Source organism: Oryctolagus cuniculus, chromosome 2 (assembly GCF_051225735.1).
Source record: "Oryctolagus cuniculus isolate XC-2025 breed Fujian yellow rabbit chromosome 2, ASM5122573v1, whole genome shotgun sequence".
Classification (NCBI taxonomy): Eukaryota; Metazoa; Chordata; class Mammalia; order Lagomorpha; family Leporidae; genus Oryctolagus; species Oryctolagus cuniculus.
The window spans coordinates 194,887,427-195,031,605 of NC_142868.1; the positions used below are offsets into that span (position 1 = coordinate 194,887,427).

The 144,179-nt window shown below is 43.4% G+C and overlaps 1 long non-coding RNA gene across 1 annotated transcript; it reads left to right on the forward strand.

Annotated features, from left to right (window-relative positions):
- Positions 1–6,645: 6,645 nt before the first annotated feature.
- Positions 6,646–99,633, forward strand: LOC149128196 (uncharacterized). Its single transcript, XR_016230583.1, has 3 exons — positions 6,646–6,774; positions 95,969–96,139; positions 99,541–99,633. It is a non-coding gene; the product is annotated as an uncharacterized LOC149128196 (long non-coding RNA).
- The last annotated feature ends 44,546 nt before the right edge of the window (positions 99,634–144,179 follow it).

The following is a 144,179-nucleotide window of genomic DNA, read 5'->3' on the forward strand; positions in this document are numbered from 1 at the left end:
TCGGGTCGCCAGATTCTGTCCCAGTTGCTCCTCTTCCAGTCCAGCTCTCTGCTGTGGCCCGGGAATACAGTAGAGGATGGCCCAAGTCCTTGGGCCCTGCACCCGCATGGGAGACCAGGAGAAGCACCTGGCTCCTGGCTTCGGATCAGCACAATGCGCTGGCCGCAGCATGCCAGCCATTGGAGGGTGAACCAACGGCAAAAAGGAAGACCTTTCTCTCTGTCTCTCTCTCTCTCACTGTCCACTCTGCCTGTCCAAAAAATATATTATATATTCAACTCCAAGGTTTAGCTAAAGCTGTGATTAGAAGAATATCACATTAAATAGTTATAGGAAGTGACTACATATAAACAAGTTAAAAACATTCATCTTGAAATGTCAAAAAATAATGAACCTAAGCAAATTGATACACATGAAAATATGAAAAGAAATAGAATATAGTAAAGTTATAGAATATATGAATAAAATTTTTTAAATGAAAGTAAAAGGTAAAAAGCCATTAGCTAACTTAATCAACAAAAAACCAAGTACATAAAAATGAGATTTCAGAATAAACATAGTGATTTGGAATAATTTTAAGACCAACTTGTCTCAATTTTATAAAAATAGATCTGGAAACCTGTATGAAATGTATAATTTTCTAGGAAAATATAACCCTCCTAAATTTACCTCCCAAAATACAGAAAACATCAACAGACCAGTTACTATGGAAGAAATAAAACTGTCCAAGGGATATCAGTTCCTAAAAGAAAAATTTTAAATATTTTTAACTTTTATTTAGTAAATATAAGTTTCCAAAGTACAGTTTATGGATTACAATGGAAATTAAAAATAACATATGCACAAATGACAACAGCAAACTTATTTCCAGTATCCACAAATCAATGAGAAAACAGTTTCCATCAGTGGAAAAATGCTTAAATGTGCTGTGGTATATCCATATCATGGAATTTTAGTCAGCAATAAAAAGGGAATAAACTGCTCCATGGAACAGCTCATGTGGCTCTCAGGGTCATTGTGATAATCAAAATATCTAGTACAAAAAGGCTACTTAATTTAATGGTTCCATTTACAGAACAAAAAATGAAAAAATAGGAATAGCAAATCAATGACAGGTTGTCGGAAGTTAGGACTGGCGGCTAGGGTAAGTTGGGTGTGAATATACAAATGTAGCAGGAGGGAGGTTTTTGTATATCTTACTTATAGGTGTCTATCTATGTGAGCAAGTGGTATAAAATCTCTCGCTCGCTAGCTCTCTCTCTCTCTCTCTCACACACACACACAAACACACACACACATCAGCACCAGCACCAGCAGCTGCACATCAGTTCACACAGAAACGCTGAAACCTGGAAAACGTTGATGGAGGAAGCCAACATCCATTTACCACTACCCTGGTTTTGATGTTTCACAGTTACACAAGAAGTGGCCACTAGGAGAGCCAGGATAAGGGGCACACATAGGGTTGCACTACTCCCTTCTCAATTTCTGGTGCCTCTGTGATTACTTCAAAATGAAAAGTGATGAAAGAAGGCAGAAGGAAAAATCCGGTTGGTGAGGGGGTGGTGTGAGAGAAGGAGGAAGAGGGGGACAACAGTGGGTGCTTTGTTCGTCCTGGCTTTGGGAGTGGGGCCTTTTGTCCATGCACAGTTGTTTTCCTGGCACAGTTGTTTTCTATGTGGAGCATGTGCAAGGCCATGCAAACAGGGAAAGAGTAGCATTTGTCAAAAATATACAAGAGTACACGGGCCTCTTCTTTGGGAGCCCCTCAGTGCTCAAGTGCTGGGGATCGGTGGCTGCGGGGTTCTGGAGGGGGTTCATAGTGTCCTGTGTTTTTCAAAAGCACCCTCCAATCATTCTGCAATCATGTCTCTTCCCTACCCCTACACTTCTTGGGTATATGGAGGCTGTTGATTTCTCCTAACAACTGGAGAAGGACTTGGGTGTTTTCTCTACAACTAGAATCTCACAGCGACATTAGATCACCCACAAAATGACTCCCCAGCCCACACAACTGTTGTTGGGCCCAGAGCTTTAAGTTTCCAGTTAATTTCTTGCCATGACTAACTTTTCAGCTGAGGAATAGACTACTGTTTTGGGTCTTATTGCTCACAGGATAACACTTAGTAATGTAGAGGCCGATTATCCCACCCACCACTGCTCAAAAAATGCCTAGCAGTCTGCAAGTCTTTTAAGATAATGGGGGCAGGTAATTATTTCAAAAGAAACTTCATGCTCTCTAATCTCCAATGTCTGCTGATAAGTGGTAAGATAAATAGGAACAAGTGCAAGAGGCAGCCTAAGATATAAGGTTGTGTTGAGTTCCACAGTGATTTCTTTCATTTCTGAATTGCTGGCCCAACCTGCCCGAAACCAAGCTTCTTATGGAATCCAGAGGCTTTCTGGAAGGTGTGTTACCACTTCCAAACCAGAAATAGGAAGTGCACTGACTTCTGGAGAATCTCTTCTGCTCATGGGCTTTTAATCTGGCCAAAAAGCATGATGAGGAATTCACTATTCCTTAGGTGAGCACCACATTGCAACTCCAGATAACCTGTGTTCTTATTCTAACTCTGCCACATGCTAGCTGTGTAATCTTGAACAAGTCATTTATCTCTCACCTTTGGTCCCTTTGCTTATAAAATAAGATTAGTAGCAGTACCAACCACTTAAGTGCTAAGAGTATTAAATATGCTAATGGGTGCTGGCGCCATGGCTTACTTGTTTAATCCTCCACCTGTGGCACTAGCATCCCATATGGGTGCCAGTTCTAGTCCTGGTTGCCCCTCTTCCAGTCCAGTTCTCTGCTGTGGCCCAGGAGGGCAGTGGAGGATGGCCCAAGTGCTTGGGCCCTGCACCAGCATGGAAGACCAGGAGGAAGCACCTGGTTCCTGGCTTTGGATCAGCGCAGCTCCAGCCGTTGCAACCATTTGGGGAGTGAACCAGCGGAAGGAAGACCTTTTTCTCTGTCTCTCTCTCTCACTGTCTATAACTCTACCTGTCAAATAAATAAATAAAAATATGCTAATGTATTCAAATGTATTCAAAGTCTTGGGTACAGTATCTCTGTCTCATAGGAAAAATTCAAGCTCAATAAATGGTAACCAATATATCATTATTAGTGTTTAATTAAAAAACATATAAAGAACTAAGAACAAATCTTGGATTCAACTCCAGCCTGACATTGTTTTAATTTATGACCTACAAGATAATAGCTCATTACCTAAGTGTTTTCTTTTATCAAATGAAGATAGACACAACTATGACTCAAAGAAATGGGTGCAGCAGGAGATTGTGCAATTGAAAATATTAAGGCTTTCGACAATTTTGAGAATGTTTTACTGTGCTGGTACAATAACTCACTTTTTAAGTCAGAGAAAAAGCCATGGTACTGTCTGGCAGTGTTACCACTGTGAATGTCAGATCATGCCCTAGGAATGTGTGCCCGTAGGGAGTGTGTCCTCCACTACTGTTAGAACCCCTTGACCTTCCTATCACCAGGCACTACCTAGACAATCAATCTAACACACTATTGAATCACTCCACGAAGACTGATTCTAGTCATATCCCTTCTTCAATAAAAACACCCAATAGATTTTCGTGCTATCCAAGGGCAGAGGGTGGGAGGTGAAGACACAGCAAAGAGTAAATTTTCAGTGAAGTGTACTGAATTAAATAACCTAACAAAATCATAATTTTCAGACTAAGGGCCAGGTACTTTTGTAGATGCTACAACGCTGGCAGGATACAAATCATTCGAAAATATCTTTCCTAATGGAGACCTGTTAAGTTCAGTGGTTAAATGAATGCATGTATAGTTTAAAGCATGGCTGAACAGCATGCCCTGGAATGACAGAAAAATAAGAATATCTCTTGATAGAGGTAGTGAAATAAATCTTGAATTATTGAAAGGAATTGTAGAAGTGAAATGACAGCAGAAGGAAATGTTGTGAATGGTATGAGTATACAATGAATCATTCTGTCATAGAACTCACGATCTTTGAAGAGAGAAGGGTTGTGTGTGTGTTTCAATATTTGTGTAAATCTTTGTCTAATACAATGTCTTGAACAGAGAACACTGTCTAGATTACTTTGCTTTTCCTTATGGTAGTCACTAGCTCCATGTGGCTATTTATATTTAGATAATTAAAATTAAAACTTCAATCCCTTAATGTCTCTAGTTACATTTTAGCTTCTCAAGAGCTCCATGTGGCTATTGGTTGCTGTAATTGGAGGTTTGAACGTAGCCTTCCATCAAGAAGGTTCTATTGGACTGGCCTACAATGAGAAATAAACTGAGGAAAGTGTTAGAATGTTAGAACTGAGAGTCCTCATGACTCATGAACCATTTCCTAATTTGTGCAGATGGTGGCACCAAGACCCAGAGAGGCAAAGCCATTGCCAGATTTCCATTCCAAGTTGGTCAGTGTCCTGGCCGACACGGATTCCAGGTGAGTTGACATTCCACAATGAGTTGTGATCTTTGCTCTATACTTCGTTTATTCTGCATCACACATTGCTCTAACTGCTTTCCAAGAGCATAGGTTATTGTGAGGTTTCCTCCTGTAGCCAGGTTCTTCAAGGCCTTTCTGATATAAAGCTGAGCAATGTGGGTGAGAATTGACAGAACAGGCGGAGTCAGCTACAGAGCAATTGATCAGTGAAGGCACGGGTTTAGCCCTGTCACCAGCTAAAACCCAGCACTCAAGAACTACAGCAACGAATAAGCAAAGATGTTGAAAGAATGTGGGAACATGGAAAAGAGGCAGCGAATTACAGCAAGTAACCTTGCACTCAGAAGGCTGGCGCCCACATTCCATATCTCCTCTTACTGATGCGGTGGCCCAAGGCTACTTTTTTACACTGAGACCGTTCCCTCTCTGTGAAATGGAAATAATGACACCACTAAGAGATTTCCCATAGATTATGTAGCAATCGACTGAGGGAGGTTCTAAAAAGTGTGGTAGCTTGACGATTATTTTAATATTATTGTTATACTATATCATCATAAAAAATTATTAGGATATGTTTTACTTATTGGACTCCTTATTTGGTGGAACATTAACCCTTTGACTATCATGTAATTAAAAATGTTATCAAAAATATTTAAAGTGTATGTGCAAAAAAAACCATGAAACATTAACGTGAACAATGGTACACAAACCATCTAATTGTACAAGAAACTCCATCAAATGATATAAACTGTGGTAAGAACCTCCTCAGACGCCAGCGCCGTGGCTTAATAGGCCAATCCGGTGCTGGCACCCCAGGTTCTAGTCCCAGTTGGGGCGCCAGATTCTGTCCCAGTTGCCCCTCTTCCAGTCCAGCTCTCTGCTGTGGCATGGGAAGGCAATGGAGTATGGTCCAAGTGCTTGGGCCCTGCACCAGCATGGGAGACCAGGAGGAAGCACCTGGCTCCTGGCTTCGGATTGGCGCAACGCACCAGCCGTAGCGGCCTTTTGGGGGGTCAACCAACGGAAGGAAGACCTTTCTCTCTGTCTCTCTCTCTTGCTGTCTAACTCTGCCTGTCAAAAAAAATAAATAAATAAAAGAACTTCCTCAGAATTATGAAGTCATGTGTTTTTCACATTCATCCGTTAGCTAATTTTCTTATCAAAAACTATTATGAATTATTAAACATTATTTTGACTTGCCAGCATATCTCAGAAAATCATTGCTATTTTTCGTTGTAATTTCTCCTGAACATGTATACCATGTTATGTTCAGATTCCATTGTTTGAACCTTTAATATTTTGAATGGTAAAGATGATCAATTTCAAATCAATAACAAAGATGTATATTTGAGATAAAAAAAAAACTGTAAAAAAGCAAATACACAAAGCACACTTACTGTGTATCTGGCATTGATCTAAGTGCTTTGCATGTATTAATCCACTCAATGTCTACCACAAGTCTAGGAGAAGTACTGATGTTATTCCTGCTTTACACATGCAGAAACTGAGGCACAAAACTGGCTAGCAATATAAAGCTGATGAAACCCAGGCAGTGGGCCCCAGAAGGTGTGATGTTAACCATGCTCATTTTAAATGGAAGGAGCCTGTCCCCTCCCCAGAGGGGACCACTTTTACAATCTCTCCACTCAGCAAGAAGCTATGAATAATCCTTTGTGAATGAATATTCTGGAACTTACAAATTATTCGGTGGATGTTGGGAAAGCTGAAACCCAGGGTGCTGTAGGGCTTCCATCCCAGAATAACATGATGGGTGGGAGCATCTGGCTCCCTTTGGGCTGCTTCTAGAACATTCTTAGGTGTAGCTCTGCATTTTTCTCTTCAAATGCTTGCAAATGCAGCTCTGACACTTGGTTAAGCTAAAACACAAACAGCCACAGTTTTGGCTGCCTCTATCCTCCTGAGCTAATTCCTGTTTTTAGGGCTTCACAGGTAGTTGAAATGCAAACATCCTACCTAATAATTTTAGTTTTGCAAAAAGTGTCTCCGGTGGAAAAGTGCCCATATCCAGTCTTCATTTGTCCATTTATGTAATAAATATTTATGTACGATTACATGGGCCAAGATCTGTGCCTGGAGATGCTACACAGACAAGCCCCTTTGTGGGCAGCTCACAGGGAGGAGAGGAAACAAGAGAAAATCAAATCATGTCTTCTCTCATTTGCAAGAAAATCTTTGTAGGAACAGAGGGCACACCAAACCGAGCAGCTGATCCTGAGAATCCAGGAAAGAGTTTAGCAGTGTCCTTGCTCAGAACTTCTCAGATGACATCCTTGCAACTTCTTGTGAATAACCACATAAGGTAACATGGGGGAAAGTTTGCTTCCAGCTGTCTGGGATGTGTGAATTTCCTCTCACGTCTCTGTTTTGAAAAATATTAATGAACATTTGCATTGGTTAGGGTCTGGCTGTCTGCCCTATTTGGCTTAACTGAAATTTTAAAGCGAATTCTGAGGGGTGGGTTGTTTTTTCCAATTCCTTAATTAAACAACTGGAGTGTTCCATGAGATTCATTCATCTTTGTATCTATTTAAATGACTTTCATTGAAAGGGCCACTATGTTGAAGTCACCACTTGTCTTTAAATAATATTTCAACTGTGTACCCAAGCTGTTTATTTTTATAGTTCTGTGTATTTGACCTAAAGCTTTTAACCTTGTGTGTGTGCCCTGAAGTGACTTTATTGCAAAAGGGTTTGGCTTATAAATCTAAATAATAAATAACATTCAGTTGTAACAGAAGAAAAAGAAATATCAGAACTGCTTACTCCCCAGAGAAATGTAATGGCAAAAATGAAAAAGTATGAGACAGCTCACGTAAATGAGTAGCCATTGGCAGTAACACAAGACACCAAACCCTTAAATAGAATTAGAGAAAATAAAATGTCAATCAAATATGTAAAATGTTCCCAGAAGTACGGTTGGTGCTTTATAATACAAATGTTAGTGGAGCAAGCTCTAAGATAAAGAAAAAGCTGAGGCTCAGTGGTGTGAATGAAAGTGCTTAATACTACCCAGATGGTTGGCAAAAGAGACGAAAACTTGGCTATCTGACTATAAAAGCTTTTATTGGTTCCATTCTACCCTACAAGCTCTTTGTTGAAAGCCAGTTCTACCAAGAAACCAATCAAAACGTATGTCACTTAAAAATTTGGATTAAGGTATACAGAGACGAGTAGCCTTTAGGAGAAAGGCCGTTTGAATTTATATAGTCCATTGATAACCAAACTATTCACCACCAAGGTTCCCTAGTATTATTTTTTCTTTATGAACCCTGAATTTAGAATGACTTGTACCTCTAGACTACTAGAAATGACAAATCAACATTTCTGCTGTGCTACACTAGAAAATCGGATCAATGTACCCCATATTTAGAATGAGGTGCAGCTCTAGAATACCAGAAGTGACGAAACAGCCAGATCAAAACAACACAGAAGAAGGCTGGGGCCACCAGGATCTGAAGTGATGAAATGCAAAAGTCAAGGAGTCAGAGAGTGTGGAGAACATGCAGTGGATCCAACCATCATCAGTCCTGCCCACCACAGTGTCTTTCTGACCATCACACTGCTGTCAACATCCCCTGAAATAGGAAGTTCAACACTACCCCCGAGGACTTTGTTTTTTTAGAGCATAGGAGAGTTTCCTAAAACAAAGAACTCCTCATTCTTGACGTAGTTCCCAGATTCAGATGCATCATTTACAAATGAAAGTTCAAGGAGATACATCAGAACCTCATCTTGTATGCTCAGTATGGAGATTATTACATTCTGTGCTTGCTGACCTAATGTTCAGAAAATGCTGTTAAAGTTGCCATTGACTCATGAATCGGGACCTGTGAGTTTTCTCCATGTCTTTTGGTTGCATCAGCAAAGCAAGAAGTCAAGATCAAAGAGATATGATCCAGAAAACCCAGGAGAAGATGTTCTGTTCTGTATATAGGACCTTTACACAGAGACCTTAGGTAATATTAATGATTGGGTTTACAAGGAAAAACCAAGTTAAATATTCAAAGCCAATGAAAAGAGGTAAGGAGTCATGGTTAATCTTATGCATTGGCTTAGCTGGTCCATAGTGCCTATGTATTTAAACATTATTCTGTATACTCCTGCGAGTTTTTTGAAAGGTTAATATTTAAATTGCTGGCGCCTCAGCTCAATAGGCTAATCCTCCGCCTTGCGGCTGCGGTACACCGGGTTCTAGTCCTGGTGGGGGCACCAGATTCTGTCCCGGTTGCCCCTCTTCCAGGCCAGCTTTCTGCTATGACCCGGGAGTGCAGTGGAGGTTGGCCCAAGTGCTTGGGCCCTGCACCCCATGGGAGACCAGGAGAAGCACCTGGCTCCCAGCTTCAGATCAGCATGGTGTGTGGGGAGCAATCCGGACTGGACTAAGTTACTCGAATTAGGACTTATTCTATGCATCTGCTCTCCCACAATATGGCGCTGGGAGAGAAGTAAACAGCTTCCGCACAGCTGCCTCCAGTTCAACCAATTAACTGTAGGACTTGCTCCTGATTGGAGAGCAGCGTACTCAGCCGAGTTGGGATTGGCGGAGGAGGACTATAAAGGAGGAGAGAGACGGCATGCACCAGGAACATCTATGGGGAACATCTAGCTGAGGGAACCCGTGCAGCCCCCGAGAGAACCGGCCGGCGGTGTGCCGCTCCCCTGCGGAAGTGGGGAATGCGGCCAGGGGGAACTGCCCTTCCACGGAGGTGGAAGGGATAGTAGCCAACCCGGGAAGAACCAGCAGCAAACCCGGGGAGGGCCGAGCAGACGAAAGAACAGCGCAGGGTCCTGTGTCGTTCCTCCACGAAGAGGGGGAGCGACATAATGGTGCCGTGACTCGGATAGGAAACCTAGCTCGGATAGGAAACCTAGGACGGATATGAAACTTAGGAGGGAAGAAACGGGAAGAACTGGGAAAATATCGGAGAGAGAAACTAGCAAACAGCCTAGGGAAAATACCGAAGAGAGAGACTAGCAAACAGCCTAGGGAAAAGCCGGACGAAAAAGGTGCCGGAAGAAGCTATTAAGCCTAGGCATAGACTCAGATACGGACTACGGGGGGAAGCTGGGAGAAATCTTTAAGGTCGAAAGTGAAAGCTAGAACAAACAGACTCGGACGCGGACTGTGGGGAGAGGCCAGGAGAAATGAGGGAGGAATATCGTTGGAGGAAAGCTTGGGGAAACATACCGGGTAGAGAAAAATGTTAGGGAAATTGAAGCCGCGGGGGGCAGGCCGAGGCGGAAACGAAAGCCACTTTGGGGTTCTCAAGTTAGCCCGGGAATAGGGGGCGAAAAGTTGAAACCAGAAGCTGAGACGTAAGCCAGATTGGGATCCGTCTGATTAGCCCGGGGAGCAAAGGACGGGAAGCCAAACCGTGGGGCGGAGACGTACGCTGGGTTGAATTCGCCAGGCTAGCCCGGGGAACTTAGATTGAATCCTAGTGGCGGAGACGCAAGCTACGCTGTGTTACTCGCGGAAGCCGCCGCGTGCAGAGAGAGCACGGGGCGTGAATAGATAGGGAACGCTGGCGTAGGCCGTGGTTCAGACACGAAAGGGTTAAGCGTGGAGACCGCGGAGCGCGCGAACCCGAGCCGCGCAAAGCCGGGAAGCTGCGCAGATGAGAGAGGCGCTCGGGCTGAAGCGGCGCAGAGCCGGGAACCCGCCGGCGGGGCGAGGTGCCGGAAAGCCGCAGGGATAAGAGAAACAGAAGTTTGGAAGTGAAGTAAAAGAGAAATGGGAATGCTGGAAGATAGAAGTGAAATGGGAGAGGTAGGAATGCCCGGAGATAGAGAAATAGAGAAAAATAAGGCCTCCCCTCAACATGCCAATTAGAAGGCTTGGATTCGGTCTGCCCGATTGGTGAGGCGATGAGCACCTGGGCGGCTAGCCGCAGGTCATCGAAGACAAGCACGAATTAACATCAGTAAAGCTTCCCCACAATGCAACAATTAGGAGGCTTGGATTCGGTCTGCCTGATTTAAGGCGGTAAGCGCCAGCAAAGCTCGACCAGAGTATGAGCTGCAGGTCACCGAAGATAGGCACGAACCAACACTAATAAGTCTCCCCCACAATACGGCAATGAGAAGGCTTGGATTCGGTTTGCCTGATAGGTTTTGTAAACACCTGCAGGCAGTTCTAGCAGAGTAGAGCATGCGCTGCAGGGCACCGAACACAGGCATGCATCAGCGCCTAAAAACCTCCTCACAATGGCGAAGAGAGGACCCGGATTCGGTTTTCCTGATTGATAGGACTTGTAAGAGCCTGTGGCAACTCTAGCAAGTAGAGCAGAGTGTGTTCCGCGGGACACCGAAGACAGGCGCGTATCAACGCTAAAAAATAAAAAGAAAGGGGGATCTGTGGGGAGCAATCCGGACTGGACTAAGTTACTCGAATTAGGACTTATTCTATGCATCTGCTCTCCCACAATATGGCGCTGGGAGAGAAGTAAACAGCTTCCGCACAGCTGCCTCCAGTTCAACCAATTAACTGTAGGACTTGCTCCTGATTGGAGAGCAGCGTACTCAGCCGAGTTGGGATTGGCGGAGGAGGACTATAAAGGAGGAGAGAGACGGCATGCACCAGGAACATCTATGGGGAACATCTAGCTGAGGGAACCCGTGCAGCCCCCGAGAGAACCGGCCGGCGGTGTGCCGCTCCCCTGCGGAAGTGGGGAATGCGGCCAGGGGGAACTGCCCTTCCACGGAGGTGGAAGGGATAGTAGCCAACCCGGGAAGAACCAGCAGCAAACCCGGGGAGGGCCGAGCAGACGAAAGAACAGCGCAGGGTCCTGTGTCGTTCCTCCACGAAGAGGGGGAGCGACAATGGTGCACCGGCCGCAGCACGCCAGCCACAGCGGCCATTGGAGGGTGAACCAATGGCAAAGGAAGACCTTTCTCTCTGCCTCTCTCTGCCTGTCCACTCTGCCTATAAAAAAAAAAATATTTAAATTGGTAAACACAGAGTAAAGTAGGCCTTCCTTCATAATGTGCATTGGCTCCATACAATCAGGAGAAGGCCTTAAGAGAGCAAAGACTGATTTCCACTGAGCAAGAGAAATGTTGCCCGCAGAGAGCCCCTTGGGCTTGACATGCAATATCAGCTCTTCTCTGGGTCTCCAGGCTGCTGGACCATCCTGCAGATTTTGAACTTGCCAGCCTCCAAATGGCACGAACCAATTGTTAAAAATATGTCTTCTCTATCCGTATATGTTCTATAAGTTCTGCTTCTTTGGAGAGCCCTGACGAACACCAAAGCAGAAACAAAGATTTGAAATCTGCAGATCCTCTACAGAATGAGAATGCATGTGAAGTGGAACAAGACAACAGAGTGATGGCTGGTAGGGGCCTCGAAGTCCATGTGCTTGAGGCAGCTGCCCATGTAAACTGAATGAGTAAGTAGGGAAGAGACCCAGCCACTGGAGAGCACCTGCCTATAACTTCAACACAACTCCTCTATGACCACAACCCAAGAGTTCTTTTAGTTTCTTGTGGCTGCTGTAACAAGTCGCCACTTGGTGACTTAAAAGAACAGAAGTATACTCTCCTACTGTTAGTTCTAGAGGCCAAAAATTCAAAATCAGCATTGCCAGACTGAAATCAGGACACTGTAGGGTTGGGCTATCTCTGGTGCCTCTAGACGTCTCCCATTCATTCCTTGCTTCTTCCAACTCCTGAAGGCTTCCAGCATTGCTTGGTCTTTCCTGTACTGGTCTGTGCTCTTTATGCCTCTCTTCTGTGGAAAGTCACTTGTGACACTATTGAAGACATACTAGATAATCTCTTCATCCTAAAATCCTTAATCACAGCTGCAAAGCTTTACCATATAAGATGGCCTGGATAAGGTCCAGGGTTTAAGACCTAACATCTCTGGAACCACCATTCATCCAACCATTCATCCCATTACCTTTGCCTGCAGCCACACCCTCCCTCTGTGTATATTGGGTTGTGGGCCGCGAGAACCTTGAACTTGTATTGTTCTTGACCAATGGAGTCTAGACAGTGCTTGTAAGGACAGCTTCTGCTTCATGTGAAGCACTTCAAGCAGTCTTGGAAACACGCTGCTCACTGTACATGTGAACTGTCCACAGAGTCCAATTCTCAGTCAGGTCTCGGGACAGAGGCTCCATGCTTTGAGGCAAATACTCTGTAGCATAATAGTTGTGAACATGACCTCTCACTCAAACTCGTGGATTTAAATCTAGAATCTGCCATGAACTAGTTTCATGATCTTGGACAATTTTTAACTTTTCTGGATTTTAAGTCTACGGTAAAATTGGGATAATGATATCCACTGCATAAGATGGTTGGCAAATGCTGAGTGAGTCAACACTCACAACGCGTTGAAATCAGGCCTTGTTCTAGGAGGGTCAGCTGGTGAAAGTGTCTGGCTTCCGTACAGCTCGCTCCTGGGAACTACTAAGTGGATTACCAATTATTCAGTCACTACAGAGCCTCTGTATCCTTTAAAAATGACCAAATTTTCTTATGTGATTTCTCAGCATTGTTTTCCAGGGCTTTCACCATGAGTTTTCTCCCACAGTGTTTGGCCTAGTGTATAGAGCAGTGTTTAGGAGCACAGCTATAGACAGCAGCTAACTACTCTCTGCCTGTTTTTTTTTTTTTTTTTAATAATCTGTAAAACGGGCATAATAAAGGCTATCACCTGCACTGCTGTGGAGGTTAGGGAAGGAAACCAACAGATGCAGGCAACTAGAAGGGGACCCCTAGGTGGTCCTGCTTGTGTAACAGGACACAGGTCCAGGCTCATTTAGTAGAGTGGGGTTCTTACTCTTTTACACAAAGGTGTCCAAGCATCACCAACTCATACAGTAAGCGTTCACCCTGAGAATCTTTGTTTTAAAAAGAAAGACAAGTGCACAAGGAAGAAGAAAAGGAGCAGCCGGCAGAGGCGGGGAGTGGCAGGAGGAGCTCAGGGCTGAGTCGGCTGCGTGTGCTGTGCCCTCGGTGCAAATCGCCTTCGTGTCCCTCCGAAATCCTTTCTTTTTAAGATGCAGTTAATTAAAGCCATCTGCCAGCCACCCCTGGTTAGCTGAGGCTAATCCCTGTTTATTGTAAATGTCTGAGTGTGTAAGGAAACCTGAGAGGGGGGTGGCGGGTGAAGAAAAAACACAGCAATGTTTCGAAAAGAAGCAAGGAAATTTATAATCACCAGTGTCTTCCTGCAAGTGAAAATCGTCAGACTTAATCCCGCTAATGCTAGGGGTGTCAGTTCACACAAATGGCTGCCACATGTTCCACAGCACCGGGGCTGTGTGTCCACTGGAAACATGTTACCAATCAGCCTAGGCGGTCTTGCTCGCAACTCCACCAACTCCTTGGGAGGGAGCGGCCTCCCTGGACCTCCCCGAGCCTTTTGGAGGAAGGCACCCTTGGCAGAGGCAAAAAAAAAAAGGCCAATGCCACTGGGGCTGCTGGATGGTGTATGAGGCAGAGAGATGCTGTCCCTCCCCAGCTCCCTGTAAACACCAGGCACAAGTGTCGCCTTGCTTGCTGTGGTATTTAGTCCTCTCATTCCTTGTTCACATGTGTGGGGTCCCTTTTTACCAGAGATGACCTAAAACAAATGGCTGAGCAAGACCCAACATTAGACAAAGCGGCTCCCCATCTCAAATGGCCTCAACCGTGTTTGCAGCTGTCTCTGTCAAATTCTTCCCCACTGGCATCCAAAGCTTTCTGCTGTCCCAAACTTTATACTGCAAAACCTTCCGTCCAAACTTCACAGCCCCACATACCCCTGCCTTCTCTCCCACCTTCTCACTAATTCTCCTTTTCCTCTATGGAAAAACTGGAGAGGAGTTCAGTTTTTTCAAAATTGTGCTTATCTTTGAATGCCGTGTTCACCTCCCTTTTCAATAAAAACCTCATTGTGAACGAAACAAAAAACAGCAGAAGACATCTGACTCAGGGAAAAAAGAAGGGCTTTGATCAGAGGGCAAGAGGGGTTCAAATGTTCCTGCCACTCACTATCTGTGTGACTTTGGGCACATGATTCATAATATGTGAAAGGCACTCCCAGGAGCTGTGCAGTGCACAGTCTGGGCTACTGTGTGCCCGGTCTCTGAGTTGTGATCACATCCATGAAAAAGAAGGATGCTTGCTAACTCATCAAGTCGTGGTGAAAACTACACCTATGGTGAAAACGGATGCCTTAGCATCACAGCCAATTAGAAATGAATTAGAAAGATTAATGAAAACTGCTGTGAAATCAATACCTTTCCTTTGATGATTTGTTTTGTATTTTATAAAGATATGAACACATCACCTGGTACAATAATGCAAAACATCCTTTAGTGCAATAACCTTTCTGATTGTTTATTCTGAACTTGACTGTGTAGTAAATGCAGGTAGTGATTTTCTGAGTAACTTGTGTCACTGTTTTGTTGAAAATAGATTATCAGTGTCTGATCTCACTGTCTTTCTCTTTCACCTCCAATTTGATTCAGATGCTGCAGGGCCCCTATTGCAGTCATCCATTGAATAGAGAAGAGTGTAGGGCACCGGGCCTTGCAGAGGGAGAAGTTATTCTTCCACAGATCTTCTGCACAACTGGCTTCTTCATAACCACGTTTTAGGGTCACCATCGGAATGAAAAAATCTAACTATAACAACAAGATGTTAGAAGAAGCAGTGCACAACATATCACTGAAATGGCAACAGATCCCAAGATTTGAGGAGTTGCCATCAAGATGTGGCATTTTGGTGGTCCCCTCTCTCACCAGCTGCAGATGTGGGGCTCTGAGACCAGAAGGGCCTTGGCCTCTGTCACTGAGTGTCTCTCACTTTCACGTTAGTGGTCATCGGGTCCGCATGAACATACTTCTTTCTTCCTTTCTGGGAGGCACTTCAGTCAGATTGGCAAACACAGTATCTGGTTTTCCTAACAATTCCACCCTTACATTTGTTGTCATGTGCCCCTTTCAACCTTAAACTCATTGGGGCTTGAGTCTTCTATTGGCTATAACCCTCCTAGGAGCAACTTAGCATAACTCCTGCACAATGTAAAAAATCTGAGGTGTTAGCAATCTTTAACAAATATTATCCAGGGCCGGTGCCGCAGCTCAATAGGCTAATCCTCCACCTGTGGCGCCAGTACACCGGGTTCTAGTTCTGGTCAGGGCGCTGGATTCTGTCCCGGTTGCCCCTCTTCCAGGCCAGCTCTCTGCTGTGGCTCGGGAATACAGTGGAGGATGGCCCAAGTGCTTGGGCCCTGCACCAGCATGGGAGACCAGGAGAAGCACCTGGCTCCCGGCTTCAGATCAGCGTGGTGCGCCAGCCACAGCACACCGGCTGCGGCGGCCATTGGAGGGTGAACCAATGGCAAAGGAAGACCTTTCTCTCTGTCTCTCTCTCTCACTGTCCACTCTGCCTGTCAAAAAAAAATTTTTTTTTAATTAAAAAATTAAAAAAAAAAAAACACATATTATCCAGTTGCCCAGGAGAACAGAGAAGAAGCCACAGTGCCTGTAATGGCTGTTGTCAAAAGTTACACACTGGGGGCAGGTGCTATGGTGTAGCAGGTAATGTTGCTGGCTGCAGTGCTGGCGTCCCTTGTGGGTGCTGGTTTGAGTGCCTGCTGCTCCACTTCTAATCCAGCTGCCTGCTAATGTGCTTGAGAAAGCAGTGCAAGATGGCAGGAGTATTTGGGCCCCTACACCCACGTGGGAGATGTCGATGAAGCTCTTAGCTTCTGACTTCAGCCTGTCCCAGCTCTGGCCACTGCAGCCATGTGGGGAGTGAACCAGTGGATGGAAGATCTTTCTGTCTCTGTCTCTCTCTCTCTGTCTGTCTGTCTCTCTCTCTGTAACGCTGCCTTTCAAAATAAATAAATACATATTTTTAAATTTTTTTAAATAAATAAAAGAAAGTCACACACTGTCACCCTTACCAGACATGGTCAGTCACATGGGCAGACCAGACTCTATGTGTGAGAAGATTGCACAGACTGATGAATGCCAAGGGGTAAGGATCATTTGGGGGCAATCAGATGCCTACTGCTACATGTATTTTACAAAATTTTCAATGGCATCTAACAAAATATTCATAACTCCCAATAGCTGTAAATGTTATCCTTTCTTATATATATTATATTTGTCAAACACGCAAATGTATTTTACCAAAAAGCTGGGATCTGAGATTTAGCTGACTTGACATATGGACGATGTCCATCATAAGATCTTTGAATTCTACAGCCTAAATGACTGACTACAACTCTAGTGCCCTGTGGAGACATGAGATGTTCTCATTGGGTTCCTATTACAAAATTCTCACTTCTGAAGCCAAAATTCCCACACAGCTTCCTTGTTGTAGGATTTCACATGGATCCCTAAATTCTTCGTGGCAGGAACAATGAATTCGGTGCCTTTCTGACTCCACTGCTTTATCCAGTAGTGTCAGGCACTAAGCAGGCCATTAACAGGAACTGAGAGACATGATGCCGCCATTCTTTCCCCATACCCTCCTGCACACTCGGAGCCAACATTACTGATTTATGTTGATGACATTTTCCAATCGTGCTCACATGTGACCTCAGAAGCCTTCTCAATACAAAGTCCCAGGTGGCCCAACCAATCTGTTAAATTCAACACATCAGTTCCTATCCTCATCTTGGAAACTGGACTATTAATAAAATGGAAATTAATGTTATAACCTTTGCTTGTGTGACAATCTAAAACTTCACATAACTACAAGGTTCCTAAAAGTCACAGCATCCTTTTTTTGGCATTCCACCAGTCAGGGGTAAAACATACATGGGGTCCAACTTGAAGGAGTAGGAAACTGTACCACTGTTTTAAAAGCAATGTTGCAAAGTCTTGTTTCATGGATAAAGGAATCAAGGCATTTCAGTCAATTTTTGCAAATTTCCCCATACTTTTTGCACAAGTAGCATCCTACTATTTTGTCACCCCTGCCAGACTGGACTTCTCAGTTATTGTTGTTGGAGGGATGTGTGTGTATTAAGCCACTGCTTGGGACTTGAAGATGACTCATCTAAATCCCTTCCTTCAAGGAGTTCACAACGTAAATGAATAAAAGAACAATTCCGTTCCAAATGTGTTAAGCAGCAGCCCTGGGACAGTGTACCTAGTAAAAAGGAGGCAAATGAACATGGTTCCACCTGTCACCTGGAGAAACTCAGAGCAGAAATGAAGGAAACAAAGGAATGCTTTCCTGCTCTGCAACAGAGTTTGGCCCAGAAGCCCAAGGCATTTCTGCATGCTCTGAGCTTTCCTCCTTCACCCATTTCTTTTTAAAAGGAAACAGGAAGCGTATAGGATGAGAAGAGAAAAGAGGAAGTCCAGAATATGAGTGTGCCTTTGAAGATGCCTTTATTTCTCAGCTAGTCAAATGCACTTTCTATACTGAGCCTCCTCATCTCTGCTGCAGATGAGAATACACAGCCAGACGCTGCCTTGGGAGAAAAAGCGGCCCTTACGCCAAGATACTAATGCATTCAAGTACCTTCTGCAGAACCGCCCTACTCAGAGCATTTTGAATGTCAAAACAGTTTGAGTTTATAAATAGCAATGTTTGATACACCTGTTATTAAGTTGCAAGCATCAGCTTTCACTTGCTTTTTGATGATACTTCAAATGTCCACGGGAAAATGGAATGAAAGTTAATTTTCACACAAAAGAGTCTTGAAATCCGTGCATACATGGAGTCTTCAGAAAGTTCATGAAAGGCACACAATATGGAAAAACTGCATTAATTCTGAAAGTTTCAAAATGTTTTAGAAAAAATGTTCAAAAGCTTCCTTTTAATTTCTTTGATTGGTGACTCTTAAAATATCAGTGTATATGCTATATACAATCATTACTCATCGCAGATATTCGTTATAAATTAGGCATTAGTTATTTTCACTTATTGCAATGAAACAAAGGCTTCTTGCATTGGGCTGTACATGTGACAGGGGTATAGATCAGGTTTCAGAGGCACCGAAGAGAATGACCCCTGGTTTCCGTCTTCTCATGTCATGGGAGAGAGGTGAGAATCAAATTGGAGCTTTGGGTACTTAACGCAGAATTCAGATTCTCTCGAATTCTATATGCCAGTGAAAATTCCAAAGGTAGCCTATCAGCGGACTCTGACAGGATTCTTGAAAGTTTTTGAGGCCGGGCGTCAGCATAGCTCAAGATGTGCCAGGAACAGTCACCTGACAGAGAGTGGAGGAGAGAGTGTATGTGAAATAAATAGTTGCTGAGTGACTGAACAGATGATTGAAGATGCTAGAGCAGGAGAAGAGGAGATGGAATTTTGGCAGGATTCACACCCTGGGCTGACAATGAGTCACGCAAAGGGGGCTTCGTGCCAGCAGTGTCCCAACAGTGAGCAACAGACAGAGCCAAGCAGTGACAGGACTCCCATGACCCAGCCCTTCTCAAAATATCAGCCAGGCCACTTCCTCCAGTCACATGGCCCGGCCCTGGGATGGGATGCCTCTCACGTTCTTAGGAATGCAGGCTCTTGTCTTCCCAGGGACCCTCGAATCTGCGCCACACTGCTCGTCCCCTGGGGAGAGACTGTGGGAACAACCTCGGGCCTTGCAGGAAGGAAGCAGGTCGGGGAAGGCCATGAACTTCGGTTATTTTAAGCCCATGTTCTCTCGGTTCAAGCAGAGGTCAGGCCTCTCTCTCTCTCTCTCTCTCTCTCTCAAGACAAGGCGCCTCCATCCTGGTGTGGGCTTAATGGGAAGAAAGTCAGCTGAGGATATCGGGTAGGCAGTCATCCCCCGAACGCTGACTCCACTGACGTCCTGGAGCAAACCTCTTCCCTTCCCTTAGCCTTGGTCTTTCCATTTTGAAGATTCATCCATTCAAAAACCAGCAACTGAGGAAGAGTGTAGACACTCAGATAAGGCTACGAAAGGAAAGATAGCCCCTGGACCACGTGAAAAACCTTGTCCTGGTAGCAGAAAATGAACAATAAACAGACAGAAACATAACGCCACAGGGGATGGTCTACAGGGACAAACTGTAAAACGGAGTAGGAAAAAGTCCACAGCGCTAGGGGTAAGGGGAGACTTGCCAGGACTGGGCCTTTTGGTGGAGGCTGGGCAGGGAGAGCCACCGCAGTGGTGGTGTGAAGGTAAGCAGGGAGCAGCCTGAGCGCCCTCCCGAGGCTGCGTCCCAGGGGAAGTGCTTTCCTGGAAGGGCACAGACTCCCAAAGCCAAGAGCAGGGCTGTGTGACAAAGGAACAGAGCAGTCAGGAGGCAGGAAAAGGGGTCCCGAGAGTCGTGAAGAGCACTTACTGTCCTCAGAGTGAGACAGAAAACAAGCAAAAGGCTTCAGACAGCGCAATAAGGATCAACTACAGGGTAGAAGCCGAGAGAGCAGTTAAGAGAAGCAGTCAGATTCCCCCTATTGGACAGGATGTGTTCATGGAAATAATAAGACTTTGAGTGAGAACAAAATTCAATTTAGCTCTAGGGTTTTGGGTCCAGACAACTGGGGGAAAAATATGAGATGCACTGAGTCACTGGAGATTCTTTTTAAAAGCAGTCGTTTCATACACACGAGGAACTTTAGTTGGGGACGAACTATTTTTGAGCTGTCTCTTACAAACCCGAATGGCCACATGGAACAGACAGAGGGATATCTGAGTCTGGGGCACAGGGGGACCCTGTGGTTGGCCACGCATGTTTTCCACAACCACAGAACACAGAAAATACTGTGAGTGACAACTTTCACCGTTCTCCTAAGATTTATACATGAGTACAGCACCAAACACGTGGGAGGGATGTCAATTCATTCCAGGCAAGGCACACTCATTCTCAAAGTGTGCACAGTAACACGGCAGCATTGCATCACCTGGGAACTTGATGAGAAAGGATTCTTTGGGCCCACCAGAAAACTGAGTCAGAAACTGCGGAGGTATGGAGACCTTATTAAGCCCTCCCGTGGAATTCCATCCTTGGGTTAGCGCCTAGAACACTGGGCTAACCTGCTTCTGGGACCTGAATGAGGAAGTAAACAAACTCAAAAATGATGGGATTGGGTTTACCTGATTCTCTGTGAAAGTCAAGTCTTTAATGCATCTTCCTACAGGGTCAGAGGTTCAGATATGCCTCTGGCTTGTAGGTGTTCCCATGTGCACACTCTACTGTGGCCATGGCCAGATGAGTTGTCAACAGTCAAAAGTTACAAATATCTGAGGGTGCCTTGAAACATGGTTATAAAAAAGTAAGAATTCACAATTCCAATGTTCTTTATGAACTAACAAAATATATTATGAATTTGCCCATTACAGACTATATCCTTGGAAAGCATGAAACACAGGATGGCTGAAATCCATGATTTTTAAATCTTTTAAGCTAATCCACAAATCATCTCTGTTCCTAAAATGGTGAATATGAATTGAATCAGATTATAAAGTTGATACATCCAGTTGGTGCAAATGTTGAGTGATGGAAGAAAGGAGAGAAGGAAAGGAAGGGGGAAGGAGGGAGGAAGGGAAGAGGGGTGGAAGGGAGGAAGGAAGGATAGGAGGAAAGGAGGGAGAGAGGGAGGGAGGAAGGGAAGGAGAGAGGGAGGGAGGGAAGGAGGGAGGGAGGGAGGGAGGGAGAGAGAGAGAGAAGGAGGAGGAAAATCCCTTAGTACTCTTGTTGCCTTGGCCTGGTGAGGTCCAGCAGCTAGACTTTCTCAAAGCTCACTGCCCTGGTTCCAGTTCCAGCTCCACGTCCTTGATGTCTTAACCTCCAAGGTAGTGTGTACAGCCTTCAGAGTGCTTCCTCTGCCAGATGGGAATAATAAAAGTATCCGTCAACAGGGAAGCTAATCCTCACCACAGGGAACTTAGTAAGTGTGAATAAAGTGTTACCAGTTTTATGGGGCCATTTTTGCTGACATTCATCAGATTTTTAATTACATTTACATATTAGTGTTTTGGAGAAACTATTTTATCAATCCCTGGGGATAGAGATGAGTCTAGGGTTTGCAAATTTTTATCAACATCATCTGGAATAATATTTTGAACTTAACATACATTCAAACAGATGCCAGATGCATGAATCAATGAGTAAATGGGAATTTGGCTCTCCCGGATAGGATTAAGGGGTAGAGAGGACAATCAGGCCATACCTGCAGTTGAAGGGCCATCTGCATCTAAACTTGTTATGCTATCTGGGTATTTGAACTTCACCTCCCCGCATCTCAGTGTCCTCTTAACTGGGAGTATCTGATTCAAGTCTGTAACAGGCTGTGGTTCAGAATTACATATTTCATAGTCCTCCAGCATGTTTATTGAAAATCAGGATATAACTTAACAACACACAAGTAGCATTCATTGAGACTTTATTAGTAATGCAAACTCAACTAAGGGTGTTTAACCGAAGGCCTTTTCCTGTTCATTTACCCAGAAATCCAGAAGTAGTAGGCTATGCACTGTCCCAGCATCCTGGTGATGTCACAGAGGGACACGTGACTGACCCTCCCTCTGCTGCCCCTGGTTGCTGGCTTTAGCTCTCCAGCCAATTGCTTCCTCATGGTTGCAAACTGCCTAACTCTACTCTCCGGTCTGACTTCTACTTTTAAATGTAATTCACAAAGAGAAAGCACATAAAGCTTAACTGAGGAGCATCACATGTAATTGTAAAATGAAGACAAACCCATGCAAGCCCCACACAATCCAAACAACCTCCTGCCCACTTAGGCCCCCCTCCTCACGACAAGCCCTTCTCTCTTTCAGGACACAGCCACGCTCCTAGTTTATGGCAGTCCTTTGCTTGTATTTCTTGTCGATTTCCAAGTAGACAGGCCCAAACAATGCGACTTAGCCTTTCCTCTGGTTTTAAACTCCATGCATGTGGAATCATATTATGAATATGCTTTTGCAACCTGCTTGGTTCCCTCAACATTTATTTGCTAATTTTCACAGCGCTCTATTAGTGACAGCTGTAGGATGATCACTTTCATGACCATATAGGATTCTGTTTTAAGCATCTCTCACAATCTGTGTGAACTTTGTCTTGGGGGCTCTTATCAAAAATCTCCCTATGAGCATTCTTGCACTGTGAACTTGTATATGTGCACACAAGTTTCTCTCAGGTGATTTCCTAGAACTTCAAAGCCTGAATTAAAATGTATGCACAGGGGCCTGTGCTGTGTAGTGGGTTAAGCTATAGACACTACCATCCCATATTGGTGTGTGGGTTTGAGTCCCAGTTGTTTCACTTCAGATCCATCCCCCTACTAATGTGCCTTGGAAGGCAGTGGAAGATGGCCAGAGTAATTGGGCCATTGTCACTCACACGAGAGACCCGAACTCACATGACTTCCTGGCTCCTGGCTTCGAACTGGACCAGCCCTGGCTGTTGCAGATATTTGAGGAATGAACCAGAGGATGGAAGATATTTTTCTCTCTCTTTTTCAAATAAATAAATACTTTTATTAAATGTGCATGGCTGCACCTGTGTTAGTAACACAAGTTTCATTGACTTGCACTCCTGCCAGCAACATGTGAGCATTCCTTTGTCTAAATGCTTAGTATTTGCTATTTTTAGCCTTTCTCTGCTAAACAGGTCTGATTGTATTTTTGATACCCATTTCCCTGAAAAAGCAAGGATGTTAATCAATCTTCCATGTTTGGTAGTCATTTGGCATTCCTATTATATGTGAAAATACCTCTTCATGTTTTGTTAGTTTGCTCCTCTGTTGTTTGTGGTAAGGCTACTTGCCTACTTTGCAATGAGCCATAGTGTTCTTAATGACTTGTAGAAATATTTGTGTTTTTCAGTTCTCATCCTCCTGGTAATTACAAGTATCTTCTCCCACTTTGTGGCTGGAATTTTTACTCTTTTGGAATCTTTCAGCAAACAAATATTCTGAATTTTAATTTATTTTTATTTGTTTAATTATTGTTTTCCATATCAAGAGTAAGGAATCTATAAGTCTTTTTTTTCTGTCACATTGAGAATGATGGATTTTTGCACTCCATGTTAGGGGTATATGTGTTTATATATTTTTTCCCATTTGCACATCTAATTGTCACCAGATATTTCCTGAAAATATTATCCTATCACTTACCATTCTTCAACAACACTTCTCCTATAAAACAAATATCTCTCCATTGAAATCTTTTTCAGATATCCCCATTAAACATCAAATTTTCATTAAAGTCTTATGCTCTGTTGGTTATATGTATGCCCAATCACTTCTTTTTTTTGATTACTTCTTATTTTGTGCTATTTCCATCATTTGTTTTGCTACATATAAATATGTTTTATTAATAATATTGATTTAATATCCAGCAACTTTGCTGAATTTTCTTAATAAACCTGATAATTTAACTGCAGTTGTTTTAGATTTTCCATGAACACTGTTGCTCTTTCTTCCTTTATAATTAGATTTTGTTCAGGTTCTGGAAAGAACTTTTAAGAATTATTAAAGTAGTGACAGTTGATGTTTGAGTGAAATAGTAGTAGTGGATAGTTTATTCCATTCCTAGGCTCAAAGGAAATGCCATCAATGTATTAACACTGCCTTGGATATTTCCTGTAGCTTTTATTGTTGTATTTTTCCTGCAAGTGATATCCTGCATCACATTAAGGAATTTCTCCTCTACACCTAATTTACTAAAAGATTAGTTTTATTTAAAAAAAATGCAAATGACTGCAGTGCCAGCACACCGGGTTCTAGTCCCTGTTGGGGCACCGGATTCTGTCCAGGTTGCTCCTCTTCCAGGCCAGCTCTCTGCTGTGGCCCAGGAAGGCAGTGAAGGATGGCCCAGGTCCTTGGGCCTTGCACCCGCATGGGAGACCAGGAGGAAGCACCTGACTCCTGGCTTCCGATCGCACAGCGTGCCAGCCGTAGTAGCCATTTGGGGAGTGAACCAACAGAAGGAAGACCTTTCTCTCTGTCTCTCTCTCTCTCTCACTGTCTAACTCTGCCTGTCAAAAAAAAAAAAATACAAATGGGTACTGAATTTTATCTAACAGTTCCCTTCTGTCATAATTAAGATGATAACTAGATAAAGAAAATGTGGTAAAATACACTATGGAATACTACCCAGCCATAACAAAGAATGAAATCTGATCTTTTGCAACAAAATGGATGCATTTTGAAACCATAACGCTTAGTGAGATAAGCCAGTCCCAACCAGACAAATAACATATGTTTTCTCTGATACGCAATAGTTAATATAGAATACAAAAATGTACAAGAATGAAATGGGTATCTCAAGATTTAATTGTTGTTTTTAGCCTTTATTTATACTCCTGTGAAACTGTGGTATTTCTGTTTTTTTTTTTTTTAACTTGTTGAATATCATGGTTAGTAGAGTATTAAGCTTATGATAACAGAGTGGATTGAAATTATGTTTTTGCAAAAATTGAAGGAAAAAAAGATGATTATGTGACATTACTCCATTACTTGTTAATATGCTAATTAGACTTTGACTTCCTAACTTTGAAAATACCTTTCATTCCCATGTTAAGCTCAATGTGATCATCCATAGCATCTTTTAAAACCTATTTAATGCAAACTCAGCTAGGTGATTTTTTTCTCTTCTGTTGGTGAATGACATTTTCCAGTAATTTCACTTTCCCCTAACATTCTTGGCAAGCTGTTTATCAAGGTTACAGCAACTTGATAAAATTGATGGAGCAATGGGCCCTCTTTTTTGTTCTCTGGAAGTTTACACTTGATTTGTATCTCCTCTGAATGTGAAACCAACTAAGCATGAACCTTTCTCTTTGGGATAATTTTTAACCACTGATTAACTTGTTGAATGATATCAGTCCATTTATGCATTCTATTTCTTCATCCACAGTTACGACACTGGTGCCCTCACTTCCCAAAGGAAAATGATCCATTTTATCAAATATCTCATATGAAATGGCATAAGGTTGTTCATAACAGCTTATTATTACTTTCGCATATCCACATGGTCTGTAGTGATCTCTTTATTTGCAGCTTTGATAATTTACACTTTGTTCCTTTTTTCTTCATCAGCCTTATGAGGGAATTGTCAACTTCACTTGTTAAGTTTTTTTTAAATAGCAAAGTTTGTGGATGCAACTTTTCAATTTTTTAAAGATTTGTTTATTTGAAAGGCAGAGTTATAGAGAGGCAGAGGCAGAGAGAGAGAAAAGTCTTCCATCTGCTGGTTTACTTTCCAAATGACCACAATGGTCAGAGCTGGGCCAATCTGAAGCCAAGAGCCAGGAGCTTCCCCTAGGTTTCCAATGTGGGTGCAGGGGCCCATGGTCTTGGGCCATCTTCTACTGCCTTCCCAGGCCACGGCAGAGAGCTGGATCAGAAGTGGAGCAGCCAGGACTCGAATCAGCGACTATACGGAATCCTGGCACTGTAAGCAGTGGCTTTACCCACTATGTCATAGTGCCAGGCCCCCTGATACAACTTTTCTCAGTAGAGTTCCACAAGAGAATAAGCTTCTGTTAAAAATGATGTGAGTGACTCACTCTCTCAGTTCTTCCAAGGATGGCGTGTAGCTGGTAGCACCCTAGGCTTGTGGAAAGCGAGTTAACTCATAACATGCAGGTGATGAACTGGGGTAGCAGGCAGTAAATGAGGCCCCTAGCTTGAAAACATGGAGCAGCACCTTATTTTGTAAATCGAGATTTATTGGATGTTATATATTCAAATGCAGGGCTCCTTGACTATAAAATCCAGCCAAAATCGGAAAATTTAAACTGACATTTTTTAAATAAAATGGATTAAATAATTGGAAGGAAAAAAGCATATATTGACACACAGCCAGGTTCACTTACTGATGTATTTATTGTCTGTGTAGCTTTCACATTGCAGGGCAGAGCGGCATGATTGCAATGGAGGCCAGAGGCCATATGGCCCCAAAGCCTAAGATACTTACTGTCTGGCCCTTTATAAGACAAGATTTCTCACTTCTGCAGCAGCACATTTAAGCTAATAGTCTTATACAACACCGGTTAATGCGGACTGCTAGGGAATACTGGCTTTCAACATTCTTAACTTCTACAAATATGTTTATTGTTTCTTTGCTTCCACTTTTTATGGATTTATTTTCTTTTAACTATGTTTAACATCTTTATTGAGAAATAATTTACTGATGGTGCAATTAAATAATTTAAGATATTCAATTCAATGGCATTTAGTATATTCAGAGTTGTACATCCTTTGGCAGTCAATTTTAGAACATTTTAATTACCCCAAAAAGAAATATTACAGCATTGGCTGTCATCCTCCAGCAGCCCTCCCTCCACCTCTGGGTAACCTCTAATCTACTGCCTGTCTCCACTGATTTACCTAATCTGTAAACGCCATGCAAATGGTATCATAAAATACATAGTACTTTGTGACTGGCTTCGAAAGGACAAGTGTTTTCAAAGTCCACCTACGCTGCAGTGTGTGTCAGTAGTTTATTTCATTTCTGAGTAATATTCCATTGAGTCAGTATGCACATTTTATTAAACCATTGGTCCATTGATGGGCACTTGGATTTTTTCCAACTTCTGGCTACTATTGGTAAACTTACTGGAACCATTCATGTACAAGTCTAGTTGTGGACATACGTTGTTGTTTTCCCTGGGAAAATAGCTAGACGAGTGTATTAGTCCATCTTGAATAATCCAATGAAATACATGGCATTGAGGCAGGCATCAAGAAAACAGGTGTGCCGAGAGGCCAGTTTTGGGGGTCCCAGATCGCGGAGCCTGCAACTGCTCAGCTCTGGGGAGGGCCCCACTGGCTGTATCACATCACAGCAGAGGTGTCAACACAGGAGCACGTGAAAGATGAAGTGATCACCTGGCCAGAGGAAGCGAAGAGTGGACAGGGTCTGAGCTCACAAAGGAACAAGCAAGGGTCTGCATCGGTGTCACAGTGACCCACTCGTATCACACCGTGCCCCACATTGTAATACCCACGTTTGGGCCAAGCCTCCAACACAATCACCATTGAGGAACCTACCACCCCCACAGCCCGGCGGAGGTCAGTCACTCCATGTTTACTCATGTAAGAGGCTGCCAAACCGTGCCCGGGCCACTTACATTCCACTCAGCATCACGTGTACCAGTATCATTTCTTCACATCCTCACCAACGCTGGTAATTGTTGAAATTCTTGATATCTAGGTGCAACTCCCTAATACTCAGCATCTGTTCTCTAGCATATAAGGAGCTTCCAAATGTTTGTGAAAAATGTGTATTAGGAAAAAAAATGATCCATGGATTTTTCAAAAAACTTGCACCGAAATAAATCCATCTTTTACTCTATTTTCCATAAACTTTTGGCAGTATCTATATTCACATTTAAGGAGATAACTTTTCTTATAAATACTAACTTACCTACATGGCCACATTTTTATTTTTAAGTATGTTCTCTTTTTACTTAATGAAAAATATTCTTGAACTTTCCTTTATGATTTTTCTTTGGCTCAGTGTATTCTAGATCTTACTTTCCAAATTTATTTAGGAAAGGTAACATATTTTGTATGGTTTAATCTTAAAATTTGCTAGGGCTATTTTATTACCCAGCATTAATTGATAAATGTGCTGTAAAAGGATGTCTAATAAATAATTATTAAATATGCTGTTCAATGTTTTTGCATTAGGAAAGGATTACAACAGTACAATTGGTCATATCAAGCAAATATTACATCATTAGAGATTTTTCTCTGCTTTTCCTGTCTACAGAGAGAAGATTTTTTTAAATCCCCCACTGCATTGGTTGATTTGCCTGTTTCACAAGAAGTTACAACCATTTTGTCTCACATATTTTGAAACCAAGCCAAATAAATTTTATTCCTTTGGAAGCAATATTTCAGTAGCAATTGATTATTATAAATTAAATGTAAGTTTATAAACATTTTATCAGTATAAAGTAGTTATTTTTTAAAATGCACTAAGAATGCTGCAGGTTTCTCTACATAACTGAATAGCATATAACACATTTTTCTGTCCTTTCATGTACAACTTTTTGTATATCCTGTAGGTGCCTATAAAGCATTTTCAATTTACGTGTTCTGATAGTCTTTCAGCTAGTGTTCAGTGTGTTTCTACTTGGATTTAAACAACATATTTATTGCCATGTTTAAAAATTTCTCTTAGCTTTAGAATTTTTTTAAAAATCTCTCACTAAATGTAGCCTGTCTTTTTTGTTGTCTTGCATAGTTCTACATCTTTTATGATTATAGCTTCCTTCTCCCTTAAAGTTGATGTCACTGAACGATTACTAGTTGACACAGCTCAAGTTAGCTTAATTTGATGTGAATGTAGTCCATCAATGTAGTCATAAAACAGTGACCAGACTTAGTGGAACTGAAAGTGTAGATCTTATTTTGGTTTTGTGTTTGCTTTTGTATTTCACCATGATGTACCAAGGTGTGCATTTCTCCTTATTTTGGTGTAAATCTGGCTTCTGGAATCTGTGGGTGACCTTTCCCTGTGTTTGTGTGGGACACTCAGCCAAGTTCTCTCCAAGTTCTCTCAGTCCGTCTCCATTCTCTTTCCCAATTGGATCAAATCTGTAAAAAATCCATTTAGTCCATGTTTCTTTTCTCTCCTCACTTTGCATCTTTATATCTTTACCTGATTTATTCTGAGAAACTTTGGATCCATCTTTGAATTCACCTTTATCTCATTATGTAAAACCTGTGTTTGATTATAATATTGGGCTCTGTTGTTTTCATTTAAGAAACACTAATTAGTGCTTGTACACAGCAATGTGATTTTTCTTAGTTTCCTCTTCCCTGAAGCTATTTCAAAACTTATCTGTTAGCTTGTTACATAGGGTAATCATAGTTGTTACTGTTTCCTACATCTAGTAAATTCTACATTTGATGTCTTTGGAGCTATTTTTCTATTATGTACAAGATAAAACCCACCCACACGGTTTTTGCTCCAAACAAGCATCTCTAATAGATCCCTAATTATCAGCAACAGGTAGAAGAAATGTTGGCATCGTTCTCTGATTCAAGGATTTATCCAGCAAAGTAGCTTCTCTGAAATGAACCATGAAGTAGAGCAGCTAAATGTCAAAAAATAAATAAATAAAGATTGCAATCAGTATGTGCACATGCAGAACAGAAGGAGCAGAACCCAAACATCATCCTACAGGGAAAATTCTCTTTTTTTTCCTTAAGTTACGAAAGAGAGAGAGAGAGCAAGCGAGCGAGTAAGTGAGCTCCATCATTTGGCTAACTCCCCACTTACCCTCCATGGCCAGTGCTTTGGCAGGCCTGAGCCAGGAGCTGGGAACTCAATCCAGGTCTCTTATATTAAGTGACGGAAATCCAACTACTTGAGCCGTCACCTGCTGTACCCCAAGGAGGGCCCTAGTAGGAAGCTGGAAGGAACCCACAGGCATCTTAACCGCTGTGTTCCCTGCTAGAACCAATCCCTGACCCAAAGCTCTTTCCATAGCAAAGAGTGAATACTTTTAAAAAGTAAGTTAATAAGCGCTGGTGCTGCCTGAAGCGCTGGCATCCCATATGGGTGCCAGTTCATGTCCCGGCTGCTCCTCTTCTGATCCAGATCTCTGCTATGGCCTGGGAAAGCAGTAGAGGATGGCTCAGGTGCTTGGGCCTCTGTACTCGCACGGGAGACCCAGAAGAAGCTCTTGGCTCCTGGCTTCAGATTGATTCAGCTTTAGCCTTTGCGACTATTTGGGGAGTGACCCAGCCCAAACTAAAAATTCATCACCTAATCTACAGTAGGAAATGTTTCTAGCTTATGAATAACAAAACAAGGTTCCAATGATTCACGAGATTTGCCCATGGTTACACAGCCAATAGCAAGACCTGAGTGTAGGATCCAGATCTACAAAGTGTACTGTTTATGATCCCAAAGTTACAGCTATTGTCCCCAAGAAGAGGTAGGATAAGGTGAGGCTAGGATGATGAATCACTTAAACCAGCATGGAGAGGTTGGAAGAAAAAGGTATGTTGCATAATGTAGGCGATTTCCTTGTTTGGGAAATTCTTCACTTTGTTTCCAAGGAAAATGCAATTCCCTTTGCCTCTGGCTTTTGCGGCAAGCCTCAGCGGGCTCCTGCGGCCTCTCCTCATATCAGGACTGGAAGAAGGCTGTAATAGGAAGAAGGCTTAGGAATGAGAAATCATAAAGCATTTTGACATATTACTCACTTGCTCTCGCCTAAGGATTCATATTTCAAAATGAACCATAGAGTTTTCTGACCCTTTGAGCCACTCCATTTTAAATTTTATAAATGTGCAATTTCAGAATTATAAACTACTAGGGATGAGGCTTCCATGTCGGCAAATAAGAAGTCGACACAGGGAAATTTACTCCTTTGCCTAAGGTCACACAGACTCCCGGAGTGTGCTGACTCGTTTCTCTGCGGAAGATCATGCACATTGACTGCAAAAGCAAAACACTCCTTGCCTCTATATTTTTGAGTCTTTCCGGAAGTTAACTCCTGTTCAGCTGAACCTCCTGGCAGAGGGAATTTCCCACCTCGGGCCAGCTGACTCCTATTCTCTGTTTGCTCAAAAGCTCAGGATTTAACCAAAAAGCAAAGTGTTTTGTTCTGTGATTTAACTTCTTCCACTAAATCCCTACGAAAATCAAGTTTCGGGTTTCATTTTTGTAAATTGGGTGCTGCGTGAAATATTTGACTCTCTGTGTTCCTTACTGTCTGTGATTATAACATGAGGTTGATTTTGCATTAAATAATATATATCTAGCCATATGTTTTGCATCAGGCTTTGCAACAAGCTAAGAGAATAGAGAAATTGTGTTCACTTCTTGCCTCCAAGAACTTGAATTCAAGACAGCAAGGCATATCTGAAGGCATAATTTTCAAATGATAAATTCAGTGCCCTTAGGTACTAAAAGCAGATAGCTTGTCAGTATTAGCCCCTTGAGTATTCTTATCTGTGATTAAAACTTCAGACTAAGCCCTTAGGAAGCTCATTGGCTGCCAGGGTGTCCTGTTTCAACATATACCAGTCATAAAATGAAAAGTCTGTCTTTAAATCCACTTCTTTCAATGGGCTAGGGCTTGCCAGCTCAGTACAGGGTGTGGACTTCAGACTTCAACAGGATGTTGCAAGCATTTTGTACACAAAGCCTCTGATACCCCCAACAGGGTGGTAGCTCCCCAGTGGGAAAACTCTGTGAACCTTCTACCTGCTCAGTGGCCAGTCATTCCACCAGCACCTCACAGTCAATGCTCACAAATGGTCTGGAAATGATGAGCTCATGTCCTGGGGACTGAAATGACTCCCAGGCATTTCCAAACCCCCACAAACAACAGCACTGCCTTGGAGAAGGGTTATGCAATATCTATCGTCACACCTTGGCTGGATCTAGGAGTGAGACCCACGTTAGTCTTGTGTGCTTGGAATTCAGTTCCAAGTGAGATCTAATATAGAAAGGCATGCATGCAAAGAAGTCTGTAGCTATGGCTAGTCCAGGATGTCATCTGACCCATTCCCTTTCATTTGCAATGTGGAAACTGAGGCCTGGGGAGTATTGGGACTGCTAAAGTCACAGGAAGAATCCCTGTTGTCTTGCTGAGTTCTTTCCAAAATGCCGCAATAACCTCCCTACCTTGGCGTTCCATGAAATTAACCCCTTACACTAGCAGTATTTGGCTGTGTCATCACTTGATTGGCTTCAAATTCTCCAATACAAGGAAGAATTTCATTAGAAGATATAGGTGGCCGGCGCTGCGGCTCACTAGGCTAATCTTCCGCCTTGCAGCGCCAGCACACCGGGTTCTAGTCCCGGTCGGGGCGCCGGATTCTGTCCCGGTTGCCCCTCTTCCAGGCCAGCTCTGTGCTGTGGCCAGGGAGTGCAGTGGAGGATGGCCCAAGTGCTTGGGCCCTGCACCCCATGGGAGACCAGGAGAAGCACTTGGCTCCTGCCATCGGATCAGCGCGGTGTGCCGGCTGCAACGCGCTGGCCACGGCAGCCATTGGAGGGTGAACCAACGGCAAAAGGAAGACCTTTCTCTCTGACTCTCTCTCACTGTCCACTCTGCCTGTCCAAAAAAAAAAAAAAAAAAGATGTAGGTAAAGTTTAAGAGACAGAATGAGAATTATTAGTAGAGAAGCAAAAGCGCAGCTCTGAGAGGGAGGGCAGGCACGCTCCAGAGTGAGCTGTGCCCAACAAGGCTTCAGGTTATGGATTTACATGATCTCCAGAGACTGAGGGAAGTGACCACGCATAGAGGGTGCTGTTTTGGGTGGGATTTAAGTACTGCCCATTTTCTTGTCTTTTGGGGGAGTCTAGGAAATTCAATGAAGTTAGGAGCATCATGGGAGTGGGAGTGTCAGTCGTAATTTTATTATAATATTGTTATAATTAGCTGTAGGTCACCACAGGGATGCAGCCAGTGCCAGTTCTGGGAAGCCGATTTGTGGAAATAGTGCCTTTTGTTTACCTAAGTCAAAGCACAAAGTGGAAGAGGTTTAGGTGGAATAGGCAGGGTCATCGCGAGGGGCTGGTAACCTCAACCCTCTACATGCTAGCTAATTGCTTGCCTGTTTTAGGTTCAGCTTTTCCCAACTCTTCCCTGTCTTGCAAAGGTTAGTACATAAAAACATTACTTGTCTTGATTATTGAGATTTTGGTGTCCCCTTCAATTTTGTGATGGAGATGAGTGCCTCATCTGCTTCTTCCAGTTGCTTAGTATTTGTAGTTGTCTTGGAAGGAGAACAACAGCAAAACGTCGTGCCACAACTCACCTGCAGCACAGGGATCTGAAGGGCACTTCAGGGGAGGGACTCGAGAAGCTGTGTGGGAGATGCTGGAGGTGCTTGTGGGAGAGGTCTCCACCGGGACCACAAATAAAAGGAAGAGCCCATGGGGAAGAGCTGTGCATTGCATGCCAGCAGCTGGAGATCTTCCAACAGCCACTTTTATACCAGCTTCTGCAGCAATCCATGAGTGGGAGCAACCCCAGGAAGCTACACTCAGATTCAAAAGTTGGGCACTGACATCTGTAAGACAGTAGGATGGCTTTCACCCACTGTTCCCTCAACACGTGGTCTCTGATGTATGGCACACAGCTGTGGAAATCAGGGCCTCCATGATACAGATAAACATTGTTGGTGGGGGGAAGTGTGCTGAGACCAATGAGACAGAGAAAGACTTTGTACATAGAGAGGCAGACAGATGAACACCCTGGTCACTGAGCTGACCTCCCTTTGCCTGAGCTGAGGGTGTGGCCCCCACCAGCTCTTTCCCATCTCCACCACTTCCCAGCTTGGGTGTGGTTTTTTAATGATCTGGTTGTTTGTCTTTTTCTGCTAATGGATGTTAACTTCATGAGAAGTGGTATTGTGTCTTCCTCCGTTCACTCTTACCAGCCCAGAGCTGGGTAGATGCTGAATATTTGGGCTGAATGAAGGAAATAAGTAAGCGTGATCAAAGTTTCTTTAGGAAGGACAACAAAGTATTTTAGGCTTGGGAGGCCATGATATCTCAAAACTACTAATTTTGTCCTTGCAGCCTGAATGTAGCCTTAGACAATAGTAAAGGAATTGGTGTGGGCATGATACAATAGGACTTTATTTATGGTCACTGGAATAGAATTCCATACAATGTGCATGTGTCACATAATTTTATTAGTTTGGATATTGTCAACAATTTAAAATATAAAAAAATCTTTCATAGCCCGTATACCAGTTGCCAGTCCTGGAATTAAATCAACAAATGTTCCACACTCCAGTCCCATCAAAAGCTATTCTTATATTTCAGTCTGCGTTTCAGCCAAAAGGCTACTTTTCCTGGACAGTTTGGCAATTTAATAAAATAAGAATGTAGGAAAGGCAGGTGATTGTGAAGTAGAGAGTATCCATCTCCTAAAGCAATTATAAATATCAGGATAAAAGACTGGGTAGCAAGACACATTCAATAATGCAGAGTTTTGTGAGGTGAGGAGGTGACTTTGTTGTACCACTTTCTGGTGTTTGGAATAGATTAATTTGGGGTTTGTTTTTCAATTTTTGTTACTGATGCATTCATGAGGGTGTTTTGTTTTGTTTTCTTGCAAGGAAAACTCGTCACAGCTAAGGAATTTCATTAATTCAATGTGTTTTTAGTAAATAATATTCATTATACAAAGTCTCACAGTTTATATAGTAAATTGTTTTCTTATAGAACCCTTTCTATAGCTCTGTGGAGAAGATAAAGCTAATATTATCAGTAGTATTGCTAAGTTGTTGAAGAAGATTTTAAAAGTTTAAGTACTGTATAAAACACGCACAGCAGGGCTGGCACTGTGGCATAGTGGGTAAAGCTGCCGCCTTAGTGCCAACATCCCACATGGGCACCAGTTCAAGTCCCGGCTGCTCCACTTCTGATCCAGCTCTCTGCTATGGCCTGGGAAAGCAGTAGAAGAAGGCCCAAATGCTTGGGCCCCTGAACCCACGTGAGAGTCCTGGAAGAAACTCCTGGTTCCTGGCTTCAGATGGGCGTGGCGCAGCTCTGGCCATTGTAGCCAGCTGGGGAGTAAACCAGAATATGGAAGACCTCTCTATCTCTCTCTCTCTGCCTCTCCTCTTTCTGTGTAACCCTGCCTTCAACTAAATAAATATTTTTTAAAAATACACACAGGCAGCAAACAATGGAATTGGTACTCCAGTCCCCCTGTTGCAGTTTGGTTTGGTGCCCCAATGCCTGCTTCCAGGAAGTACCTTCTAACAAGTACCATCAAACTTACAGAGATGAGCAGATGACAGAGCAGTAAAAAGAGCATCAAAGACAACTATAGAGAAACATAAAAAATGCAGTAGACAGCAGCTCTACCCACTCTGGAGGCATGAGTGCTGGCCTCCCACGCTGTGTGAGGGTCACCAAATGCATGAGAAGGCATGCTGGTCCCTAGCCACAGATACTTGCACTACTGCACTTGGACAATAATTGGCATAAGTTACACAGTTGAACAGAGCTCCTAGAAGTTTTCAAATCCCTGCTTATTCTTATGTATTGAATAGGTCAAAAGGTAAATAGGAAATATGTATCTGTAGTGACCACTACCTCACAAGGCACTGACACATGGAAGAGGAAATATTCTCCAAAAGCAGTCAGTTATGTAATGGCCTGCCCTTTAGGGATGTGTGTGTGTGTGTGTGTGTGTGTAACAGAGCTAGGAGATATTCAGCATAGACCTTCAAGGACAATTGTGGTTAACGTTTACATGTTCCTACCTCAGAGTCATTAAGGCCAATGGAATGAGAAAGCTAATGGCATGGAGGTTTTAATTCATGTTAAATGTTGGCCAACAAAAGTCCTTGCTATTTGTGCAACACGTAACTGGTATAAACTCACATTATGTCATATTAAATATTTTTTGTGCCAGCTCAAATGTGTCTCCAAAAAGCAAGTGAGGAAATCCCAAGTTAAAATTCTTGTCTTGCAATCCCAGAGTCTGTAGTATTCCTCAGGTTTTCTCGGGACTGGAGTCTAAATTTAATGGTGAGAGATACAACTTAAATTATAAGTTGTGCTGATTGGAAGAGTCACTGAAGTGAGCAAAGCCATCAGCTGTCTGAGCAGGCTAGGAATTCCACCGTGCAATGTGAATACCACATGTTAAATAAACAGGCATACTAAGAATGACTACTATTGGAAATGGTGACAATAACAAAAATTGCATGCTTTTGTAGCCCTACTATGTGTCAGGTGTGATGTTTTGTGCTTTATTCCTTAGCTTTGACGCTCACCATGAGTCAGTAATTTAGCCGTGAAGATTTTAAGTGTAGGATGCAGACCGCTTGGATGGTTCCTGCCTGGTTGTATGATCTCAGAAAAAGAGGATTAATAATAATATTAGCTTACTCATTGTAGCAGGTTGAATGGTGGCCTGCAAAATATAGCCACAACAAATTTCTGAACCCTCTGAATGTTATCGTAAATGGAAAAAGACATTTGTGCAAATTTATGGATCCTGAGGTAAAACCATCCTGTTTGCTTTGTTTTCATGAGTGGGTCATTGTCCTTGTAGGAGGGATATTAGATACACAGACACACACGAGGAGAACACTTGGGGGAAGTGATTACTGAAGTGGCCACAGGGTCACACATCAAGGAATGAGAGCAGCCAGAAGCTTGGAGAGACAAGGGCTGAGTCCTCCCACAGAACTTGAGAGAATGTGAGCTCCGTAGACACCTTGACTTTGGACTTTTGGCCTCCAGATCTGGGACAGAACAAATGTCCACTTGCTCAAGCCACCCAGTTTGTGCTAGCTTGATAGGGCAGCAACAGAAAACCAACACATCCATGATGCAACCATACGTATCAAATGAGTGAAGATACGTAAAGCAATTAGAGTAGAAACTGACATACTGTAAATGCCAAATAAACCTGAGCTGTTATTAATACCATCTGCATTTGAATGGCTAGAAAACAGATGTTTATACTGAGTTTCACAAATGAAGTAAGGTAAAAGACACATTTTAAAATAGCTGTGTGATCATAAACCCATTTAAAGGGATTCTCAAATATATACATATATTTCAAGCTCAACTACCTGATGAAAACAACTGAGATTTGTGAGTTCCGAATGGCCACAGTAGAGGAAACTTGAAACCAAGGTATCTGATGGAGACCTCAGTTATAGCTTAATATTTGGGCTTCTACAGTCCTTTAGTAAAAGCATTAATTTTCCTGCCTGAAAAAAAATTTTCAAAATAAGTCTAAAATGAACCAATTTGATTTTCATGCCACTTAATAAACTTACAAGATGAAATTTCAGGCTCTTGCAAGAAAGACCCAATGTCCAGATTTGATGCATGCACTGTGGTGCAGTGGGTTAAGCCACACAGCTGGCCACATCCTCAACGTGTGTCAGAGTGCTGGCTTAAGACGTGGCTGCTCTGCTTCTGATCCAGCTCCCTACTCATGGGCCAGTAAGGCAGTGGAAGATGACCCAAGTCCTTGGGTCCCTGTCACCTATGTGGAAGACCCAAAAGGAATTGCAGGCTCCTGGCTTCCTCCTGGCCCAGCCCAGCAAAGGCTATTGAGGCAATGTGGGGAATAAACCAGCAAATGGAAGATTTCTCTCCTTCTCTTGTGTTTGCTGTCATTCTGCCTGTCAAATAAAATAAAATAAAATAAATATCTTTTTAAAAAGTAAAGACATTTAAAAAGATCTAGCAATAAAGTTACTAGATACAAAACAAAGAATAAAGATGTAATAAAAAACCCACAAAAATAATAAAACATTACCCAAAACCATGAAAATAGAAAGCAGAAAAATAGATGAGTGAATTGGCAGGCAAAGACTTTTGAAATACTCTAATAATATGTTGATAGGGATGAAGTAAAATCTGATCATGCTGAGGGTGAGGACAGAAACCAATGGAACTTTTAGAGATAAAAAAGAATTCTCTGAAAGAGAAAAAAAGCTGGAATTAACACAATGTCAGTCACTGCAGATGAAAAGATAGCTGAACTGAACACAAATGTAAACTATCCAACTTGAATCACATCAAGAAAAAGGACTCAGAAACGTTAATCCAGTCATGATGACCTGTCTGAGCTGGTAATGAATCTCCCTGTGTGACTGTCCTCCCAGCCAAAGGAAGGCAGACAGAAGGGGATTTAAAGAAACAATGGTCAAAATGTGTCTACCTTTGATGAAAATTATAAATCCACATATCCAAAAAGTTCAACAAACACTGAATAGTATGAGGACACTTCCAAAAGTTTATGGGGAAATGAAATTAAAAATAATTTTATTTTAGTGCTTAATAATTTGAAACCCATGCAAAGCTTTCTAATCATGTGAATTTTGTAAGAAGTTTTTAGAGCACCCTCACAGAACCACAAATAAGACCACACCAAGGCATACAGCGATCAGATTTCTCTTTGACCAATAATAAAAAGAAAGTCTGCAAAACAGAGAATAAACCACCCTCCACTCACAGGGAAATGCACGGGGGATGTTCTGCAGCAGCATTGATGGTGAAACAAAAAAAGAGGAAGAAAAGAAGGGAAGAAGGGTAGGATGGTAGGATGGCAAGGAAAGACAGACATGAGACGATGCTACAATATTTGTTAAATGATGAAAGGAGGATGAGGAGGGGGAGAGGGAAGTAAGAGAGGGCAAAGGAGAAGAGGAGAAGAGGAAAGAAAAGGGGCACAATCAGCATGAAATTCGATTGTCCCCCAAGAAAATATCCCTCAAATAAAAGGTGAAATGAAGACGCCTGATAAACAAAACCTGACAGAATTGTCACCTGTACCATGAATGTCACAAGAAATGTCAACAGACATTCATCATACAGAAGACAAAGTATACCACGGAAGTATCATTATGCTTGTAAAACCACACATAGGAAATACATCAAATTTGTTCTCTTTATAAAAGAAAAAAATTAAAAAGAAATTTTAAATTATGTTTAATTTTAATCTATACAATGGGAGGAAGAATACAAAAAGTGGAAAATATATTTACTTTCTCCATTATAAAGGTCCTTTATGGAAATGTGGGCTGTTTTAGGCAAAGTTTATTACATCATTAGGCCTATAAAATATATAGAAACAAGACATGTGACTATAGGAACACAAAGGATGGAAAAGGCGATGAAAGCCTCTTGCTGCAAGGATCCGGAGCATGGGTGAAGTATATACACTTCTTGGGTGATCACTGAGAGATATTTTGTAAGCTCTACAGCAAGCTCTCATACACCAGGAAGATTTCTTACCTCTGACACTGAATATAAAATGAAACATCAAACAATATTCCGTGCAGTACAGAAAAGGAGATCTAAAAAAATTATGTCATCTCTGAGAACAATACAAGGATACTAAAATTCAACTATATCAAATGGCCTAAATATTTGAGGTAGAAATGAAAAACTTATCTAATTTTCTAAAAAAAAAATAGTAAAACCTAAAGCAGTAGGGAGATTAGACAACATTTTGATCTAAATGATACTTGTATGGAAAGGGCAGAATATGGACACTGTGGATTTCAGCTAACGCAGTGCCAGAGCTGCCCAGGGCTGAGCTGGCCCTTCAGGACAGGGAGGCAAACCAAGGTACCCATCCATCATCAACCATTAGGTTGTCATGAAACAACCTGCATAAGACTTCTTCCCCCGGAACAGGCTGCTTGAGAAAAAGAGAAGAGTCTACAGAAAATTGTAAGCTGATCACTAACTGATCAAACAAATTAGTGGAGTATTTTATTGCCAGTGGATCGCAGCTTTCCAATGTGTCTTTCAACTTCCTCTGCTATTGCCTGCTCCAGTCTACCTGACTGATCAAATCCTGTGTACACATTCTCTAAAAATGCCAAGCTCTGAAACAGCAAACATTGAGACCTTATCAGCCCATTGATCAGGAATCTAGGGTGGCTCCGTTAGGTTCCTACTACTAAGGATGTCACACAGGTTGCCATCAAGATATTCTCAAGATCTGCAAAGATCTCAAGTCTCACATGGGGACGACACCCTTCCAGCTGGCTCGGTAGCTGTGGGCAGGCTCAGCTCATCCCTGACAGTAGGTTGCAGGCACATGGATCTCCCCTTGGAGCTGGTCATGCTACAGGAGTGTGCTTCCCTAACATGGGAGCAGACACAGGAGGAAGAGAAAGAACGAAGCAGAATTCACAGACCACATGTGATCTCAGTGACACTCCAACCAACATTTTGCTATGCTTTCTTTTGTACAAAAAAGGGTTGGCATTACACAGGAACATAAACACCAGCAAGCATGAGTCACAGGGAACCACCTCAGAGGCTCCAGAGAACATTCTCCATTCTGTGTCTCAATGATCCACACCCTCTCAAGTGCAAAATATCCCCGCTGGAGATCCTCCAAAATCTCTTTTCTTTAAAGCCCCAGCTCAGGTTCCAGATTATCATCATTTAGCTAAGATCCAGGTATGCTTGAAGTTCCCAGGTACTGCTTATGGAATCGACCTCCTCAAGTACAATTCTTTCCATCTGCAAAGTTATCTGCTCCAATCCAGCCAACAAGCAAGGGTGAAGCGGATGGTGCAGAACCACGATAAATCCTCCTCCTCAACAATGGTGACAATGGGGATCTTGGAGGAGGAAGTATCAAACCCATTTGAACAAATTGTGGTAGATTCTTAACTAAGTCTGAAGGCCTGGGAATGATTCTCTGTAACTCTTAGCCCTGCTGTCTGCCTTCCTGCAGTGCACCCACACCATGAGCTTTCTTTGCTGTGAAAGGTTAGTATATCTTTTAAAGTAGTTTTATCAGCCTGCTTCCTGCCAATAGACTGTTGGAGGTCCAGCAATCACCATTCACTTTGTACTAGTAATAGTCCTTTTAGAGCAAGCCAAGAGTGATTATACTCATCACACTGTGTTCTCAAAAGCAATTGGCACCTTGCAAATCTCATTGATCTATGCTTCATTAGACAAAGGCACACCACTCCATAAAGGTATGACTTTCCCTGTCCCGCCCAGGCTCTTGTTGAGGTGCAATGCTCTTAGGCTTCCTAACACCCTTTGCTGAGATAAGAGGTTCTGGATGCCCAAACTTGACCTTCTCAAAGGGCTTCTGTGTGACTGAGGGACACTTTGAGGCCCCACCTTTGATATCTGTCCTGTCTATAGGTCTGACAGTCAAACTCTAATATTTATCTGTAGTCTTCATTTTACTGAGAGTATCTTGGTTTGGAACATTGACTGGAAGTTGTTTTTGAGTTTTATCAGCTTTGGTGTCCAGGAAGACCAATATGCTTTAAAATCTTCCAGTTCTTCCTGCCCCTTATTTAACAATCCTCTCTGTAATTGGTCTCTCCCTTCTCACCTGTTACTTTAGGTAGCAAAACAGCACAACACAACACCTGTAATACTCATTTGCAGCATCACCACGGACACTAGAAACACCGTCCGCTTTCTGTAGAACTTCAGATGACATTGGCAAGCTTTCTGCCACTGCCTGAGGAAGAAACAAGGGTCGCTTCTGATTCAGTGTACAATAACAGCTTCCTCCTTTCCTGTGAACCTGCACAGCTAGTGTTCTCAGAGTCTGTACTTCCACCAACAGTCTATTCAAGCAGTTTAGGTTTTCAGTAACATGTCAAAAATCCTTTCATCCTTCACCTATTGCCTATTTCTATAGCCAATCTCACCTTTTTAGGTCTTTGTTAGAATTCGTCCCATTCCAGTTACCAATATTTGTCTTAGATATCAACTGCTGCATAAAAAATTATAGAAAATAATTAAAAAATTAGGAAACTCAAAGAACACCTTGCTACTGTCTCACAATTTCTATGACCAAATAACCTGAGAATTGATCAACTGGACACTTCTGAATCAGGGCCACTCCCAAGATTATGATCAAGGTGTCACTGTGGCTGTTGTTACGTCACAGCTCAGTTGAGGGAGGATCTGCTTTAGTGACGGACCTGTGTTCCCACAGAACTCATGTTGAAGCCCTAACTCCTAATACTTTAGAGAGCCTTAGTCTGTATTTCCACACAGAGATCTAAAGGATGTACTTAAGGGTGAATGAGGCTCTAGGCTCTCAAGTCTAATCCAATATGACTTGAGAAGAAGAGGAAAAGACACGAGAGATACCAGTGCTGACGTGAGGCTATAGAAGAAAGACAGGGATCTGCAGGCCAAGGCAAAAGTTCTCGAGAGAAATGCCAACAGCTTGATCTTGGACTTCTGGTCTCTAGAACTGTGAGAAAATAAATTTTTGCTGTTTAAGCTACCTCATCTTTAATATTTTGCCATGGCAGCCTGAGCTGACTAGCACCACTTCCAACCTTACTCACATGGCTGTGGGCAGCCCTCAGATCTGAGCTGGCTGTTAACAAGAGACATTCTGCCTTGTTCCATGAGCCATTCTATCAGGCAGCTCACACCAGAGAAGGTGGCCTCCCTGAGAGCATGCATAGGTAGCCAGAGAATGAGAGAGAGAGAGAGAGAGAGAGAGAGGGAGAGAGAGAAAGAGAGAGAGAGGGAGAGAGAGAGAGAGAGAGAGGTGAAAGCTGAAGTCTTCTTACAAACTGCTGTCAGAGGTGGCAGCCTACTTCCTGCTGTACTTGATTCATTAGAAGCCAGTCGCAAAGTCCAGCTCACATAGATAGAAAGCATTACACCAGGTTGTAAACATCAGCAGATGAGGTTCCCTGGGGTCTGTGCTAAAGGCTGCCTACAATACAGTCCACTGCCTGCAGAAATGTAGACTCTGAAAAGCATAAACATGCTACTCTCAAGGGAAAACATAGAGTGTGACTTTCGGCACTGTCCAATGAAATCCAACTTCTTTCTATGCCTTTAAGATACATGACGATTTGGCCGGCGCCACGGCTCACTAGGCTAATCCTCCGCCTTGCGGCGTCGGCACACCAGGTTCTAGTCCCGGTCAGGGTGCCGGATTCTGTCCCAGTTGCCCCTCTTCCAGGCCAGCTCTCTGCTGTGGCCAGGGAGTGCAGTGGAGGATGGCCCAAGTGCTTGGACCCTGCACCCCATGGGAGACCAGGATAAGTACCTGGCTCCTGCCATCAGATCAGCGCGGTGCGCCGGCCACAGCGCGCCGGCCGCAGCAGCCATTGGAGGGTGAACCAAAGGCAAAGGAAGCCCTTTCTCTCTGTCTCTCTCTCTCACTGTCCACTCTGCCTGTCAAAAAAAAAAAAAAAAAAAGATATATGATGATTTGACTTCTACTTAACTCTCTTGCTAACTCTACTCCAGCATTTCTCTTGCTTGGACATTACATTCCTTTACGACCCAAGGAGTTTGCCTTTCCTTCTCGTTCTGCGTGGAGAGGTTATTCCCATGTCTCCAGAGGTGTCATCTTTTCTATTAGACTTGATAACATCTCCTGAGAGAGCCCTTTCCCAAATACCCCCAAAGTTATTGCCCCTTCCCCTTCTTATCACATCACCTAATTTTTTGAATTTACCTGTTTACTTGTTTATTGTCAAGCACTCACACTGGAATATAAGCCCATTCCATGCACCATTTAGAAACTGGCAGTTGGGACAGTGCCAGATGCAGCCTATTCATCATACATGTGGTCTGAGCCAACTAAGTAAGGCCCAAGTGCTAGGTCAGGGAGGCAGGGTACTATCTTACAAGGTCACTTCCAAGCAGGACTATGATATGTCTGAAAGAAAGATGCCAGGAAGCAGGTGGAAGGGTGATTAGCAGGGCAGAGCCTGGAGGGACCTGAATTCAGTGACAAGATGCGTGGCCACATGTGGGGGAGCAGTGGGAAGGAGGGGGCCTGTGCACTTCTTCACTAACATAGTTCACAAAAACAGCCCAACTCATTTGTGCTCAAGCATATCTAGCAGAAATAAAATAAGTCCCCACTTTCCATTTTGAACACCACAGGGTACATACAATTCTATTTCTGGCCAATTCTGACTCTCAAGGAACATATCCATGCAGATATTGTCATAAAAATAGAAGGGGCATTAGCCACAAAGATTCTCTTTCATCCCATTGCTTTAAAACATTTCTATGCCCTCTAATTGTCATGAATTTAGATATGAAATCTGTTTCCAAGTTTTGAATGCTCCCCCAAAATTGAATATGTCTCTTCAAAATGTAATGAGTCATAATTAAGCAAGAAAATAAGACAGAAAAAAAGGAGAACATGAATCATGGCCCCAACAATCAGGCCCAACACTCAGTTCTCTTTATTTTTAATGTCTTCCAAGGAGAAGGGCATCAGAGAAAGAGAAGTAGATTGAGAGAGAGAAAAGAGGTTAAGAGAGAGGTTGATTTTGATTCTGCTTCTCTCTCTGGAGTGGTCACTGGCCAAGTAGACAAGAACATTATCCTGGCAAGACATTTACAACAGGAAGTTTTAAGCTTCAAAGCTGTGGTTTTTCAGCCTAGCATCGAGCCAAGTTTTCCTTCCCTTTGGTGGCTTGGATCATATACTATTTGAGCTAGAAAGAAACCCACTTCAGCCTCACTTTCCTGATCGGAATAAGGAAGTGGTTGAGCTAGATAAGCTTTGAGAAACCAAGAAAGCAATAGCCCATGATTTTAATCTTCTACACACACACACACACACACACACATTCAGCAAGGTTCTGCTTGGGGACACTGGTGCATTGTATGCACTCAATAAACATTTGTTTATTTGATGCTGTTTGATCTTATCTAATCCAGCATCATCTGCTTTCCATTTTCAAAAGGATGTGGATTGTTCAGCTTCCTATCCTTGCTAATTAATTCAATCCCTTCTTTTCATGTTCTGAATGCTATACATGCACAGAGGAGAAAGGTATGGATTTAACAGGGCTAACACAAAGGGATGTGTCACAGAAGAGGTGACTGTTGGGTCCTGAGGCAAAAGTGGAAGTTTGCCAAACACAGGAGATGCAGAAAGATATTTGAGGGCCAGGGAACAATGGCCTCCAAACTCGGAGTTCCAGGAGCCTGGTGTACCAGAGAATTGTAGGATGTAGGATAACTGAGGAGATGGTCAGGACATTGACCATGAAGAAGGTGGACATGTGTTGTTTTTGCCTGTCCACCATCTGTTGTCCCTGAGACATCATTTCAATTGTTCTTGGGGAGCTTCCTCCATTCCTCTTGATTCCTGTGGATTGGGTAAGGCCGACCTTGACCCCTGACTCTGGAAGGGGATGTTTTCCCAAGCCCAGCCATTAGGACACTTCCCTCCACCCTCCAGGGTGTGCAAGTGACTCAAGCGGGGCCAATCCCACTCAATGGAATCCAGATTCCTACTAAAACAAACGGGAAAGAGAGGCTGCTGTTCTGCTCTTCATGCCAAGCCGCTAGCCTGAGGCTCTAGGTGGCTACTTTACCGCCACCTGCAGCACTCCTACCTGGGAATAGAGCCACCACATTCGCACAGCAGAGCCACGAGATACAGATGGGTGGTAAAATGCTTTTATCTCCTGGCCTGGGCTTCTCAAGGGACAACTCCTGGCATTCTGACAGCAGCCCCTTGGGTGGGATGCTATGCGCACTGCCAGGCATTCATGTCTTTGGCTCCCAGAACCCTTAATGTAACCCAGTTGTGATAAGCAAATCCTCCCCACATAAGTTTCCAAATAGCATCTGAGGAAGTGTTTCTGCCTCAGGGGAGGATCATGTCTACATTGTGGATTCAAAAGTTCATTCTTGTTTGGGTTTGGTTTGGCAGCCTGAATTGGGTGTCTGTCACTTGCAAGTAAAATGTCCTAGCTACTTCAAAGAAGGAGGGCTCAGTGGTGAGGGTTGTCTCTGCCTCAGTCCTTTACTATCTGATTCATGATCAATCATGCACGGGTGTGCACACTTGTGTGGGAGCATAGGAGGTGGGCAGAATTAATGTGAAACTAGGCAAGCCTCACCTGAGGACTGTTAGCTGTCACTTCAACATCAAAACCCTTGAGGCTAAAAGCGATGTGGATAGAAGGAAAATGAGGAAGGACCCAATGCCTTGCAACTTGATAAACTCAAAGTTGACATAAAATAAGCTGTAAAAATAGACACCCAGGCAGGGTAATATGTATAATTTTTCACAACTGATGCAGGAAGGGCATGGGAATTTCAACAGGAGAAAAGCCAACAAGAAACAGCTCATCATTAGCCTCGCAACAAAATATTCTTGGTGTTCACACTTAGGTGACATTATTATATCACGGCATGTAATATGACTCTACCTTTAACAGCAATCTCCATTAGGAGTAGTTTGTATCTTAAGAAACGAAATCGTTTACCTTAACCAAGTACCAAATCAGAGAATCCTGTTTTCTAGTTTGACACAGTGGTAACTGTGTTTATGGTGTTTCTTACTGATTTTGCATGTGGATTTTTCTTTCTTATGTAATCTACTAAGACAAATACGAGTCTGAGTAGAAAAAATTTAAAGATTAACATAAATGTGTGCATAGCTTCTCTTCTTGGTGTACAGATTCTGTTCTCTTTCAGATTCCCCCCTCCTTGTAAAGAAACAAAGACTTTTCTTTGCATGGGAAACACTAAACCCTATAATCTCATGTTTCCGTTCAGTTAAAATATGTGTCTTACTACTTTCTCAAAGGAGAAAAAAACTAGCAAATAGCTATCTTTCTGGTTCCCTTCAGTGAGTTGCTTTCCCCCAAAATAGTCAATTCACAGAGAATCACTCAGGAGCACTATATAATTTACTAGAGATTGCACAGAACCAACAGAGGGTTTATGTTGGCTCAGCCAACAGCAAATTTAAAGCTTCCTTAGACATCCTGGAGGTCCCACAAATGCTCCTGGGGGCGGGGCGGTGATCCCCTGCCTTCCTTCTGTCTTCCTTCTGCCTCTCCTGCTCTTTTTCTACTCTAGCTTTAGTCTTTGCAGAGCCACCCATCGCCTGCTTGTTCTTAATTCTGCCTCACTCCAACTTAATCTTGAACTTGCCTATCCAGCCACCATATCACTAGCAAAACCTCCTCCACTTGAGAGGCCCCATTCTATTTAGAACAGAGTTACAAGTAAATAAACTTGTGTACAGCACAGTCTTCCAAAGGCCCTGGAAAATCCGTGTTTTAAAATTTGAAACAGAAAGGGAGTTGTCTTCTGTCTGCTGGTTCACTCCCAAAATGTCTAGAATAGCCAGGTCAAAGCCAGGAGCCCATAATTCAGTTCAGGTCTCCCCGAGTGCATGGCAGGCACCCTAGTACTTGAGCCATCACCTTTTGTCTCCCAGGGTGTGCGTTAGCAGGAAGCTAGAATCATAAGTGGTGGTGAGATTCAAACCCAGGTGCTCCAATATGGGATATGGAGGCCCCAAGCAACTTCTTAACTTCTAAGCCTGACGCCCGTCCCATGTTGTGAAAAATTATGTACATGGATTTCAATATTGTGCACCAAAATACACTTGCCTTTGATTATTGATTTTTCAGTGATCTTTTTGAAGTACCAGTGGCTATTAGTTCAGACATTGTGCAATGATGCACTGCTACCCAGACATTTTAAATTGATATTATAAGACAATTTTAACTAAAGCTCTTTGCTAATGGGTAAGGAAAGCATTGCCACAACCTTCCCATTCAATACAATCTTTGCTACATGATGAGCTCCCTTTCTGGCTTTGCTTTCATTACTGGGGAAAGATACTGTTGACATTTCATCTTTCACTGAAGAATTCCATTTTATGTTTCTGATAGGTAGTGACTTTTTTTTTTTTTTTTTTGACAGGCAGAGTTAGACAGAGAGAGAGAAAGAGAGAGAGACAAAGGTCTTCCTTTGCTGTTGGTTCACCCCCCAAAATAGTCACTACAGCCTGCGCGCTGCGCTGATCCAAAGCCAGGAGCCAGGTGCTTCTCCTGGTTTCCCATGCGGGTGCAGGGCCCAAGCACTTGGGCCATCCTCCACTGCCTTCCCGGGCCACAGCAGAGAGCTGGACTGAAAGAGGAGCAACCGGGATAGGTAGTGACTTTTAAGAACATGAAACATATGTCTATTTTCTGGTAATAAATCTTAGGTTATGGTTATATAACAAACAAAAATATAAGTTAAAGGAGCAAAACTGGTTCCCTGCTTTCCTTCTGAAATATACTATTTACTTCTACTTACTTTATAAGAAACTTTGTCTTATTAGTATTTGTCTCTTAATGTATTTGTTTATTCAAAACTATATTATTTTTTAAATTTTATTTATTTATAAGTCAGAATGAGAGAGAGACAGAGATCTTACATCAGCTGGTTCACTCTCCAGTTGGCCACAGTGGACTCAGCCAATCTGAAGCCAGGAACCAGAAGCTTCTTCCAGATCTCCCATGTGTGTGCATGTGTGCAAGCACTTGGGCCATCTTTCTCTGCTTTCCCAGGCACATTAGCAGGGAATTGGATCAGAAGTGGAGCATCCAGGACTCCAAACAGAGCCCATATGGGATGCTGGGACTGCAGATGACAGTTTAACCCACTGGACCACACTGCTGGCCCCTTAAAAACATATTCTAAGTGTCTATGCTGTTCTGGACATCGTGTGAGGTGTCAGGAGTAACAGAATGAATAGTTGATCTCTTCCATGGAGAAGGCTCAGTCTGGTCATGCGTGATTAAAGATGACTAAAGGTTGCTAATGCAAATTAGTGATGATAATGACTATGTGGTATCAGTGATGAGGAAGATGCTGACAATGGCTAATCTTCACTGAGTGCTCACTGAGCACATGGTAGGTGCCATGCTAAACAATTTCAAATTTCTTATGTAATACTCCAAATCATCCCATGAGATATACACTACTGATATTCTCATTATATCAGTGAGGCTATTTGAGTTAATAGGGCTAAGTAACTTGCCATAAATCATACCATTAATATAAGGTAGCACTAGGATTAAATCCTGTTTACCTGGCCCACAGTGTGTACCACTGTTTCTTCACCAAAACACAGAGGTATATGCAGGTGCAGTAAGATAAGACAAGGGACTGAATCCAAGTGGGGAGATTGTTCAATGTCCTTGCCTGTGGGAAGCCAGAGAAATCATCCCAGAGAGGGTGGCAGTTTTACTGGGCCTGTAGGTAGAGCACGTTGTGGCAGAATCTGCACAAGCATGGAAAAGAACAGTTTCTGTAAAGATCATACTACAGAAATGTGCAAGAACAGACTTTAGTCTTTGTAAGGAGGCATATGCAGGTATGGCCATAGTTTGGGGTGTTTGGGATGTTGCACAGGAAAAGTGATGGGCAGACGGCTTGGATTCCAATCCTAGAAGGCCCCAGACCAGCCTATCCAACTGCACTTAACCTTGTAAACTTATAAAAATGTGCTTCCCAATATGACCCGCCTTGCTAGGGTGCAAGGAAAGCAATGACTGCCCCAACACTCTGGAAACATCCTCTCTGTCATTCCCTGCCCACTTTCATCACTAGGTTCTGACACTGCTAGCTCCAAAGTGCAGCTCCAAGGTATCCAGTTTCTGCCAACTCTGCTGTTGAGCCCCAGATCAAAGCCACTCTGATTTCTTGTCTGGATGCCATGACAGCCCCCTTAGCCACTGCTCCCAGTGTGCTCTCCTCCAGCAGAGCCTCCACCCACAATCAGGGCAATCCCTTATTAAAACACTAAGGTTATTACACAACTCCTCTGGCTAGAAACCCTGCACTTGGGATAAAACCCAAAATATCAGCTTGATACGTATGTGGTCAAAGATGGCCTAACTCTGCTGCTTCATCCAGAAACGCTGCTGCACCTACCACCGTTCACGCAATTCCCTGTCACCTGCTTTAACACATGGAGTGTCCTCAGCCCTTTCAACCCCATCACTGTTCCCTCTGCCGCCCAGCTCCTCCCAGACACCTCTTTGCCAAGGCCAGTTCAGTCTCCTGGGATTTCTCGCCCTTTCTGGGAGTGTCCCTCTTTCCCCTTCCGTCTGGGTTTGGCTGTCCCTCTCCCTCCCAACCCTTTCTCCCCTGTGTCTCACTTGCTACAGTCTGAACTTGCATCCTCATTTGAGTACTAATTTTTGCAATCATTTGTGCTCCCCTCCCTTAATGCGGTCAGGGCCCGCACCTTGGGCACAGCGCTTTCTTACTTGAAGTGTGTGAATAATATTTTGAGTGTTTGATTGGCTGACTAAGTGAGTAAAAGTTTGAGTAAGTAAATGCTGAATTCCTTTTTAGAAAAACACATCTAGAACCTTGGAACCTTCTTGTTCTTCCCTGATAAGGAAAATCACCGTGACCCTATTCCTCTGAAATGGGTTAGGCTTATGACAAGAGCATAGAGCCATCAAGAGGTGAGGCTGGGGGGAAAAGCAACAGGGCAGACCAGAGGAAACCATTCGAACTGCCAGTCAGGGGCCCCACAGATGAACGGAAGGGTTATCCTGTGACTGTCGCAACACAGCACTGACTTTGCATGTGTGTAGAAGGTAAACGCGGGCAATATTTGGCAGTGGCTCCCTTAGAAAATCATTTTGAAAGCAAACACTCCATCTGCATGTGTGAGAATCAGACACATCTCATCAGCATTAGACTCACCATTTTTGTTATGAAGTTGCCTTTCATATAAACTGTAATCCTGCACCTCTTGATCCCATATCACATCAGCTGCTATAGGGTGCTGTGTCCCATCTGTCTCCCTTACCCAAATGAATGTGCCACACAAGGTGCTCAATTCTGGGAACTGTCTAAAAGTCTGCATGTGCTTATCAAGTGGAGAAGTCTAAGGAGCTATTTGCAGTAACATTTCTGGTGGTGTCTGTGCAGGGTCCTGCTTGTGGGAGATGAACCAGTCATTTCCCTACATGTTTTTCCTGATGGTTTTGCTATAGGCAGCTGTCAGGGCTGCCAACTGGCAGCTCACAGAAGCATTGCTCTCACCCGGAGACAGAACAGCTCTGTGACAAGCAGCCAGCGATGGGCACCAAATCTCTGTCGCCTGAACAGCCGCTGAAACAAAGGCCCCCTCTGTCAGAGTACACATCCGTGATGTGGAAGCTGCTCCTTTATTTGATGGCCTCTGTGTGCTCTGCAAAGGAACCTCAATATTCCAAAGAAAAAAGAACTGTACCACAAGGAAGGAAGAGGTATTCCCATCCCAGTGTAGGATGAAATGAGAAATATGCCCCTGTTTTTATAATGGGAGCCAAGGTGGGTACCTTAAAGTGTTCTGGATCTGTTACTAGGAGACCTAGCTTCCTAAACAGGCTTCACTACTAGTGGCCTATAACGAGTGGACCAACCTCTTGGCCTGAATCTCATGCTAAGTACAATTTGACATACAGAGGATATGGCTCTCATTTCTCTCCTTTGCGATTTCCAATGCAATCTGCAGAACAATGGCTCAAGGACTTTGTTTTTTAAATTTTAGCCTGAGGGGGAAGGTAAAGGATACTAGGCATTTGTCAGTCTTTAGAATCCTTGATATCTGAAACTTTGGACTCTGTAACAAAAATATAAATGGGGAAAATATGGTAACAAAGGTCAAATGACTTGGTCCATGGCACTGTGAACCTCTGGCTCATAGGATCTCTCCAGGCTGCTCAGTGTGGATTCCCTCCCCCGCTGATTCCCCTGCCTGCCCTCCCTGCTGAGGGACAAGCCCTGGTGATTGCTCCGTGCACTCCGGTCTTCCAGTTGCGTGTTCTTTCAAATGCCTGAGCTTCTCCAGATCTGCTTCCCTGCTCATATTGCCGCTACTGCTGAAGTGTTCCTTTCTTCACCCCCCGCCTCCAGCCTCCGCACCCCTGAAATCCCACCACAAGTGGTTGCTACTCCAGAGATTTCCTTTATTCTATTTTCAACACTCCCATCTATCTAGGTGATATTTTTGTCATGCACTGAGCCTTGGAGAGCTACGTTGGAAGCTGTGCGTCTCCAACATGAGAGTCTGAAGGCCTACCTTGTCACCCGTCTCCAGTGGTCCCTGACTGTGAACTTGGAAAGTCACTTTGCTTCCTTGAACCCCATTCTCCTCTTCTGTGAAATGGGGATTGTAAGTTTTGACTCCATAGATATTGTGAGCCTTAGATGGAGCAACCTGCATCAGCCCCTGCTGTGTCAGAGCTCTCGGATCTGGATCTATGCGGGCTTTCTTTCTTCTCCCCCTGTCCTGGCACTTTCATGATTTTATTTTGCATCCCAATTGTGTCTTTTTTCCTTTTGGTCCAATGCTAGGTAGCAAGGTCCATGAGGACAGGGAAGATCCTTATCCAAACTTCTAACCCCAAAGCAGTTTGTAATGAGAAAGAGATCAATGAAGTTGCAAAAATTAAATGGAGCAAACACATTGCCAGTGCCAGCTGGCGACACTGCAGTCGAAAGCGGCTAGAAATCTGAAGTTCTCAGGAGAACCAGCCTCCCCCGTGACAATGGAAAGCCAGAGAACAGACCCATGCTTCTGTCACCCACATGAAACACGAACATACCACCCGATTCAGCCAGGCCCTTCGCTAATGCGTTGTGTACATTTCTCTCGTGCTTAGCCTCCTTCCAGTGCGCTCACAATAGCCCACTATAAAGCACCATTCAGGCATCCTACTCATTCCTTCTTCTCATACCATGCAAGTCCATGAGACCAAAAATGCCAGCCCCAGCCCCTGCAGGATTTCACAGTGACCTTTACTATCCATTGCCAAGACTTCACCACACACCATCAGCGAGCCTTTGACTCTTGGCTGGTCTGCTTGCCATGAGACCTCTGCACCTTCTATAGCGTGTGTGTCTCTTTAATTCCAAAGGACGCAAACCCAGCCCAACAAAGAGCCCATCACTTGTGGATCTGGGGCCTTTGAGAGACTCAGGGCTGGGTTTTTGGACGGGCCAGGGTTAAGAAGGAAAGTAAGTGACTGCTCATAACAATCAGCTATATCTGGGATGATTTATCTTCATTCTTTTGAAGCAGATTTTTAAACACCTATTCCCTAGATGATGGATGGGAGTAATATAGTGAGGTTTAGTTAATGTTCCCAGGAAAGAGAGAGGGGGGAGGCAGAGACTGCCCTTCTGTGGCTTGATGTTGCAAGCATTTGTTTACATCTTTGAAGAGGAGCTACTCTTGTGACGACTTCAGAAAATAAGAGATAAGATCCAGTGGCTGATTAGGTGGGAGTTAGGAAAACAGGAGTTAGGAAACAGTGCAGAGCCTGGTGTCAGATGAAACAGAGACTGACTGCTCTGTCTGCCACTGGAGAGCCATTTGACCTTGGAGAAGTGACTTAATTTCTCTGAGTCACACTTTCCTAGTTAATGAACAACAAAAAAAAATACTCTGCTTGGTTGGTGTAAGGATTAGAGACAATGAATGAAAAATAGCTAACTGAGCACCTGGTGCAGTGGGCCCTCCAGCAGTGGTGGCTACTCCAACTTTTTTTTTTTTTAATCATTATTTGTGACTGAGTCAGAAAGGGAGAAGACCAACAGAAATCAAAGGGAGAAACCTTGGCAGTCTTTCCCTACCTTAAGGACAGGTTGTTTTTTATGGACTGCCAACATTTTTATCCCCACTCATCCTGTCCCGGTTCTCTTCTGCGAGAGGTTGCAAGTCTGCAAATAAGCATATCAGACTCCCCACCAGGCTGGCTTTCCCTTGGTGTCTCCACTGGCAGATTGGAGGCCTGGGGAGGCGGCACTGTTTTTAGATTCCTTCTGTCTGGCTGCCAGTGGCAGTGAAGGCATCCGTGGTGACTGGAAGCCAGCAGCTGCTGAATGGGGTCCCTGAGTTCTGTTCTTACAGAGTTGTCCTGATAACAGCCCGGAGCTGCTGGGCTCAGGAGTCTTGGTGTCTCCGTGGCAATGTGGGCACCTGCAGCAGCCCCAGTGGCACCATAATCATGGGCTCTGAGTAACGTCATTCTAGCCACCCTCCCTTTTCGCCTTACAACCATAACCATAGTAGCAACTTTGTAGAGTTACAGATTTGGGGATAAACTAGGCAGTCTCCCTTTTTCAAATACTTTTTTTTTTAATTCTTAGACAAAGTTGGTCTTCACAACAAACTGGGCAGGAAGTACAGAGTTCTATGTGCCCAGTGTCCTCTCCCAGGGACAGCCTCCACCACTGTCGACATCCAGCTCCAGAGAGCACACGAGTTGCATCTGGGGAGCAGACAGGTCATGATTTGCATTAGAGTTCACTTGGTGTTGTGCATTGCATCAGTTTCGCAAAGTAGCTATGACATGCGTCCACCACTATGGTATCCTACTGTATCATTTCACTGTCCTAAAAATCCCCTTTGCGGCACCTGTTTGTCCTTCCCTGCCCCTAATTGCCTGGCAACCACTGTTCTTTTTACCGTCTCTATGATCTTGCCTTTTCTAGATGTAGTTATGATGTAGTGAGAACCATACAGTATGTAACCTTTTCAGATGGGCTTTTTTTCACTTACTAAAATGTGTTTTAGTTTCTCCAATGACTTTTTGTGGTTTGATAACTTATTTCTTTCCAGCACTGCACAATATTCCATTGCCTGGGTGTATCACAGTTTATTTATTCACTCAGCTAGTGAAGAATATCCTAGTTGCTTCAAAGTTCGGCAATTATTACCATGCCTGCTATTCACATTCATGTGCAGAGTGTTTTTTAAAGATTTATTGTTATTATTATCATTTGAAAGGCAGAATCAGAGAGAGAAGGAAAGACAGCAAGAGTGAGAGACCTTCCATCCACTGGTTCATTCCCCAAATGGCCACAAAAGTCAGGGATGGGCCAAGCCAAAGCTGAGAGCCTGGAACTCCATTTGGGTCTCTCATGTGAATGGAAGTGACCCAAATACTTGAGCCATCTACCCCAGGTGCGTTATCAAGGAGCCGGATGGAGAGTGGAGCAGCAAGGACCAGAACCAACTTTCATGGGATGCTGCTGTCCCAGGTGATGGCCTAACCAGTTGCTTCACAATGCCAGCCACCTTGTTCAGAGTTTGTGTGAATATAAGTTTTCAGCTCTATTGGGTAAATAACAATGAGTGCAGATGCTGGAGTGTATGGTCAGAGTATACATAGTTTTGCAACTGCCTTCCAAAGTCCACATACAAATTTTCAGCCCCATCAGCAAAGAAGGAGAGTTCCCATTGCTCCATATCTGATGTTGTCCCTGTTCTGAATTTTTCCACTCCAAAAGGTGTGTAGTGGTATCTCATTGCTCTATTAATGTCCAGTTCCCTAATGACATATGCTACGTAGTATTTTTATATGCTATTTGCCTTTTGCATACCTTATTTGATGAAATATCTATTCAAATCTTTTCTCATTCATTCACTGGACTTTTTGATTCCTATTGCTGATTTTTAAGAGTTTTTTGAGTAACCCCCTTTTTTTTCCTCAGTTTTTCCAATACTTTTGTCACCAATTCTCTATGGTAAATTCCCACTTTTCAAAACAAAGTGCTGTCTGTTTTCTCTCCCTGACAATGATTGAGGCCTTTACCAAATGTCCTAATTTTTGTGGTTTTCAAACTATCATTCCTAGGAACCTCAAAATGCAGAAAAACAGAAAATTCTAGATGCTTCCCAAGGGAGTACTTTCTGTCAACTGGATAACCTAAAACAATGATTTTTTTTTTTTAAATGAGTGAATAAAAATAATCTTAGTGCATTTTGTTGGGGGGAATCCTCACATATGATTTTCATGAGTAATTAAGTTCCAATTCGTCAAACCCTGGGAATCTACTCACCCACTCACTCACTTATTCATTCATTCATTTGAGATAGTACTGTTTTTTTTTTTTTTTTTTTTTTTTTTTTTTTTTTTTTTTTTTTTAACAGGCAGAGTGGACAGTGAGAGAGAGAGGCAGAGATAAAGGTTTTCCTTTGCCGTTGTTTCACCCTCCAATGGCTGCCACGGCCGGCGCACTGCGGCTGGCACACAGCGCTGATCCGATGGCAGGAGCCAGGTGCTTCCTCCTGGTCTCCCATGGGGTGCAGGGCCCAAGCACTTGGGCCATCCTCCACTGCACTCCCGGGCCACAGCAGAGAGCTGGCCTGAAAGAGGGGCAACCGGGACACAATCCGGCACCCCGACCGGGACTAGAACTTGGTGTGCCAGCGCCGCAGGCAGAGGATTAGCCTAATGAGCCGCGGTGCCTGCCAAGATAGTACTGATTTTATTTCCCCTTTTTCAGGTGGGAGTGATAGTTTTATTCATACAGGTACATCTGTTTTTTGTTTTTTTCTTTTTCAAGAGACTTTTGAAGTTGTGTACTTCTTATGAAGTACGCAAGGAAAATTGTTTTCTGAGTGAGCAAACCCAGTTATCCAAGCTGCTTCATACTCACAAATGCAGATCAGTTGCCATTAAATGGCCATTGGCAGGAGCTTAGTTTTCCCTCCACCTCCATGGCTGTCTGGAGAGTTTCTATCATGCACACAGGCCTGACCACATCTGACCTCAGCGCAGTAAAGTTTCCCTGGTTTTGGTTTCTTCCTGTCCTTTCATTACAATCTTTAGATATCCTCTCTTAGTTTTTGTCTTGATTATGAAAAAACCCATATAGAGACCCCATTCAGGTACAGAGTTTCTAGTCAAACCAACATTCACTCCAACTTCAATAGGAAGCTTGTAATGGTGGCAGTGTAAGAAAAATCTCTTGGAGAGCTCTTAGCTAACTCCCAACGAGCGCACCTTGTTCATGGCCGCTAAATGCATTTGCTTTTGCAGGCACTAGAGGCTCAGGTGAAAAGGGTGTGTCATTGTTTGTTTTTATAACAAGGGATACAGAATTGGCTTATTTCAATCCCCAAGTATTTACATTAAACTGAGCTGCATTCAACGAAGACAGCCACTAATTTGCTGGCATCTTCATTTGGCTGGTGTCACCAAACAACAAGGTTAATGATGTTTTTCTATTGCAAACTTGACAATGTGCTGAGGATTCTCAGCCACCACATCTCTTTCAAGAAGACACTCCTTCTTAGCCAATGGTCGCCCTGCCTTATTCTTTCCTTCTCACCTGCAAGTGCGGTAGCAGCTCCTGGCTGGCTCTCATTCCTCTTCTGGCTTCCTTCTGTGCAGCCAGCCTGTCTGACCATCTCAATGCCCTGAAATGTAGATGTGGTCCATCACTCCCCCATGCCATCATCCACACAAGAAGCCCATGCCCTTCATAACTTAGTTGTGTCTCAGTTTCCAATTTCGTCTTGTACCATTGTCCCATGTCGGCCTACACTATCAGGAATTCCTGTTCATTTCTCTTTCCTGGCCACCCGCTCATCACCCTTTACAGTATGAAGTTATGCTTGAACTTTCTGTTGCAAATCCATAGAATCTGATACCCCCCAGCCCCTAGATACCGGATTTTTCTTCTCTGTATATCTAGCACTCTACGTATTCACCAGTTGTAGTAGTTGGCACAGTGGTTCATTAATTTTCATTTGTGCATCTATGCTTCCATTCATGTACGAGAGGCTTCAGAGCAGAAAACAGACTCATTGGCTGGCACCACAGCTCACTAGGCTAATCCTCCGCCTGTGATGCCAGCACCCCAGGTTCTAGTCCCAGTTGGGACGCTGGTTCTGTCCCGGTTGCTCTTCTTCCAGTCCAGCTCTCTGCTGTGGCCCAGGAAGGCAGTGGAGGATGGCCCAAGTCCTTGGGCCCTGCACCCACATGGGAGACCAGGAGGAAGCACCTAGCTCCTGGCTTCGGATCAGTGCAGCGCGCCGGCCGTAGCGGCCATTTGGGGGGGTGAACCAGCAGAAGGAAAACCTTTATCTTTGTCTCTCTCTCTCACTGCCTAACTCTGCCTGTCAAAAGAAAAAAGAAAGAAAGAAAAAGAAAACAGATTCATCAGTGCACCCATAAAGACCAGCGGTAGGGGGAGGAGGGGGCGCCTGGCGGCATTGTAGTGCAGCTAGTTAGGTGCTGCCTTTGATGCTGGCATCCCACGTGAGCACAGATTCCAGTCCTGGGCTGCTCCACATCTGATCCAAATCTCTGCTAATGCACCTAAGAAAGCAGCGGGAAATGGCTGAAATGCTTGGGCCACTGCCACCCATGTCGGAAACCCAAACCGAGTTCCAGGCTGCTGGTTTCAGTCTGGGCCAGCCTTGGCCACTGCAGCCATTGGGGGAGTGAACCAGTAGAAAGAAGCACTCTCTCTGTGTCTCTGTCTCTGTTTCTGTCTCTCTCTCTCTCTACCTCTTTTTGCATGAATATGCCTTTAAAATAAATAAATAAATTTTAAGAGACAGACTAGCAATGTCCCAGGCAAACAGTAGAACTGAAAGACTGGCTTTGCAAAGCCTGTGATATAGATTGTCTTTCATTTCCTGAAAGGTTAGATTCTGGACTTTTAGGAGAATATAAGCAGGAGGAAATACACTTCCAGCTACCAAGAATCATATGATGTAGAAGAGGATATCAGATACATGGATGAGCACTTACAGTAGAAATCTGCATGTGACAACAAAGGCAGAGGGGGAGGCAGCTCTGAAAAGACCAGAAATCCTAGCCGGTGAAGGAAAGGTCATTATTTCAATCCCAGTAATGGAAAGTTGTTTTTCTAGAAAGGCAGCGTGCCTTGGGTTCCTTGCATCCCTCTGCAGCTGAGGCAATGATGAACTTTCCATTGAAAAATGATTGTATAGCCATCACATAATTGATTGTACCAACTGCAAATTCCCAAACTGCAAATTGCTTTGAGCTGAAAGGTGCTAGAAAATGAAATTTCTTAAGAAATTCACCAGAGATCCTCCATGAAAATTAACATGTCCAATTTCTTTAGGTGGTATACATTAGATACCTTATTATCCCTCCTCGGTAATTGTAGCCTTTGGGCTTTTTCTGAGCTAAAATTACATAAAGGCAGAACAGAACTGCGTTACTAGGAGGAAATTAAAGAGGAATCCATGGATGTTCCATTGGCTGCATTCGAATGTCATATATATCCACTATTCAGCTCGAACTGTGTGTATTAATTTCTGTTGCCACCACAAAATTAGAAGCTTGAAACAACCACCATTTATTACATCACAATTCTACAGGTCAGGAGTCCAGGTACAGGTCTTAGAGTCTCACAAGGCAGAATCTAAGTGCTGGCAGGACTGCACAACTTTCTGAAAGTTCTAGCAAAGAATGCACCTGCAAGCTCATGAAGTCTGTGCAACGGCAGCCTTGGAACGCTCATCTCCTTGTAGACTGTCAGCTGGGGCCCAGCTTTGCTGCTCATAGCCATTTGTCTTCCTTTTCATGTTTTCCATGCAGTCTTCCTCCAACATGGTGGGTCCATCCCTCCACACTTTTTATCTTTCCAATTTTTCCTGCATCTCTTTGATCCCAACATGGGAACTCATTCTATTTTTCAGGTGTCATGTGTTGAACATCACTTATTACCCTATCTTAAAGTCCACAAGCATCTGCAGTCTGTTTGCTATAGAATACATTTTTGTGGCCGGCGCTGCAGCTCACTAGGCTAATCATCCGCCTTGCGGTGCCGGCACCCAGGGTTCTAGTCCCGGTCCGGGCGCCGGATTCTGTCCCGGTTGCTCCTCTTCCAGGCCAGCTCTCTGCTGTGGCCAGGGAGTGCAGTGGAGGATGGCCCAAGTGCTTGGACCCTGCATCCCATGGGAGACCAGGATAAGTACCTGGCTCCTGCCATCGGATCAGTGCGTGCTGGCCGCGGCGGCCATTGGAGGATGAACCAAAGGCAAAGGAAGACCTTTCTCTGTCTCTCCCTCTCACTGTCCACTCTGCCTGTCAAAAAAAAAAAAATACATTTTTGCATGCCCCAGGGTTTAAATGCAGTACATTTTCAGGGAATTATTCTTAATAAAACTATAAGTATTATTTCCCATACCATTAATGTGTGGCCATTGCTCAATTCTTTAAAAATTATCTATAGAGATAAATCAGCTGGAATTAAGATCCCTGATTGAATAAATTACTGCTTCTGTAGTTGAGTAAGGTGTAATTGTTTAGTCTTTCCTGAGCTTGGTTTCCTTTTTGATACAATGGGTTTTGCTTCACTTGGAAAGAAATACAAGAGAAAATGAATCCTACTGATTCAGAAGTGTAGAAAGAGCTCCTGATGTGTCTCTACACAGCAGCAGCTCATCAGTACACTTTGTTGAACACAGTGCCGCCACCAACACCTTGTGATGGACTCTGGTCACTAACCTTGGAGCTTCCTGAGGAGTATTTTCATAAAGGTTCCAGTCCAGGGAATGAAATTTCCATCTTAGCATGCCAGAACCAAAGGTGAAAAGAAGTTACATTACAAACGGGGATATCATTGTCTCTGGTTGCTCGACTTCCCCTGGATGGCTGGATGACTCACCCACTTCTAGCACTGACAAATATAGATGACGCGTGGGGCTACTGCAGCTTTTTGATTTTTACCTTGTCTTTTTGTGATGCTCCAGATAGTACCCGATCAGCCTGTGTTGCTTGAATAGTAAGGATTACCAGTACTGGATCAGTTTACAGGCTATAGGTAAAAATTGCCTCCGGAACAGGACTTGTATTACAAGAAAATAAAAATGGAGTAAGCAGAGTTCAAAGGGGACAGAACGAACTGTCCAAATGAATTAGATTTTTCTCTTTTTGTCTAATTGACACTTCATAAAACTCTTTATATCATAAAAAATCTGCAATTTAAAAAACTGTTTTAAAAATATTTTGCAAATACCATGACATGATTTTTTTATCTTTATTGATACTCACTTTTTAATGCTCTGATTTCTAAAATAATTATATGGATTCTAGATACAAAACATTGTATAGCAAGGCAAAAATGATTTAGAAAAAAAGGGAAATATTGGCTCTGATATCATTGGAGCTTACTGCTAAAAATTAAGCTTTTCACAAGGTGCTCCAAAGTTTGCCAGGGGTGTCTGGCACCTCCTTAACAATATCCAAAATTTGCTTGGTCCTTTTATATTTCAACAAAAATTGACTTTGTTACATTTCCCCTGGTTTATTACAAATGCACGATTTCAAGGCCCACAACTTGCTAAAAAGCCTCTCTTCTCTGCCTGTGCTTCTGTCTCTCCCTGCACCAAGCCCAGAGTGGCCGCCCACATGCAGTGTAGACTGGCTTGTACTTATTTAGAGGCTGGGTGGGAGGAAGCAAGGAAAGAAACTGGGCCACCTCTTCCCCGTCTTTGTAGACAGAACTCAAAACCAAGCCAGTTTCAATGGTAACTAGTGAAAACACATGGAAATCAAATATTAGGTCACCCCCTGTTCAAAAATTTAGTATAATAATATACATACACAGATCTGTTTTACAAAAACAACACAAGTAATGAACACAAGTCTGACATATCTGTACTCCCAGTTTAATTGGCTCAGGAATTTGGTGAATCACACTACTTGAGGAACAAGCCCACACCATTCATACAAACAATTGGTTTTGTTTCTACTTTACCACTTGTATGAGCAATTGGGTCAAATGAGTTAGTTGACTGTTAGGTTTTCTGCAATTTACTCTCAAGTTTTGAGCCTAATACCTTGATAAATGAGTATTAATGAAGATTTGGAAAAGTGAAGTTGGAAATAAAAGCCAAATCTTGCTCCTGCTTATTTAATTCTGAGCTCTGAGAGATATTGATTAATTAGGAGCATTTACAACTGAAGAAGAACCTCTATTCTGTGTCTCATTAATAGTTGAGATATTTATTCTGCAACATTTACAGGAAGTGCCAGACCCTGTGATTTGGGAGGTATTGAGAATGATTGATGTACAACTCATTGTAATTTAAAAGCACTTGCACAAATATGTATCACGACAATACATTATATGACTTATATTTTATTACACTGAGTTTAAAAGTGAGAAAACTGGATTAATACCGGCTCTGTAGGCAAGATCCTGAGTTCTCAGCTCGGTGTTGTGCAGTCTACTTAAAGGAGCTTTGTCTTCTCTCCACGTGCCTTCTCACTTGCTCTCTACCCTTCCTTTCCCAGCAAGGGGAGAAAGGTCCCCTTTGCACTGCAGAATGAACTGGGACCTCCGCCGCCCCCAAGTCCTACTCCACTCCCATCCTCCCTCCCATTCTTGCCCCCATTAGCTCATCATCATTCCTGATGGAAACTTACAGAGTCATGGGAAGACTTTCAGGACGGATTGGATTATCTTTAGTCAAAAACAGATATGGCTTAAAACAACATTACCTCTGCTCTTCTAAATACGCTAATGTTCCAGTTGCTATGGCTATGCTACAAATCACACAAAGACACACACCAAACACAGCATTGCAGGACGCTCCTGGATTTTCTGGATTCAGATAGAGTAGGTGGGAAGGACATGCCTCAGCTGTACACTGCCTGGGAAGATTGGAGTGGTGGAGGAGCAGGAGGTAACTTCATAGCTGAGGGAATAGAACCAACCCCTGTCTGTTTGTTAAGGCTGCCTATTGGCTGGGACCTCAACATGGCTCTCAGCTGGAGTGTATACATGTGACTGCTCTCCATGTTGTCTCTCGATGCTGGCAGGTTTGGGCTTCCTGTCTCCGTGAAAGCTGGATTCCAAGAGCAAATTGTACATGGAAACTGCATGGCACTTTGAGACTTAGAAGTCACTTGATGTCATTTCCACTATAGTCAGAAACCAGTCTTGGCTCAAGAGTAGGTAACAGGAGCTGGCGCTGTGGCACAGTGGATTAAAACCCTGGTCTGAAGTGCCAGCATCCCGTATGGGTACCAGTTCGAGTCTCAGCAGCTCCAATTCCAATCCAGCTCTCTGCTATGGCCTGGGAAAGCAGTAGAATATGACACAAGTCCTTGGGCCGCTGCACCTGTGTGGGAGATGAGGAAGAAGCTCCTGGCTCCTGGCTTTGGGTTGGTGCAGCTCCAGCCATTGCAGCCAATTGGGGAGTGAACCAGTGGATGGAAGACCTCTCTCTCTGTCTCTGCCTCTCCTTCTCTGTCTGTGTAACTCTGACTTTCAAATAAAAAAAATAAATCTTTAAAAAAAAGAGTAGGCAACCAAGATTCCAGTTTTCAGATGGAATGAGTGTCATGATAACATTTGAAGAACACGTGGGATGGAAGCTAAGGTTATGACCTGTGGGGAGCAACTGGGAGCAACTCGGACTAGACTAAGTTACTGGAATTAAGACTTATTCTATGCATCTGCTTTCCCACAATATGGCGCTGAGAAGGGAAACAGCTTCTACACAGCTGCCTCCAGTTCAACCAATAAACTGTGGGACCTGCTCCTGATTGGAGGAGAGCAGCGTACTCGGCGTGTGGGTAGCAGAGTTGGGATTGGTGGAAGAGGACTATAAAGGAGGAGAGAGACGGCATGCACCAGGAACATCTAAGGGGAACACCTGTGCAGCCCCCGAGAGAGCCGGCCAGCGGTGTGCCGCTCCCCCGCGGAAGTGGGGAATGTGGCAGGGGGAACCGCCCTTCCACGGAGGTGGAAGTGATGGTAGCCAACCCGGGAAGGACCAGCAGCCAACCCGGGAAGGACCAGCAGCAAACCCGGGGAAGGCCGAGCAGACAAAAGAACAGCGCAGGGTCCTGTGTCGTTCCCCCACGAAGACAGGGAGTGACAATGACCATCTTCAAAAATACAATCTTCTACCTTTTTCTTAAAAAGGTAACTTAGCTTCTTCCCTAAAAATGTATCCTTTTACCAAATACAATCTTATTTCTACCTTTTCTATTCTTTGGGCCCATCCTACTGAGATATTTCATTTCTTTGGACCAACCATCCTTTGGTCCCATAGTACTGAGAAATATTCTGTTTTCTTCCTCAACACTACATGATTCCACACCTTCTGACCTTATGCTGTTTATCAGATTATGCTCATAGAATCAAAGGAAAATCAGTTTGTCCACTAACACATTTTAGAAATTGACTCTGCAATATAATAGTTACAAGTCACACGTGACAACATAAATACAAACTAATTAAAACTAAACACAATTAAAAACGTTTTTCCTCATTGACATTAGCTATATTTCAAATGTTCAAGAGATAGCTGTGAATAGTGGCTACCATATTAGACAGCATAGAACAACTATCTCCATCCTCATGGAAAGTTCTAGTGGACATTCCTGTTTAGAATCAGTGGATGACAATGATTCTAGAACCTTCTACCCAAGGAAACTGAGACATCTGTAAGTGGAGGACTATGGTTGGGGAGCTTGTGGTCTTAGAGACCTTGCCACATGTTACCTCTAACTTACCCCTTTGAAAACTGGGAACTCTGCAGAGGACAGACACCCACCTAACACACATTTCTCAGAGCTTAACCATCCCCCTAAGCATACAGCCAGATAAAATCAAAAGAAAAATGACTCATATCAATTAAGATCCTGCTCATGTTTTCTCCAACTTATCTCTGACACATCTGCTTGTATTTACTCCAAATATAGCAAGATAGAAACATTCTAAGTCAAAGCATTTGCCAGTAGGACAAAAAAAAAAAACCCACTTTTTAATTGAATCTCATTCACATTTAATTTGCAACTTCCTTTTGCAAAGCATTAGATCTGAACAACAGAACTGTTCTTTCTTAAATCTGTTTCATCATTTGTCCCCCTACATCCTCTATTTTAAAATCCTCTTGAAATCAACTAAAAGTTATTTTCAGGTTTCTATCCCTTTCAGTGCTACAGGGAATAGTGGACCACACTGTCTAGAGCATTCTTATCCCCAAGCCCCAATCTAACCAGTAATCACGCTCCTCTGTTCCTTCCAAAAGGCTGCTTTTACTAGAAATCTTCTCAACAAGCAAGCTATGGCCAGTTCCTACGAGGACAGGCAAATAAAACACAACCTAACAACCTAAATTGATGAGGTTATAAAAATCACATCACATACTTCTGTGACAGGACAGGCAGAGTGGTAGGGGCTCACAGGGGAGTTGGGGAGAAAGCAATCACTAGATTGGGATGGGGAGACGGAAGCAGGTCCTGACCCTGCTAGTTATGACTGCCTTGAAGAAGTATAAAATACCACTTCATTAAAATTGTAAGCCCACTAGGGAGTTATCTTGCCTAGAAGGTTCTCACTTCCTCATCTCTTTGCAGCCTCTCCAGTCCTTTGCATGCTTGGTATGCAGCTTTGTTTTTTATCCTCTTCTGCTGTTGGCATTTCAAATCCTTAATAATTGAGCACTACCTTCTCCACCGTGTAGTTTTCAGCTCAACTGTGGGGTGTCATGAATCCCTTACTGACATTTAAGAACCCGAGCTACAGCTTCTCTCCCCAGTGGTAGCCTGGACTAGTCCAGATTCCAACTCCAAAAATCTTAAGGAACCTAAAAGAGCACACAAAGGGAAGGGAAAACATGTATAGGGAATAGCCCCAGAGAGCATTAGTATCACCTGAAAATTCCCAAGACTCTTGCTTCTCAAAATACCTTAACATTTACTGAACCTTGCTTTGTCAAGAGCTTTACATGTTTTAAATTATGAAAAATTGTTGTCTTTAATTTTATTATACAGATATATAAACTCTATATGTATATCATATATCAACTAAACAACATACATGTGTGAGTGTATATGTAGGCTCAGAATATTTCATTGGCTTGTCTCAAGGTTACACAGTCAGTAAGGGGAGACGCCAATATAACAATACATATTTGACTGCAAATTCCATGATTTGTCCCTGTATCATTTGTCCCAGCTCCATTTGGTGAGTGAATCAGAGAATGCAATCTGATCTCTCTCTTTCTTCCCCTCTATCTCTGTAACTCTGTCTTTCAAATAAATAAATAACTTTTTAAAAGCGTCCTCAGTGCCAGAAGATCAAATGCTGACTGTCAGAAACTGGCCTAAGAAGAGCATTGTAGCTTCCATGGTAAATGGTTCTGAAGGGTGCAAATCAGTGCTACAACAGGGACCCTCACCCTCTCCAAGTATGATCCTATTTCTTTGTATTACTCTTCAAAACCAAAGAGACCTTAAGCCATAGACATATTTGCTTTTGCAATTAGTTGCTGTGGCCAGAATGAGCCAAATAAAATCTTCACATTAGGGATAGAGAATGACTTGGAAAGTCATCTAATTTAGCCTCTGCCCTTGGCGAGAGGAAAAGGAGAGCTCCGTGGCTTCTGAGATCACCCCCACATAGGTAGATCCGTCATATCTAGAAGCTCAGTCAATGATTCTTTAAGAAGGGGGTGTTTTCTACCATTTCAGACCATCTCTGAACAAAGCATGAAAGGGAGCCTCTGAAAATGGAAATATTTTTTCACCTAAGAGTGCATGCTTTTGACTCAGACAGACATGGCTAGAATCAAACACAGTTGGAATCCCGACGAGGCCAGTGTTAGATGTGTGATTTGAAAGCTTAATTTCTTCAGCTGTAAAAAGGTGATAGGAATACCCTTGTAACACATTCATTGGGAGGATGAAAGGAAGTGGCTTAGTCAAAGCTTTTTTGTACAGTAGGTATTCCACAAATATTCGTGGTTCCTCCCATTCGTTTGATAGGATTCTAGTACCCATACAGAGTTTTTTCCCTGCAGTGTATCTTGGTCTATTTTGACTTTACATTTGCAAGTAGCACATGTAGATTCAGGGATTTATTGAAGAAAATTTTATTGAGATTCTTTCATGTGCCTAGCATTTTTCAAGTCTCTAGGAATACAAAGGTAAACAGGATAACAGTCAAAATCCTAGCCACTGGGGAGCTTCCACACTCCTGTGGAAAAAAATAGCTGATAAAAAAACGTAAAATAAACCAAGAGTTTATCAGAGCAGGAGAGAGTTTGGGGAAAAAATAATCATAATAAAGGTAGCAGTGAGTAAGGATGGAGTTGACAATTTCTACTAGATTGAATCAAGCTCACCCAGAAGGGATTGTAAATATCTGAGTAAAGTGCATTTGGGTAGAGGGTGCAGCCAATGTAGACTTTTGGAGGTGGAAGCATGTTGTACATTAAGAGGCCGGATGTTACTGGAGCCACACTGGATCACAGAAAGTGCCACTTTTATTCTCATAAGATCTTACACTGCATTAATATTTGTCCAACAGAATAATAAAAAATTAAAAATCCTTAGAGTTTTGAATTTGACCTCTATAGAGTCTGTGAAAGTGAAAAGGCAGTTTATCAGATGCAGAACCAGGACAAGAATGAGTCTTAGTCTGTATGGTATTTTTCTTGCCTAGATGTGGAAAGTCTGACATTAGAAACCCATGGCAAGGGACCAGTCCATTCCTAGAACTGAAATATAAATTTTCTTTCTCTTGTTCTGTTCATGCCTTAAGCAACCAGTTTTCAATTCTGCTCTTTAAAAGCATGTCTAACACATACCCATTTCTGTGCTAGGGAACAGGGGAGACAAAGATGTGACTTGTTCACTTTGGATCCCATCAATCACTGGGGAAAACAGATGTGAACATTCACTTAGCAAATATCTGCCGAATGTCTGATGTGTGCCAGCCACTGCACATACCCCTAGATACTCAGCAGAGAGCACAATACACACAGACCTTGAGCTCAAGGAGTTAACAGTGGTCAGAAACTAGAGAAGATAGCAGATCCTTCATGAAGTGAATGGAAGGACTAGGCAAGATGGCATATCACATAGTGATGATCAGTAAATAATAACCAACCCACTCCTGATTGCCATTGCTAATAGTCTGTGCATCAATAGAGTTGACCATATTCAGAACTATCTACTTTCAACAATTTCAGATCAGACATTATATTGATAAAATATCTTCCGAGAACTCAAATTAAAGAACATACTGGAAAAAATTTCTATTGCAGCTAGTATTTTTAAGTAGCAATGAGAAAATCCAAAATACTACCCAATTTTGAATATTCACTGGGTTCCTACTGTGCTAGGTAATTTATATGTAGCAATTCTCCCCACAAAACAAACTTGTAAGGGGAGTGTGCTTCTCGCTCTGCCACAGAAGGAGAAATTGGGGCTATCAAGTTTAAGTAAATGTTTCAAGAATTCACAATTTCATCTGCTCTGTTTCGGAAATGTATACTCATCAGCAGAGATCCTCTCTAGCTGATCCTGTTAGCACATATTGTGTTGCCATGACAAAATACCTAAGACTGGGTACTTCATAAAGAAGAGGTTTATTTTGATTCACAGTTCTGGAGGTGAGATCTGCCTACCCAGGATACCATTGAATCCATAAAGATTTCAAGAGGAATATTAATGCAAAGCAAAAAGAGAGAGAGGAAAAAAAGAAAATAGCAACTCTTAAGAAGCTCGAGAAGAGTAGAAACTACAGAGGAATCACTATTCTATTTTTCCCCATTTATAGTAAACCTAATTTGTCAAATATAATAAGGTAGAGAAGCATTTAGCTGTCTCCCTCCATTCCAGTCAAGTCTTCTGAAATTGCTTCTAAAAGAGAAAATTTGACTTAAAAGCCTGTGGGTTAACAAAAAAGAAAAAAGAAAAGAAAAAAGCTATTTAGACTATAGCAAGAAATTCTGTTGCCTACCCTTCTGCTAGGGAAGTAACATTAAGAGCAGATGCTTAGAATGTATATATGTTGCCTCTTCAACAACTTGGAATAAGTAAGAGATATTTGAAGACTCTAGACGAGCTCTATTTCTGTTGCTTTCTGAAACCTAAGGCACCAGAGTCCTCGGAAAATGAAACTTGGACACACAGCTTATGTTAAGAGTTCGAAACACCACAGTACTAGTTTAAAATAGATCACCGTTTGGACTTGCTGCTACTAAGTAGGTAGTGATCTCCACAAGCCACTCCTGGAGGCCTCTGTTAACTTGTCAGCTGTCCCCAGGGAGGCTGTTAGAAAGTGGTATGGACGCCAGCGCCGCGGCTCACTAGGCTAATCCTCCGTCTTGCAGCGCCGGCACACCGGGTTCTAGTCCCAGTCGGGGCGCCGGATTCTGTCCCGGTTGCCCCTCTTCCAGGCCAGCTCTCTGCTATGGCCAGGGAGTGCAGTGGAGGATGGCCCAGGTGCTTGGGCCCTGCACCCCATGGGAGACCAGGAAAAGCACCTGAATCCTGGCTCCTGCCATCGGATCAGCGCGGTGCGCCGGCTGCAGCGGCGGCCATTGGAGGGTGAACCAACGGCAAAGGAAGACCTTTCTCTCTCTGTCTCTCTCTCTCACTGTCCACTCCGCCTGTCAAAAAAAAAAATAAATAAATAAATAAATAAATAAATAAAATAAAAAAAAAGAAAGTGGTATGGACAAGGTTTCTCACAGAAGCATAATCGGCAGTCATTATTTCTTAATTTTTTTCTTTAATTTCTTGGAATTCTTTTACCAACATCTGTTATTTAAATTAATTTATTTTATTTGAAAGGCAGAGTTACAGAAAGGCAGAGAGAGAGGGACATCTTCCATTTGTTGGTTCAATTGCCATTGGTTGCAAACAGCTGGAGCTACGCTGAAGCCAGAAACCAGGAGCTTCTTTCAGGTCTCCCACATGGGTACAGGTGCTCAAGCACTTGGGTCATCCTCCACTGCTTTCCCAGGCCATAGCAGAGAGCTGGATTGGAAGTGGAGCAGCCGGGTCTCGAACCAGTGTCCATATGAGATGCCGGCACTGCTTTATCCACTACGCCACAGCACCAGCCCTGTAATAGCTCTTCTTTCATGAGATTTTCATAGATACTATTTATCTCCTACAAGCTCCACACGTAAGTGTTCACAAAATGGAATATCTCTGCCTGTGAATGCCACTGCATTTTATGTCTCTCTCCCAATATATGAACATTATTTAACTTATAGTGCAAGTCTTTGGGTCTGAGTCCTCTCTCCTAACAGGAGGCAAACTCACATGTGAATGGCTAACCTACAGCCCAGAAATCAAATTTCCACTTAGTAAGTGGATAGACTGAACATGTTACTCAGTTCACTAATAAATGTTACTCCCAGAGATTAATATCTGTTTGCTTTCCACAGATAGCACTTCATTTATGCTAACCACTGTAATTGCACTTAACGTAGTGTGTTGGGTAGATACTACGTATGCAAATCTCTGTCTCCACCCAGAAGGATTAAGAGTGGAATAACAAACCAGCTTTGCTAGAGCAGGGTCTGGAACTTCATTCAGGTTCATATATGACAATGGAAATAGCATCATAACAATCTGGTACACTTGCCTCAGGGCCGAAGAAAATTCTATTTCCTGGAATTTCTACATTGACAGGGAGGTTCTGTCAAGAGGTGGACACTTCATGAGAAGCTAGACACAGCCAGAAAGTCACGTGTCCAACACACGGAGTAGGAGTCTGCAGTGGGAAGGGAAGCCTTCCTTCAAGGCTTCCAAATGCTACTCAGGTTGATGAGAAGCTCTGACTCTTGAAAAATGTATACCGGACACATGCTCATCCATATTGTCACAAACCACAGAATCTACTTTTCTAAATCTGGGTTCCATTGAATATACGTACATATATATATATATATATAATATATATATGCACACTCCAAATTCCCTTTATCCATTCATCCACTGGTAGACACAGGTCGATTCTACATCTTGGCTTTTGTGCAGAGTGCTGCAAATAACATGGAAGTGCACATATCTCAACGAATTAATTTCCTTTGGATAAAAGGAAGATTGCTATATCATATTTAGCTTTTTAAAGAATCTGTATGCTCTTTCTCACCATGCCTGTACTAATTTCCACTTTTGTCTACAGCTGCACGAGATCTTTTAATCTTTCATCTTTTTATGATAGCCGTTCTCACGAGTAGGAGTTGCTAAATCACTGTGGTGCTAATTTGCATTTTTCTGATGATTAGTGACATTGAGTAGATTTTCATGTATCTGTTGGCCACACAATTGTCTTCTTTTGAGAAGGCAGCATTTTAATACAACTGTGCTGTTGACAAGTTTCCTTTTTTGCTTCCCTTAATGTGTTCTCAACCTTGCTTTCACACTATAAGCTTGAGGTTTACTTTCTTCTTTATTGTTGGGTGGATTTTTTTTTTTTTGACAGGCAGAGTGGAGAGTGAGAGAGAGAGAGACAGAGAGAAAGGACTTCCTTTTTTCCGTTGGTTCACCCCCCAATGGCCGCTGTGGCAGGCGCACTGTGGCCGGCGCACCGTGCGGATCTGAAGCCACGAGCCAGGTGCTTCTCCTGGTCTCCCATGCGGGTGCAGGGCCCAAGGACTTGGGTCATCTTTCACTGCCCTCCTGGGCCACAGCAGAGAGCTGGCCTGGAAGAGGGGCAACTGGGACAGAACCCGGCACCCCGACCGGGACTAGAACCCGGTGCCACAGGCGGAGAATTAGCCTATTGAGCTGCAGTGCCGGGTGGATTTCTTAAGTAAACTAGAAGTAGTAAGAATCTAGAAATGAGTGAAACATTTGGCAACGTCAGAAAAGATCTTCAAAGTCAGCTGGTTAAGTTCTATCAGTTTCAAAGAGAACAGTGATTCACAAACAAGATACTGTTCCCCAGGGGCACACAGGCAGTTTGTAACAAAACCTAGAGAACACTCACTGGTCTCCTCTGGGCCTCATCTGCTCCGCCCTGGAGAATCCAAGTGTGTTCTCTGTTCTGCTGACCATCAGCATCAACTGGGAGTTTGTCAGAGACTTACAATCTCAGCCTATACTCCATCCTTACTGTTCAGATTCTGCACTTCAGCAGGGTGGCCCCCAGGTGATTCATATAAACAGCAGAGCACAAGAACTCTTCCAAGAGGAAAGGGGAAGCAGAGGGCTTTTGCTTGCCCAGCAGGCAGGCAGAAGTGGTGCATGTGTGTGTGTGTGTGTGTGTGCGTGCGCTGTGGTGCACAGAGGGATGGATCTCAATCTAGTATTGTCCAGAAAAATGGAAGAATACCATGATTATGTTTACCTCTTCCTCTTCCTTTCATGTTCAATTTCTAAATAATATCAGGAAGTGTAAATATCTTAGATGAGTCTCTTGCATGAGATGTTAAACTTGGCAAGAGATTATGCACACTTGTGTTGTTCTTAACAAAATCACAGGCTCATCAAAAGAAGAAAGGAAACAGGATCAATACCCGCTCTTATTCATAAAACTACACTCTGCTCCTTTGATCTTGAAGTATTCATATGTACACAGAATTACAACAAAATGTAGATTTGTAGGCACTTCTATATTTCAGAATAAATGCAATGTACTTCCTTAGGGAAATAAGTTCCTAGTTACCTCAGAAGGAAGAAAGGTACCCACTATTAGGAGGTAGACACATTTTTCTCCTCTTTTAAATGACCTGTCATTTACCCTGTATCTCTCAATATTCCCAAGGAGATTTATTCCTCAGAAATAAAAATCTATATTATCACTGTATGAAAAAAAAAAAACATTTTTTTCATTAGCTGTGTCCTGTGGCAAAATACTATTGCTAATAGCATCTCCCTTAACCCATCTGGTAGGAGTTTTAGGCACTTGAAAAGATGTAGTAAAATCTAGCCTTAGGAGAGTTATTTTTGATCAGTTTGTTCTAAATCATTATATATTTTTGAAGCAAAAAGAATCTTTAGGTTCTTACATACACGGTAAATTGAAAAGCTATTAGTAGAGGAGTAGATAATAAAAAAGCAAGAAATCGCTTTTTAAAAACATTTTATTTGGATTTATTTTCTCATCTACTTTATACCACAAACAATAATTCCTCAAGGAAGAGCTCCTTGCTCTAATTTTTGCAGTGAAGATTTAAAACTAAGAACTGGGGACAGAGTGTGACATGGGGGGTTGACCACTGCCTGTGACACTAGCATCACATATTTGTGCTAGTTTGTGTCCTGGATGATCCACTTTCCTGCTAATGCCTGGGAAAGGCAGCAGCAGAGGATGGTTCAAGTGCTGAAACCCAGAGGAAGCGCCTGGCTCCTGGCTTAGGCCTGGCCCGGTGCTTACCATTTTGGCCTTCTGGGAAGTGAACTAGCAAGTAGAAGATTCTCTCTCTCTTTTTTTCTTTCTCTTTCTCTCTGTAACTCTTTCAAAATTAATTAATTAAAAATAAACTAAAAAGATTTAATTTAGTTGCCTAAACTGTCAAGCCAGAGTCAGATTAAAAAGATGCATAGATGCAAAGCCCTAGTCATCGCCCACACTCCACCCCCTGCCCATGGTGTTTCATGGGAATCAGGTCCCTCGGGCAGGGTCCAGATGATAAGGTGAGGAAACATGGTGTTTTCTTGAATGGGCCCGTGAGGTTCTGGTAAGCCATGACCACAAATCAGAGGGCTGCCCTGCATTATGCAACTTAAGTTCAGAAAAAGAAAGCAAGCTCCCCTCTGCCTCGGATGAGCTCCAGCAGGCCTCCCATGAAAAAAACCACATTTCCGGCCCTCGTGTCTTAAGTTCAAGTTGCATGGAAGAAACGAACTTGGAGATTCCAGCTGGCTGGAGGGACGTATGGCCAACAGGTTCTGAGCAAAGTCATCCCACTTCCTCTTTCCAGCATGAGCCTGAACTAGACAGAATGCTCACTCTGCCTGCGGTGACCCCCTGGTCCAGGCTGGGCTGTTGGAGAAGCCCTCCTGGACAGCAGCTATAAATCTCTAGGCCAACTCTTTCTGCCAGTCCCATCTCAGCCAGGGTCCAGAAAGCACTGTATCAGGCAGCTTCCAACACAGCTTCATTTTGCAAGGCGGGCTAAAGATGTCAACAGGCTTTCACAGCAGCTACGGGAACAGGGGACCCTTCCTTGAGGAGGGGCTCACGCAGCTACGGAACACAGGCAGCAGCATGAGCTGGAGATGGCGGTTAGGCAGCAGGCCTCTGAGCTTCTCTCTCTCCTGTTTCTGTTTCAGAAATGGGAAGCCAGGGGAGATCTGATCAGGAGAAAAAGTCTTCCACCCATTTCCCTCCCTGGCCACCCCTCCTTCTGGAGCTTCCTGACACAGGAAACTTTAAATTGCTGGGGTGGGCCACCCTAATTGCTACTCTTTTAATAACTTGGTTCACTCCTTGAAGTCTCTGTAAACATCTTGGAAGTAGTTTAGTTATGGCAGGGAAGCATATGACTCACTGGACAGCCCCTCAGACAACAGACTAACTCCTAAAGAATCAGAAAAAGATGCATCACTGCCCCCAGCCCTCCCCTGCACAGCACCATGCAAGAGCCTATAACTGAGGTACACAACTGTCCAATTAATTTTCCCCTCTGCCCCCACCTGGTATATATTTGTGGGCTTCCCACCTTCCCACCCCCAGGACTCACTCCTGTACTGTGCACACCCTGGTGCCTGCCCCAGCTGAGAGCTGCAGGTGCACCCAGCACAACACTCTTTCCCTCATTTCACCATCACAGGAAGGTTCTAACACGCATGGCTTTATCTAGTAGATAGCAGTGCTGAGAGCACTGGAAAGATCTCAAGATTTCTCCAGGACAGATCAGCAGGCATCATTGGAATGAAGACCGCTGCCTGCCTGGCACCCTCTTAATTCTGCCTAGATTCTCCCTGCTGTTCTGGCTGCTGTCCCAGAGAACCAGGGACTTTCCCATGTCCATTACCAGATTTAGGATCTGGGATTTTCAGGGCCAACTTTCTTCTTTAGCATCATGAGGAGTTTTTATATCTTCCTTAGTACCTCCATGTGCAGTAAAGAAGTAGCAAGAATTACTTGAAAACCAATGAAAGAAGAAGACTTGGAGAAATACAGGTGACTTTTCAGGACTCATCTGTGTTCAGACTCCTGCTCTTTCTGCACAGTAGCTTTATCTGGTTGTACTTTAGGGATGCAGACACCCACGGTTTGTCAAAAGTTCAAATCCTTGATGTGGACTGAGTAAGAAGGTCTGAATGGTGTTTGCTTGGTGGAAGATAAGAAGTTTTGAGATATCAGTGTCAGGACGTGGAGCCTCCCTGACACTGCAGAAAGCACAGAGCAAGCAGGGAGAGAGGCTCTGCCAAGTCCAAGGAGACCGAGTGTAGGAACCAAGTCCAAAAAGGTTAGCAGAGCAGGATTCCAGAATCAAGTAGGACTGGCTTTGGAATGAAACAGACCCAAAATCAGAAAAAAAAAGATTATCTATAGGTCCTTACACTACTCAGTGCTTGTTTTCAAGTACTAACAACTAAGTTGGTAGGTGGAGTTTTCTGAAATGGCCAGTATCAGCATAGATCTACTCAGGAAGATAACTCACTACAGTAGATTGCTATTGCTTTACCATGGACAATCTTTCTTGAGAATGTCTTTACTTTGAGACAGTTGGGTGGAAACCATTCAGGGACTTAAGCCATGAAATTCAGAACTGGGTTCTAAGGAAAGAAAATGAAAGGTCAGAGAGCCTCAGTGAGGATTGGGGGGTGGGAGGTGGAGTTGGTCATCACAGTTGTCCCCAGAGGGTACAGGGCAAGTCCAAGCTGCAACTTTCAGAAGATGTGGTTTAAATGACTGTCAATACTGAGCAGAAGAAATGATGGTGAATGTGCTCATCTTGCGGCTAGCACATGCTGAAGGGGCAAGTGGGCTGAAAGGTTCCAATGCTTAGGGTGCAATGAAGCTTTGGACTTCACCAGCAGGCGGGTGTTGGTTTGAATTCTGCCCATGTCACTGATTGGGTTTGTGATCTCAGGAAAGTGATCCAAACTCTTTTTTTTTTTTTTTCTTGACAGGCAGAGTGGACAGTGAGAGAGAGAGACAGAGAGAAAGGTCTTCCTTTGCCGTTGGTTCACCCTCCAATGGCTGCCGCGGCCAGCGCGCTGCGGCCGGCGCACCGCGCTGATCCGATGGCAGGAGCCAGGAGCCAGGTGCTTTTCCTGGTCTCCCATGGGGTGCAGGGCCCAAGCACCTGGGCCATCCTCCACTGCACTCCCTGGCCACAGCAGAGGGCTGGCTTGGAAGAGGGGCAACCGGGACAGAATCCGGTGCCCCGACCGGGACTAGAACCCGGTGTGCCGGCGCCGCTAGGCGGAGGATTAGCCTAGTGAGCCGCGGCGCCGGCCTCCAAACTCTTTGAGTTGCATTTTTCTCATCTGGAAAAGGAAGACCATCATTTCTATCTTGAGGGTATCAGCTAAAAAAGAATCATTGTGATGACAGGTATGAAGATATTGGTGTGGGCCGGCGCCGTGGCTCAATAGGCTAATCCTCCACCTTGCAGCGCCAGCACACCGGGTTCTAGTCCCAGTTGGGGCACTGGGTTCTGTCCCGGTTGCGCCTCTTCCAGGCCAGCTCTCTGCTGTGGCCCTGGAGTGCAGTGGAGGATGGCCCAAGTGCTCGGGCCCTGCACCCCATGGGAGACCAGGAGAAGCACCTGGCTCCTGCCATAGGATCAGCGCGGTGCACCGGCCGCAGTGCGCCAGCCGCGGTGGCCATTGGAGGGTGAACCAACGGAAAAATGAAGACCTTTCTCTCTGTCTCTCTCTCTCACTGTCCACTCTGCCTGTCAAAAAAAAAAAAAAAAGATATTGGTGTGAAGAAATAGAAGCAGGAGGAGGAAGGGAAGGAGGTAAAGGAGTAGGAAAGGGAGAGGCAAAGGAGGCAGAGCAAGAATGATGTGGCTGTGGCAGTGGTACTGTGAGTCTTGGAAGCTACATGGTGCCAAGGCTCAACCTGAGTACGGAAATGACAGTGACTGTCAGCAGTACTCAAATCAAGATCCAGCCTCAGGCCTTACCCTCAGGATTGGGCTGCTGTGATCCTGCGTGTTTATGTTCTCACTCAGGATTGGCTCAGGGACTCTGTGCAGTGAAGGGGGACTCACCTGGGAGAATCTGTAACTAGGTGGAGGTTGACAATGTTTATCATGTTGGCATCTCACTGTAAAGAGACATAATGATAAGTTGTTATTAGCCTGTAGTTAATATTCAGGACAAGTTTGCATATATGTAATGTTGTAGGAACACATTGACAAAACACAAGCTTTCCTGCAAATGTTGAATGCCAGCCAGATTTAGGAAAGAGGAAGACTTGATCCTTGTTATATAGAACTCATCTTTTTAAAATATAGCATCTATATGTTAAGCCTTGATTTGATAACTGTCATAAGGATGGGAAAAGGAAAATTCAGATGATTTAGAAGGAAATTCAGTTTGAATGCAGTAGTTATGTTGTCTTTAGTAGGGAACCTAGTGTCTTTCATGGCTTCAAAGTTTTACAAAAGGTGTAAAGACTTATTTTAGCTAAAGGAAATAAATCTTGCTTTCATACATACCTAGAAGAGCTCTTGGTCCATAATGGAGAGAGAATGCGAGTAAAGGTTAGACTTGGGGGTCGGACAGACCTAAGTTCATGCTGACTAACCATCTGACTGACAGTATCATATAGAGACAGGTGCTTATCCTCTCTGAGTTTGATTGTTACCATAGTTAAAATAACACAATAAATTTATAAGGTGTGGGTTATTTGCATCCACTGCCTACCACTGATAATGAGAAACATCCCAGAAGATACCTAGGACCCTCCCTGGGAGTCTGTCAGGGCAGGTGGAGCTGTGGGGATATGGTGTAGGTCTTCATGCGAAAGCAGGGATACAAAGGCAGTCTGTTTGGTTGATTACCCAGAAAGATCAATCAGGTTGTTGCATATTAAGTAGTGGAGTCATTCTGTTTCATCTTTTGTCTAAAAAATCCCTCCCACACAAAACCCCCATAGACACATTTTAACCAACATCTTTCAAAAGAAATGAATTAGACACTTTCTTCAGTATGAAATCAGTGTGGATATTTGAACAAAAGTAAGGAGGCAATTTAAAATAGAACACAAGAAAGAGCAAGGAGAAACTCAGAGGGAAAAACCAAGTGACAGAAAGAGATAGAATAGAAAGGAGATGGCAAAGAAGAAGAAGGAGGAAGAGGAGGACGAGAGAGGGGAGAGGAAAGGATAGGGGAGAGGAGAGGAGGGGAGGGGAGAGGAGAAGAGAGGAGAGGAGAGGAGGGGGAGGGGATGGGAGAAGAGGGGAGGGTAGAAGGAAGGAGAGAGGTGAGAGGCGAAGGGAGGGGAAGGGAGGAGGGGAGAGAGAGGAGAAGAAAGGGGAGGGGAGAAAGTAGAGGAAGGGATAAGGATTGGGAGAGGAGAAGAGAGGAGAAGAGAGAAGAGGGGAGGGGAGGGGAGGAGAGGGGAGGAGGAGAGGGGAGGGGAGGAGGAGAGGGAAGGGGAGGAGGAGGGGAGAGGAGAGGAGAGGAGAGGAGAGGAGAGGAAGAAAAAGCAGAAAAAGAAGAAGGAAGGAGAAGGAGGGAGAATGGGAGGGAGGGAGGGAAAGAGAGAGAGAGGGAAAGAAAGAAAGAAAGAAAGAAAGAAAGAAAGAAAGAAAGAAAGAAAGAAAGAAAGAAAGAAAGAAAGAAAGAAAGGAAGGAAGGAAGGAAGGAAGGAAGGAAGGAAGGAAGGAAGGAAGGAAGGAAGAAAGAAAGAAAGAAAGAAAGAAAGAAAGAAAGAAAGAAAGAAAGAAAGAAAAGGGGAGGGGAGGGGAGGGGAGGGGAGGGGAGGGGAGGGGAGGGGAGGGGAGGGGAGGGAAAGTCAAGAAGGAAGGAAGGAAAGAGATCCAGAAATGCAAACCGAAAGGGACCTTGACTATTTTCAAATTAAGCCTGTCTTTTTCCCATAATAGCGGTTACTTCATATCCTCCCAGAGCCTGCGCGTTTCTCTTGGGAAGATAAACCCTCCCTGGCAAGCTCGCCAGTTTGAGCTGAAGCAGGAAGCCCCAGTCATCATCGCATTATGCAATCCTGCGTCCGGCCAATAACTGCCTATCTGACATGCTGGCCTCCCACATTCCTGAGATTCATCTCCAACAGCCAGAAGATTAGATTAGCGTGTATTTTCAGCTGGCCGCCATCACTCTTAGCCGGTGCGTGTCCTGCTGTCAGCTGAGTTAGGGGACAGGGAGCCTCTGTGGGCTGAGGCACTCTTCACTCCCCCTGCCCTGGCAAAGATGTCTGTCTCCAGGGAAGCCTGTTCTTCCTCTGGAAAGAGGAAGGAGAGGACTTCAGAAAGGAACTGCATTATCTCACGCCGCTATCATCGATAAGTGTTGTATGATAGGACTCTGTGAAAGTGATCAAGAACAATAAGAACATTTCAGGGGACCTCAGCTTAAGAACCCACAGATGCTATCATGCAATGCACAGAATCCAAGATGAAGTTTAGTAAGGTGGGGGCCAGCACTGTGGCATAGCGAGTAAAGTCGCTGCTTGCAGTGCCAGCATCCCGTATGCGCATCGGTTCAAGTCCTGGTTGCTCCACTTCCGATCCAGCTCTCTGCTATGGTCTGGAAAAGCGGTAGAAGACGGTCCAAGTCCTTGAACCCCTGCACCCACATAGGAGACCCAGAAGAAGCTCCTGGCTCCTGGCTTTGGATCGGTGCAGCTCCAGCCATTGCGGCCAATTGGGCAGTGAACCAGGAAGACCTCGCTCTCTCTGCCTCTCCTTCTCTCTGTGTAACTCTGAATTTCAAATAAATAAATAAATCTTTAAAAAAAAAGTTTAATAAGGTGGGAATTCAGCCCATCTATACCACCTTTAGCTTTGTGATTAAGGAAGTTTCTTAACATTTCTGAGCTTCTGTCTCTTTGTCTTCAAATTGAACACACTAATAACCACTTCATCAGGTTATTGAAATGATTAAATGCAATAATGTGCATAAAATGTTGGATCATATTTGCCTGTCAGTAAGTGCTATTTATGTAGCCTGGACACTTGTCAAGCATTGCCTCAATGTTTGCATTTCATCCTTGTGTTTCCAGAGCATCTGTCACAGCTCTTTGTACAGTGTACTGTCATGGTGTGTGTCATTCTTCTAAGAGAGCTAAAATGTGGCGTTGCTTCATCCTCAAACCATCAGAGGGCTCGACACCCAGGTTATCAGCCCATTTGTGCTGATGTTGACGGAGATAAAGGAAAGGGAGGGTAAGGAGAATGAAGTGAGGAGACAGGGTGGGAGGAGGAAAGGAAGGAGAGGAAAATGAAGCGGGGGGGGGGGGGCAGAAAGGGAAACTCATGCTTTGATAATCAGCCAGACTCTGGGTAGTGTAAAAGTCTGAACTTCCAACTTTCTTTTTTTTTTTTTTTTTTTTTTTTTTTTTTTTTTTTTTTGACAGGCAGAGTGGACAGTGAGAGAGAGAGACAGAGAGAGAAAGGTCTTCCTTTGCCGTTGGTTCACCCTCCAATGGCCGCCGCTGCAGCCGGCGCACCGCGCTGATCCTGGCAGGAGCCAGGAGCCAGGTGCTTTTCCTGGTCTCCCATGGGGTGCAGGGCCCAAGCACCTGGGCCATCCTCCACTGCACTCCCTGGCCATAGCAGAGAGCTGGCCTGGAAGAGGGGCAACCGGGACAGAATCCGGCGCCCCAACCGGGACTAGAACCCGGTGTGCCGGCGCCGCAAGGTGGAGGATTAGCCTATTGAGCCACGGCGCCGGCCCATGAACTTCCAACTTTCAAACACCTGACTGTTCACCTCTTGTTTCCGACCTGCTACTCTGAGATTCCTCCCTAAAAGATCTCCATTCTGTTTCTGCCTCCATCTTTGTCGGCGTGGTTCCCGTGCTTGGCATACTGTGCGTCCTCACCGCTAGTGTTTCAAAGAATTCCCCATCCTCCACCAGTCAGCACTGTTGCTTCTTTGAGGGAACCTTCCCGATGGCACTAGACTATAAAAGCTAGTCCCTAAAGATAAATATCGCGGGACCAGTTCAGTAGGCTAAGCCTCTGCCTGCGATACTGGCATCCTATATGTGCACCAGTTCGAGTGCTGGCTGTTCCACTTCCGATCCAGCTCTCTGCAAATGGCCTGAGAAGGCAGTGGAGGATGGCCCAAGTTCTTAGGCCCCTGCACGCACATGGGAGGCCCAGAAGAGGCTCCTGGCTCCTAGCTTCGGATAGTCCCAGCTCCATTGTAGCCATTTGGGGAGTGAACCAGCAAATGGAAGATCTTTCTCTCTCTCTCTCTCTCTCTCTCTCTCTCTCTGTCTCTCCTTCTCTCTTAACTCTGCCTCTCAAATAAATAGATAAATATTTTTAATACAGGTGAATGTTTTCCCTGATTTGTGGTAGCTAGCATGTAGTCATTTTTCTACCTATGTCATGGCTGAATCACCCCTGTCCAGGACATTGTTCTGTGAGTCCCGGCTTGACCTGTTCTCAGTCTTGTGACACAGTCCTGTTGATCCACTCTTCACAGAACATGGATGTCTGATAGCTTTCAAGTACTACAGGTATTTTCCCATGGGAGACAGATTTTCTGTCAATGGAATCAACAGGAACCATCTGCACCAAGGCACAAGTTTGCAAGATGAACGTCAGACAAACACAGAGGATTTGAAATACTTCCTGAACTTTACATTTGGTTGCCCCGCGCAGTCTCGCCTTAACCCCCGACTTAGGAAATATCTTTTTTGCCGTATCCCTGTCTATTGAAATACCAGGGCTACACTGTAACAAAGTACCACAGCGTGCATGGCTGAAAACAACAGTGATGTATTTTCATACAGATCTGGAGGATACAAGTCAGAAGTCATGGTGCCGTGGAAGGCGATGCTTCTTCTCAAATCTGTACTAGAACCCTTCTTTGCCTCTTCCCAGGTTCTGGTTGTTTCCTGGAGGTCTTTGGCATCACTTGGATTGTACATGTATCACTCTAGTCCTCCATCTACACATGCATCTCCCCCTGTGGGTCTCAGGAACTTCACATGACTTTTTCTTGTAAGGCCATCAGTCATATTGGACAAGAAGCCCATCCTATTGCAGTGTGACCTCATGAGAATTAATTATGTATGGAATAATCTTATTTCCAAATAAGGCCTCATTTTGAGGTAGAGTTAGAATTTAACATATTATGGGGGGGGGGGGGGACTATTCAACCCGTAACACAGGGCATTGTGTAGCAATATCAGGAAGGTCAGGTAGTGGGGAAGGGAACATTGGAACAATGAGAAACAAATAGGGAGCTGAGTACAGTCCCAGGGAGTGAGGAGTTATCTTGAACAGCTTTTGGGTTCATTTTCATTTGCCTTCAGCTTGGTGATGAGCTTGATTCAAAGGCAGGAACAGGAGGCACAAGTGAAGTGTAACATAATAAGTAGGTGGTACTCTTTGAGCTATACCCTTCAACCACATCAACCTGGCTATACAAAGTGTGTATGAGCCATGCGTGGGAACCCCACACAATGGGGTAAGGAAGAATTATGGAAAGAGAGAAGACCATTAACTCTCTTTAGCCCTGGGGGAAAAGAAAATTAAAAAGATTGTCTCATATGTGTAATGAATTTGGAAAATTGAATCAACTCAAGCTCTCTTTAAAAAATAATTTATTAATTACCCTGCTTTTCGAGCCTCACCTTACTGAGTCCTGCAATTTGCAAATTAACTACTGGCCCAACTAGGTCTATTGAAGGGATAATGAGTGTCAAGGAGAAGCTGGTCTCTTAAGTTGGCTTATGAATCATGACGATTATGAATGACTCACACCCTGCATCTTCAAAGAGCTCTACCATGATGTGCCAGCAGAGGACTCAATCTCGAGCCTTCTCAAGTGGAGCTTGGCAGTGAAGGTGAGAGCCTGGGGCTTCAGTGGGGCCACCAAGGGAGAGGGTCTTGAAGGACATGGGTGGGAGGATCATGCACTCCACTGCTTCAGCTGGCTGAATTGACTGTTAAATAGGCATTAATTGTTCCAGCACCAAGAAGAGACCCAGTTGGAGGTCTTTAAAATGTATGCCTTTAACTGCCTGGCCTGAGGCCAAGAACCTGTACCAGTGTTTAGCAGCACTTTGATCCTACTTCTGTGTTCACAGCACGCAGGGACATCAAGCTTTTTTCCAAAATTGAGATATTCCATGGACTAACTAGGTCATTGACAATAAGCTATTGAGGGCCTTAAGGACTGCAGCTAGCTGAAAACATTAAACAGAAATACTTTCTCCTTCCTCCAATAAAGACTCCTGGGGTGATGGGGGAGGAGAAGAACCCCAGAAGTAAAAAGGAAAGATTGCAGAGAGAAAAGCAACTAAAATTCACACCAATAGAGAAAAGCCTGGTGTTCTGGGATCATGTGCCTACTTCAATGACAAAATAACAAGTGTTAGAATTTACAAAGCACTCAGAATGTCAGTTCCTGACAAGGTATTTCCCAGGCACAACTCTAAATGGCTGGTACTAATACCTTCCTTTTTTTTTCACTTGTTTCCAAGCAAAGATGCTGGGACTTATACCAGTGGTCTTAGTTTCCCAAAGTCACATTGAGTACAGTTGCCAAAGTTGGGATTTAAACCTCCTCTATTTCACTCCTATGCCTTGTGATCTGATAGAAGGTGGAAGGACATCTAGTTCCATAAAACAAGATTCGAGTAGGGCTTCCCACAGAGTAAACTGTCAGCATATTTTCATTGAAGATTAAATGACCCAGCAGGAAGCCAGAGAGCAGTGTTGAACTCTTTCTAGCTGAGGAAGGACATCCTAGCAGAGCTGTCCTTGACACCTTTCGAGAAATGTTCCAGACCCTGAAGATTGGCTTGCTGCAAATTAACAACTGGGTTGCCTCTTCCAGTTAGGAATGCTGAACTGGGAGCCCACGTGGATATAATGGCCATCTTTAATCCATGGGCTTTAGACTCCTACCATGTTTTTCATCTTCAAAGTGCTTTATGAACATTAGCTAATTAATCTGGACTACAAATTGTGCCAAGGCCAGAGGGCTTAAACTGCTCAGATCTGGATGGTGTCTGTTGATGGTAATTACGGTTCCTGCTCTGAGCGCCCTTTCATTTGTTGCTTGTTGATAGAGAGTGACACTATAATGCTATCACCCTCGCTGCATCCACTGCCCATCGCCTAACACTATGGGATAAGCCTGCAACTGGGACTACAAGGAAGAATCCAGAAACTCTTGTATAACAAGGAGCACATTGGTAGCTAGCAAACACATGATACTTTACAATTAAAAAAAGCTTCACATGCATTTATTTGTTCATGTGGGTCACATTTACACTTCCATTGCACAAATGAAGAAACAGGCTTAGCAGGGAGAAAGTCGTGCAGGGAAGAGTTGGATCTCTTAACTTCCAAAGCAATATTTTTTTGTCAAAAAGAAAAGACAAAATTAATTGTGTAAACCAAAACCTGACGTAAGATGAAGAATGAGAAATAGAATAACTAATAATAGAGAAATTCAGAGGCAAGAGGAAAATTTCTTTTTTGCAGGTAAAAGACTTTCTTGGATATTTATTTTGGATCTCTATTTATTTATTTCATTGATTTTATTAATGCATAATTGGCACCAACGAACTGCAGGTATCATTCAATTATATACAACTGAGTAAGTTTTGATACATGCACAGAACTGCAAAAACATTATAAGCATATCCACTACTTCTAGAGGTCTCTCAATGCCCATTTGGAAGGCTTCCTTGCTACCCCACACGCATACCCACTTAGAGGCAACCGCTTATCTGCTCTCTCTCACTACAGAAGACTTTGCATTTTCTATAATATAATATAAATGGAATCACATAATATTGTGATCTGGCTTCTTTCACTCAGGGTAATTATTTTGTGGTTCACCCAGGATATTGTGTTCATTCTCTGTTACTGCCAAATACTATTATGTTATATGGATATACCACAATTTGCTTATCCATTTACCTCTTGATAGAAGTTTTGGTTGGGTCTGGTTCTCAGCTACTACAACTAAAATCATGATGAGTAGTCACGCATGAGTCTTTATATGATAATATGCTTTCATTTTTCTTGGGAAAATACCCAGCAGTGAAAGTGCTGGGTCGTATGGTGAGTGGCTGTTTAATGCAAAGGAATTTATAAAATGGTGGAACCGGGGCTGGCACTCCGGCATAATGGGTTAAAGATGGCCCAAGTCCTTGGGCCACTGCACCCACGTGGGAGGCCTGGAAGAAGCTCCTGGCTCCTGCCTTCAGATCCACTCAGCTCTGGTCATTGTAGCTCTTTGAGCAAACCAGTGAATGGGAAAAAAAAAAAATGGTGGAATCACATTGCATTATCAGTACTTTTTGGAAGTTCTAGTTATTCCACATCTTTGTCATTTTAATTTTTAGGTATTCCTATAAGTGAATATTAGGATCTCATTGCAATTTTAATTTGCATTTCCCTATCAATTAAAGAAAGATGTCAGATCTTTTTTCAAGTGTTTATGTACCATCAATATACATTGACCAATCAAGTTTGGACAAATTCTTTGACTAACTTTAAAAATTAGGGACGTGATTTCTTATTAAAGAGTAATTTACAAAGACTTTCTCTCAGTCTGCAAATCATAGTTTCATTATTTGGAAATAGTGTCTTTCCAAGAGGAAAAGTTATTAATTTTGATGAAGTTCAAGTTAATCTTTTTTCTTTTATGATTTTGATGTGTGGCTAAGAAATCTTTTCCTAACCCCAAATTACAAACTTACTTCAAGAAGTGTTATGTTTTTGGGTTTTAAACTTAAATATGTGATTCATTTTTATTTGACTTACATATACTGTCTGAGGTAGTGAGTCAAGTTAATTTTTTCTAAGCGCAGATATACAATTTTTCCAGCATCATTGGCTGAAAAAAAAAACCTTCTTTATCCAGTGAATTGCCTTGGCATTTTTGTCAAAAATTACTTGACTGTATATCACTGGTTGCATTTCCAGATGTGATGATTTAAATTTGATCTGTCTGACTACAATAACATTTTCTTGAGTATTATTGCTATAGTGGGTTTTGAAATCAGTTTGCACACATCTTTTGACTTTGTTATTTTTCAAACTTCTTTGGCTAATCTAGGTACTTTGCATTTCTAGATGAATTTTCAAATCTTTTTGTCAATTTCTATGCAGAAAAGCACTTTGGAATCTTGACTAGAATTTCATTAAATCTAAGAATAAAAAGGAAACATTTTTATCTTAATGATATTGAGTAATAAACTCAATTCACAATAGCTAAGATATAGAATCAACCCAGATGCCCATTAGCTGATGACTAGATAAAGAAAATGTGGTATTTATACACTGTGGACTGTTACTCAATTATAAAACTGAATGAAATCAGGTCTTTCACAACAAAATGGATGCAACTGGAAACCATTATACTTAGTGAAATTAGCCAGTCCCAAAAAGACTAATACCATATGTTTTCCCTGATCTGTGGTAACTAATAGAGTACAAAAAATGTAATGTATATTGGCAAAATTGACATTTTGAGAACTGATTATTGTTTACAGCCCTTGTGTCTACTGTTGTGGAACAATGGGGTTTTTTTCTTACTTCTTGTTGAATTTTTTACTTAGTGTACAGTTAATCTCATGATTATAAAATAAACTGAAAGTATTTCATTGTAAAAATTAAAAGAATAAGAAAGGAAGGAGGAGGGAGGGAGGGGGCATAGGCAGGAGGGAGAGGAGGATGAAAAGTAACACTACATTCATAAATCTGCACATATGAAGTACATGAAAAATATTCACCTTATATAAATAAACATCTTGTTAAAAATAAATAAATAAATGTGCCGGCGCCGCAGCTCACTAAGCTAATCCTCTGCCTTGCGGCGCCGGCACACCGGGTTCTTGTCCCGGTCGGGGCACCGGATTCTATCCCGGTTGCCCCTCTTCCAGGGCAGCTCTCTGCCGTGGCCAGGGAGTGCAGTGGAGGATGGCCCAAGTCCTTGGGCCCTGCACCCGCATGGGAGACCAGGAGAAGCACCTGGCTCCTGGCTTCGGATCAGCGCGTTGGCCACGGCGGCCATTGGAGGGTGAACCAACGGCAAAAGGAAGACCTTTCTCTCTGTCTCTCTCTCTCACTGTCCACTCTGCCTGTCAAAAAATAAATAAATAAATAAATATATAGAGAGAGTGTATAAAACAAAAACACAACACTACAATATGGGAAGCAGGTGTCCTAAAGTGGCAACTTAATCATGTGTCCACCACTCAAACCCGAAGTATGTTTTCAAAAATCAACCAATTATATGAGATACTTGTCAAATCAAATTCAATAAAAGCTTTAGTGTATCTCATTTATATTTTACATTTTAATAACCTCTGTTCATTTATTAAGAATATATCTAACCTCTGTTCATTTATTAAGAATATATCTGTGGGACTGGCACTGTGGCACAGCAGGTTAAAGCCCTGGCCTGAAGCTCTGGCACCACATATAGGCACCAGTTCTAATTCCAGCTGCTCCTCTTCCAATCCAGCTCTCTGCTATGGTCTGGGAAAGCAGTAGAAGATGGCCCAAGTCCTTGGGCCACTGCACCCACGTGGGAAATCAGGAAAAAGCTCCTGGCTCCTGGCTTCAGATCGGTGCAGCTCCGGCTGTTGCGGCCATCTGAGGAGTGAGCCAGCAGATGGAAGACCTCTCTCTCTGTCTCTACCTCTCTCTGTAACTCTATTTTTCAAATAAATAAAATAAATCTTTAAAAAAAGAATCTATCTGCATGAGATTTTAATATCAAATATTTATTTTAGGGTTTTTTGTTTATTTGTTTGTTTTGTTTTTTTGACAGGCAGAGTGGACCGTGAGAGAGAGAGAGAGAGTCAGAGAGAAAGGTGTTCCTTTTGCCATTGGTTCAACCTCCAATGGCCGCCGCGGCCTGCGCACTGCCGCAGGCGCATCGCACTGATCCGAAGCCAGGAGCCAGGTGCTTCTCCTGGTCTCCCATGGGTGCAGGGCCCAAGCACTTGGGCCATTCTTCACTGCACTCCCTGGCCATAGCAGAGGGCTGGCCTGGAAGAGGGGCAACCAGGATAGAATCTGGTGCCCCGACCGGGACTAGAACCAGGTGTGCCGGCGCCGCAAGGCAGAGGATTAGCCTAGTGAGCCGCGGCACCAGCCTATTTTAGGGGTTTTTTTTAAAAGATTTATTTATTGGCTTGAAGGACAAAATTACAAAGAGAGAGCTTCTATCTGGTTGACTCCCCAAATGTCTGCAATGGCCTGGGTTGGGCCAAGATGAAGCCAGGATCCAGGAGCTTCACCTGGGTCTCCCACATGACTACAGGAGCCCAAGAACTTGGCCCATCTTCTGCTGCTGTCCCAAATGCATTAGCAGGTATCTGGATCAGAAATGAAGAAGCCGTATGGCCTGCCAGCATCATAGGCTGCACCTTAACCTACTAAGCCACAACTCTGGCCCCCAAATATTTATTTTAAAATGTATCTTGCTTTTCTCTAAACAAAGCCCAGAGATAATTGAAAAATGTGTCACTGAGAAATTCTTTAAAAAAGAAAACTGGGACCAGCACTGTGACACAGTGGGTTAACACCGTGGCATGAGTTGCTGACATCCCATGTGGGCGCCGGTTCGAAACTCAGCTGCTCCACTTCTGATCCAGCTCTCTGCTGGTCCTGGGAGAGCGATAGAAGATGGCTCAAGTCCTTGAGCCCTTGTACCCATGTGGGAGACCTGGAAGAAGCTCCTGGCTTCAGATCAGCGCAGCTCCAGCTGTTGTAGCCAATTGGGGAGTGAACCAGTGGAGTGAAGGCCTCTCTCTCTCTCTCTCTCTCTCTACCTCTGTGTAACTCTACCTTTCAAATAAATAAATAAATCTTTAAAAAAAAAAAAAAGAAAAGAAAACTTACCCTTAAACTCATTGATCCTCATAGAATTTCTTCCTCAGAATCTAATTAACTGATACTGTTTAAAGTCGAAGTCTTGAAGTTAGACTGACTATGGAAAATATTTATTAGACCCTTGTTTGAGTGAATCATTAATGTTCAGGAGTACTTCCTCCTCTGAACCTGTCTTCAGATCCCTGAATTTTTATATTGGGATACTTGTATTTCCACATTTCTCAGTTTCAAGTAACCATGTGTCCTTTGCCAGCTTGGATTGGGAATGGATGTCCATAATCTCTGTGACAAAGCTTTTGCTTAGAATTGAATGAACAAAAAAGCTGCAGTTAAACAACAGGGTCAAGCTTGAAATCAATGCTGTGGAGTTCATTAAATGATCAATTATCTTGCAGTTAACAGCACCAAATCCAGTGGTGTGCTGGAACTGGCTTGAAAGAGGCAATGGGCCAGCGCTGCAGCTCACTAGGCTAATCCTCCACCTTGCGGCGCCGGCACACCTGGTTGTAGTCCTGGTCGGGGCGCCGGATTCTGTCCCGGTTGCCCCTCTTCCAGTCTAGCTCTCTGCTATGGCCCGGGAGTGCAGTGGAGGATGGCCCAAGTGCTTGGGCCCTGCACCAGCATGGGAGACCAGGAGAAGCATCTGGCTCCTGCCTTCGGATCAGCGCGGTGCGCTGGCCACAGCGTGCCAGCCACAGTGGCCACTGGGGGGTGAACCAACGGTAAAGGAAGACCTTTCTCTCTGTCTCTGTCTCTCACTGTCCACTCTGCCTGTCAAAAAAAAAAAAAAAAAAAAAAAAAAAAAAAAAAAAAAAAAAAAAAAAGAAAGAAAAAGAAAAAGAAAAGAAAGAAAGAAAAAGAAAGAGGCAATGTTTAAATGTTCACAGATTTCACAAGCTGATTGGTAAACAATGATTATTAAACATTGCATTATGTGAACTTACAATTAAATTATGTAAAATCTTGAAGTAATAAATACCCAAGCCTTATCACTTTCTTATTCTTTATTACATTTTACCACTGTCTGTGCCCTTGGGGTTATTTAAATCTGCTTTAACTGAATGTTGGAAACATCGTGCAATGGTGAGTTCACGACAATCTCTTCCCAACTCCACGGTCAACGACGTCGTGCTAGTGAATTGAGATCAGCCGTGGAGTGGACATGTATTCCATGGAAATCGGCAACTGCTATATGATACAAGGCTGGACTTCTTGTTTTGCTGATCATCTAGGCTTGGAAACTCTTGGAGAGAATGCTAAAGCAGATTAAAGTTAAACGTGTGTCACATATAGAACTGAAACACTGTGAATAAGCATTGTGAAGATTATGAGTAAACATTCTTCCAGCATTTGAGAATAATTATCCAATTGAGCAAAGAAGTCACTTACATCATTGACAAACGAGTGAGGCTCAGACATTCTTCTTTGTTGTTTTGCTTTCATCTTACTTGTTAAGATAAATGGAAATATCAACTAACATTCATGTTGGAGCTGTATATTAGTATAGTCAATTGAAACCATATTTTGTCTGTGAACAGAAGAGTTTGGCAAAAGTCAATGAAAGCATTCTGTAAGAAGTAACTGCCTGCATGGAATTTGCAAAAAGAGTATTGTACATTTTATTATTTGTAAGTTGTGTGCTGCAAATATTCTATCCAGAAAGACAAATATTCAACACTCACCAAAATATCACTATTTCCTTACCACTCTATGTCCTCAGACCTTGAGATTTCCATATTGTCCAGTGGTTATTGACTTTTTAGTTATCACTATGACCTGAGAATATCTAGACGTAAGGAAACTACTGTTTCTGCATTTTGTTTACCATCAAAGATTAGTTCTTGCTTGAAAAATAGTGACCAGAGTGCTTTCTGTCACTCCCCCTCTTCACGGAGGAACGACACTAAACCCTGCGCTGTTCTTTTTGTCTGCTCGGCCCTCCCCGGGTTTGCTGCTGGTTCTTCCCGGGTTGGCTACCATCCCTTCCACCTCCGTGGAAGGGCAGTTCCCCCTGGCCACTTTCCCCACTTCCGAGGGGGAGCGGCACACCGCCGGCCGGCTCTCTCGGGGGCTGCACAGGTGTTCCTTCAGATAGATGTTCCCCTTAGATGTTCCTGGTGCATGTTGTCTCTCTCCTCCTTTATAGTCCTCTTCCACCAATCCCAACTCTGCTACCCACACGCCGAGTACGCTGCCCTCCTCCAATCAGGAGCAGGTCCTGCTGTTTATTGGTTGAACTGGAGGCAGCTGTATAGAAGCTGTTTCTCCCTTCTCAGCGCCATATTGTGGGAGAGCAGATGCATAGAATAAGTCTTAATTCCAGTAACTTAGTCTAGTCCGAGTTGCTCCCCACACTTTCAAAAATTGGAACCTTGGTGTGTATTATAATTAAAGGAATCCAGAGATCGTTTATATTCATTTCAGACCATTTCATTTGCTGCCAAGGGAATAGGAAGTCTTTTTTTTTTTAACTTCAAAATGTGAAAAGATATGTATTTTTATGGATTTCAACTGTCATTTAAAAATGTAACCCCTGTGCCCATACATGCAGAGTGAAGTAAGGAAGTCTGGGCAGTGTCAGCAGGGAGCAAATAGGCTATGTCCCTCCTGGGGGCAGAGAATTCTTAAAACATCAAAGCAATGGGAGAAAATAGAACTTGCAAAATTGTTTCAAATCAGAGCATTGTACTTGGGAAAGTGCCTTTGTTGATCAGGCTCACTACAACTTGTAATCAGTTCTGTAAGTAACTTTTAATATCATTCTTTACAAAATTTAAAGAGACCTTTTCTAAGTTGAAATCTACATTCTGAACTCGAGTAGGCTCAACAACACAGAATGTGGCTGTCTTTTGGTTTGGTCGATGACTTTTATTTTTAGTTTTCTATTATACTTGTTGGAACCAAGAGATATATTGTAACATCTTCCAGTGGCTTAACTACCTTTTACTGTATGTATATATAAGAATCTGAGCAGATGTTAATTTGGAGTCATATTCTTCTCATTATTACAATGAACATCAAAGATATCCAACAGAGGTCTTGCCAAGGTGGCCCAGGACTCACGGCAAAGAAAGCTATTCAGAGCATTTTCTGTGTTGCTTTTTGCTTTCCTTTTTGCCTTCCAACCTTCAAATTCACCTTCTTTTCTGGATTCCTTCCTTCCTTCCTTCCCAAGTTCCTTAATATATAAATTATTATGATTGTAGTAATCCCTACAAGCTTTTTCAGGTCAAGCTTCATTGTGTTCCTATAAGCAGTACGTGACTGAATTGTTAACTGACCGCTGGGAAGACGACCTCATCGTGGGACGCTGGCCAGCAGGGAAGCATTGGGGCAGATAGGCAGGGCTGCCTCCTGGAACTCCACCCTCCGCTGGGATGAGGTACAGAGAGGACAGGAAGCCAAATCCAGCCACAAAGCCATGGAGGAAGTGGCAACAGCCAGGGTAAACACAGTTTTGCAAAGAATTCAGCAAACAGAACTGAGAACATATAACATGCCTCACCCTGCCGTAGGCCTGAAGAAGGAGACATGAATCAGAGTTACTCTTCGTCCTCATGGAGTTCACTGTTTAGATACACAGACACAAACGTAATTCTAACATACATGACAGGGAGCGGTAAACCCTCAAAGAAGGCATTTCAGCGGGGCCTGAGTAGGACCCATTCCGATGACTACAGTGGCAAGTAGTAACATAGGAATCTAAGATAACCAATTGGGTTTCAGGCTAAAGAACAGAGAAAGTGCAAAGTCTATGAGTTTCAAGGCAAGAACGACTCAAAAATTCAGATATCTTATCAGGTACAAGAACCTGTCACACTGACTGAAAGAGTATTGAACCAAATGAAAGTTGTCTTGAAGGTAGGAACTAAAGTGATAATAGCCACAGATAGCATTGAAATAGTACCTGTGGCAGTACTAAGCCCTATTCTAGATGATTTAGGGTTAGTGTCCACAGTCCTCCCAGCAAATGCATGAACTACTCATGATTCCTACATTATGGAAAAACAGAGCCTTGGAAAGGAAAAGCAAAATGCACCATTCCTCACACAACTCACTAGTGGTAATACTGGAAATCACCTCTAAGTTATTCTGGCTATAGAGCTAGTGCTCTCTCCAAGGAAGCCCTGAATACTTCTGTCCTGAAGGAATGCGAGATCATGGACTGGAGTAGGCTATCCTATTACAAGGGCAAAGGGAAAAGACTGAGGAACAGAAATGATGTTGAAATTTGTTTTCGGGAGGTCAAATGTAGAAATCCAGTTTATAAAACTGGAGCACAAGCTTAGAAAATGTGCCCCCGCAAGGTTGGCACTGCATCTACTAGGAATTAACTGTGGATTCATTCAGTTCCACCCATGACCCCTACTATCCTCACCTCACCTTTCGCAAGATTCTTATTGCTCAAATAATGTCTGCCTTGTTGACAAAGTTGTAGGGTAGAGAAAGATGCAAGAGTTTCCCAAACTGCCCTCATTAGTTTCTGGAAGAGTCCCAGAAAACTGTTATGTCTACAAGTCGACTGCTAATATCTAAGGACCTTCCGAAAGGCATACTAGGTTGGCTGCAGCAACTGAGAGCACACCATGTACTTATTTATAGCATTCTTTAATGTTCTCAGATGAGCACATCTCAAAAACACAGGCTGACCCATTTCAGTGACATTCTCCCAAGGGTATCGCAACACTGTGTTTGTCTTCGCTTCACCCCGGATAAAGCCCTAGTGTCCCTGAATTAAAGAAAACGTCACTTCAGGCTGATAAAGGCAAGGCTGTGTTATGACTTTGTTTAATAATACGTCACCTATATGGCCATACTTTCCACTTGATGAGTTTCATTCACCTTTAAATCCTCAACACGCCTTAAAGGCAAGTGTATTTGAATGCTGTTAATCTTCAAGGGCACGCATTCAACCCAGCAGGAGAAAAACAGAGCAAGATTATTGATGGAGCCACAGAGAAGCCAGTAGAATGGTAACCAGACAATTTCCACATTTCACCACTGCTTTTATCTTCTGTTTTAACAGAGGAAATCAGAGGTACCAAGTCACCAAGCAGATACATGGTACAGCCACACTTTCTCAGTGGTTGTCAATGGAAGAGGTATTTAGTAAGGTCTAAAAGTCCATTCTTTCTTAAAATACAAGCTACAGGGCCGGCGCTGCGGCTCACTTGGCTAATCCTCCACCTGTGGCGCTGGCACCCCGGGGTCGGTTCTAGTCCTGGTTGGGGCACCGGATTCTGTCCCGGTTGCTCCTCTTCCAGTCCAGCTCTCTGCTGTGGCCTGGGAAAGCAGTGGAGGATGGCCCAAGTGCTTGGGCCTTGCACCCGCATGGGAAACCAGGATGAAGTACCTGGCTTCTGGCTTCAGATCGGCACAGTGCACCGGCCGCGGCTGCCATTGGAGGGTGAACCAAAGGAAAAGGAAGACCTTTCTCTCTGTCTCTCTCTCTCTCACTGTCTAACTCTGTCTGTCAAAAGAAAAAAAAATACAAGCTACAGTTTTATTTCATGCTGCTTCTGGTTTTCTTTTTCTCTGAGTAGAAAGATAGAGTGTAAACACGTGACTACTCCCCTGTATGTCCAGGGAAATTTTGAAAGATAACATGCGCCCTGAGAGACAAAAAAATGCTTATGAAAATAACAAGAGCTGGTCTTTAGTGTGCTAGTAGTTCTGGTTCTGCCTCAGCTCATGGCTCTGTGATTTTGGTCACCAGTGGGCATCTTCTCCTGATGGGGTAAACACTAGGATATATGAATGGATTCCTTTTCTCGGTGACATTTTTCCTAGACAAGGGACCTTCACTGCACTTATTTGTTTGGCTAGGGTGTAACCTGCTTGTCCTCATGTTCTTACTGATACTTCCAGGAAAATTGCTTGTCTGTCCCCACTTATTCCAAGATATATTCAGGTATGGTTGCAAAACAGGTTCACATATACACACACACGCACACATAAACTTTAGCTTTGTCTTTTACCTTCAAAATATAGATTTCCAAAGTACAGCTTATGGACTACATTGGCATCCCCTTCCCCCCCACCACCGATGACTTCCCTCCCACCCGCAACCCTCCCCCTTCCCACTCCCTCTCCCCTTCCATTCATATCAAGATTCATTTTCAATTTTCTATATATACAGAAGATCAGTTTAGTATACATTAAGTAAAGATTTCAACAGTTTGCACCTACATAGAAACACAAAGCGAAATATACTGTTTGAGTACTCGTTATAGCATTAAATCTCAATGAACAGCACATTAAGGACAGAGATCCTACATGAGGAGTAAGTGCACAGTGACTGCTGTTGTTGACTTTACAAATTGACACTCCTGTTTATGGCATCAGTAATCTCCCTATGCTCCAGTCATGAGTTTCCAAGGCTATGGAAGCCCCTTGAGTTCTCCGACTCTTATCTTATTTAGACAAGGTCATAGTCAAAGTGGAGGTTCTCTCCTCCCTTCAGTGAACAGTGAAAGGTACCTCCTTCTTTGAAGACCTGTTCTTTCCACTGGGATCTCACTCACAGAGATCTTTCATTTAGGTGTGTTTTTTTTTGATTTTTTTTTTTTTTTGCCAGAGTGTCTTCCAAGATGCCAATAATTTTGTCTTTTGTGACATTCCATTGCTTACTGTCAACAACTCTTAGCTCTCACAGGCTCAAAGCAAACTGGACAGCACTGAATTCACCTTGCATTGTGTAGACATATGAGGAGACTGAACTCAGTAAGAAGTGATGATTCACCCAACCTCATGCACTCAGGACCAGAAAGTGTCCTTTCCTGTAAGTTGTCCTGTCCTGGAAGCTGCCCTTGACCATGGTGAGAAGTTCCTTTAGCTTGCCAGCTCAGTCATGTTTCAACACTCATCAGAGCAATAGTGAGCATCAGACTTGTGCATGAGAGATTCCAGGGTCCCTGCTCTCATTCCCTGTGAGCATGATCCATTCCAGGCCTGTGCTGGTTCCACATGGTTTCTAATCCTTAGAATGGCCTGAGTGAATACTCCCACTCCCATTTTATAGCCAACGCTGCCGTCTTGGACAGCTTAAGTCGTTTTCCCAAGGTGGAACCCCTAAGTAGGGGTGGAGCTGGCATGGGATTGTGAAGTGAGTTTTGCCTTGACTGTTTCCAGTACATCCAGATATTGTTCCAGCACAGGAACACAATTAGCGTCTTCTCTGTAGACTGACTTCATTTCCGTTGCTGCAGTGGAGTGGAAGCTGAGCTAGTGCGTTAGAAATATCAGCCAGGAATCAGTGCTGGAAGGGTTATGCTTTTCTCTGAAATCCGGATCTAAGGTGCACAATAGATGTAGATGTGGTAAGCATTAAAAAAGTCATTGCCTAACTCAAACATAAACTAAAATGGAACTGTAAGTAGGTCTGAGGTCAGGATTTACTATTGTTCACTGTACATGTTTTGCTCACTCTGTATTTTCATAAAATATTAGCATTCATTGTAGCTCTAGTAGGCATGGAATGAGTAAAAAATCACATGCAACAGTGTAAAAACCAAAAAGGAGGCTCTGAATGTTAAATTTGCTGCATAAGTGACTAGGGAGAAAGTCAAAACTCCGTCTTTAGAGGGATCTGCTGACCTGTCACGTTCATAGTCTTGGGGCACATCTACCTCTTGCACAATGGGAGAGGCTACCAGGGCATAAATGCTCTTTGCTGTCACAGGCTCTTTCAAGGGTTCCAGGAGAGAATAAAGCACGTTAAATAACAACAGCCCAGGATCCGAGTCTTATGCTACAAGCCAGGTGGCAACCTTTGAACAGTCAGCTACCTGGATTCAACCTTCCAGTAACTAGTAATTTGGGGGCAACATCTGATTTCTTTTAGTTTAGAGGAGAGCAAAGCAAAGTTCAGCAGGATGAGAGTTTCATGAAGATCCCATCAAGGCTGGCCAGCATGAGAGCTGGACTGGAAGTCAGATTGTCCTGTCCCGGGCTGCCTGTGCTGCTGCAACACTCTGGACTCCTGGTTTGGCAAGATCTCCACCCATCTTCCCAGGTAAACAGAGCAAACTGTATACAACTCTTCAAAATAGGAACCTGTGCTGTAATGATTCAAAATCTATCTTGCTACTTTCTTGAAATAAAAAAAAGAGAGAGAGAGAGAGAGAACAAGAAAAAGGGTCTTGGCATGCCTGATCTCTCTTTTAGGTAACGAGGTTAAATAATTATATAAGTGAAAGTTCTTCTGGTTGTAAACACCAGAAAACAGCCCTCATGATGCTGAGGAAAACAAGAATTATGAGACGAGAATGAGGGGAACATAGGCCATAAAAAAGAAATAAAAATCCGCACCTCAGAATGGCATGAGCCAGTTTGTGTGCAGGCTTCTCTGTAGAGATCACCGTCCAATCGCCATACCCTGGAGAGAGAGCATGGGAATCCTAGCCTGAGTGGCCCCACACCTGGAAAAACCTGGTAGAGCAAGAAGGACAAAGATCCAGCTCAGATGAGACTCAGGGAGGCTTTGATGGGCTGCCTCCCTCAGGTCTGCCTCGGGGCCATAGATTATCAGTATTCTTGGTGCTTGGCACTGGCAATGTCCTTCAGAGAACATTCACCCTCTCCACACCTCTCAGGGGTTAGCATCAGTGAGAGGTCCGGATCTTAATACCCCCAAAGTCAAGAGAAGCTGCAGAACAACAGGTGCCCTTCTGAGCATCTCAGATTAACCCTCAAGTAAGAATCAGGGGTGACCCTGGAGCCTGATTTTCCTCTACTCTTGAAAGTGTAGCAGACGCTTAGGAAAGAAATGAGCAGAAAAAGGCAGGCACAAAATTGGGACTTGGTTAACCCTCTGCCTGTTGCACTGGCATCCCATATGGGCGCTGGGTTCTAGTCCCAGTTGCTCCTCTTCCAGTCCAGCTCTCTGCTGTGGCCCAGATACTTGGGCCCTGCACCCACCTGGGAGACCAGGAGGAAGCACCTGGCTCCTGGCTTTGGATCAGCTCAGCGCGCAGGCCGTAGCGGCCATCTGGGGAGTGAACCAACAGAAGGGAGACCTTTCTCTCTCTCTCTCTCTCTCTCTCTCTCTCTCACTGTCTAACTCTATCTGTCAAAGTACCAAAAAAAAATTCCATATCATTCAATAAGAACTGATTTCTGAGCACAAGCAGATATTGCATCTCATTCTATCAACAATTGAACTTATCAAAATACTGTGAATTGAACAGTTCCCTAGATATTTGTAAAATGACAGGTGAGAAAGAAGGAAAAGAGGATTAAATCCTGAACAGCTGCAAGCAGGAGCCCAACTGCACAGCCCTTTCCCCCGGTCTTGTCTAAAAGGGTGCTCTGGCTCTTACCAGACTGATAAGAGCAGCTTGCAACCAGCACCACACCACTTGCTCACATTTAGATTTTCAGTAAAGATCTTCAGAGACGATTTGGCATTTCCGTGTAGACACAATTTAATGAAGACAGGAAAACAGATTTCCTCCTGAGCAAAAATTGAACCTAACAGCACATGACTCTGTGTTCTCCTATCCAAGATATATTTTAGAAAACATCTTTACATATGGAAAAAACACTGAAGTCAAAGAAGTAAACTTATTTTTAAAAAATCTGCATTTCTATTTTGCAGAAACTAATTTTCCCCAATAACGGTGCTTAATAGACTACATAATTCAAATTTGGAACAAAAACTTCCAACAAAGTAAGATATGGTTGAGTAAAGCTAACTTAAAATGAAAACTTTACTATTTTATTAAGGGAAACACAACTTATATTTTTATGCAATTTGAATTTGAGCTAGTTAGAAGTGCATAAATTAACCAACCATTCAGAAACAATCTTTCAGGAACATTGGTGGTTTTATTTTCAGATTTCATGCAAGCCCCACATTTCCATTTTCTTGCTTTGCCATGAGCTTTGCTTGATTTCTGCTTCTCTCTGAGTTCTCTGCGAGCGATGAGCTGCCCTCTGGCTTTTCCTTTCGCTGCCTGTTTCAGGAGTGAGCATTCTGGCCTGTAGGGTCTCCAACACAGATGCTGAAGTCACAGTGATTCTTGATGGTTGACTGCCTCTCTCGGGGCATTTCTTCATTACCTTGAGGTCCTGGCGGTAGCAAGGCAGGCCAACTTTCTTTACAATTCGTCATGGTGCCTGTCATGTAACACATATTTAATCAATGCTCCTTTAACAGATTCATGCAATGGGGAGTAAAAGGCTTGTAATGTTACCCAACAGAGTGGAGCATGCATCAGCTAAGCCTTGCCTCTCTCTAGCAAATATCTTATATCCACCATTTCTGTTTTTTAGAAAATCATCTTTTTTCATTCTCTCTCTCTCTCTCTCTCTCTGTTTATTTGGAAGTCAGAGAGAGAGAGATAGACAGAAACAGAAACAGATGACGGTCAGAGATCTTCCATCCACTGCCTCATTTCCCAAATATTCACAAAAACTGTCCTGGGCCAGGCCAAATCCAGGAACAGGAAACTCAGTCCGGGCCTTCCACTGGGGAGCAGAGACCTGAGTACTAGACTTATCACCTGCTGTCCTCTATTGGGCATTAGCAGGAAGCTGGAACTTGGATTTGGAGCCAGGACCCTGGTCATGGCCTCTGACATGGGATGAAAGTGTCCCAAGTGGAGTGTTAACTGCTGCAGCAAACACCTGCCCCTACGTCCATCATTTCTTTCTACTGTGGTGTCTTGTTGAAGAACGTTCCTGTATAGACCACTAAGAGCTCTGATTAAACATTGAATGGGATATTAGCTACAGCAATCTGAAGAATCACAACACAAAGTTATTCAGTATTAGATTCATTTTGGCTCCTCTCTAGACTTCGTGAATTTGCTGCAGGACTATTTTTATCAATTATTTTACTAAAAAGTGCACATAGCCTGGCATTTATTGACTTTAAAGAATCAATTTAAAAACAGCAGAGGTGATTAAACTGCTGCCTGCTGATGGGCTTTTTGATGAGGTGCTTTGGTTCAGGTTAAAGACTCTGTATTTCCACAGTTAAACAGTCACTGATTGGAAAAGGTAAGAATGGTTTCTTTGATTTGTAAATTAGTAATTGTCACTCGAGTGAGGCACAGCCTGACAGATTTACACATATGGAGGGCGTTCATTATTCCAAAGATGACAAGACAAGGGGTCTTCTGGTGATCTGTGGGTAATAGATTTCTAAAATAATACCACAAAGAATACATCATGATGAAATAATGCGCTGTGTGCATGACTGAAAACAGATGTTACACATGACATTTTTTCAAATGCACATGCAGAATGTATTGCAATGATTGTACAGACATGCCACAGCTGTTACTAAACGGTTAATGTAAAGAGCAAGACATTGGCTTACTTGGGTTAAATAAATACAAATTTACAATGCCATTATTTTCTTGTGTTAAGATTCTTGTTACTCATGTCACATACTGTGTTTACATTCAGGTTACTGCTCATGATGAGACTCTCTCAAATTATGCTCAGAGGATGTTGGGAGCAAAAGCAGCAACAAAATCAAACCACAACCCTAAACAAAAATATTTGGATTATGAGACAAGGAAGATGCAAGTAAATATGTATGTATACATATATATGAATTATAGATTTTAAAAATTCGTGGAGAAATAGAATTAAGAGATAAAATGTGAACAGGAGTCACTGTGTACTTACTTCTCATGTGGGATCTGTCCTTAGTGTGTTGTCCAATGTGAAGTAATGCTATAACTAGTACTGAAACAGTATTTTACACTTTGTGTTTCTGTGTGGGTGCAAACTGATGAAATCTTTACCTAATACATACTGAATTGATCTTCTGTATATAAAGATAATCTTGATGTGAATGGAATGGGAGAGGGAGCGGGAGATGGGAGGGGTGTGAGTGGGAGGGAAATTATGGGGGGGGGAAGCCATTGCAATCCATTAACTGTACTTTGAAAATTTATATTTACTAAATAAAAAATTTTAAAAAAGAAAAAAAGAGATAAAATGTGATACAAATTTTCTATGCGTATTGTGAGGCCCCTCATTCTTATATGTATAGATATGTGTGCATATTTAAATATAGATGTATATGTTATATAGATATATATAGATCACAAATATTTGAGAAACCCATCTTCAACATTTGCTGGGTATGTAATGTCAGATACAGTTCAAAAAGTGTGAGATACTATGAAGCCTGAAAACTTCCAATCTCCAAACTGTATTTTCCTAAGACAGAAATGTGAGTTTGAAAATTGCTTCTGCTGTCTACGTCCCCTGTGAAAGGAAGATATGAAAACCATAAGGTAAGTGGCCGGCGAGCAGTTCGCAGCTGGTATCTCATTGTGGTCTTCCAGGGAGGCAATCGGAGAGCAAATGGCAGGCAATATCTGTGTTATAGGCTCCCAGGCCACCTCAACCCCAGAGGGCAAATGTCGTTGGACCCCACAGCCCAGGTTCCACTTTGAAAACAAGAATATCCCAAAGGTTTCTTTACATTTTCTTAGCAAAGCTCAGGTTCATCACTGTCTTCCACCTGCTTCTCAGTCCTGTCTCCTGCTCCTGCACTTATTCCATTAACTGTACTCTGTCCACACTGAGTTACCTGCAGATTTCCAAATTCCCTGGTGTGTGTGTTGTCCTCTCAGTGGGGCATGTGTCTTATATCCCTATATTACCCCCTTATATGGCCCCTACTCTTCAGACCTTACTATAAACCTTTCAAAGTGTAGAAAGCATTTTTTGATCTTTTAAACTCATGTCCACCTACCTCCTGTTGGTTCGGTGGCAAGGAGAAAAATTAACACAATCCAAGGGAGGCTCTGAGTTCACCCTTCATTGACTCTTTAGCACAGTGTCAGGATCAATCTGCTGGGTTTAACAGTGCAGGGCAGGACTGGAATGCATGTATATCCTACTACCAGAAAGCACTTCTGAAAGACTGCGGTTACACCAAATGGGTGGTAAAAGCGAAGCCTCAGCTGTCTAAATGCCAGTAACAAAGCCTAACTGGGTGCCCACGCATTGAGTGAAAATGCAAGTGTAATCTGAGAAGTTTGCTTCAATCGGAGCTGAAGACCAGTATTGTCGACTTTGGTCATCCTTGTGGAACTATACATGGTTCCTGATCGATCTGTCCAGTACCCAGCTTCCTCTCCATGCCCTGCTTATGGGTTAGCAGCTACCCTGACTGACCGACAAGGTCATCAAGAGGAAAGAACACTACCTCATTACAACTCAGGTAAGCTAAACACTATTGAGTCAGTACAAGTGAGATGAAAGCAAGCAAGATCCTGCTATATGGTGGCATCTTGCTGTTCAAAGTGTGTCTCTTGGGCCACCACAATCAATTTGGCTTGGTAGAAATGCAGAATATCAGGCTCCATGCCAGACCTAGGGAACCAGAGTCTGTTTTTAGCAGAATTCTCGGGTGATTCTATGCACACTGAAGAGAAAATAGCCATCAATTTCAGAAAGCAGCTATCTGGAGAGTGGAGCCATCTATGGAGGGCCAGAACAGTTCTTTTTTGGACTTGTCATTAATACTTGTCCTGGTACCTCTGTCCATAACTCATGGTCTATTCTGAGTGTGAGTAGTAGGCGCCTCTGGTTTGCACATAGTATTCTAGTTAGCTGTTTTTTAAAAAATACATATTGGGCATCCTCCTTTTCTAACTGCTCACACACCCGGGCTCCTCGGAGTTCCTCTAGAAGATGCTCCCCTTCTCTTCCCTGTCCTTCTCCTCCTTTCCCACTCTTCACCCACACTCTTTTCTTTCCTGTTTTCTTCTCCCATAATCTGCAGCCCAAAAAGACACTACACTTGATCTGCCTCATCCTAGAATTATCATCTCACAAAACTGTCCCATTTCTCTGACTGTATAGCTTGATCAGTTCTGCTATTCAGCAATCAAACCCTCTTTCTTTAATTCCATGGACTTAATCTCAGTTTCTTCTATTCAAAATATTTCCAAGTGAATAATGATCGCTTTTTATCAAAGCCTTTCAGTTTTCTGAGACACCCTTTAATCTCAGTGAGACTCTACATGGTGGGGGGTGGGGAGGGCATGAGCACCATTGATGTTTGTTTTACTGATGGTTGCTATTGGAATGAGGTACAAAAAGACTGAAAACTGGTTTCCTGTCTGTAGCGCCAGGGTTAGTTGGAGGTATAGTGGATCAAATAGAAAAATGGAAATGATGCAAAGACTGAAAAAACTCACAAAGGAGTGACATGCCTTGAAAGACAGAAGTTACAGACATACAAAGTCCAGACAGCATTGAGGAGGGCATCACTCCCTGTTCACGGTGGTTAGAGAAGGTGTCCCATGGGACAGGAGTTGAAATGAGAAGATGTTAATGATTCATTATGAGTTCATATATAAACCTGACTGTGCTGTGGAAGAATGATGGCTAGACATATGGATGCTTTATGGAAACATAGCTAAAACAGGCGATTCCTTTCCTCAACACTGAATTCTCACAGGGTGGTTATTCCCATGTTGGGGAATATGGACTCTTCCTTCTCAGATCATAAAATACATGAGCAGAAAGGAACATACTTCTGAAAAAAAAAAAAAGACTTGGATACAAGCATGAGTAACAAAACTTGAAAGCTGTAACTCCAACTCCAGAAGTTTTGTACTTGGAATGCCCACCCCATAGGCCGTTTTCATCCTGTTGCTTTCTAAGAGAGGAATCTCTCCTCTTCCACCTCCCCGTCCCTTTCCCCCTCATGAATAATTTCCTCCTTGCATGAAAACTGTGCCAAAAAGCCTTCACTGTTTCCATGACTTTGCTTCTTCGTGTTCTATTGTTGTTTTCATTTTACCCTGGGGACTGCAACACCCCATTCCTGAACTACTTTTTGTTTTTCAATGTGTGAGTTACCACACACTTTTGCAGAAGAAGTTAAAGTTCTCCTTTCAATCAACAAATGAACATGGTCTGGCTCATAAAGCAGCACAAACTCCAGAGATCATGGACTTTGCTGATAAATAACAAATACATTTAGACAGAAATGGTAAAAAAAATTGTTGTAATGGTTCAGAGTTGAACTCTGGTTTCAGACATTCTGATTCAAATCTTGGATCTAGAAATTTCTAACTATAGGTATTTAGTAATTTGCTTAATGTGTTTAAGTCTCAAACTCTTCATTTGAATATATAACTAAAAGCTGGATCCATTTAAGGGATTGTTGCTAAGATTAAATGAGATAATTCACCTACAAAATTGTTAGCACTGATTTGAACTTATAGAAAATTCAATCAGTTGAATTAAAAACAGTGCTTGGGATACTTGCATCTCATATTGGAATGCTTATTTTTGAGTCCACGCTCCACTCTGGAATTTAGCTTCCTGCTAATGCATACCCTGGGAGGCAGCAGGTGTTGGTTTCAGAAGTTGGGTTCCTGCCACCCATGTGAAGGACCTAGATAGAGTTGCTAGCTCCTGTCTTCATCCTGGCTCATCCTGAACTGTTGGCAACATTTGGAGAGCAACCTATCAATGGAAGATGCTTGCTCTCGCTCTCTCTATCTCTCTCTCTCTCTATCCTCCCTCTTTTCTCTTTCTCTTCTTCTCCCTTTCAAATAAATAAAAGCAAAATTGAAAAAATCCTCCATGTTGAGCTTCAGTAAACTATATAATAAGAACTATATTATCTTTAATCTCAGTGAAAGAAGTATCCATAGATTTTCATATATATCAGGTTCTTAAATTTTGGATTTATTATATGAAAAGTAAAGAGATGAAGTCAATAATTTTGTGTCATGAGCTATATTAACGATTAGGATGAGAAAACACTAGAGGGTACAGAATACTACAAACAGAAATGGTCATTGTCCTTTGCTATAGTTAGAAAAGAATCAAAATTTTCCACTGAATTTTTTAATGGCAAAAGAAAAAAGAACTAAAGCTATTTATAGGATATTAATTATCCATAAAGTTTTAAAAAGACCAAATTTACAAAAGAAATTATTTGGCTTTTTTAACTTTTTTTCTAACGTGAGAGGTAAGTGCTTTTTCCCCCCTTGGTTTGTTTGTTTTATTTTGCTTTCTTTTTGAGTCTCATTGCTGGGTCAGCACAATGTTACATGATACTGTTGGAATTCAGTTGGTCCCTTAAGGTGAAGGGTGTCACAGTGTCTCCCCAGCAGAAGTAAATTATCCTCCAAGGGGAGAGGAGCTTCATTTTCCAGCTGGCGGGCAGCTGGTGTGCATGCTGGACTTTTTGATGAATGGAGTCATTACATTATCTGTCTCCTGTATTCTAGACCACCCAGCACCTTCTTGGCGTTGTCTGTGGATGAGAATAATGGTCCCTTTGTTAGGCTCGCCAAAGCAGTGCTTCTGCAATGTGACCCACTGAAGAATGGTTTCTAGGTTGAGCAATTTCCTCTCTGAGAGAGTGTGGCCTTTTTTGTAAGCAAGGAAGTGTTCTCTAAAGACTAGAAAAGTGCCCTGCTCACCAAAGACCAAGGACAGTTTAGATACCTCGATCAACTCCACCACCAGCAGCACCAACATTATCATCATCATCATCCCTATAGCTACCATGTATGAAAAAATCATATACTAGATAAATAACATCTATTTTCTCTGTTAATATGATAAACCAGTCTACACAATCTATTTCTTATTTCAAAAACTTAAGCTGTTGAAATCCACAGGCGAAATAACTTAAACACGACCACACTGCAAGAACGTACAAAATAGGAATTCTTATTCCAGGTCCAAAGTCCATTCTGGGGCAACACAACACAACATACACAACAATAATCCAACAGAATAACAGTGCTACAAGGACCTCAGAAATCAAATATTTCAATAGCTTTCTTGTTTATTCAGCAAATGTTTTTGTGTACAAAGAATGGGCGAAATACCAACGTAGGTACTAGCGTGAAGGAGAAACGCAAAACTCTATCCTTGGAGCTTATGTTCCAGAAGGGAGACAGGCTATAAATCATTTCTTTGGTCTGATGGTGGTTAACAACTTATGTCCTTTATTTTGTCTTACAGTTCAGGATTTTTTGCAACAGAGTCAACTTCAAGCCACAGTTTTTTTTTTTTTTTTTTGGAAGCTATGGTAATAGATGTACTGTAGTAATAGCTATAGTAATTCATGGAATAGATGAAGTTATAGTAATAGATGAAAATGTATTCATACTAATGATACATTGTAAAGATATCAATGGAGTTAATCATACAAAATTATTATTTAACAAATATATTCATGTTGATATATTATTCTAGGGTAGAATATACTGGGAAAAGCATGACTTTGATATTGTCTTTGTGGGTTCATCACAATCTAGGTAGGGAGTTGTTCAACAAAGTTTAATGTGCAAACACATTGGAGAAAATTAAAAGCTCCAATGAAGTAATTGAGAACCCCTCAATGATCGATGTTTACAAAAGTGGGAGGAATCTTTGATTTGTTCAAACAAGAAATGACATTCGTGAGTTGTAGCCAAACTGTTTCAGGAACTGTGCTATTTTTCTATGAAATTTTGGTTTTCTCTATTTTGGATGTCATTGTAGGAAATAACACACTTTACAATTCACATCTTTTTTATCTAACTGTAGTATTTTTTCTCTAATCAAGATTTCTCTATTAAAGTGATTCTAGTTCTTTATAAATAGTTGAGTGAGTTAACTGGATGAAAATATTCTTCCTACTATGAAATATACAAACATCATGATGTTTTCACCAACATTTAAGCCTTTATGCACTTGCTGCTAATCTTGCAGTGGACCAATCTGGGTGGAACAGAGTCCTTTTTACATTTTTGTTAAATTACTAATTGGCAATCCCTGTTTTCCCTTTTTATCTAAAAGATAACCATGATTCATTCATGCTCTGTCATTTTCACATACTTCACAGAGTAAGGGACTTCAAAGCACTTGTGAGGCAATCTTCATGCAGACTACTTCATGACGTGTGTGCTTGCTTTTCTTCTATTCTAAATATTTATCATCTCTCTCCTATGTAGTTCTACATACTTTTTAATTTATTCACAGCCTCAGAGACTGCAAACCATTCAACGCCATAGAACTGTGGTCTCTATTTTACATTCACTGGTTGAAAAAGTGTATTATTAAATCAAACATTTGACATAGCAAGTAAAAAAGCTTAAACAGTTTGGGAACAAACATACTAAATGGTTAAGCATCAGTCTAGCTGGCGGAAGAGAAGAGAGCCATCCGGGGGCGGGGTAATAGCCTTTTGAGAGTGCCATGGGCAAGACTGGATCTGCCAGGTCAGTTAAGCGGAGGTTGATAGGAAAGCTTCTATTGTATTTTCAATGACACTGGTAAATGATACTATTTTTCAAAAGCTATAGCTTTTATAAACTTTTTTTAAATAAATATAAATTTCCAAAGTACAACTTCTGGATTATAGTGGATTTTCTCCCCATAACCTCCCTCCCACCCACAACCATCCCATCTCCCACCCCCTCTCCCATCCCATTCTTCATCAAAATTCATTTTCAATTATCTTTATATACAGAAGATCAATTTAGTATATACTCATTTATTTTTGAAATATAATGAAAGTGGATCGCCTTAGCATATTTGTCATTCATCTTCTGTTACAAATTATCTATTCAAATTTTCTTTTATTTTAATTTTTAATGATATTAATTTCCTTCTTCATCATTTCATGAAAGTATTTACACATGATGTCATATGTGTTACAATCATTTTTTCAAACTGCTTTCACTTTACATACAATCATGGTGTCTTTTGTTATTCAGAAATTTGAAACTATAATATATTTAAATTTATCAGACTTGTTTTTATGCTTTCTGGGCTACATATGGAACTTAGAAAGGTCTGCCAAATCTGATTATAAAAGTATTCAATAATATTTATTTTAATGTATTATAGCATAATTTTTAAAAATAAACTTTAAATAAACTGTAAATGTATTACATATATTACAAATGAGGCAGGAACAAAGGCCTATTCTTCCTCCACTTCCTCCACAAGGCTATTTAATTATTCCAAAAATGTTTCCTGGCTGGCTCTGATTCCTTAATTTTTCATAATACCACCTTTACTGCTCACTCAATTCCACCATCCACACAGAGAGATTTCTGGATTCTCTATTCCACTTCATTGAGTTGTTCATGAACTCATTTCAAAACCAATGTCTCTTCATTACAATGGCAATATATGAAATTTCAGTGTGTGATGGGGCAAGTCTTCTTCCTTATTCTCATTTTTCCAAAAATGTTCTAAGCATTTTAATTGGCTTATTGTTCCAGAATACTTGAAAAAGATTTTTGTAATTTCATTGCAATTATTTCCATTAAGTTGAACATGTAGATTAATTTAGACATAACTAGCACATTTATGATGTTGAGGTTCGCTGTTCAAGCACAATGTATTAAAATCTAGTTTTACAGATCTGAAGGTGTTTTAAATAATCGTTGTGCACATAACTGTAATATTTGTTTTTAAGTTAATACCAAGTCACACCACATCTTTTATGTCATTTTTCATCATCATATTTTCTATGTAGTTATTATTGCCATACATAGGAATTATTAATTCTTAAATAGTTTGTAACCAGCAAACTTAAATTAATTTTTTTAAAAAATATTTCAGTTGATCTTGGATTTCTAAACTGACAATCTTCCATCTGAAAACAATGCTAAATTTATCTCCTATATGTCAGTATTTATAACTTGATTTAGTCTACTTAATCACTTCTTTTGTACTTGCTTCAATCTTGAAAGTGGTAGAGAAAGAAAAGAAAAAGATGACTAAAAAGAATAAAGGGTAAAGGCAGATGTAAACAATTCTCACTGGGATTCAGAATCTTTTTAGTTGAAGTCTGAAAGAAATTAGAACAAATGAGAAAAAATCTAAATACATATATATTTTAATTTATTGAAATATGAAAGCCCTAAACCTCATGCTATTCCACTCAACTCTCACTTCCTGGACTGTGAATACTTCCCCATCCACTGACTTGGAAGTTGAGCAATAGTGTACAATGATAGTGAGCCATTCCAAAGCAAGGTTGGAAGAAGCATCGTGCGTTTTTATCCACAACTTAGACCTTCCGACTTTTTCATGAATGAAACGTTGGTGGTATCAGGATTCCTTTAGCCTGGACTTCAGAGTGAAGCCCCATGGAGTGTGTGACCCAGCTCAGATCCAGATGATGAGCGTGGCCAGCAGAGCACCGGGAATTCATAGAGAAGCTGATCTGAAACCAGTGTCTTCATATTTGATAAGGTATTGTTTGCCTTTATTGTAGCATCATGCTGAAAACTAATATATGCATGGTATCAGTAGAAAATTATCAAAGAATTAAAAGATCAAGGTATGTTTGATGGAATTAGTCATCATAAAGTATGAAGAAACACACCAGAAACAGTTCCTGAGATAAAATATCTAAAAAAGGAATTACATTTTGCTGATTTTAGGGGAGGGAGTTTGGCATAGCAGTTAATACCCCATTTGGAAAACTGCATCCCATTCTAGAATGTCGTGGTTCAAGTCCAAGCTCTGTCTCTGATTCGTTTACTGCTCATAGGGACCCTGGAAGGCAGCAACTGCTGGCTCGAGTCGTTGGGCTCCCTCCACCTGTAAGGATGACCCAGTTTGAGTTCCTGGTTCCAAAGGTTCTATTTTTAGCCTGACTCAGCCCTGGCCATTGAAGGCATTTGAAGGAGGAACCAAGGACAGCAGATTACTCTCTCCCTTTCAAAAATAAAATTAATAAACAAAAATTAAATTTTGCTGATTTCAGACACTGCTTAGGCTGTATCAGAAATCTGAATTTAAATACAGTTCTACAGATATTTAAAAGTAAAGTTCTATGACCTGAAGTTTTTCTACCTGACAAACTCACTATCTTGAGGACAACAATGAGATGATTGTCATCTTGAAAGATCTTAAAAACCAGAACATCTGTGACACTTAAAAACGTGCTGGAAACAAGAATCAAAATAAAGATGTCATAAGTGAGGAATTTATGTTTCATAAAGAGAGGTAGTGAATATGGAATCAATTTAAACATGGTGTCAAGTCAGAATAGATATTTAGAAAAGGAAAATACTTTTGAATGTAAAATAAAAGTTATTAAATTATTATTGTTGAGATTCACATTCATTCCCTAGCTTCAGTTTAATATAAGGTTTATCTATCCTTTCTTCCCTCCTTCCATCTTGAGGTTTGCAAGTACAGCAGTTAGGAAATTTTCTTACTTTCTCAAATAAGCTGAATAACTGTCACAATATTTTTCCTAGATTCTGTAGGGACATTCTTCATCTTTTCACTTTGCGTAATTTATAATTTTGGTTTTCCAATTGGCTTACTTCTCTTTTGATTCAAACTTGAAACACTTACCTAGTATCTGAGCTTCCATTTTATCATCTAAAAACTTAGCTATCACTACATGCAACATTTCAGTGAGAACTCAATGAGACAAAGTATGTGAAAATACCAACAATAAAAATAAAGAGTTCAACAACCAGGGCTTGTATCTGTATACATAGGTGAGTCAACACAGTACCCCTCCCCTATATACAAAAACACTAGCTAAATATACTTCTGACTCTCCAGACTGTAATTTCCTAGGGAACAAGTTCATTGTCTCTGTCTCTGGGCTTGGCCAAGTCTAGCACCGTACCTAGCACACACCCCCGCCCAGGAGATCTGATGGGAGGTAATCCGGGAGGGATTCGTCAAATCCCCTCCACACCCCATGAGGAAGAGAGCTTGCCCAGAAAACACAAGTCTGTCTACTCTACATTTACTTCACATTTGTCCCTCACCAAGGCCATCCAACTTTGTGACCAGCAGAGACACAGAAGAACAAGTCCTTCTTGCTGTTCACGAATTTGCCTGTCCAATAGCTCTCATCAAAATCATCTTTCCTGGAAAATATTTAGGAAGACCAAGACTTCTCTTAGTCATTGTTATAAACATACTCAGAATGTTTACTATGTGGCTGACACTAAGCTAGACATTTTCATGATCATCTCATTGAATTTTCATTTCCATTTTTAAATTGGATATTTTCAACCACATTTTAAAGATGAGAAATGAAGATTCAAGTATGGTTACTGATGTGCCCACAGCTAATAAATGTCATCCCAGTTTGAATCCCAGTCTCCCTGACTCCGTATTTAATTCTCATCCCACTGTTTGACAGCCACCCAATAAAGAATATTTGGGAAAAACACAGACTTTCCATTCCCTTTCTCGCTCCTGTCCTTTCTCCAAGCATTGCTCAGACAATGGAAGGGAATGCTAAGGAGATAGAAATAAATTCTTTCTTTTGGAACTCTTTTCCCTTTGGAGTTGTTCCCAGCTCTTGTGTGAGCCATGGCTCAACTTCCACATCCTCTCTTTGACCCTAACGTCCTCTCAGATCTCTTTTCCAAGAACCCTCTCCCACCCCATGTGATGAATCACCTGGTTTGCTTCAAGACAGAATACAATATATTCTAACCACCACAGCACTATCGACAGTAAAATCTCCAACTATCCATGTATCCAACCTGCTACATCTTATTCGACCTAGTGCATCTAAGAAGGAAATAAGTTTCCAACTTTTTGAAAACATGGAACATTTGGCAGAAGGTTAAACAAAGTGGCCCTGTTTACATTATTCAATTAATGTATTTATTAATTAAGTTTATCATTTTATATTTATTTACTGTTTTCTCTGAATAAGGCATTGCATTAGGCTCAAGGAACTCAAAAGTAAATGCATTGCATTATTTGCACAGAAACACATCAAAATCTTTTTGTATAAGCAAATGAGTACACTACAAAATAATGAGGTAAATTATGTGAAAGGTGGATAGGGTAGAGAGGTATAGCATTATAGATGTTAAGATAAATTAACCATCATTGGAAGTCTGGCTTCGCACTTAGTTGAGTGCATGTTCTCATATAAGAGCTTTGGCCTTTTAGAGTCATTTTCTTATAAAGATACAATATTATCTGCCTATACTGCAATCACAAAGTTTAAATGAAAGCACATAGCATGTGGCTTAAAAAACAAAACCCAGTGTACGCCACATTCTATGTCAAGAGAAACAAGAACAATAACAGTGAAGTTTTTTTTTTTTTTCTTAAAATTAAGTCCAGGTTAAGAAACCAAAATAGAGAAAGGAATTTTTATGAAAGTAAATTACACAAAAATTGAGCTAATGTTCCTAGACATATGTGTTTCACCGAGACCTAAATTAAACAAAATATTAATAACTAAGGAATGTGTCTGTGTCTGTGTGTGTATGTGTGTGTGTGTGTGTGTGAGAGAGAGAGAAAGAGAGAGGGAGAGAAAGAGAGAGTGAGGGGAAAAAGTGAAAGAGAGAGAGAGAAGTGATTTGTAAAGCTTTATTGGATTGCTCAATCGGTTAGAGCACACAAATATAGTCATCCATCAGTCAATACATTTAAAAATTATTTCTAAGTTACTTTTTCCAATGCCATCAGTGTTAAAGAAAATCAATGTAAGAGAAACATGGATTCACATGAGGAAAATCATCCTAAGAATAAGGTTAGTATAACTTTGTCTATCTTTTGAGGTAACAACTTTCACGATGCTAAAATAGTTGAAATAACCATTACTGGGGCTGGCGCTATGGCATAGGAGCTTAAGCCTCCCTCTGCAGTGCCAGCATCCTATATGGGCGCCAATTCAAGTCCCAGCTGCTCCACTTCCAATCCAGCTCCCTGTTAATAGCCTGGGAAAGCAGTAGAGGATGGCCCAAGTCCTTGGGGCTCTGCACCCATGTGGGAGACCCGGAAGAATCTCCTGGCTCCTGGCATCGACCTGGCCCAGCCCTGGCCATTTGGACTATGTGGGGAGTGAGCCAGTGGATGGAAGAGCTCTCTCTCTCCTTCTCTCTCTATGTATCTCTGTCTTTCAAATAAATAAATACATCTTAAAAAAAAACTATTATTCATTCAGTTGTCAAAAAGTGTATTGTTGAGAGAACTCAAGTCCTCAGTGAAATCTGAGAGAGAACTCTTCTCGGCTTCCCTGTCCTTGGCAATGTAGGCGTCTTAGCTGAGCTTCTCTTCTGCCCTGAGGAAGCAGGATCCTAGGAAAATTGCTTCATCTTGCTCTGCTTAGATAAAGGGCTGGTGGAGGAGCGTAGGACCACCCTTTCCACCACCAGCTCACACTCTTAAATGTCACCAGGGATATAGATGGGCTGAGCTGAGTGTGCTAACTTCAAAATGCGTGCTCCTATCCCAAGGTTACTTTGTTGCCACTGTTTAACATTCTTTTAATTTTTATGTATTTAACTTACTTGAGAGAGGGAGAGATGAAGACAGGGAGAGAGAAAGAGAAATAGAGGGAGAGTGCTCCCATTTGTTAGTTCACTCCTTAAATGTGCAGGAGCTCAGAACTCCATCTGGGTCACCCAGAGATCCATGTACTTGAGCTAGCACCAGCTGTCTCCTAGGGTACACAGGGCTGCATGAAACTGGAAAAACACCAGTGTCAGAACTTGAACCCAGACCCATGAGTATGGAATGCAGTTGTTGTCCCAGCTGGCATCTTAACTGATGCACTAAATAGCCACCCCTAAAATAATCAAATTTTAGAAGAAAAAAATCACACGTTGATTGCTCTCTGGCTTCTGTTGCACACAGAACTTCAATCCTTACCCTTTCCCACCATCCCCAAAGTTAACTGAGGTCCCTAATTGGTCAGTCCCAATAAGAACTCCCCCAACCCCCACAGGCTGCTCCAAGTGTTCTAACAGTGACTCAGAAATGTAACCAATGAAATGGGGTGAGGCAGCAAGCCGAAGGCCTGAAATGCAGAGTAGCCCAGAGGACCAACCAGCACTGCTACCCATAGCATGTGGATTCGTTCTTGTTCCTAGGGATCGGCGTCTGCCTGTAATTTCTCTCCCTTTATAGGAAGAAATCAAGACATAGTTTCCTGCGTTTTCACATAGATTAATATGTGTAATTGGGAGGCACAGCTGGAAAAGTCTTACTGCCATTAGAGATGCAGCTTGGGCTCCAGGCCTTTTAGGAATGAATGTCTTTTGCCTTCATGAAGGGTGAGCATTTGCAACAACTGAGTAATCAATCCCAGTGTATTTGGACTCCCTAGATTTAAACCCTGGATTTACAATTTGCATGACTGTGGGAAACTTAATGAACCTGTCCAAGCTTCAGTTTCCTAAACGTGAACCATATGAGGTTGTTAGAATTAAATGAGTTTACTCATGTAGACTTCTTAACATAGTGCATGGCACACAAGTGCTCAGTTAAGTTGGCTTCGACATTGTTATTACTGCTATGGCAAATATAATAAACCCTTTAAGCTTTTTCTGTCCAACGCCTGTGGTCATTGCTAACATTCTCATCCTGCCCAAGTGCAAATCACAATGGCTAGCTCTACTCATTGCTTTCATACCCATCCACAATTTTAAATTCCAACTTCTGCTACAGGACAGCCTTTCCATTAGATCCATTGCGGGGAACAACTGTTCCAACTTCTCAGTCTGAGCACAAGTTGGATTTGTGGCTCAGCTTGGCCCTCGGCCACCTTCGATGACATCTTTCCTTGTTCTACTCAGGATTTCTGCACTGTTTTTGTGCCATGAGCTCCTTTGACAATGTGATGAAGCCTACAAACCAATCCTCAGAATATGTTAAATGTATAAAACACACACACACACACACACAATCAGGGGCTGTTGAGGCAGTAAACCATATTGTAATATAGTTATTCATATTGTTAAGTATGGTATAGTAATATTTGTGTTACTTTAACACATTTCTTTTCAAAAGAAAAAAAAAACAACAGTGATCTAATAAATACCATAATCTGAAACTGTGAGGAATTTAAATGATATTTCAAGATCCTGTAATGGAATGTGAAAATGGGGATAGTTATTGATTTTACAGGTATTGTGTATGAGAGTACTGCAAAACATTTATGGAAAATAACGCGAAAAACTTATTTGGTGCAGAAAGTTTTGAAATTGTGCATAGTTTTTTCATAACGACTTTTTTCATTTCCTGTTAACTTACTGAAGACCCCTTGTACATCATTTTGATTTGTCACCTACATTCATAATTAACAGGTATGCTAAGCTTCAGTGGAGATTAGGGGAAATAAAGCTATAATTTGTCCTGCTTAGGATTACAACTTTTGAATTTAATCCACAGGATTGTAAAAGGGTTCATGGACCCAAAGTTAAGAGCCTTTTGTCTAGACTAGCATACTGCAGAGGCTCCCGCCGATACATCCCTGGGAAACTCTTGAGATGTCTCCATGGACACAGGGTCCGTTCTGGGTGCCTGAACACATTCTCCTTGGAGTCACTTTGTGCCATCTCTTCTCTACAGACAGAGTCCTCATGTTTCAGTGTTGAAAACAACCTCAGCTCCCTTGGGAAGCTTGTGCGGATTCTGCCATGTTCCCTTGCCTCTCCCTGGAGGCTGCAATACCTCTTTGCTGTGTTGGTTATCAGCTGCCCAAAAAGCGAGCTTGCCAGTGAAGTCACTGGTGTCTGAGTTAACTGTCATATTATTAAGTGCTCAAGTGTTTGACTTGCCTCGCTACTGCACTTTATTAACCTACACAGCAGAAGTCAGCTGAATGATCATTATAATTTCAGCAAAATCTTCTAGCATTTTTTAAAGCATATAACATATAAATAAGCTCTTTTGGTTCTTGCAGCAAATCTCTGAGGGTAGGTAGAACAGCACCATAATCTTTATCTTGCATATGAAGGGAAGCCAAGTGGCATCCTAAACAAGGGAGCTAGTAATTGATAACATGGGAGCGGAATACCCTTTCTCCTGTTTCTGTCTTCCCATCTGCATCCCTTCCAACAGCAGCACATGGTTTGGCAATAACAGCAGGTTAGTATATGCCTGTGGCTGATTCTTTTATGACTGCTCTTCATCATAAACCTCATGAATTGTGGTTGAAGAGATCAGGGCAGGGGAAGGGAAGAGCAGTTCATGAAATCCCTGGTCTCAAGTAGAAGTCTTAAAAAGAAGTTGAGCTTCAGAACTCTTCTGTCATTGTTTATGCAACTCTATTTCTTAACAAGTTGCAAGTTTGAATTGGGTATCCAGTACAGGACTGCTTAAAACAAAAAGGCAATGCATGTAACCACTAACAAAGGATCTGGGAGCTGCTTCATACAGCATGTTCATGTTAAATGGAATCCAAGAAAAAAAAATCGTGGTGCATTGCCAAAAACACAATAGTAGCAGCAGGAGAGGACTCCCATCTCCCAAGCAGCACTGGAATTTTAGGTTTATTTGTTCTGGGAACTAGAACCTTCATAAATCCTTTTGTGAAATCATTTTGAAAGATATAATCAATGGGGATATTCATGAGTGCCTGCTATATCCAAAGTACTTTCTCAGACATGCTTAGAAATAAAAAAAGATGCTATACACTGTCTTGATTTCCTCTTTAATGTGTTTCCTATACAAAAATATCCATATTATGTACTTAAAATCTAGAATTTGATGAGCTACATGCAAATGTGTGTGCCTAGATTTCTGAATATGGAGGAAAACATTTATGCCTACTTGTTCATATGAATAACCTGAAATGGCTACATTTCACACACGCACACACACACATAGATAAGCACATATATTGTGAAATTTTTACATATTTATGAATACAGATATTTATGTGCACATTCATATGAATGAGCCTTGCTATGCCTCAATGTAAAAAGTTACTAAGAGTGGCACATGCATGGTGCTAGGTGTTTATGTAATATGCATGTTAAATACACACATATGTAAACATTCATGCATATGTTCAGATGCTTGTGAATATAATGAGATATACATGCATACATACATATACAAAGCTAGGAAAATAAATGCATTTATTTAAATATACATTTATATGTTAAATGCAAAAGTACATTTATATGCACTCTTACTAACTATACTTGGGTCATAAGTGTGTTCATAAGTCTACATAAACATGAGTTATTGCAAGATTCAGTACTTGTTCTTTTGATTCCCCTTCTTGACATCTTTCACTCAATTCCCCACCTCACAAGCCAACCATCTGGGATGGAAATATTTGGTTGATTGATTTTATTTGAAATGCAGAGAAACAGATACACAGACAGAGAGCTCCTACCTGCCAATTAACTCCCCAAACGCCCACAAAGATGAGACTAGGCCAAATCCAGGAACTGGAAACTCAATCCAGGTCTCCTGTGTGGGTGGCAGGAGTACACTACCGGAGCCATAACCCTCTGCCTGCAACAGTGTGCACCAAAGGGAAGTTGGAATTGAGAGCAGAACCAGGACTCAACTCCAAGCACTACAAGATGGGATGCAGACAACCGAAGTGGCATCTTAAGCAAACACACTGCCCACAATGTGACTATTCACTGAGCCATCTGCACACACCCTTGTGCTCTAACCAACATGCCTTTCCAGAGCTGGCTGCGTTCTAGAATGAGAGGCCAACACCCAAGTGTTCAGAGAGACCCAGGACATGGGACGAACAAGATGATGCTGCCTGGAAAGCAATCCCAGGAACAGCTAGTCAAGATGCTCCACTGAACTTGGATGGAACCTATGTATCAGGAGCCCCATTACCAGCTTGTTCCTTTCTTTACTCAGATGAGTTGTCTCTATTAAGCCTAAGTGGCTTTCCAGCCAACGTGACACCTGCACCTGCTAAGCAATCCCCCTCCCCCTGAAATCCATCATATGAAGGAATAATTAAGGAAAATAACTTCAACTGAAAAAAGAAAAAAATGCATGAGGACTTACGAAATTGTGAACCATTTATTTTTAAAACTCACTTCCTAGATGAATAAATGACATTTATAGCAGGTGGATGGTTTGTTGGTATGTCCATTTCTTTGACATAGAACTGAATTCCATCTGCTGTGACTGTAGGAAGCACTCTACATAGATGAAACCCATCCCTGTCCCTGGGGAACCCGCAGTCCATGGGCGGGTTCAAGAAGGACGCAACACAGCACCGTGCACTGTGAAGGGGTGGGGTGGCCCCTGGTTCAGGGGTGCACTCTCAGGAAAGGGCCCCTTCAACTGTAAAGAATGTGTAGGAGTTCACTAAGAAAACAAGCAAGAAGGACACCTCTACACCCCCAGCCCCGAAAAATTGATCAGTGTGTGTGGGAGCATGGAGGCGAGGTGAGCACAATAGCGTGGAAAACAAAGCACTCAAGACTGCATGGGGGAAACTGGAGTGGAGGAGACACTTGGGAGATAGGGTGGAGAGAGGACAAGGGCCAAGATAAGAGCAGCCCAAGGACCAAACAGAAGCCTGCATTTTCCCTTCAAGTCCACGAGGCACCATGGCCGTGCTTCTACAGCTTAAAGATCTCATCAGTAACACCAAGACTTCACAACCAAAAAAAATCACAGGCTTCGCTTTCTTCCATTTCTCATTAGATCTGTTGCAGCTTGACTAAATTTGATGGGAAGTCTATTATACATCTTCTAACTTAAAAAACATGTGCCACTTAAAGTAAGAGAAAAGGCAATATTGAAATTATAGCTTCTTTTACTAAAAATATTGTGCATAAGTGACACAATGGCAGAAAGGAAAGTTACAGCTATGGTGGTAAAATGACTGCTCCAGTGAAAGGCCTCTCTACACCCAAATAGCACCTTTGCAAGAGTACCATTTGGGCTCTTCCTTTCTATAGATGAACTCTACATCTCTAAGCTTAAATCTGCACTTTGTGTTGGTCAGCAAGAAGAGGTCAACCTGACAGAGTGACCATTCCAAATCCATGCCTGTGTGTCTTTGCTCTTGCCCATGGCCCTTGCCATTCCCAGAGAACAAGCCCAGGCTGGCATTGAGGCTGAGAGCCACATGATGGAGAGGAGAGTCTTCCCAGTCAAAACCTTCCCAGTCCAGCAACCGACGCAAGATGCAGGAATGAGCCCAGCCCCAACCACCAAGCAGATCCAAATCAGCAGAACTCCCTTCTTCTTCTGTAGACTGGCGAGCAAACAGAAACATAGACTGTTGCTTGCCGCTCAAGATGTATGCTTGTTTGTCTTGCAGTATTGTTGTGGCAGGGGATAATCGAGGCAGGACTGAAGTCCAAATGACTGATGTAAGCCCTGACTCCTCCACTTCTGAGCTACATGTTTTTGGGAATGTCATTTCGTCTTTCTGAATCTCAGTTTTACTATTTATAAAATGGTGATAACTGTATACACCACCAGGACTTTTGTACTAGAGTACTGTGTACACAGTGCTAGTCATTAAGTTCTCAGTAACTGAAAGCTTTAAAATTATTCTCAATTCTGCACCTGTGGGAGAATAAATCCTATGGTTCTCATAGTACAGAACTTTTTAAAAATATATTTATTTTATTCATTTGAAAGAGTTATAAAGAGAAAGAGGTAGAGACAGAGAAAGGAGAGAGAGCGAGATCTTCCATCTGCTGGTTCACTCCTCAAATGGCCAGGGCTGGGCCAGACTGAAGCCAGGAACCAGGAGCTTCTTCTGGGTCTCCCAGGTGGGTGCCGGGGCCCAGGCAATTGGGCCATCCTCTGCTGTCTTTCGCAGGCACATTAGCAGGGAGCTGGTTTGGAAGTAGAGATGCTGATGCTGCAGGCAGCGGCTTTACTCACTACACCACAACGCCCCAGTACAGATCTTTAAAAGATGTGCTCACAACTGAGACCAGCCACCCAGCACCATGAGATGTAAGTAGCATGGGGATCCGAATCAGAATTATAAATCCAACAGCCCATTTCAAGTGAGGCCCTGAGGCCAACAAAGGAGTCCACAACCATAAAGTTCTCAGGACAGGAGCCATGGACCCCATCTGAATGAGGTGATTTTATCCCCCTGGTTAGCCTGTCATTCTACACACCCAGAGACCTCCCCCACAGAGCTCCGGAGCTGGCCTGTCATTCTACACACCCAGGGAGCGCCCGCTCAGAGCTCTGGAGATGGTTTGCAACTGGAGAGTCACCCTCAGACCACCCAGAAGCCTTCATGGATGTGCTTGGCCGTCTAATTAGGAACACGACCTGATGGGAGCAGGATGTTCCTGCAGCCTGGGCTTGCCGGCTGCCCTGGCTTTGGCTCCTCGGGTCGCTCCGTGGGGGAGGCAGCGGCTTTGATCTACAAAGCCCACAGCCACTTTGATCCCGGTCACCTTCCAGGTCAGTCCTTCAGCAGCTGGCCCGTCCCACCATGTCAGTCACCTGTGCCCTGAGACAAGCTTGTTTAATATTTCCAGATGGAGGAAATCCAGGAGAGAAGAGGAGACGCTGGTGCGTCTGTGGTGTGGCCAAAAATGAGCTTCCAGAGAGATCTGTGATGCTCCAAGCGTTTTGTTGCCTGCTTTAGAATCCTGTTTGCAGCAGGAAAGGAGGGATTTGAGTTCATCAGCATCCTACCGGGCACTGGGCATTGTCACACACATCATCACAGCCAAGCTGGAGTCAGAACTGAATGCCAGAGTTTGGTATCCAGCAAATGTGGAAAGTCCTACACTCTTCAAATCACAGTTTTCTCATCTAGGGAACAATTTCCTTAAGGATAACAGAAAATATAAAACTTCCAGACTTTAACCACTACACAAAATTCTCAGAACAATGGCATACGGGGTCTCCCCACCTTACCTGTGGAGGATATGCTCCAAGATCCCCAAGGGATGCCTAAAACTGCAGAGTACTGAACCCCCCTATACACTGTGTTTTTTCCTACATCTCCACTGCCTATGATAAAGTGTGATTTATAAATTAGGCACAGTAAATGATTAACAGCGATAACATAATAAAAAATTTTTATAATGCAATAGTATAATAAAAGGCATTTGAAGCTTATCAATTTTTATTTCTGGAATTTCCCTTTTGATATTCTTGAACTACAATTGACCAGGGGTAACTCTAACCACTGAAAGTGAAGTTGCAGATAAGGGGCACTAACACAAGTGAAATATCAGCTGTCGTTTCAGAGCCAAACAGGGAGATAGCCAAGGGCCCAGGGAGAACCAGAGCTGGGGAGAGAGCTGAGCTGGGTCTGCCACCACGCATAGCTGTGCACCTTCTATCCACAGCGCCATCTCTCCTGAGCTCAACATTTGCCACTGCGAGTTTAGTTCTAGTTCTCCTGAATATTCCTCTGTTTGGCTTAGCTGATGAGGCCAATTGGTGAGGGTGGCAAGGGCAAGCTTGAAGTTCCAAAAATGAAGGTAGTGTCTGTGCTGTATATAAGTTGTTCCCTGTGAACACAAACTTTTTGTGCATTAGTGTCCCAAGAAAGTCAATGCTTTATTCCTCAGCCTTTAAAATATCAGATTTTCCAATTTGGGATGGAAACCTTCCTAAAATTATCTATGTGATCCCAGTCTTTGCTAACCAGAGAATACTGATGGCAAGTTTCAATCTTTTCTTGATTCTGTGGTATCATTATTATGACTGTCTATTAGACTGCTGTGAGCCATAAAGCTCTACAATAAAATGGACTGCCTGGAGCATTATTGTGACGTAGTGGGTTATGCCACCACCTGCAACTCTGGAATCCCACACAGGAGTGCTGGCTCAACTTCTGGCTGCTCTCCTTCAAATCCAGCTCCCTGTTAACGCAAGCAGTGGTAGATGATAGTCCGCAAGTGCTTGGGCCCTTGTCTCCCATGCAGGAGGCCAGGACAGTTTCTGCCTCCTGGCTTCAGCCTAGCCTGGCACAACCCTGACCATCAGGGAGGTGAAACAGTGGATGAAAGATTCTCTCTCTCCCTCCACCCACCATTCCTTTCCTCTCTCTGTCACCCGGCCTTTCAAACAAATGGATTAATCTTTTTTTTTTTTTTTTTTTTTTTTTTACAGGCAGAGTGGACAGTGAGAGAGAGAGACAGAGAGAAAGGTCTTCCTTTTTTTCCGTTGGTTCACCCTCCAGTGGCCACCACGGCTGGTGCACTGCGGCCGGTGCACTGCGCTGATCCGAAGGCAGGAGCCAGGTGCTTATCCTGGTCTCCTGTGGGGTGCAGGGCCCAAGCACTTGGGCCATCCTCCACTGCACTCCCTGGCCACAGCAGAGAGCTGGCCTGGAAGAGGGGCAACCGGGACAGAATCCAGTGCCCCTACCGGGACTAGAACCCGGTGTGCCGGCGCCGCTAAGTGGAGGATTAGCCTATTAAACACAGCCTGGCTACACACTCTTCTCCCATTCACCCATCATGCTGTCGGCTCTTGCCAGTGTTTATCTCTACAGCCTTTCTTTGCTTCTGTCTGCTAAGGCAGTGATCCTCAACCATAATTCCCATCCCAGAAGAATCTGGAGGTCTGGGGTGAGGCTCAGAACTCCCACTTTGAACAGGCTCCCCAAGGGTATGCTGGTGCAGGTGGTCTGAGGATCACACTATGAGAAATACTACACAGCGGGCTGGAAACCAAGTTTATTCAATCATTTATCTAACAAATGCTTTCCAGGCTAGGTGTTAGGTCTGGAACAAGCAGAGATGTAGTACACTGACCTCTCTACTGTGGAAGTTTGAGTCCATTGGGCTAACAACTCTAAGGCAACAGTCACCAATGCTGGACTAATGAACGGCACATTTGCACTCACAAGGGCCCTTCACCTATCAGGGTTGGCTTCTCTGGGCACAACCACAGAGCCCAGTTTTAAGGGATGACTTCCTGTTCCAAGTGGAAAGGGAAGGTTGTTCATGTAGCATGAACAGAATGTTTAAGTCAGAAGTGGGAAAGGAACATGGCGACCATAAGGAAATGGATGTGAAGAATAAGACTAGGCTAGAACAGAAGATACAAACTCATCCTGGTAGCCCTGAAATCTCTGGGAGGAAGGTAGGGCTCTAAGTCAAAAATTGGGCAGGGGCAAGGGAAACACTTTCATCAGGACAATGGCATGCATGATCCAAGCTCAGTTAAGAAAAATGAAGTGTCAGTGACCTCAAGTTCCTTCACCTGTTCATTGTCCCCGAACTCTGAGGCCCTTAACAGTAGAGGACCAGACAGAAGCGGTCAGGCCCTTGAATTTAGAGCTCTGTACTCTGTACCCCCAGAGCTAACAGCCGCATTCTGCTAGGATTTGTAAGTCACTCTTAAACACGTCACAGTATGTAGGCAAACTGGTTTCCATTCCAGCCCACCACCAATCTTCTAAGTGTGGGATTAGTGGGACTTTTCCAATACGTAAGGTTGCCTTGGAAGAGAAAACTCCTCAGTAGCAGGTGGTGCAGGCGGAATCAACTCAAGCTGTCTGGTTCCAGAACCGGTACTCCTTCAGCATTCTGGCTCTCAGCTCTAAACAGCACACTATGGAGCCCAGGGCAGATGGGCGATTTCTGAGAAATGATATCCTGCAGGTGGGTGCAGAACCTCCCTTTTCCCCAGGGAAGGTGATGGCCATTCTGTGCCTAGAGACACAAGTGTCTCCACAAAGTCTCCCTGTGCTCACTGTTAGAGCAGGTGGGAAATGCAGCCCCATGGCCCACGACAACGTTGTCCTTCCCTAGCCATGGGATCAAGCTCCTCATGTTGCATTTTCAGGAAGGGTGACCTTGTCCACGAGGGATCTCTTGGGACAGATTCTGGCCCCAAATGCAGGCAAGCAGCAGACGGGCTGAGGCTGCCCACCATCTGTGGTGTAGGTGAAGCTACTCACCGTGCCCTTTCGAGTAGGCTGGCACTTCCTATACAGGGGATCCTCAAGGTCTCAGTGCTCATAGACTCTGTGCTGCTGGTTTATTCCTCCATTTCATCCCCCATGCTGTACGTTGTCTGGCATTGAGTCCTTGCCTTCCTGGGAAACTCTGGGGCTTCATAGTCGCCTGGACACTAGCAACTTCTTAGCCTCTGTCACCATCTTTTACCTTCCAATGACTTACTCCCCTCTTTTTTTCATTTTTTTATTTTTTTGACAGGCAGAGTGGACAGTGAGAGAGAGAGAGACAGAGAGAAAGGTCTTCCTTTGCCGTTGGTTCACCCTCCAATGGCCGCCGCGGCCGGCGCACTGCAGCCGGCGCATCACGCTGATCCGAAGCCAGGAGCCAGGTACTTATCCTGGTCTCCCATGGGGTGCAGGGCCTAAGCACTTGGGCCATCCTCCACTGCACTCCCTGGCCACAGCAGAGAGCTGGCCTGGAAGAGGGGCAACCGGGACAGAATCTGGCGCCCTGACCGGGACTAGAACCCGGTGTGCTGGCGCCACAAGGCGGAGGATTAGCCTAGTGAGCCGCGGCGCCGGCCTCCCCTCTTTCTCTTCCTGTAAAGATGAACACTGTTCCTCAATTACAAAACAGTATTATTTATCAAACAACATCTATGTGCAAGCGAATACATTCTCTTCATTTAAATCCCCAGGCTCCATGCAAGAATGCATTATTAGCCTCCTTTTGCAGATGAGAAAACTGAGGCAGAATGATCCAGTGCTTGTGGTCTCACGGGTAGCCTGTAGCACATCTGGGATTCCAGTGAAAGACTGTAAGCCAGTAATCATCATGCCTCTCTCCTGCTCACTTTTTTTGCCAAAATAATATGTGTATTTTGCCTTGTTGTGTCCTTGCACTGATCTTGGAGCTTCCATCCAATCTTTGGACTCATTCTCATTGAGATCTAACTCTATAAGAATCACCACCACCCTAGTACTGCTGGGGGTACCTAGAGAAACTTACAAACAGGACCCATTAAATAGACATTTCAGGACCCAAATGTTCATGTAAACTCCTTTTAGTTCTGGGAGTACCATCAGAAACCATTTGTGCAAGACACAAACATAGCAACAATTGAAAGGATATAGAAATGTCAAGTTACGTTTTTGAAGTCTAAATGTTTATTAATACCATTTGGGAACTCACTGTTAAATATGACCACGAAGGAAGGAAAAATCTGCCTTGTCTTTCCGCCCTTCAAAGCCCCTCTGTATCACAGCTGTGAAATTTCAAGGGGTGATGGGGGAGGGAGTTTTGTATGGAGGACATTTCAAAGACAGACTCTCCTGCAGGAATGAGGCAGTGCGGTCCCAGGGGGGTGATACTGAGGCTTTTTTCCTAATTGAATCCTCCTGTTTCTCAGGCTCAGCCTCCCAGTATTGCATTTGCAGCATCCCTCCCCACATCCACCCCCAAGAATGCCAAAAAAAATCTAGAGCACTTGATAAAATACATAGTGGATGGGATTACTGTGGTGTCAAAGACACCGCGTGTTATAATTAAGGGCGCTTTGGGAAGCAGCTTTAATGGGGAAGACCTAGGTTCAGAGATGGTTGAGCAAAGTCAGTGTCCCTAGGGGACACTTTCAGCTAGATGTCTAGATATTTTCTGATCGTAAATTACACCAAATCAGTCTACCACCCCCGGATTGGTTGTAACACCTTTACACAACCTGTCAGGAACCCATAACTTCTCAGCCCATCCGCTGAGCTGACTTGCGCGCCTTCTGACAACACCAGAGGCCTAGGAAGTGTGTGAAGGCTTCCACTCACGGGCACTTCAGTTGGGGTTTATTTAATCAGCATGCTTCCTCCCCCACACCTGGCCCTGAGCAAACAGTCCGCACAATAGAGTCTGATGACTAAGGAGGTGTCTGGAGGAGGGAAGAGAAGGGGCTGAGATGCGAAAGAGAACAAAAGACTCTTCAGAGTGGACAGAAGTGCACCCGGTTCCGAACGCCCTGCCCTCAGCCCCACTTCCCCCGGGGCTCTCTGAGCTCTGCTTTCATGCCCTGCTGAGTCCTTCTGCCCAGGCTGGGCTGCCGCACTCTGCGCCACCCTCCGCCGCTTCCTCCTCATCTCTACACCTCTCAAGGTTTGCACGTGTTCCGACGCCACGTCTCCCTGCCTCACTCGGCTTCAGTCTCCATCGCCACCGCCTTAGCAGCTTGTTCGTTTCACTGGACCCCCTGGCATCATTAGGACCTGCGGCCCAGGCTCCTCCCTCTCCCCCTCCCAGCCATGACCTGGGCCCTCCTCCCCCTCCTCTCTCTCCCCCTTCTCTCCCTACCTCCAACTCTGCTCTCTCAAGCCTCCTTCGCACCCCTCACCCCCTTCAGGATGCCTTCTAGTTCTCATTGAACTAACTTTGAAAACTTGGGCACTGCAGTGTTACCAGGATGGGCAGGCCCCACGTCTGACACACAGGAGGAGCCCGAAAGACCTGTTTGAAATGCACCCTGGGCTGGCGCCACGGTTCAATAAGCTAATCCTCTGCCTGTGGCGCCAGCACCTGGGGTTCTAGTCCCGGTAGGGGTGCCAGGTTCTGTCCCAGTTGCCCCTCTTCCAGGCCAGCTCTCTGCTGTGGCCAGGGAGTGCAGTGGAGGATGGTCCGAGTACTTGGGCCCTGCATCCCATGGGAGACCAGGAGAAGCACCTGGCTCCTGGCTTTGGATCATCGCAGTGCGCTGGCCGCAGCACGTGGGCCATGGCAGCCATTGGAGGGTGATCCAATGGAAAAAGGAAGACCTTTCTCTTCTCTCTCTCTCACTGTCCACTCTGCCTGTCAAAAAAAAAAAAAAAAAAAAAAGAAAAGAAAAAAAGAAAAAAAAAAAGAAATGCACACTGAGCCCCTCCAAATCTCAGGTCACCACTGTTACCTCCCAGCCCAAGATGCCCCATTTCCTGTCTGTTCTACTCCAACAACCTCCTGAGCCATTTTCTGTTCTTTCCTTGCCCTTGCAAATCATTCTCCACACAGAGGCCAAAGTGTGTCTCCAACAACCGAGTCAGACTCCTGGCTTCCTAGCTTCATAGCTGGTGCTATGGCGTAGCGGGTAAAGTCACAGTCTGAAGTGCCGGCATTCCATATGGGCACCTGTTCAAGTCCCGGCTGCTCCAGCTCTCTGCTATGGCCTGGGAAAACAAAGGAAGATGTCTCAAGTCCCTGGGCCCCTGCACCCACATGGGAGACCCAGGGGAAGCTCCTGGCTCCTGGCTTCTGATGGGCCCAGCTCCAGCCATGGCAGTCATCTGAGGAGTGAACCAGCAGGTGGAAGACCTCTCTCACTCTCTGCCTCTGTCTCTCTGGAACTCTTCCTTCCAAATAAATAAATCTTTAAAACCAATCTATCACCCCATCACATTTAAAGCACGGTGCCAGCCCCTCCTCTTGCTGTGTCCACAAGGCCCATGTGCCATCTTCAAGCCTCACATGAGTCCCTCCACCCTCTTTCCTGTGGGTTCACCAACGCTGGCCCTTCTCTCTCCCTCTGCACAGGCTCAGTTCATTGCCACCCCAGGGCCTTTGCTCTTGCTGTCCCCACTTCCTGGCCCAGTGCCCGCAGATTTTCTGATCATTGCTGCTTCTCCCCCTCCAGCCCCAGCTGAGTGGCGTTTCTTAGACAGCCTTTTCCTCAGCAGGCTGTCTGAGATGCTTCCTCGTCGCCAGTTCCAACAGGTTTGTGAATCACAGACCCACATTTATTTTCTAGATATTGTAGCTTGAATTTATCTCCTTTAATGATTTGTTTATATTCTACTTCCCCCAAACTCCCACTCATGATGTGAGAGAATTTGTCTTTTCCACTTCTTATCCCAAGTGTCTACATGTTTGGCACAGGGGAGGCCCTCAATACATTGAATTGAATCACACTAGCAAAGGAGAGATGGACAGCGGCAGGTGGAGCCTATGCATGGAACAGATACCCCGTACTTCTTTTGTCCAATATACATCTTGATGATTTGTTTATTTTACTTGTATAAAAGGCAGAGAGACAGATAGAAATGGCATCCTCTGGCTCATTCCATATGTGCCCATATAGCCAGAGCTGGGCCAAGCCAAAGCCAGGAACTCGGCACCAATCCAGTTCTCCATTGTGAGTGAAAGGAACCTGATTAACTGAGCCATCACTGACTGCCTCTAAGGATGCACATTAGCAGTAAGCTTGAACTGGGGAGGAGCCAGGACTCAAACACAAGCACCCTGCCTGGGATGTGGATGGCCCAAGTGGTGTCTTAACTACCGGTCCAAAGACCTGCTCCTACACTTCTCTTTTCTGATCATCAGGTACATCCCCAGGGAGTAAAGAAGATGACTTCAAGGGTCAAAACCATTGCGGGTATTGAAGAACCCAGCCCACCAATAGTCCCCCTTTCAAATCTGAACTGTGATCTCTTACTCCAGAGACCAGAAAGGCTACAGTTGAACTTTTGCTGGTCTACCTAATAGAAATGTGGCATGGAGAGTAATTCCATAGATCAGTATTATTATCCACAGTACTGGAATACTAGGACCTGCTTCACAGGAGTTTATAATTACCTTCAGTCGCATGGCACACCAGTGGCAAAAGAATTAGAAGTCTGACCTGCCTCGTTGCTAGTCCGTTATGCATTCTTCAGCTCTGTGTGTGTGTGTGTGTGTGTGTGTGTGTGTGAGTCTGCGTCTGGGTAGGGAGTCGCATGACACCAACTTCCTACAAGTCTCCTCTATTAAACAGCAACTTCACCCGGCAGGAAAGAGCAGTAAACTCCCCAAACATCTTAAATCCTGCCTGCACACCTGAAGCAAGTTAATGATGACATTTCTTATCACTCAAACTCATCCCCTAATTTTCAAGCCCAGGACCAGATGGTATGAACAGCTGATTCTCCTTTAGAAAAGTTGGTGAAAAAAAAAGCAGGAAATAGAAGAATACAAAAATACTTTTCAAAGTTGCAAGGGAGGGGAGACAAAAATTGTGCAGAAGAGAGTACAAATGGCACATTAAGAAAACAAGTGACAGGATTTCAACTTGACAGGGAGCATACTTAGAGACGGCTGAAAATGGTGATGCCAGAGATACTAAAGTGAGTGACACGCATCCTGCCAGGTGAAAGACATGTGCTAGGTCAAGCGTTCCCAGAAAACAGAGGCCGCTGGCCTGGCAGCTCAGTGCACCATCATGACCCTCCTTGCTGGCTAAGATTTCCTCTTCCTTCTGGATGTGTTTGCTTGTAAAGCCTGTTTGGTTATCTTTGCCATAAAATAACTGCTCGTATTCTAGTGAAGTGTATGCCTGGATGCACCTCCCCAAACGGTCCATTGAAGAAAAAAAGGAACTCAGATGTTTGCAGGGCTTGAGCCCCAACATTTGCTGTGCACCAGCCCAGTGCCAGGCCAGGCAGAACACTGGGAGGCAGTGAGCACATCTCCAAGTCTCTCATTCTCCCTGCAGTCCTGAAAGACTAGTAGTGCTACCCGCACTGTGCAGATAAGACCGAAAGGTTAACTCACTTGCTCAGGAGGAAGCGATAAAGGGAAATCCACATTCAGGCTTGCGTGATGCTGAAACTCAAAATCTTTTTATTTTAAAAGATGTTCCTTTGAGATGGCGTTCTGTTTCAGCAGGTTAAGTCACCACTTGCAGTGACAGCTTCCCATATCAGGCATCCAGCTCGAGCCCTGGCTACTCTGCTTCGATCAGCTTCCTGCTGACATGCCTGGGAAAACAGCGGAAGATGCCCCAAGCAGTGGAGCCCCTGCCACCCATGTAGGAGTCTAGGATGGAGTTCCTAGCTCCTGCCTTTGGCCTGGCCCAGACCTAGCTGATGCACACATTTGAGGAGTGACGTGGATGTCTCTATGTCTGTCTGTCTGTCTTTCTGTCTCTCTTCCTCCCTCTTTTCTCTGTGTGTCTCTCTCTGTGTGTATCTGTCTCTGCTCTACCTCTATCTCTCTCTGACACTCTATCTTTCAAATAAATAAATCTTTTTTCAAAAGTGAGCTTCATTAAAGTAATTTTAGCAAAGTCGATTAAGATGATCCTCAAAGAACTCTGTGCCAAGTTCTGCTATCTTCCTCCTCAAAGCTGCCTCTGCTCCACACCCCACTGTGTCACTTTGTCCCTTCAGGCTTCTCAGAGATGTGAGGGTAGTGCTTGGAGAGCCCACTTCAGCATCCACTTCCTCCTCATGATCTCCATGTTGCCTGAGAAATTGAAGTATGTGAGCAAGCCCTCCAGCAGGATCATGGAGTTCAACTGCCTGCTTCCCCCAGGAAAACACTGGCAAGGGAACAGATGCTGATTACCACCTGCAGCACCCTTTAGCAGCAGCAGTAACTGTGCTGAAGCCAGGGCAGCCTGATGGGCTCCCAGTTACCAATGCTCCTTCGCACAGGAAGGGAAGCTGCCTTGACAGCTGGGGGGCAAAGAACATGGGGCAGGGCCTAGAAACCACCCATAAGTGGTGCATCGGAACCAATTCCCTGCCCTCTCTCTTCTGGTCTTTCTTATTTGTCCGTCTGTTTTCCTCTCCCACTTCTGCTCTTCACATCTGTTGTTGTCACCCTCTTGTATCCTTCTCTGCATGCCACTCCCTCCCGCTCTCCCTGCCTCCTTCCTTCTCGCTGTCTGTTTTTGCTTTCATTCCTTTATTTCCTTCTTCCTTTAAATTTTCTTCCTTATCCTCTTCTTTCCTTCCTTTCTTTTATTCCAACTCTTTGTTTGCTTTCTTGCTTTCTGAAGTCTCACTGGAGTATTCTGTACATTACCAAGTTGAATAAAAAGAAAGCCAACCCGTGTGTTTCTGTGTGTGTATCTTAAAGATCCTAAAGGAATCCACCCTTGTTGTCTTTCATACATCTCTTCTTTCTGATTTCATGGGTGGTCTTAGAATAGAATTCTCAGAGGTCATCAAGATAAATCTCCAGTTGATGTGTGTCCCTTCAGCAGCACACTCACAGTATTCTCTAAACATTGAGTGATCCAGTGTTCTCCGACGCACCAGCCAAGAATGAGGGAAGTGAAAAAGCCAGGCAGCTTAGCAGGCACTCAGGTCCCTATGAGGAATGGAGGTGAGGGGCCAGTGTTGTGCATAGTAGGTTAAGCCCCTGCCTGCAGCACCAGCATCCCATATGGGCGCTGGTTCGAGTCTTGGCTGCTTCACTTCTGATCCTCCTTCTTGCTGGTGTCCTGAGAAAGCAGTGGAGGATGCCCAAGTCCTCCACCTACATGGGAAATCCAGAAGAAGCTCCTGGCTCCTGGCTTCAGACTGGCCCAGCTCTGTCCATTGCAGCCATCTGGGGCGTGAACCAGTGAATGGAAAACCTCTCTCTCTCTCTCTCTCTCTCTCTCTCTCAGTAACTCTGCTACCCAAATAAATCAATCTTTTTAAAAAAAGAAGAAAAGGAGGTGAGATGGAAAGCAGGCAGAGCTCAGATGCACAACTTTTGTTGAACATTGTTCGAGTTCTTGGAGGAAGCTGGGAAGTGTGGAAACCATCATGGCCAAGTAAGCTGGACACAGCAAGAGGCGTCACATTTTCTGTACAGTGCCAGGGTGCTGTTGTAGAAGAGCATCATTGAAAAGGTCCCCACAAGCCCCTCATTTTTCAGGGAAGGAGAGAAAGGGAGGGGACACCTTGGTGAGCAGCAGAACCAGGACTAGAACTCAAGTCTCCTGCCAGCAGTCACCATGTTAGTGCAATTCATTCAGCTGAACGATGTTTCTCCCCTTCAGCCAATCAAGCTTGCCTTGTCTAGAAATTAGGTTAAATATCCTCAATGAAGACACACTATCCTCCTCTTCCTCCTCACACCACGTGTCTCCTCTCTCTTCTTTCCCCCTCTTCTTCTACCTGACCTCACTCACCTACGTAGTGCCCCCTGATCCTTGCTGAAGGCATGGGTCTGCCAATGACATGTAGTGGTCTTGCCAGGCTAGTGGCCATCAACACCACCCGCATCCTTGTCCAGCATAGGACAAAGAATGTCATGCTAGAATGAGAAGACATTCCCCATCAACATCGGCTCTGAACCCCAGAGTAGATGCACACTGTGGAACTCCAGTGCCGGGAGTGACATAACGAGGTGCTGGATATGGCCATTGTCAACACAGCATTTCAGTAGGAAGGGTCAGCCTAGAAAGTTTGCATCTCTAAATGGATAGGCCTGGGTGGGAATTCAGAGATCATCTCCCCCAACTCTTTAAGGAATGCAAAAACAAAACCTAGAGAGGAAAATGACTTCCCAAAGCCACGCCACATTTCTTGACAAATATGAAGCAAAACAACATCTGTCTCTCAGACTCAGTGTGCCTACCATTGGGGGTTACATGGGGAAAAGGAATCAGTAGATGTGGGTTTCCTTTGCCATCTTCCCCCTTATCCCTCCTCTTGTTCCCTCCTGTGCTTCCCTCTGGTCAGACTAAAGAAAGTTATAAGCACTGAGTACTTCTTCTCCTGGGATTTTTCCAAATTTGGCTAGATTCATTGCTCTGTAATTGTCTCCTTACATTCATATCCATAAATGCACTCAAAGGGCATCTGAGATATTTTTTCTATTTTCTTCCCACCCTAGACAGGGCAGAAGGCTAAGCTATACTCCCTAGATGGTCTACAAATCCAGACTAAGCTCCCCCAGGAGTGCAGAGGAGCTACATGTGCCCCTGACCCCCACGATGCTGGCATCGCCTAGACATGCTCATGAGTGAGAACAGGACAGGCAGAGAAAGAGCTGAGGAAGTCGGAGGTGGCAGGAGGAGAGCACCCAGTATTCAGTATCTCTGACAGGCGTTGGGAATGTGGGATGTGCAGTTGAGTTTGCCAAAGACAAAAGGGGAACATTTGTCTACAAATTCCAGCAGATAGAAGCCATGTAAAATCTCAGTGTCAAGCCAGTGAGAGCAACAGTCCTTGTGCCTCCCTCTGGAGATGAATTTCAGGATGAAATTGCCTCTGGGTAGTAGGCAGAGGAGCAGGGAAAAGAATGCAAGTGGGGAGCACAGGGTGAGACACACAGAGCAAGCCCTGCTGGGTCTTGAAGTCAGAGAGTCCTGGTTGCAATTGCAGCTCCAACACTCCTAGCCTGAATGACCCAGCAGAGGTGAGCCCTGTGGGTTGCACCTGTTATGCTGCTTGATCTGGAGGAATCCCTATGAGCTCACATATATAAGGGGTGTGATGACACCTGCTTAGCAGGATTGCTATAAATGTCAGAGATGATTAGCTCAGAGGACATAATAATTGTAGTAGTCCTAATGATGGCCACGACCGTCATGGAGGAGAGAGGCAGGGCCTCTTTCCCTCACCCTCCATTTCAGTGATTTTGACCGAGACACTCTCATAGGCTGCTTAGTGATATGAGTCCTTAGCCCCAGTCTAAGATGCTGCTGTATTTGCGTTGTGTGCCTGAAGGGAAGCACACAACCAGAATGCTCACCAGATGGGTGTTGTATAAATAGCATCTTTGCCACACTTTTGTCACTGCCCAAATTTCTTTACCAAGAACAAGATTGTGTCTGCACTTCTGGGTACCCTCGGGTCTCACTCTGATCCACGTGGTCTCTGGTCATCCCTGGACAGGTGCCTCCTGCAGGAGTCTAGCGACTCCAGGAGCTAAGAGCGACTCCCTGGCTCCTGCCACCTCAGCAGTCTACTCATTCAAAGAGAGCAGCCCCAGGGATCCGGCAACACAGGAGCAGGATCCAAGTCTACAGGCGCGGCTCCATCTGGCCAAGCATCTTCTGTCTGGGATGCGACCACCCACGCCATTCTTTCTCACCAAACAGTCGGGCTTGCCATGATTCAGCTCTCATTTCAGTTTGCGGGGCCCACTCTCCTCCGAGGACTCAGGAGCCGTCTCAGGAGTGAGCAGGAAGTGTAGGCTGTGCAGCTTCCCCAGCTGAGGCTCCTGGAGTGACGACTCACTTCCGAGCTGGGAGGCGGCTCTTCTCCTCTCGTTATTTTTAGCCTTATTAACGTTGCCCTGTCTTGCAAAGATGAAGTGCAAGGCAGGCATAGAGACAGGGCGGGGGGGCAGGGACCTGGACAGCTTGGCATCAGGCTCTGACTTGATCGCTACTAACTGTGTTGTCTGGGGCATTCGTTGTTCCCTAAGACACGGTTTCCTCGTTAGCACAATGTACAATAGGACCTGCTTCACTGACCGTAGAGAGTCGCTGCTAGAATCAAGGTGAGGATAACAGATGCGAAAGAACCTTGTCAGCTGTTAAATGCCCATCTTTAATGATTGCTATAATCCATTAATGCCTATGAAAGATGCTTCCTTCTTATCCTAAAAATGGTCTGTTTAGGATGTCCTCTGTGGTGGGTTAGAGGCAGGAGTTGGGACAACAGTTGAAGAAAATAAAAGGTTGAAGATCTTAAATGGGAAACAAATTTTAGACTTTAAAAGATTTATTTGATTTGAAAGGCAGAGTTGAGACAGAAAGAGAGAGAGAGAGACCAATCTTCCATCTGCTGGTTCATTCCCCAGATGCTGCAGCAGACAGGGCTAGGCCACGCTAAAGCCAGGAGCTGAGAGTTTCACCTGGGCCTCTCACGTGTTGGGCCATCCTCCTCCGCTCTCCCAGTGGTGGCAGCAGGGAGCTGTACTGGAATTGGAGGAGCTGGGACTGCTGCGATGCCAGCAGTTCAGGTGGCAGCTTAACCCTCTGCACCACAATGACTGGCACAAACTGTAGACTTCTTACTAAACTAAATCCCTTATTTCTTGCCTTCCCTGCCTCTTGGTCTCCCAGCATACCTGTAGGGGGAGAAATTGAGAATCTCTCCTTTTCCAGACAACGGTGCAGGTATGAGAGATGCAGTGATGTGAATCCTGAAGAAGCCGAGAGTGTTAAAGAAAAAACAGAAGCAAAGATATAGGAAGTGGAGTGTGCCACATTGAGAGGGTCCAAGGAGAGGGCAAATGAACCCCTTCTATATAAAGACTCTCATGGAAGTCTCCTGAGAAGTGTAATAATGACCTCTGTTTTACAGACCCTAAACTCAGAGGAGGGTTGGATGCCTTGCCCAAGGTCCAAACCCAGCAGGTGGCAGAGATTATATTGAACTCATCTGTGTTAGATTCAAAAGATCACTATCTTCCCATTGCAACATTTTGAGCAAATCTGACTGAATTGGAGGAAAGATGATGCCTTTGAGAAGGAAAGATAAGGAAGCTTCGGTACATCCAGACTCTGGGAGTGAGGAGATGAGAATCCTTGATGTGGTCAGAGGCTGTTGGCTCTAGTCCAAGCCTTTGTCTTCTCAGATCAAGACTGTGGGCTCCCTGACACCAGCTGCACTTCCCTCCTGTAGGTTCTAGAGATCCCATTGGTCATCTCCTGCAGGGTAGAGTGCAAAGTCTCAAGTCCGTTCTAGGCTCCAACCCTCTCACTCCCCTCTACCTGACCCTCCCCCAAGTTTCTCCCAAATCCACCCAACCCAACTTCTTATTCAACTGAGGTGCCTGCAGCTGTGGATGTCCCCAGTGAAAAAGATGCAGAGTCAGATGACTTGGATTCGACTCCCAAATCAGCCATTAACGTTCTGTCAGCTTGAGCAAGTTTACTGAGGTCTTTTCTTCTTTTAAAAGATTTTATTTATTTATTTGAGAAGTAGAGTTACAGACAGAGACAGAGAGAAAGGTCTTCCATCTACTGGTTCACTCCCCAAACAGCCACGACGCCCGGAACTGAGCCAATCCAAACCCAGGAGCCAGGAGTTCCTTCTGGTCTCCCATATGGGTACCGGGGCCCAAGCATTTGGGCCTTCTTACACTGCTTTCCTAAGCCATAAGCAGAGAGCTGGATCGGAAGAGGAGCAGCCAGGACATGAACTGGCGCCCATATGGGATGCCGGTGCCACAGGCAGAAGCTTAGCCTACTACACCACAGTGCCAGCCCTTAATGAGTTTTTGAGTCTCTGTTTCTTTGACCCTAACATGAATACATGAACATTGACATCCCCCTCCCACCATTGGCATAGTATGAGGCTCAAGGGATGTGATTCATTGCAGAGTACTTAGTGAGGTGCAATGCATCCATTGTCATCAATCTAGAGGGTAATCTACAGATAAGCCTCTGAGAGGGGCGAGGACTGTGTGGAACTCCTACATCTCTTTCAGATGATGTCTTTCGCAAAGCTCATCTTTTAATCTGATGCTCCATGCCTTTAAGTTCTGGAAATGGCAATCAAATTTATCTTGGACCTATGTTCTAGGAATCAATACCTAATTTTGTTTTCCTCCTTTTTCCTGCAGAATGTGTTCCTCTTTTCTAATGAAGATTCCCTCCCGAAATTAGCTGTTTGGAGCGCAAGAATCCAGCACTTGGAATGAAGTTCGGTGAGTACATGCCGGGAAATTTAGGCCCAATATCAAGAATGTTCGCCTCCAGCACAGTCTAGACTGTAGACCCAGGCTCCAAGGGGAAGTGGTGGCAGCAGCTCTGCCTGAGTCATTCAGCGATTGGGCCAGAACCAGGCTTGGAGCAAGCAGCTCGCACATTGTCAGGAGCCCTCTCCAGCTGGCAGGGCCAGGCACAGGATGACTTTACCAAGGCACAGGCTTCCGCCTCCCATCTCTTCAAATCTCTCATTTGTCTGACATTGCAACTAGCTGTGGTTTCTCTCCACAGTCCCCTAGGAGACTGAGACAAAGAGGAAAGCCACCCGTTGCCAGAATCGTCATTTCACCTTCATGTGCTCTAGGTTTACAAAGAAACATGGGGAAGGGGACACAAAACACTATCCTCGTGCAAGAAACAAGGTCTGACCTCTGCCATGGCTGCCTGACCTCACCCGCTCCATTGCGCATCTTGGGGAGAAAGTCTGTGTAATTTCCTTTCAGCCTGTGGGTAGTGGAAGGTCAGAAAGACATGGGTTTAATTACAGTGGCTACCACCTTAGGTCAGAGAACAGCCTCCCATGAGCTTTGTTCCCTCAGCTGTAGACAGTACACAATTATGCTGCACTTCATGGCATCCGGGATGCCATTATTTTATGCAGCACTAGGAAAAGCCAAGGCTATCAATTAGACTGACACTCTGTGCATCCTGATACCAGAGATGTTAAAGCATTAACAAAGAAAAAAAAGGGCTTGGAGCAAGTGAAACATGGTGAAGATTAATTAAGAACATGCAACAGAAAATGTTTTGAAAGCTGTCAATTACTGCAGATGCGCTGCTACAGTTCAGAGGTAGAGACTGCTATGGAGAAGCACAGGCTGTGTTTGAGGTCAGCCAACCTTGGCTCAAGTTCCTCCAGTACCACTTCCTCGCCGTGTGATATCACGCCATTTCTTTTGCCTTCCTAGATCTCCATATTCTACTGTAGGAAATCAAAGTAGCAATTCCTGCTCCATTGTGTCACATGTGTAGGATCACAGTCTGTACAAGACAGAGATGTAAAAGTTACTTATGACCTGAAACTCAGTTGTAACTGGGCATGTTGTATGAGAACACTTTAAAATGTTTGTGGATGTCGAAATTAAAAGATAAGTTTAATTTAGGACAAATCCATGTGTAGGGAGGGTTCTTCAAAAAGTTCATGGACAACATGTATTATGAAAAAAACTATGCATGGACTTCAAAACTTTTTGCACCAAACTAAGTTTATCTACTAATTCTATTTTTTGCATGAACTCTGTGAAGTGTTTTTGTCTTTATTTGCTAAATTGGGCAACCCCATATCATTTAAAGGGAGCAACGAATGTAAGGTGTAGGGTAATCTCAGTGACAGGACTTAGAACTGAGAATTTTAAAGAAACAGGATGGGGTAAAGATGAATTAATGATTCTCTGAGGTGGGAGGTCATCAGAAGCTCTCCGTGGCTTGCTAGAGAGAGCAGGAGGGGAGTCAGGCACATAGAGAGACCTCTGATAGCGTCTCTGAAGGAAGATGAAGGTTTGCATGGCAGGAAGGAGAACGGAGGCGGTGCTCAGAGCCACACTTTGCCTGATGGTGTCTTATGAAAAGCCAGGAGAAACAGACTCCAAATAAATGTCTTTGAGAGAAAAAAAAAAAAAAAGAAAGAAAATGAAGATGACTAAGTGAGTAATAGCTACAGGAAGGGAATTCAAGAGTTGCATTGAGTAAGCACAAGTTTCAATGTTTTTCAATAAATGGAGAGAAAGCTGTAAATTATTCATTTGTTATTTTTGTAAAGATTTCAAATCTATGGGGTTTTTTTCCTGGTTTTTTTTTTTTTTTTTTTGCTCCAGCCTTTGTGTCCACAGAAATGTTTCACTTCCATTGTACGTAGCTTCTTTCTGCAAATGGAGTCTCAAACCACACCAAACTGCAAACATGAAGCTCATTTCCCCCTCTGATTCCACTGGATAGAATCCGAGGCAGGCTGTGGGCTTAATACTACCACCTTGTCCGAGTAGAAGGCAGAGCTTGTGTGGTGCATGAGTGTTTGGACTTGAAGAGTTGCTAAATTCAGGCCTTTGATATTTGAGCATGTTTCTGAGCCATTGAAATGGACTTGGATGTTGGTCAGCAATAAATGAATGGCGTTTGTGTTTTCTCACAACACACACACACATACCTGGGAATGAGGTAGACCGGGGTTGCGGCTCCTGGTTTACCTGTGGGATGACTGAGCCTCAGAGCTGGACAGTGTTAACCCAAGCTCTTGGAATAGGCTGGTGAGAGCTGGACTCCAGCCCCGGTTCTCCTCCTGCTTTATTGGCTGTCTTGGCTCTTCAGTTAAACCATCTGGGGCTCTGTTGCCTCATCCAGGAAGCCAGCAGTACTGCCTCTTTGCAGGGATATCTGTGAAGAACATATGAGATCACAGAAATGGAAAGATTTTCCACCAAGCTCGGCGTTCTGGTGTTGGCCATTCTCACACACTCACCTCCCGTGTTGGTGACGTTCTCAGCTTGCAGAGAAGCTCAGCTTCCTCACATAAAGTCTTCTGTCCCATCTTCAACAAATGCATCCTCATGCAGGTAGAAAAGCCCAGCTGTAGGCAAAATATCAGGTTTTGTTCTTGGATAGGGATTTCGGGACCCTTCTCTGGAGACAGAACATGCTCACCTTAACTTTGAGATGCACCCTTAAAGGGCAGTTGGGGTGGTACAAGACACTCTGTCAACTGATATACCCAAGTATGCATTACAAAGGAAAGCTATGAGGAAAAGAATGTCAAGAAAACTTTCAATCTTTTATTATTTCTTGTATAAGAAGGAAGCTGATTATTCATAAAGAGCCAGTTACTCAGAGTGCAGGAATATTAAAAAACCTTCCCCAGCAAAATGCAAGTTTTATTAAGAAAATATAAACAGGGACTGGTGCTGTGACACAGTGAACTAGGTGACTGGCTGCAATGCCAATATTGCGTTTTGGAGCACTGGTTCGAGCCCAAGCTACTCCACTCTGATCCAGCTCTCCGACAATGCACGTGGGAAGGCTGCGGAAGATGACTCAAGTACTTGGGTTCCTGCCACCCACATGGAAGACCCTGATAGTGTTCCTGGCTCCTGGCTCCTGGCTTCAGCCTGGATTAGCTCTGGCTGTTGTGTCCATTTGGAGAGGGAACCAGTGGATAGAAGATATCTCTCTCTATCTCTCTCTCTCCCTCTGCCTTTCAAATAAATAAAATAAACTTTAAAAATCATATGCTTGTCTTATTTCACTTTCTGTTGTTAGTCACATAATAATACAGACTATAAATGTTATATATATATATATATATATATATATATATATATATAAAGAGAGATTTATTTTGGCTCCAAGCTCTAGGCCAAGGCCTAGGGGCTAAATCTGGTTATGGCTCTTGCTGGCAATGTCTGTGATGGTACAGACGGAACAGGGCATCTGACAGCAAGAGATAAGGAGCACTCAGAAACCTATCTGAGCTGGATTTATAGTTGACCCACTGTCAAGATAACCAATAAACCATTAATCCATTACTGATCAATCACATGAAGGAATCACTACATTCATGAGGACAGAGCCCTAATGACCTCTTGGAGATTCCACCTGGTTCCACCTGTTAATACCTGGTAATGATCATTAAATTTCCACATTGTTTCTGAGGAACCAAGCAACATTTAAACCATGGTGGCTACCAAGGAATACATCTATGTCAGCTGAAAGACAAATAGAGTCTCCTAGATTTTTTGGCTTCCTACCAGCATGCATATTCTGTTTTGTTCTTTGTTTTTGAATGTATTCATTTATTTATTTTTATTTGAAAGGCAGAGATAGACATAGCAATAGATATAGGTAGATGATAAGGACACATAAATTATAGATGGATGGATAGATAGATATAGAAATCTTCCACCCACTGATTCTGATTCACTTCCCAAATGCCTGTAATATTCAGGGCTGGGCTAGGCCAAAACCAAGAGCAAGAGGTTTCATCCAGGTCTCCCACATGGGTGGCAGGGGCCCAAGTACTTGAACCATCCCAGGTTGTACATTATGAAGAAGCAGGGTTGGAAGAAGAAGTTGGACTCACTGTTAGGCACTCTGATAAGCCAGTTCAAGTGGATGCTTGCCCAGCCCTCTTTCTGCCTTTCTATAAGAAATATTCTGCCTTCTTTTTCCCATGGTGCGACTGCCACTGATAGTGCCCTAGTCCCACCCCAGGGGCCAACACTGGAGACCTGGCTGATTGGTAAGGATTTCTCTCCAAGCTTGCCTCCAGGGACATGTTCACAGAAAGGGCAAGCCCAGCGGAAGCAACACCATGCTTCCCTAGGATTGCTTTAGAGATGCAGGAATAGGAAATGTTGCTTTCTGCTGGAAAGTTATAAATCTGAAACTGTCAATAGCCAAACCACCTGCTACTTGAAGGTGGATAATGACCAGTGAAGGCAAGGGAAGACCATCAGAATGACAAGAGAAAGAGAAAGAGAGTAAATCCTGATGTCCTTTTTAAGTTCTTAGATTGAGTCTTATTTGAAATCTGTTGGAGGAGAATAGCTCTGTCAATGTTTTGAGTCTCCTAGCTGGTCACAACTTCACAAATCCAAAGATTCCCAATAAATCACGTTGAGTTTGTGGTTCTAGTCAAGATAACATGAATTGAGTTTTTGCTCTTACAAGCAGATTTTCTGAATAATACAAAGAAGAGCAGGAGCCAAATTGTGGAATAACCAAAAAATCCAGTGTGCCAACAATATCTTACAACAAGTTACAGTAGAGACAGAGACAAAGTGGCATTTCTATAGAGTGGCTGTGTAAATTTGTAGAAGAGATGGGAGACAAGTTCCAGGTCTTTGCAGTTTCATGGTAGACCTTCAGGCATCTCTATGGGACCCTGGTGTTTCAAGTCAATAATATTAAAGCTATTTGTGAACTATGAGTTCTAGAGTGTAAACCTGGTAAGGAGAAGGACTGAGTCTGTACCTCCTTGTTCTCTCCCATATTCCAGCACCTAGCACCATGGCTGTGTGTCAGTGCACAGATACATTTCACATCGAATGGTGATGGAGATATTTTCTGCATGTGACTCCCTGACTAATTCTCATGCTTCCTTTTGTTAATATGAATTATTTCCAGAGCAGCAGAGGTTCAATTGAACACGATGTGTGTGGCATCTGGCACAGCTCCCTTTGTGTTTTACCCCTGTGAAATTCTACAGGTGTCTGAGGCATTTCATAGAACACACACGAGACTTGGGATCGGGCCTGAATTTTTCAGGCCAGCCCGTTCACAGCCTGATTTCACACAAGTCCCTCATTCCTCAAGGCCTTTGTTTCCCCATAGGTAAAATGAAGGAGCTGAGTACAATTAGCCCTGAGAGCCTGTCCAAGTCTACCATTCCACGGCTTGGGATGGGGCAGGATATTGGTGACTCATTTAGCAGGATAAACAAGTTCTCTCCATGTGCAGTCTGCTAAAGTAATGAGCGGAACTCTTTCTAAACAGAAAAAAATTTTCACACCAGACAGAATCCAAAACCTCTGAGGGTTAAGTGAGGGGAGGCATAATACTAAGCAGATGAATCTTCCAAAATAATATTGCAACACCTCCTGGCTCGGCATCCTGGTTTCCATAGGATCACTCCTGAATGATTTAACTGCTCTGCCTGGGGACACCTGAGGTCACCTCCAGCCCTGGCCCTGGCCTCACCCAGCCCAGCACAGTCTTTGCACTCACTGAGAAGATGGGACGTAGATGTCCCTTCCACTCGGCCTCCTAGGGAGACTGCGGCCTCCTGTGCAGCCATACTGTAATCACGCCTCCTGTTCTCTCCTCTAAGCAAGTGTCTATCCCACAGATTCCTAGGATTTCAAGGAAGCAAATGAAGATACGTTGAAATTGGACATCCAATAATAATAAGCTGTCATTGCATTTCTCATGTGTCCTGTACCACACAAGTGACACAATCAAATGTGAGGTAGGTAAAACCACCCCGAATTTCAGATGGAGAAACTGAAACACGGAGGTTGAGCAACTCAACTAACATTTAGTCTCAAACCTGCTGGAGCAGCATTCAGACTCGTAGCATCTTACTCCACTCACGGGTTTAGCCCTGTCTTAATGCAGGTGCTGTACCAGAATATCATAGACAGCAGGCGCACATCTCTCAGTTTCAGTGCCTGGAAGCCCGAGATAAAGACAGTGCAGACTGTGTCTGGTGAGAGCCCTCTTCCTCCTGGGGGCTGTCACCTCACTGTAACTTCTCACGGCAGGAGGTGGGGAGAGAATTGCTGGGGTCTCTTCTATGAGAGCATCAATCCCACTTATGCAGGATCTGACCTCATGACCCAATAACCTCCCAAAATTCCACCTCCTAATATGATCAGCTTAGGGGTTAGGACTTCAGCATGTGAATTTGGGGACTGGTGGAGGGAGTATACACACATTCAGTCCTTTGCAACCAGGTTAGGTCTAAGTTTTCCTTTAGTATATGTGACAAAGTATGCTTTACAAAATACAAGAATTAATATTTTCTCCACATGGTACAATACTGACAACATAAATTATGAGTCTTGGAAAAAGCAGGTCATTGTGTTAGACCTGGGATCCAGAAGGAAAGTGGGCCCAAGTGGACACAGTTCTGTCACTCGGTGAACTGATCACAAGAGATGGCATTCACTCTAAATACCCCTTCATTGGTTCTGCCCAGCCAGGGCTGATCTCTTGAATTACTTCACAGCATTGGCACCCCAAGACTCAGGCTGAGACACAGCTGTCAGCAACCTCAGCAGCCAGAGCCATGCATAAGCCCTTTTGGCAGATATTTTCATCTTAGGAAAGTAACCAATGTTGAAATCTACAGGCACCGTTCCAGAAAGTCATCGCCAATAGCACCAGTTCCCATAGACAGGACTTCTAGAGACAGCTGAATGGAGAACACGCAATGGCGGTACCTGTATAGTAAGGCACACAGAAGTCTTACGACAAGTGGTAGTTCCTGTTTCATTAGAATGTTATATTTCATGCCCAAGCCTGGCTCTGGGAATAAGAGCAGTACACTAGAAATCAAAGGTCCTGATCCCTGACATCAGCGTTGCATCTTACTTGAAAACTATGCAAATAGAGAGCAGCACAGGACTGCCGTGCTCATAAGGCAAAGATCTTCACCTCTCTACCTCTGCTTCCTGGGGAGCTGTGAGTACAGGGGTGGAGCTGGAGGAAGGGGACAAATATCTGCATTATTCATGAGGCAACTGAGTCTCCGCCCCAGTACTCCTTCCAGGCCCAAGTGCAGGAAGTGTTCCTTAGGCCACCTTTCTGGCTTCCTCTAAGTCCTCAAGCCTTTAAGTCTGCAGCCAAGGTGGAGGGAGCATCTGGAAGCTCAGCTTCCTGCCTGGCCCATAGAGCTCACACTTCCTTCCCACACAGGAAAAGCTGGCCTGAGGATGTAACCATTGTTACTCTTTCCCATGGGCTGGGTTGTTCCAGGAAGGATGTGCACTTCCCTTTGAAGTATTATTTATTTACTTACTTATTTATTTATTTATTTATTTATGTAATGAGAAATGACCAGAGGCTTTCGAATCTCATTGGCTCTGACAACAGAAAGCCTTAAGCTTGTGTCTCTCCAAATACCATGGGAACCATCCCTCACACGGATCTCATGCTGAAGTGACCAGAGCATATTCAACTTACAAAATCAAATCTTCAGAGTGGAATTCATATTTCCTTTTGAATTACGTGTTTAACCTACTCTACAAAAGGTGTGAAGAAGTATCAAGTCTAGGAAGATACAACTCATAATGCTCTTCAAGAGAGTATTTGGGACACGCCAGCTGGCAGCTTCTAGCAATTAACTCTTTCTGGTCCATCTTGGCTTTGGGCCCAAGGTTGTGTTTCCTTGTGGTGGCCCAGCCAACAATTAATCAACACCCTGGTGCAAAGGTCTGCCCTGCAGTAGGCAATATTTGCTACAGAGCTCTCTGTGGGGCTGACAGAGATGTAGTCAGCTCTGTTTCAAGGTCTGATGACGGTTTCTGTCTGCTTTCTCTGGCTTCTTTCCACAAGTATTTCTCTCCAGTGCGTCTCCTGCAAATGCAACTCCAGCTTGGCTTCTTCTTAGAGAAGACTCAACTGACAGAGTGATATTACAAGTGGGGTGATCCAAGAAAGCCAGTGGAATACGGAGTTTGAGACTGGATCATTCACCACTCAACTGGCAATTGAAGATTCCATGCCAGGAAGTATGTGTGGCATGGGTAATCCTAATTAAAAAAAAAAAAGTGGCCCAAATTTTTATACTTTCAGTACTGATAAGCTTAGGAGACTGTTCTGGTGAAAATTTATGTCCTGTCCAACTCATTGATTCAACATCTGAAAAGTGTGGGAGAATACGGCATCGAAGGTCCATAGGATTGTGTTACACTACCAAGGGATATTGAAAAGTTGAAGGCATTTAGCAAGTGATTTAAAGTTCTTTGTGAAGATCACAGGGACTCTCGTAGTTTATACAAAGTTCCTATCTGTTTTAATGGGGTCTTAGTCATTTTAAGATGATGGAATAAGAATACCTTAAATGGAGTGGCTTATAAGCTATACAAATTTATTTCTCACAGTTTTGGACACTAGAAGCCCAAAGCAGAGTGCGATCATGGTCAGGTTCTGATAAGGGCCACCTTCTGGGTTTCAGGCAGCTGACTAATCGTGTCCTCAAAGGTGTTGGAGCAGAGCTAACTCTTTGGTTTCTTCTTACAAAGACATCAGTCTCATTCATGAAGGCTCCACCCTATGACTAAATCATCTACCTTAGATCTGACCTCCTAATGCCATCATGTTAGCGATTTCAATGCACATATTTTGAGGGAACATAAGCATTTATTTTATTGCAGTGGGAAAAGATAAAATGCCAAAGTTCAAATTCAGAACTTAATATTTAGCACAAAACTTAAAAGAACATTGAATATTCAGTCAAGGGATATCTGTTATATTAAAGTCAAAGGTATGGAGCCAGCACTGTGGCGTAGTGGGTAAGGCTGTCACCTGCAGTGCCGGTATCCCGTATGGGC